This window comes from Sinohyriopsis cumingii, chromosome 7, assembly GCF_028554795.1.
Source record: "Sinohyriopsis cumingii isolate HCF-2022 chromosome 7, ASM2855479v2, whole genome shotgun sequence".
Lineage (NCBI taxonomy): Eukaryota > Metazoa > Mollusca > Bivalvia > Unionida > Unionidae > Sinohyriopsis > Sinohyriopsis cumingii.
In genome coordinates, this window is record NC_142967.1 from 55,199,081 (window position 1) to 55,343,259 (window position 144,179).

Sequence of the window (144,179 nt, forward strand, 5' to 3'; positions counted from 1 at the left end):
CTATCTGAAAAACAGATGTCTCAACAGGAACGGTTAAACAAAAATTGTATTCTTTGCCAAGAACATTTTCATATGTGGGACTTTTAATGAATTCTCGTGTCACTGTTCTCCAAGGGCATGAATTCGTACAAATTTTGTATGATTCATGCAATGGCACACCCTGACAGCATCTCTGCTTATTGTTGTTGTTGTTGTTGTAGGGTTTAACGCCATTTTTCAGCACAAGATAGGCTATACATGGTGGCCAGTATAATTGGTGGAGGAAGAACCCTGGAAAACCCCGGGAAGAACCACCTTCCCACGAGAAGCTACTGGCAGGCTTTCTCACATACCAATGCTAGCCGAGCCTGAGACTCGAACTCATGCAGACAGAGGTGATATGGCAGTGATCTGTAACGGTGAGCGCTTTAGACCACTTGGGGCCCTCATCTCTGCTTAAATACTTGACATATTTAACGACTCTCCCATGAAGTCTCTCTCTTGCTTTGCCTGTACTTCCTGTTTGTCATGCAGAGAATAAGCTACATTATTTCAGATTGGTGGTTATTGTTTAACCTGGAGCAGAACAAGCAATAACAACAAAGGAGAATTTAACGTAACATATTTCAAGATGTAACACGCCGGTAGCACAGTTTTGAAATCGACCAAAGATACATTTCAGAGTAGAAACATTGAATACAATTGGTTATTAAATGATGAGTAAAGTACTTCATTAAATATGTGGAACACATTTAGAATGTATAGTACATGCTGAGTATACTTCTGGGTTAAGATAATTAGCATGTGACTTTGTGTTAACTTGTAGACAGCGATTGGGTAGTATCAAATCTTTTTCATTTTTACTAATAAAGATGAATGCCTGTGACTGCAAATGCAGTTTCAGATGGATTATAATTTTACAGAATAACAATAATGATATGTATATCATTTCAGTAAAAGTACTGATGCATCGATATATCAGTGAATAGTTCCACCCCTAGCATTTGAAAGAAATGAAATATTACAGATGCAAATAGAAATTTGGTACAGGGACATCATAAACAATTGTCTCATTCCAGATTTACGTTCATGAGGCATTTATTTCAGGAGCACAAACCAGGAGATACTTCTGGAAATAGACAGATTTTGACACACTTGGATAAATGGTAGATGGCAAAGAACTTGGAGAGTTTATAAAAAAAATTTTAACTTTGAATAAATTTTAATTGAACACATTCAATGGCAACTTTGATAGTTCAATGTAATATATTTAATAAAAGCATTATAATTAATGCTATTGCCACTAACCATGGCAGGTTGAGGGTTCCTTAAGAATAGCATGTATTTTTGGCATAGTCTTTTTGTGTGAGTAATAATAAATACACAGTTGTTTTCAACTATTTATGTATAATTTGTATATTGGTAGATGCTAATAATATTACCAATAAAAGTGCTCCTTTGAAAGACTGTATTTTACCAAAAATTGAATTAAAATAGTAAAAGAATGAATACCATGATATATTTTAAACAAGGTCTTTATTTCATGATTTGTAAGTACTCAGATAAAACTGAATTACAACAAAATCAGTAACATTTTTCTATTTCAGAAAATGTTTTAAATACAAGTAACATATAGTAAACTTAATGGCATAACTACACAATATTTGCCCGTGTTTCATCCGATTTTAGACAGTGCACCAATATCTGCTGCCTCAGTATAGACTTTACAGTAGAGCGTACAATGTATGAATTATATCATAACTAAAATGAACAATGATGACCCACAAATTATACTTATTGACTTTTAACTTGGGTTGCTACAAGGAATGATTAACACAAATCATATTTACCTTGGCTTTGGAGAGCATAATTTTTCTGGGGTTGATAATCCCTTGTAGCAGCTAAAGTCAATTTCTTATTTCTATTTTCTGATATTTCTTTACAAATACAAAATGAGACGGCATTAAATACTTTTTTTTTTACAATTTAAAAAAAATAATTTTCAGTTCACTATACAAAATAGTGATATTACAGACATTCATAAAATAAAACATTAAACACTCAACAATACACGTTCCCCCATTAATTCCAGTCGAATGGCTCATTTAAGGTACAGAAAAGGAAGGATACAAGCAAAATAGGCAGATGGATGAATGCGTTTAAAAAATTATTTCTTAGCGATTAGTAGTGTATTTGCTCACTAGAGAAGATCTGTACACTATGATTAACTTACGGACAATGATGACAAAACATCAGCTGAGCCATTGCCTTCTTGTTGCTCATAAGAGTGCCATTCAACTAATTAGAATGTAGCAAACTTCAAAGTCATGCAGTGTGGCAAATTGATGCATTTTATTAACAGCTGTGTGCACATTATATATGGCTCCAAACAATATTTACTACATAGGCATTATGAATGAATGCTATCTCAACTGCTAATGGTAGCCATATATAAATTTTTAATGCATAATGTACTACCACCACCCAAAAAAAAGCCAAAGTAAAAGCATGAGAACTTGGGGGACAAATTGATAATTTCCAATAGGTTTATGAAATAACTATTTCTGTTAAGAGTTGCAGTTTTTGCAAGTTATATAAACAGTTTTTAAAAAGAAGGCACATGGTTATAAAAAAATTGGTCCTGAGAACATAAATCAAAGTGATGTTTTATTTCACAGTCAATTAAATAGGAATAGTTGGAAACAACAGGCACTTTCAAATATTAAGCTCTATTGGCCAGTTGGAACTTTAAAAGCGAGTAGCTATCTAAAGGGATTAGTCTTAGTGTGGTTACCTCCCTTTAGATCATTTTGACAGTTATGTAGAATAATTTCAATATGAAATGTTATAATCCGACTATACCTCCCCATTGTTCTACCCCCACCCCCAACCGATATAAAGACCGCTCTGGTGGTTTAGTGGTTAGAGAATCCGCCTCGGATGCGGAAGGTCGTGGGTTCAATCCCCGGCCAAGTCATACCAAAGACTTACAAAAAATGATACTAACAGCTGCCTCGCTTGATGCTTAGCATTAAGAGGTTAGTGTTAGAACTGGTCGGCCTGGTGTCAGATAATGTGACTGGGGAGGACATCATGCTACTTGTCTGCGGCATGATGCCCCAGTGCGAGACATCACTATAAACTGTCACACTGCAGACATTGTAGCAATATGACTGAAAAATTGTTAAAGCTACATTAAAAATCCAAATCACACACACCGATTTAAAGATGAAAAGCACAAATGAGATAATAGATTAACAGGACACAGCTCAACCCTAACACTGTTATTGTCTGTGTGTTTCATTACAAACGGAAGTTATCAGTGTCAAGGACGACCTGTTCGCCAGTCATTTCCAGTTCCTGGACAAGTCCATTTTCAGCAAAGGGATGTATGCACAACTACACGTGTATGTACATAGAAGGAAAATAATATGTTGTCTGCTTCTGATATTTACAATGTTGAATCAAGCAAAGGAAAAGAATGACAGTTACCAATTTGCCTTTCACATGGATTTAACAAGCGGCATAATTTCTATGTACATGTGTGCAAAGGATAGAACTCTAAACTCTCATCATTATGGTAATTTAAGGAATGATCCAGCAGTTACCAAATAGGATGAACTACATCATTTTTTCTGACGAAATCAACTTGCCCATAGTGTACGCAACATGGCGCAGTTTTAATATGGAAAGTATGTTAAGCATGAAAGATGCAGAGAATGCCAGTTTTAGGGCCATGCTGGTCACATTCAGGTTAGAAATCATAAATCAATGAATGAATTGACTAAGTTCTGTGCACTTTTTATTACATTAAAGATTTCCATTACTGAAATCAGCAGAGGGGTACAAACAAACAGGAGGTATAGTCAGATTATAAGGTAATTGTCTGAATATTACTTATTAATACTCTCGATGAATGTTTAGTAAATTCAATGCTAAGCGAGAAAGAGAACAAAGGACTTAAACATGTAACATTTGGTATTTGCTTGTTATAATAAAACGGAGCATGATTATCAATATTTCACAATGTTAATCCCTTTCATATTTCCTACACCCTTCAAACCATTGTATTTGCAAAAATATTGATTATAAATAGTATAATCTATATCAGACGTGACCTGTTTTTATCTGCTTAGTTACATCAGAGGGTGTGGCTTTAAAAATCATTTATCCAGTACATGCCTTGGAGAACATGCCTGATCCGTAACTTATTAAGTAAATGTGTGCAGGCATTCAAATAAAATTAAATTACAAGTCCTGCATGGAATACATATTTCATCACCATCATAGTCTAAGTTTCAGTTAAAGAGTCATTCATATTATATTATTTGAGATTTATCGCACAAAGGTGCACAAAAATCTTAGTATTTCTGCTGATATTTTATGAAAACTTACCTGTCTCTGGTCAGATAAATTTCAAATTGTTATGCTTACAATTCTATAAATTTTTTTTTTTAAACCTTAATACAAAATATGAGTTGAAAACATAAATTTAGTGGCTTTGCAGTTTGACCATGATAAATTTCAAAACACTTATCAACACTTATGTTCGGGGGGGGGGGGGGGGTTAAGGAAAAAGAAATGATGATTAACCAGTTATTGAATGTGTTCAGTTTGATGGTCAACATCAGTTACTTTAAATGTGTTTTATTTGCTCGATACCATTTCGTGTTTGTCAGACTTTATAAATTCAGATATGAAGTGTATAAGCACATTCACCGATTAATGTATGTAATATTCTGCAAAACCTCATGATTATTCAAGTTCCTAGTATTCAGTCAAACTGGGATAATGCAAGCACAATATTAAGTCAAACTGGGATAACACAGTCTGCAGTCAAATAACCCCAAACACATTTTGCAGGCAAAATATGGTTATTATAAATATCTTTCCATTGTTATTTATAATGTGTGATCTTTAGTCTTCCTCACTGCCTTTATCATTGTAGTTATTTTCCAGATGATTATGGTTTAAATAAAGTTTTACATATTCTTAGAATTTTTTTAATGCCAATTGATACCTAAATGGAAAAAACATTAATTTCTGTAACATTTTTAAAAAAAGACTACTGTGAGAAATATGTCTTTCATATATTCTGTGAACATTGTAATTATTAGCTTTAAACTTTTTCAATGTTGTCATCTTGTATCTTTCAGAAATAAATGGTTAGTTCTGCACTTTGCTGTAGATAATAAGTGTGAAAATGATGGGCATGAAGATGATAAATAATTTAACAGAGGAATGTTTTATGATTTTAACAAAACAATAGTTAAAATGTAATGCCACATCTTGTCTCTGTAATGCTGCTTATACATGTATGTAGTAGACAGAATACAGTTCAGTGAACAATAAGAAATATTACCCTGCCCTTTTGCCCATAGCAAGCCATAACAATTGTAATACTGTCAATTCATTGATTTTCATGCTTTGGCAGGGAAAGTACCCATCCCCAGTGGTAATTTGCTTATAATAGAAAAGCCACACAAAACAATGACTACCTGCAGTGTTTACATTTTTGGTTGGTAGTAACCATGAAAATTAAAACCTCATGGTAATGAATTCACAGTATTTAAATCTATTACATACATTTGAAACAATATTTCCTTCTAAGCTACTGTTTAAATTTCCCAACATAAAAAAATTTAGCATATGTAATCTACCACGCCTTGAAATATTTACAGAAATAACAATCAATTCCTCAGTGTTACTTACAATGACAAATGTTAAGATACAAAATTTCTGTCAACTTCATGCAAAAATACAGTTCCCATTTTATTTTTCATTGTCAAACCTGTATTGGAATTAGCTGGACACATATTGATGACCCTGACATGAAGGCCCATCTATCTATACCCTAAATTACCCCCAATGTTAAAGATTTTTAAATTTCTTTTATGCATGTCTTTTTAGCTAATAAAAGAATGAGTATCATTGTTTTATAAACAATTATCGTCTCAAGTATTTCAGAAGGCTTTATTATTTTGTTCCCTTAAAAATAATAATAAAACGTAAAAAAAAATATATCTCCATCCAGAAGTAGTGACAATATTTTAAGACAGTCAACATGGTGAACATATTGGAAGTAAGATTGGCATCAACCAACTGCACATAATGAGTATTTTTGATGAAAACCCTCTGTTGATATGACTTTCTGTTCAAGTAAGGGAGAAGCAATAACAAGATTTATAAGGATGGTGGCCATATCTGATGCCAGCTTGGCACCAGTTTCATTCAAGACCAACTAGGCATGTTTAAAATTGAGGGATTATACCAAAAGCCAGTATGTAAATATAGATTTAAAAGATGGAGTTTATCAAATCTGACCATTTCAACAATAACTGTCAGTGTTTACCATATAATAAAAGTTTGGGCATGTAGATTAAGTCATGCTTTACCTACACATTGTTTATAATATGTCTTTCAGATGCTGCTTATTTCTGCTGAACAAGTGAATTGTAACTGCAAGCCAAAACAAAACAAAACAACAAAAATAAACAACAAAGAACAAAGTGTTATGACAGAATACAAAAAGCAAAATGCATTGTGATCCCCCAAAAAATGAGCAGACAGTCACAATGTACATGCCAGATCCTCATTAAAATACATCCATGTTTGAAATGAAAATATTAACATGCATTTAATCATATGGTATTTCATTTGAGAATAAGTAATGAACCAGATAATAGGCTTTGACTGTTTCATAGTATGGCAATGATACATGAGAAAAATGGGACTGACACACAAGTTTTCCACAATAATAAATTAAATGGGTATTGTTCCTTTAATTCCAAGTACGCAAAATGACAAACAGCATGGTGGTGGCATGTTTGCAATAACTGATTTAAGCAATATGTAAAATAAATTCAGTGTTATGAATTGATTCCCACACAAACACTTGCACATCAGAGATCATTATATATCTTATTGGTTCCATCACTCTTAATAGATTTTAATATACTTCTTAAAAAAGGTCTGACGGAATGTATACATCAGTGTTGTAACAATGTCTATTACTGGAAATTCCCAGAATGCATAGGAATTTGAAAAATGTATATTACTGGAGTTGCCAGAATGCATACGAACATGAAGAATGTATATTACTTGAAATTCCCAGAATGCAAAGGATTAGGAAGAATGTATATGTGGAAATCCCCAGAATGCATAGGAAGAGGAAGAATATGTATTACTGGAAATCAAGGATAATCTTGCATGTATGACTGCAGTATATACATTTAATGATCTGAAGTTTTGAACTCCAGTTAATCCCAAATTAAAGTTTAGAATTATTTTGTTTTTTGTGAACAGGAAAACAGAAATAGAAAAAAAAGAAAAAAATATACAAATCCTATAAAATATTAAGTACAACCAATCCTTGGTTAACAACTAATACATTAAGTGCTCTGAACAGCCTAGGAAATTAACATAAAAATATCACAGAGGCAAAGTAAACAAGTGGACGAGAGAACCTGGAGAAAAACACTTGTCATGAATGGATGACCAATAAACCCTGCACATGCCATTTCTAGGAAAGGGAACACAGGTCTACTGAGATGCAAAGCACATACACCTCTCCTTCAATACCTCACACACAAAAGGGTCCAAAACATTGGCCACACAAGAAGGATACTAGTTACAGAGGGAACTCCCAAAAAATAAGTGGAAATTTAATTGGTATTTATATAAGTGCTACCTCCAGAAGGTGTCAGTGACATTTTCATTTCTCACAATTTTGATTATTATTGCTATTTATAGTATACTAAGAATGTTGATTGGAAAGAAAATGTAACAAAATATACGACTTATCATTAAAAGTTGAGAATTTCATAAATTAAATGTAGATTCAGATTTCCAGGTACTATCTACCATTTTGACCATAAAACGAGTGATATGTCAAGGTTGTAGTTACCAATTTTGATAGTGATTTTCTTCACTTTCAACAAACAAGGGCCAATTTTGGGGTATTTTTTTGGGGGAAAAAAAAGATGAGATCCATCCCTTTACATGCATAATATGAGAGTTTGCAATTTATCAGGGTATGAGATATCGAGGGAGTGGTATATTGCTTTAGTGCTTTCTATATACCTCCCTTATCCCAGCCTTACCATGAGCATATGGGCCTTTTGAAATATTAAATATATGCTGTTAAAACTATTTTATAAACTGTTTGTGCTAACTTCTTATAATATTGTTTTACTTTTTATACAGTTATGATTCCAGAAATCCATCTAGTTTTAGCACTTGTACTATTCAATACATAAGGCATCCTTAATTCTGGAAATAAAAAAGGATCAAGCACAAAATATTTGCATTTCTACATAAAAATTATTCATGACTATATTACAGAAAAGGATTGTGAGATTTAAAACATTCCCAAATCATGCAGACAGGTTACAATGATTTTCAGATCCACTACTGCTTGTGGAAATAGTGCGGTAACGACGAGGTAATCTCCTGGGTTCAAACTGCTTTAACAAGTTGCTGTCTAGAATCTGTCTGGCACTTGGACGCTGGTCTGGGTCCTTCTCTACCAGCAAGCTCACAAAGTTTTTCTGCAAAGCATGATTTAGATTGAAACACGACTCTTAAAATAGCACTTTTTCATAAATTTTCAAATGAATGAACAGAATAAAATGTATTTAATGCATTTATTAACAAGATGATTTTAATGAAAGAAACTGCTTAGAAAAAGCATTTTAACTACTACAGTTGGAACTTAGTATCACCCCATCACAAGAATCAAGCCAACGTATGTAACAATAAGGATCAAAAGAAAACAAGGTGAAAACATAGTCTTATATCTTCACTGCCTTTTCAAAACACCATTTTGTAACAAATTCTGATAGTGCCCACTATACCCCAGTTCCGTATATTACACTATTCTCAATATATTCTGGTTCTGTATATTACACTATTCTCAATATATTCTGGTTCTGTATATTATCGCAGTGCTTGGTATAACGCAGTTTGGTACATAATGAGGTCCACTGTGCTGCACCCTGACATTATAACAAGAGGGCTGCCACCATTACACTAACAAGGATAACAATTTTACTCTATGTGACGGGCATATGGTGACAAAAGCTGAGAGATATAGGTTACCATGAGCAATGCATGCAAATTTTGTTTCACATAAAAAACAGATTGCCAAGTGAGATGTCAAACGAGGCTTGGTGAACCTAGATACTTTGTTCATTTCAAGGTCACATGACATGTATTTAGACCTACCCTATTAACATGAGGATATGACTTAAAAGTACATATTCTAGTTCTATATTTTTATTTGCTAGCCTTTAAAGAGTATGGTGTGAAAAGTAATGCAAAATTGATGCTGAAATTTCCCAGGTGAGGTTAGCACTGGATAATACATATCTTAATGAACACTGGCCACTGCCCCAAAGTACAGAAATATTCTGGTCTTAAATATTTTAAAGTTCACTATAATATCCATAGTTTTTTGCTCAATAATGCAAGTTCACACTAATTTGCGTGGATCTAAATTCACACTACTTTGTGGGAGTACCAAATGCACTCTGATTTGTTGGGTACCAAATGCACTCTGATTTGTAGGGTACCATTTGTAGGGTACCAAATGCGCCCTGATTTGTGAGGATCAAATTCATTCTTATTTGCAGGGGATCAAATTCAAACTGCCTTGTGGGGGATCAAATTTAGTTTCATTTGTGAGGTACCAAATGCACCCTGATTTGTAGGGTACCAAATACACCCTGATTTGTAGGGTACAAAATGCACCCTGATTTGTAGGGTACCAAATGCACCCTGATTTGTAGGGTACCAAATGAAAGGCTCTCTCTCAATTAAATCACAACTATTTTATCAACACCACCTCAACTACATGGTAATAAGCGGATGCAATTTCATGAGAGTGGTGTGCTGAGCTGTTCTCCATGTGAAGCAACAGTAAGTAGTTCTATCAGAATGCATGAAGAGATGGTGGAGGAACCATTTCTTAAATTTTCTTTACCCCTCCAGTGATACTTAGAGAAATGAGAAAACTCACATGAGATGAACTACAGATGCATATCAGAATTCATTTTGTTTTGAAAAATTATTAATAAATATCATTTTCTGCCTAACAAATTCATGTATATAATTATAAGTGCAACAGGTGGTATTTATTTTAAATACATGCCAGGTACCCCTTTTACTCAAAGATTTCATATGAAAATTATATAAATTCTAGATGTTATCTTTGAGTGACTACCTCACACTGAAAGTAAATGCAACGAGTCCAATTATGTTTTAATGCAACAGCTCTTATGAGAAATTAAACCCACAACTGCAGTAAGTGTTGAAATATAGTTATCTAGCTTTTGTCAGCAACTTTTATTTTTATAAATAAAGATTCTACAGACTCCAGTGATGATATTATCACATCAATAGCAGCTCGTTTTATTGCATCAGCCTTGACAAAAACAATGCCATGACTCATAAGGGTTAAATACCTTGACAAAAACAATGCCATGACTTATAATGGTTAAATACCTTGACAAAAACAATGCCATGACTTATAATGGTTAAATACCTTGACAAAAACAATGCCATGACTTGTAAGGGTTAAATACCTTGACAAAAACAATGCCATGACTTATAATGGTTAAATACCTTGACAAAAACAATGCCATGACTTATAATGGTTAAATACCTTGACAAAAACAATGCCATGACTTATAATGGTTAAATACCTTGACAAAAACAATGCCATGACTTGTAAGGGTTAAATGCCTCAATAAAAACAATGCTATGACCTCTCTGTGTGTGTGTGTGTGTGTGTGTGTGTGTGTGTGTAAAGAATCTCATCCTGAATTATTTTGTGCAAAAGGGCTTTAACTACGGAAATGTTCATTATTAATCAATTTAAGCATTTTGTTCCATTGTTATCATTCATAGTTCTCTGTTTTACATTTACTTCTTCCAATTTCTTCCAGATATAGTCATCATTTCATTTCCATTTATTCTGTATTCTGTTGTCTTTTCACTCCTAAAACTAATAATTTCAGTCAATATACAGTTATCTGGGGTTTGTTTAGACCAACCACACACAATGATAATTTTTCTCACCATTTTCTTTTCAAGCAAGAAAAATAGAAAATATTAATTCTTCTCTCCTCAAACAACAGACTAATATAAGGGAGTCAATTTACAACATCTTAACCATCAGATGATTACGTACCTCTTTTGGCATCTCTTCAATGAATCTATCGGGGAAATTTTGACATCGGACTCTCAACAGGGTATTGATTCTTTCCATCTGAGTGCTAAATGGGTATAACAGCTCAAACAGTATCATGCCCAGGGCAAAAATGTCCACTTTCTGGCCATATGACGAGGCTGCACTCTGTAAAAAGAAGAAATTATCACACGATGAAGCCTTTTTTAGTGCCATCCTCTCAGGTCATAAAAAATGTGCACTTCGATATAATATTTTGAATCAACAATACTTCATACATAACTAGATCAATGAGTAGTGCAAAGTCAAACTGATATTCAGTATACATGATGGTTAAGAAATTTACTGCATAATACAATACAACAGTTAATACAATATACCAGATAATATGCCAATTCATACAGTATGCCATATAATATGCCATTTCATACAGCATGCCATATAATACAATATGCCACTTTTAGCAAGCTGCTTTAGGCATTCAGCATCATTCATAAACTTTACATAAAATCTCAAGGTACATCTGGTACCTTGGCCCAGGACTGGACTCCATGGTTATTGGATCAAATATCTTTAATGATTACAGTTGTAATTTTATTGATGAATAAAAAATGCATTGGAGTAAAATGTTAAGTGTGTTACTGGTCAGCAAAAGTGCATGAAACCACCCTTATCTTACATTACATTATCCATTTACATGATGCAAATGGAGCTTAGCATCAGATATCCAAAGCCACTGGACACCTCATAAACAGTAACAACAGTTTAATAATCAAAAGGTATATCTCTTATTCTTTGTACCAGCTATTTCTCCACCACCCCTAACAAAAAATTGTTCTGTCAGTTATGAATGGTAAAATTATCAGGGATTGTTGTTGTTGTTGTAGGGTTTAACGCTATTTTTCAGCACACGATAGGCTATACATGGCGGTCAGTATTAGTGGTGGAGGAAGAACCCGTGAAAAACCAGGTAAGAATCACCGACCCACAAGAAGCTACTGGCAAGCTTTCTCACATACCCACATTGGCTGAATCCGAGACTTGAACCCATGCAGACTGAGGTGAGATGGCAGTGATCCGTAACGGAGAGCGCTTTAGACCACTCGGTCACTCAGGGCCCCAAATTTATATGGGGCTGTGCAGAATTGCAGACATATTTCAAGTACACCACAAAGCTATGACTTTGTATATTGCCTGGTGAAGGGCGAAAAAATCTGACTATCTAAGTGATCTACTCATAAATACCAGCGGATTTGTTGAATTCAAGCTATGCTGAAGGATGAGATAATATAATTAAACATCCAAGCACACACACATTTAAGCAAGGAGAATATGGATGAAACCATGTTGGTTTTCTTACAAAAACATACATGCCTATACATGCAAGGAGAGTTAGGATAAAACTGAATAGCACATCATATGCATGTTCCATGTTTAATAGTCCTCTATGTAGATGTCTAAAATTGGGGTGGTAAAACCAATTTTCTTCATTCAGTCAGTGACCGTAACCTTTTACCTTTTCATCTGAACTCAATAGGCTTCTTCCTTTCCCTGTCTGCAAGCCATCCACAAAGTTTTGTTAAAGTGTGTGATATACAAATGATGTTATTGCTTGGAAACCATTTTTATTCTTTCAGTCAGTGACCTAGGCCTCTGAAATCCTGACTAACAGGATTCTTCCTTATTCCGAGCCCAAGACATCCATAAAGTTTGGAATCCACATATGATGGGGAACTCAAGTTACTGTGTGGAAATCATTCTTTTTCCTAAGACACAGTGACCTTCACCTTTTAAGCCCAAGGTTAATTATAATAGAGTTCTTCCTACCTGAAGTGAAAGCTATCGACAAAGTCTGGTAACTGTAGACAGCAGAGAAATTGAGTTGTTGTGTGGAAACCATTTTTATTCTTTCAGCCACAGTGACCATGACCTTTAAACTTTTGAACCTAAAATTGATAGGTCTCTTCCTTACAAACGTTCCACAAAATTTAGTAACTGTATATAGTGGATAAATCAAGTTTCTGTGCAAAAAACCAGTTTGGTAATAGATGGATGGATGAATGGATGTTGGGATGGACAGATATCATAACACACTCTGCTTTATGATGAGCATATAAAAATTGAAGGGTAGAAACTTTTCCTCCATCTAAAAATCGCAGATAAACTCTGTACTAAACATCAAATCTACCTGTTCTGGGCTCATGTACAGCTGTGTGCCAACTTGAGCAGTGTGTTTCTTGTAAGGGTTGTTGTTGTTCCTATATTCTTCCTCAGTCTGCTGATTCTCAACCAGAGCTGTCACCAAACCAAAGTCTCCCACCTTGACCACACCATCAAGTGCGAAGAAAATATTTGATGGCTGTGTAAAGAAAATCAAAATAAAATAATTCAAATTACTTAATTTATCATATTTCATCAATACTAAGCCCATTTGTTCATGTTATCGGACTAATACTATTTTCTTTGTTTACTTCAGTATTTATGACAACCCCTTAAAAAAGCCTTTGACACTGTCAGTTGTGACAACCTCTGAAAGATCATGACAAAATCAGACCTGCCAACTCTTACGATTTTGCTGCAAGTCTAGCGAAAATTACCCTTAAAAAACAGACTTATGGCATACTAGCAAAAACTACAGAAAAATGATAGTTGCTGCAAAATCCAAATAATTGGTTAAGCCATGTTTTATTTGGATCCGGGTTTCATCTTAGAATTAGTGAAATTAGTCAAGGAACCAGACTAACTTAAAACAGCACCCCAGACATTTAAAACTGCACCTATTTGTTCATAAGAAGTGTTTGCATGATCAAACTGTTGATTATAGAAGTTTTTAAAATGGCGTCATGAAAGCAATGCATGTTTAAGACAAAAGGGAAAATAAGCTTATAGAAAAGTGTTAATAATCAACACAAAAGAATAAAAAGGAGTATTCAGATTCATGTGAATAAAAGCTGGAAAGGACACAATTATGTTTATTGGACATCACCTGCCAATTTGAGTATGTCTCGTGCTGGGAGATATGATTGCCAACGTCATGTGAAATGGAAAAGAATTTCCAAGAATTATGTCAAGCTGAAAGATAGCAACAAGCCATTGAGCTGCATAGGGTTTGGAACATTTATGATGCAACTAATGCCAGAAGCAAGCACAGCAATTGAGAGACTGTGTGAATCGGGGGGGGGGGGGGGGGGGGGCACAGAGACACAAGTCTACAAACAAAACTAAAGGTCTACAAAGCCACTGTGTTGCTGACCTTGCTGTATACCTATGAAACCTGCAGTCTATAGAAGCCATTTTTACATGGGATACCTGCAGAATGATGATGAAATTACAGTTGACCCACATCAGCTGGATGTCAGAAGAGTGATTACCAAAGAAGCAAGCTGAAGGAGGGAAAGCAATCTCAAGGTGATGAGAAGAAATGTTTCAAAGATTTTCTTGTCATCTTTGAAACATTTCAAAACTGATTCTGAGTCTTGATAAGATCTGGCACAGTCTCATCCATGCTGGAGCTAAAGTCTCTGAACCGAGGAGAACTTCAGAAGCAGCACAGAAGTGTGAGCAATGTAAATCTCATAACTCCTCTACTGTCAAGCAACCCCAAGTGTTCTCTCCTGTCTAGCATGACATGGACAGTTCAGAGCTCAAAATGGCATGATCAGCCACTCATGTACTACAGAAACCAAACTAGTTAGTGAAGTCAGTGTCATCTTCGAACATGAAGAATGAACAACACATAATTTCAATAAATACTCGATTATATTCTTCCAATACACTGACTCTAAATAAAGTTTACATTTTCATATCTGTAAAATGGTAATATTTGTTTAGAATCTTCATCACAGTTATTAAACTCGATTCACAAATTATGTGTCTGGACCAAGCAACTACATGAAAAGAACAAAAAAAGCATTTCACAATAGTTACAATCCATTGAGATTTTTGCTGACTACTTGATTTGATTTTATAATCTAGTGACTGGAGTCATAATCATTATATTGCAAATAAATGCTTGTTTCAGAATTTTCAATCTCACGATAAAGTTAATAGTTGCAATAATAAACTTCTTGGAAATTTATTAATTATAGAAAACTCTTACTGCAACATTTTTAATATTTTGCATAAAGTTGCACAAATAATGATTTTGAAATAATCTGAATAGAAAATAATACAAATCGTCAGTCCAATTTTGTGAAACTGTGAATCGTTTTAGATTCTGTTCTTGATTAGAGACCAACATAAAACTGAAATGTACTCAATTCATTCATTTGTCTTTACAAGTAATTATGCTACAGAATACGAGGCAATTTATGTAAAGGTTTAGAAAATTATATCAAAAGATTAGCTGTCCACCTGCCAATGATGATCGTTTTGACACAGATAAAATACAGTAAAAATTACAGAGTTCGCACAGTGAACAAATGCTGACAGAAATATACTGATACCTTTATTTTATGACTATTGGAGAATCAATTTTATATACATGTATGACTAACTATGACTAATGGAGAATCAATTTTATATGTGACTAACTATGACTAATGGAGAATCAATTTTATATATGACTAACTCTATGAACCTTAATTTGAAATTGGGCTGATAAAAAAAAAACAATATTTGTCAGTGGCCAAATTGAAAGCTTTTGGATCAACACAATCGCCACTGATGGCAATTAATCACTTCTGACTGTGGTTGTGGTTTTGTGGGTTTAATGACATTTCCTGCACATGATAGGCTATACATGGCAGTCAGTGGAGAAAGAAGCAAGGAAAAACCTGTGAAGAACCACCGACCCACAGGAAGCTATTGGCAAGCTTTCTCACACATATGTACCCAGAATGGATGACAAATGAACCCACATGAACGGAAGTGGGATGTTGATGATCTGTCAAGGTGAACATCCTTGGTTACTCTGCCATCTGGGACCCAAACACTACTGGTAATTTTGGCAATTCCTAGTGAGAATCTTGCGAACATAGATTATTTATTATAGCAAAGTTATTATTTTAATTTGCAAACTGCTCATGATGCTGTTCATATCAAAAGCAGTGAAATATATATTTAATATCCTCACTACCACAAACTTGAGTATAAAATTCTAAAATTGTGAGTGAAAAATTGAATATGTTGAATACTGTACAACTATCAGGGAACAAAACTAGGTCAAACTCATTGTGTATGTAAAACTTCAATTATATTGATCTTTGAAATTCCTAAAATACAACAAATAAACAAAACAGGTCAAAGGTTAGGAAGACAATAAACCTCGAAACCAACAAAACTTAATGCAATAAACCAAGAAATATGAATGCAGATGCCAAAGGCATCAATGATAATTCATGTTGTGTACAGGCAATCAACAGTGAATATATCTCACTCTCTCTCTCTGGTCTTTGATTAATTACATAAAATGATAATCTTTTTAATTAGTTATGCAAAATAATAATCTAAGCATAAGCTGAATACTTATTCATTGCAACTGACTGAACAATTAAAGGCTAATCCTACTGAGTGATAATCTCTTGGTTTTCATCACTGAGTTAACAGTGCTATTACAAGTCGACATTTGGACTCCAGAACCTCTCTTGTGTTGCGAGATCATTTGCTGTCTTATATGTGTCCTCTAATTAATGAAAATGGATCAAACTCTACATGGAAAATATCTAATAACTTACTTCATTCAAATGAATTGGTACATAAATTGGTACATATTGGTATAAATTGGTGCATTCTGAGTAATCCACATCAATCTTACACTCCATTCACAAAGTACATAATGCCACAGGATGATAATTCTTATGCATGGATCCAAGATCCAAATCCCTGCTAATTACCGTATATACTCATGTATAAACCCATTCGCGTATAAGCCGACCCCCAAACTGAACAGGTATAAACACTAAAAAGTGGATGACCCACATATAAGCCAACTTACAACTCCAAGGCATCTCAAAATGCACGAGGTAAGTTCTAAATGGATTTATTTAGGCAAACTTGTATTCTTAACAAATTACATGTATACTTATCTTGAGGTTGGCATGCATGATTATTAAAAAGAAATGGTATAAAGTTCTTTGAAAAGTAATTTATTTAATTTTCTGTTTTCTTATAAAGTTTCAGAAATAATGCTTTGAAAATTATGATAATACCGTAAAAGCTGATTTGTAGTTAGCTTTGCTGTAAGCAAACTTACATCATACCTGTCAACTTTTACCATCGGAGGAAAAAAAACTCCACGCCTACCTTCCGATTTCATAATATCTTCCGATTTTTGCAGAGAACTCCTGATTATTACATTATGTCTTCGACTTTCATTTCTTCTAAACAAGAAAAGTCCTACATGTTCTGTTGTATCACCTGTGAATTATTGTTGTGACGATATAATTATTTTAGTATAAAGAATTAGCTTCTTCACTAAAAAGAATGTTAAGTTTAAACATTATTCACGTAAATTAATGATTTTCTTTACCTCTACAGTAGCACAAAAATAAAAAACAAACCAGAACACAAAAATAAACTACAACAATAAAATGGTCCACAATTAATTTCAATCCCAAGAATGATCACTACGAATGCTGTAAAGCCAACCCCACTTCTTCCAGGTCTTTATTTTTTTCCTAAATTATTTGGCTTATACACGAGTATATACGGTACCTACAATGTTATGATGTCTGCTCTACAAAATATTGTACTAACACCATAACAGAGTGGTCAGCCAAGTCATGACTGATAGTGTTTTTATTTGATCATCCAGAAAAACAGATTTTTTTTTTGAGGCTGTTAGAATCTGGGGCTTAGCTTAGCATGAAACTGTTCAAGCACATGATCATTTTTTTTTATGCTAGAGCACTCATTTTAATTACCATTTGTCTGTTTTTCTTTATTAATGGCAAGTGATAAATGTTCTTAAAGACACATACTGGGGCAATATAACATGATTAGAATTTCTGTTCTGATATAAAATAAATAATTAAATAACCAAAGAGTTTAACTGTTTAACTTTGATCTTATTACTTTGGATAGGTAGATCATTACAAGCATCTTGTTTGTTGTTTGCATGGATAATGAAAATGGCTCAGTTCAAGATAAATAATCCTCAGCTCCTTCGATTTTCAAAGATTATTGGTTTTGTTGCATGACTAACACTACCTATACATCATTTAATTATTTTAAAGTTGCAGTTGGAAAAATAAAATCACAACATATTAAATAGGTGTTAAATCTTTCCTCTGTTGAAAATAAAAAATTGCAAAATTAAAACAAATTAAATTAAATTATATCAGCATTTAAGATCTCAATTTTTTCATCAAGAAAGGTAAAATTGGCACTTTCAAACTATGAAACCCTTAAAACAAACACCATGAAAACTGAAAGACATTAAAAACTGTAAACCAAATAACTACGAAAATAAGTGCTGTATACTTCTAAAGTTCATGTTCAACTTACCTTTAAATCTCTGTGCATCAGATGACAGTCATGTATATATTCCACAGCACTAACTATTTGGTCAAATATATCCAGGACAAAATGTCGATCCCTGTTAAAGCTGTTGGCATTCAGCCAATCCTTAAGGGTCTCTCGTTTGCACAGTTGCATTTGAATGTACACATACACTTTGGGCTGAGAATTTTCAAGCCTTTGCACACCTTTTTGTTCTTGTTCATCCTCCTTCTTTTCACTGCCTGCCCTGTCAGATCTCTGATTAAGAGAGTCAGTATTTCTAGTTACTGGCCTGGAGGAGTGTGTTAAAACTGAGCCATCTGAATGGCTGGTATGAATGTCAATCACATGGCAGTCACCATTGCTACTTTTACTACTTTTCTCTGCACATCCAGAGTCTTCAAACACAATCAAGAATGAATCACTGTGATCTACCACGTCAATGCTATGTTTCTGTGATTTATTGGTGCAAAAGCAATCTGGAATGTGAATATTATTACTGGATGAGCTATTTCCACTTGATTCAACACTATCAGACTCTTCTGGTAATCTGAATTCAACAATATCTGTATCTTCTTCCTCTGCCATGAATTGATCTTTTGGTGAACCAACACTCAGACTGAATGAACCACTTTCTTCCTCATTTTCTTCTGTAAAATCACTCTGATGAAATTCTGTACTACCCCCTTTCCTTTCTTCTTGAGAGTAGCTAAACTCAATGTTTGGACTTCCAAATGGATTTAGCAAATTATCAAATGGACTTTTTTTCTTCTGATGAGTAAAGGTTTTAGTTCCTAACTCAGTCACAGAATTGCAAGGTGTTGGTCTACTCATGCATTCACTGTGAAGAGAAAGAAAAAGAAAACTGCAATCATTTTGTTCTGAAATAAAAGACTTAGAACTAATATCCAGAAATATATACAATCCAGAAAGAGTAGCTAAAAAGAGTTCTCCTGGCCAAAAGAATTTGCAGGTATGGAATTTACAAGATGTCTGTCTCTTCATTCCCTTCATTCTTTTAAACTGCCATCAGGATACTGGAACCATCCAAGATATCCTGAAGAAATCTCAATATGCCAAATATATTTGAGTAAACATGTTCACAAGATAAGAACAAAACAAAAATCTTTGTCATGGTCATACATTTTGAGCCTGATATCAGAGAGAAGATCACTGAACATGGCCATGTTTGTTTATACATTTGTTTCTATCATAAGTTTGGTGCTTTGCAAAATAAAGAACAATAATGACTAGGGATTATTTAGTTATATGAAGCACTAATTTTGAACAAAACCAGTTAAAACACGCAATTTGCATACAATACAAATTGTATCAATCTTTTTGTGTATACAGTTGCATACACAAAGTATGTTTTCATGTATAACAGTAAACTTCACTCAACAAGGTTACTAATTAATTAAAACCATATTTACAGATACCTATAAATAAACTATGGTGACTGATATAATGTCCACATTTTATATGTAAGCAAGTTCTATTTTTATCAATTTCATGAGGAATAAGCTCATCACAAATGCAAACAGGTGATACAAACATTATCCCACCACATGTTCATACTATAACAGCTACCTCCCTTGGTTGGGAGCTCTCCACCATAAAGGTGCACAGTCTTTCTCTCCCAATATGGTTGCACTGAATAAAGCATATATATGACTGAATTTTGAGACTAGTTCCACCTATTATGTCCTGCAGTAACAAAACGCCAGACATGCATCGTGTAAGTTCGGAGAAAATCATGATGCTCTACGCAGGACTTAGCATCTACTTTCCTCCCTGTCATGCTGGGATAAAGAAACGTGTTAAATGAAGGAAACTTTCTTACAAGTTTTGACTAAACAGAGGGCTGTGAACTTATTAAGGCGTGTGTGGGCATTACATCATATTCTAAAATTGTCCATTTCTCCCAAGTCATTCAGATGAACATCTTCTTGTGTCAAAGACACAAATATAGAATAATTCAGATACATTTACAAACATAACCACACATACAATATAAACTTTCCAGTATCTAATAAACACATTCCCCAAACATAAAGTGACCACTGTCTGCAATCACCAATCCCCTCTCCTCCTATCACTCATGGTTGGCAACTCAAGTCAAGCATTTAAAAAGAAAACAATGCCTTCATTATAATGCTTGGACAGACACCAGCACACATGTACAGACACACACACAAATACACAGACAACATATAAGAGAGTTTACCTATCCTCTATTTCCTTGTCTCTACCTTCCTGCCATCCTGTGGGTGGGGTTTCTATCCAGGCATTAAAAAACCGGACAATACCGATATGGTCAAGTTTAGCAAGGGCCTTAACTTCCCTCATAACCTTCTCCTTTGAAGTCTCACTGAAAAAACATTGGAACTGAATGTCATTTAGCCTGACTACCATTATTTTGCATATCTGAAAGAAGTGTGAAACATTTGTCTTAAATGTGATGTGACGTGATTTTGATTTTTAACGTAGCATTAACAATTTTTCAGTCATATCACTACGATGTCTGCAGTGTGCCAGTTTATACTGATGTCTAGCACTGGGGCATCATGCCGCAGACATGTAGCATGATGTCCCACCCAGTCACATTATCCTGACACAAGGCCGACCAGTCCTAACACTAAACCTCTTAATGCTGAACGCCAAGCGAGGCAGCTGTTAGTAACATTTTTGTAAAGTCTCTGGTATGACTCGGCCAGGGATCGAACCCATGACCTCCCGCATTTGAGGCGGACACTCTAACCACTAGGCCACCGGAGTGGTTACTGTCATAAAGGCATAGCTTTGAAATTTACATTTTTTCCTAAGTATACACCATTCCCTCAATAACTTGTGTAAAATGGAGTCAAAAAACATCAACCATACTATAAACGAGGGCATGGGTTACTAAGGGACCTAACAAACCTAATAAAGGATGGAAGTAGAGGAGTGTGGCAGGTTACATTGTTGAATACATTAAAACCTGTCTTGAAAGACCACTGCTATATGAGACCACTTGTTTTGGGAGACCATATTCTCAATGCACAAATTTATTGATTATATAGCGTTGTGACCTGTTATGAGAGACCACCTGTCTTCAGAGACCATAATTTTTTGGTCTTTCAAGAAAGGTTCTACTGTACTAAATTTATAATATTGTTATAATTAAATGTGAATAAATATCTCTTTATAATGGCATAGTTTTATTTTCCTTCATAAATTACCTTTAATATTTGGATAAATTAGATTGAAGAGATCATTAAAAACAATATTCCACATGTATTCCATACAATTAACATGTATACCACTAAGCACATTGTATACTGCATCACTTCTTTTTCTGCTGAATTGGACACATTCTAGTTTTATTTGTTCAAAATTAAAAAAGATTTCTTTTTACAAAAAGATCAGCATTCAATTCTAGAAACAACATTAAACATGTTTTCATTTTTTTTATTCCTCTGTCACTATACAGATTGACTGATAGATCTAGAATGAAAAAAATTCACAAAGGTTAATCATTACCAAACATGAATTTAACGGTCTAAATACTTTTAAAAAAAGCAAATGAGAACACGATAATATCTGCAGTTTGTGACTTTGCATGTCTTTTAACTATTTTACTGTATCTACCTTCATACTTGATCTGGCACAAGAAAACACATATTTAACATGATAAAACAACATAGATATATTTTTTATTGATTTTTAGAATGCTACAAACACTTCAGCAAGTTGTATATCAAAACAGACACAGCACTTAATGAGGTTCTCATGGAAATGCTTGTGGGAATCAATTACTCTTTTCACGTTTTAAAAGAGAACATGCCATGGTTATTCTGTTTACACTTACCCTGTGGGAATCAATCTGACAATCAATTATTCTTTTCACGTTTTAAAAGAGAACATGCCATGGTTATTCTGTTTACATTTACCTTGTGGGACTCGATGTGACAATCAATTACTCTTTTCACGCTTTAAAAGAGAACATGCCATGGTTATTCTGTTTACATTTACCTTGTGGGAATCAATCTGACAATCAATTACTCTTTTCACGTTTTAATAGAGAACATGCCATGGTTATTCTGTTTACATTTACCTTGTGGGAATCAATCTGACAATCAATTACTCTTTTCATGTTTTAAAACAGAACATGCCATGGTTATTCTGTTTACATTTACCTTGTGGGAATCAATCTGACAATCAATTACTCTTTTCATGTTTTAAAAGAGAACATGCCATGGTTATTCTGTTTACATTTACCTTGTGGGAATCAATCGGACAATCAATTACTCTTTTCATGTTTTAAAAGAGAACATGCCATGGTTATTCTGTTTACATTTACCTTGTGGGCATCAATCTGACAATCAATCTTTTCATGTTTTAAAAGAGAACATGCCATGGTTATTCTGTTTACATTTACCTTGTGGGAATTGATGTGACAATCAATTACTCTTTTCACGTTATAAAAAAGAACATGCCATGGTTATAGGAGAATGGACTCCTTCCTACAGAACCATTCATAGGGAGGAGGTAGTCATTGCAAGAATGTGAATTGGTCATACTTATATCACCCACACCCACATACTAAAAGGTAAAGACCCACCAAAGTGCATTTCTTGCAATGAACCATTCACTGTCAAGCACTTTATGATAGAGTGCTTTGACCTACAACCTACGCGCTATCGTTATTACATTGTGCATGACATGAAAGAACTTTTTGATACTATAAACATCACTCGTATTATAGAGTTCCCGAAAGCCGTAAATATTTACTCTAAACTCTGACTTTTATGTTATCACCTTGTGCAGTTTTATGCAATATATATACCGTCCCATTTTAATACCTTTTCATCTTTTTTCATTAACATAGAACATTTACATCTCCTGTTGATTGGGGAGCTTTATTTTGCACCGTTACCATCTTACCGTTTTTAATTTCAACCATTTGATCTTTTATATCGCTGGTCGATATAGGACCTTTTATAAGTTTTAAAAGATTATTCAAATAACACTTTGTTTGGCGCAAAATAGCCTAACAGTGCTGATGCGCTGTTAAAAATCAATCAATCAATCAAGCCATGGTTATACTTTACATTTACCTCGTGGAAATCGATGTGACAATCAATTACTCTTTTCGTGTTTTAAAAGAGAACATGCCATGGTTATACTGTTTACGTTGAAACTGAATTAAAAGATTAAAACAAGAATTTCACCTGTCAAGACATATTTAATTGGTATTTATTTCTTTTTAATGTTACAAGATTTTTTTCATTGACTGTTATTTTGCCATATATTATTATTTACAGTGTATTAGAAAATTTTCCAACATAATTTTAACAAAATATGTGGTTATCAGAACTTACAAACTTAACAATTTTGATTCTAACTTTTCGGGAACTAACTGTTGTTATGATAAAACAAGAGATATATCCAGGTTTTGATTCTAACTTTTTGGGAACTAACCATTGTTATGATAAAACAAGAGATATATCCAGGTTTTGATTCTAACTTTTTGGGAACTAACCGTTGTTATGATAAAACAAGAGATATATCCAGGTTTTGATTCTAACGTTTCGGGAACTAACCGTTGTTATGATAAAACAAGAGATATATCCAGGTTTTAATTCTAACGTTTCGGGAACTAACCGTTGTTATGATAAAACAAGAGATATATCCAGGTTTTGATTCTAACATTTCGGGAACTAACCGTTGTTATGATAAAACAAGAGATATATCCAGGTTTTGACTCTAACTTTTCGGGAACTAACCGTTGTTATGATAAAACAAGAGATATATCCAGGTTTCTTTTACCAATTTTGTTTGCAATTTTCTTCACATTCAACACATTGGGACCAATCTTTTTATATTTTCTCTTTTATAACATGGGATCCATGCCGAGCACTACTCTATATGTGGGTTTATGAGCTATCTGGGTGTAAATCGTTGATGGAGTGGCTCAAAAGAGTAAAATTATCAGAGACATATACCTTAAGAAAACAAAGGACAGACTGGCATAATATAAATGTACTTCACAAATCATGACATAGTCTTAAGACATGCACATTGACCAATCAGATGTGATTTGTCAAAGGGTACATACTGAAGCTAATAAATACAACTTTATCCAAGTCTTTTGCATATTTGTTAACGGATCTGATATAGAGTATTTATTCCTATTCCAAGGTTTTTAATAATAATATGATTCCCTTGATAGGACTGGTACTCTACTTCTTGAAATGAATTTCCAGGAATTCAAGTGATGAACATTTCTTTTTTTAAACCGCTGAGTGTTCAAATTATCTCTGATATTCTTGGGCAGTAAGACTTTCAAATTTGTCATCATGGTCGAAATGTTGGATGAAAGATCATATTACTTTCATTTAGACAAACTAAACACCATTTTAAGACTTTTGGCAAAAAACCATCATGATATAACAATCCATCAGTAAAATATGTTAATCAATATTCAACACATTCATTGTGGCAGCTATATTTGAGGTTAGACTGGGACCAGTTTCATTCAGGACCAACTAGATCAGGCATGTGCAACTGACAGGATACAGGCCAGATGTGGCCCGTGACCTGCATTTATGTAGTTACTTTAACATTATGGAATAGATGGATATCTTGGGTTCAATAATATTCCATAACATCTGGCAACATAATCAAGGCATAAACTCACCATTGGCAAAGTCAGGCAAAGGCACCTGAACAACAGGGCCTTTTGCATACAAAAATAAAGCATACAAAACTCTCCTGACAGTCTATGACTTGTGATTTGTGATTTATGTTAATTTTTGCTGATGACTGATTTATTCTCCTTCAAGTAGGGTCTAAAATAATTATCCCATATTTCTTCACCTGTGACAATCTTATTCAAACCTTTCTGGTCACTCTTTTTGTGCTGGGTGAGTAGCTGTTTGCAAATTTAAACCTCGAGTCTATTTCGAACAGCTGTCAACAAACGCAGGGCCCATCATGCACAAACCTTTCTGAACTTCAAATGAATCTTCAATATATTAAAAACAGCTAAAGAAATAATGCCTGTGCTAAATAGAAATATGTAAGCTGGATGCATGCCACACAGTGGAGAACCATAACATAAGCTGACCTGTCCTTATGGTGAGCCTTGCTAAAAATGTAACTGACTTTAACTGCAGTTACAACAACAACAACAAAAACAAAAAGCAGGAATCGCCACAAATTCCAAAAGTCCTGTGCCACCAAATGTAAAAGTTGTTTCATGTTGTTTCTAAGCAAAACTGACTTATCTGTGAGAAATTTCAAATCAAAACCGACTTACCTGTGAGAAATTTCAATTCTTTTTACTGCATATAGACAGTCATCAACTTTGTTCTTGGCTTCATAAACTATTCCAAATCCACCCTTCCCCAGGACCTGAACATGCTCAAAGTCAGAGAGATATCTGCAAACATAAATAGAAGATACTTATTTATTATATGAGCAAAGAAATTCACAACAATAGTACAAATGGAACATTATAACATGCTAAAAAAGGTTGAATATTTTTCTGTAGTATACTTACAGAAATGCATATGAACTGACATGTATAGAGATGGATAAAACAGTACTCCTAGGACTATCTTCAGCACTTTGGACTTGTTCCTGGCCTAAAATTTCACTAATTCTAAGATGAAACCCAGATCCAAATAAAACATGGATAAACCAATTATCCAAATTTTTTGGTAATGATCATTTTTCCATAGCTTTTGCTAGTATGCCATAAGTTCGTATTTTAAGGGTAATTTTCATAAGACTTAAGGCAAAATTGTAAGAGTTGGTAGGTCTGCCATATAAACCAGTGGTTCAAAACATTTTTGAAAATGTGTACCCCTTCTTAACTTCAAAAACTTTCAATGACCTCCACATGCTAACAGTTGTACATTTTTATGCACCACTGAGAAAATAATACCACCTGGAATAACCCATCGTCCCCCCTGGGGATCTATGTCCCACACAATGGGAACCACTGATATAGACAAAGAGAAGGAACTGTTACCCATTAACTCCCCTTGACCAATGCTGGGTGGCTCCATTTTAAAGCAAAATCAAAGTGTTACATCAAAAAGGTATGCTCAAATTCATGGGCATGTAGTGGAAGGTTTTACAGCAATGTGACCAGATACATATTCTCAGAGAAATATAATTTACAAAAAAATCTGCTTTCTCCTTTGAAACATTTACATTAGGAAAACACGTAATAGGAGGGAATGATTAGCATTCTAACTCTACCTGAGGCACTATTGGAGGGAAGAATGCCTGAATTTCCTGTATCAAAAATAACCTGCTTTTCAAACACAAGAGCAGCACAAGCAACAATTAAGTAACCCATGACGACTATACATGGCTAGAATTAAAATAATAAATTCTTCTTACTGATACATGTTCATGTTGAATCTGCATCAACTGAGCCTGGCCTCGCAGACACTGGACCCACCAGGCTAAATTCTTGTCTCAGCAGATTTGGCTTTTCTGGGATTTTTCTGGAAATGTCTATCACTAGATCAAACAAATCATTCAACCAGGATTTGTCCCACCAGAATCACCCTGTAGTTCTGAACCTTCAATTTCTGTATTATTTTCAGTACCACGACCTTATGCAAAGTACTGGCCCAAAACCACTCCAAACTGACATGCTATATCCAGGATCTGGGATTTTAGAGACAAAGATGGGCATTTAGTGATTCAATGTGTCACAATAAAGTCTATCATCAGGCACTCCAAAGCACACAAATTACAAAAGAAAGACCAGTTGATGAATGGATCACATGGTGTAAAGGGTCTTACCCCTTCTTAACATCACACCAGCCAGGACAATGAGCCTGCCAGGAGTGTGTCTAATTTGGATGGTTATCTTTAGCTGGGAGAACCAGTGCAGAGACTTCTACACCACTCTGTACAGCTCTAGTTATTTGCCACCCCTGATGTTTGAGGTCACCGCCTCCAAGATATCCATCATAATAAGGACTTCTTTGCCACAGAGTTATAACCTTCCAGAAAAGATGGAGTTTTCCAGAGCAGTTCCTGTTGTGAGCCAATGTTGTGCCACTAATGCAAGAATACAACTTTCGTCATGATCATAACTTGATGATCTAGTCTACCAGAAATAGGGAACAACAGAGCCAATTAGACCATCTGCAAGGAGAACATGAAAAGGCAGCCAAGGAGAATATGAAAAGGCAGCCAAGGAGAACTAAATCCACTGCCACATCATACAAACTGAAGAGTTGCAAAAACTACCAGGTGAATAGTGTCTCCACCAGTTCTATGAACTGTACTATGAATACATAAGAAGGATGAGGTTGAGACTGGTCAGAAACTCCATGCCCAGGTGAACAAATTCCTAGGATCTGACTTTATCCAGTCCAATAAAATGCCTAGATGACCTAAACAGAACAGACTATTCTTGCCCTTCACAAATACTGAACCTGCCATGTGTTTTAGAGATTTTCGTCCATCACCAATGCAATCTCTGTTGACAAAGTTGACAAGAACTGGCTGATGACACAGTGGATGATTTGTATGATTTGTATGAACACCCAGTGATTGATGTTAAGACCATGTGATAGGCAAACAGAATGAACTTGTGCGAAGCCATTGGATAGGGCATAGGACATAAAATATGTCAGTAAATTCATCCCTTTTATGGAATGCCTGACTGACCATGCCATTTCCATTTTGAACTTCACCACAGTGATTTATTTGTTGAGCTGGCTGAGGTCTATGACTGGTCTGAGTTTCCCACTGGCTTTGGGCATCAGAAAATGCCTGTATTCAAAAAAACTTCACCACTGATTGTTGAGTAATGACCAGATCTCCTGCAGAAATTCAGCCTTCTCCAAATCAGAAATGTTCTTGGGAGGCTTGGGGAAATATAAATCTTGTTTCTCATCCCTTGCCTGAGCTACCTCCTGAACTGAGGGGCCTGTTATTTCTTGATAATAGAGGTTGAAACTGTGGCTGCTTCTGGACACTAATCAGCCTCTTGTCTCTTTGCTGATGATCATCTCTCCACTGAGTCTGAGCTTGATTTGACCTGTATGAGGTCAATTCCTGTTCTGTCTGCCTCTGAACCTCTTCCATCCTAATGCCCAATAGCCAAGGTGTGACGCAGCTTGAATGATGAGTGAAAAAAAAACATCTCATCTCATTGAATCTAAGTCTGACAGCTGAAGTCATCAAAGATCAGAAAATAATAACCCAAAATCAGAAAATTACAACCCAAAAGTGTTCACTACTCACGAAAACTACACCCATGAATTAAACAAGCATATATATTTAGGCAGTTAGCATGAATCAACAACAGTCAACATGTATCAACAATAAACTGTTTGAGTACAAGGTCAGAACCAACTTTCTGGACTGATGGGTTGAAATCACAAATATATTCTAGGATTTTTGAGGTTTTGTGCTATGTAGTATGGTGCTGGTGCTGAGTGAAAGTTTAAAAACTGGAGCAAACTAGTGGTGGTCAAGGGGAGGTAAAAGGCAAAAGTTTCCTCCCTTCTATTATACATTGTCTAGATAAAAATAGATTCAATGTTCAATTTTATTGCAAGACTGGATTTGTCTATTCCTAAACATGAATGTGCTCAGGGAATGCATTCAAAACAGATATACACCTGCTCCCTTGCTTGTAGAAGTGACAGTAAGCTATATATCATTATTATTCATCATATATTAAAAATAAAAGGAAATAATAATTTTTTTCTCATCTTTGACAGCCATTATAACTTATAGCCCTGCAATTTCCATGGCCAAGAGATTGCTAGATACTGGCCACTGTTTCAATGTCTGATGACCATTCATTCATCCAGACAATAGATGCAGCCATATTAATGAGCTGTCATGTAAAAAAGATGATGTAGAGATGACCTTGTTGGTTCTAGCTTGCCTCAATTTAATATTTAGCATAGGCATCATGAAGACAATTATTTATCTTGAAACATGTCCATAAGGCATGGATACCTCCACCAGGATCAGTAAGCATGGGCTGAATCAAACAGGGGCCATAATTCAGTCAAATTTTGTAAAAAAAAAACAACTCTTGAAACTGAACTTGAGTAAGTCTTCCTAATACAAAACTTGATATCAAATCAAAATCCATGAACATAATGTTACAGCATAAGTTCAGGAATTAATAATGTAGCATTGTTAGAACATTTGATTAAAATCCATGAACTTAATGGTACAGCATGGGTTTGGGAATTAACAATGTTGCATTATTAGAACATTATATTAAAATCGATGAACTAAAAAGTTACAAAATGGGTTTGGGGATTAATGAAGTAGCATTTTTAGAACATCAGCAACCAGCATGACTACATAACATTAAACTTCATCCTTGTAGCAATATCACTACATCAGATTATGGAGATCAAAGAATCTATGTTACACTGTTACTTTGAAAATAGGTTACTGTTACTATATAGGTCTGCAGGATTAACAATGTAGTATTATTTCTAGCACATTCTCAAGTACAACATGTAATAACTTTATGTTTCTTATGCATCTTCCTTATATTAAACTCAAAGCTGTATCCACAAATGTTTAAAATTAATACAGAAGGACAACCAGGAAATTCCTTTTTTATTTAAGAAGCAACTGAAATCCTTCAAAAGTTATTGAACAGAAATATAATTTATGATGCAATATAACATGATGGGATGCAACAAAACGACCAGACAATGGAAACTCCATATATCCTGTCTACAATGAAGGAATGAGAGAGGTATCCATTTCAAAATTTAAATAACCAATGTCATTGTTAAAATTCTGTACATAATTGTCTCCCCACCTACATATGTATTAATGTATTCCTCCCCCTGCCCCTCTATCTGGCTTATTGTTACCTTTATCTTTAACTTTGTATACATTTTACAGAATCTTAATATCTTTACATTTTATATTTTATCTTCTTGAACTTCATGTTACATTTATTTGAAAGGGTTCATCTCCTTATATGTGTGTGCAATCTAGATTTACATTTTTTAAACTTTACCTTTAGTTGGCATCATATAGCCAATTTTGAATGAGGTGCCATCAAATACATAATTATCAATTGTTTACACTGACTCAACGTTTTGGTCAAAGCACTAAGGTAACAACAGCCTTGTTGTGACTGTTATGCTATGGAAAGTGCTAATGCTAGCAGTACAAAACCTTTTATAAATTATTTATTGTGCAAGATAAATATTGGTTTCTCTCAAATCTGTTGCATAAGGAGATGACAGATTAAAGTTAGACCAGATAATCTGCCTAATGTTATTCAAGAAAGAATAAATCCTGCATATAACAGAAAGACCTTACCTTGAGACATATTCTTTGTTCTCATCAGAATTCTGGCGACTTGGCGTCTTAGATTTGTCTTCCTCTTCCTCCTTGATTTCCTTCTCTGAATCTGTTCTCTGTATATCACTGCTTGCATTCTGAGAATAAGAATCAATTATTTGTGCTGAAATAAATTTAACCTTGACATTAGATGCCAATTACAAATCTGATCCAGTTAATACAATGCACACCATTCTGATTCCAAAAGGTTTTGATATACTGAAATCTGACAACTTTATGGAAAAGATGAACACAGAATCTTAATGTCAATGTTGCTATAGACATCGGTACTGAAAAAGTGATATACATGCAGGTGAGCAGCAAGGTCTCACGATAGCAAATTACTGTGAATTCATTTATTTTATGGGTACATTTTGGTCAATACATATCACTGTGGGGTTCTTTCATTTTCACAAAATGATTTTGTACACTGAACATTTAAATACATGGTTTGTCCATGCTGGACATTTAAAAACGTGGTTCAAACATTGCTGGACATTTAAATACATGATTACAAGCAGTGTATTTAAATATAATTCCAATTTACTTCCTTTCTGTCAGCATATCAGCATATTTCATCAACAAAACATTCACTTTTAGGTAGATCAAAGTTTTCTTTCATTAGCCTCTTAACTGTGTTAGAATACATAGCCCCCTCTTCTCTAGCCATGGGTCGTTGATTTTTTATATAGTAATACAGGGTAGAGTGTCAGAGAGGGTCACGCCAGTGATCTATATTGTTATGATCATTATTTTAATGTATACAAGACTGGTTAATTCTCTTTAAACCAGGCTATTCTTTTCTTTCTAACATTGCACTTGCATATGGAACATCTTATAGCATTCACTGTTGCTGCTTTCTGTGCATTTCAATCTTTCAAAACCAAAATCCAGTTTTAGTAAGATCCTTTGCTTTACATATGTACCTGACCTTTAATAACAGCTGGTGAAACATTGCTGAAGCAAACTGAAATAATTTCTCAAGACTGGCTTGTAAAGCATGCCATATGCTTTCTTTTGCAAAAGGATGGAATGCAGGAATGACTGATCACTTACAGTTTTAACTTCTTATGGGCGATTTTATTCTGTGGATTGCTCATTTTGGTCATAAATCACAAAGGTGGGTGTGTATGGCTTCTTTGTTATATTTTATAAAACAGTGATTAAAATAAAGCTTCATATAAAATTACCTGGAAAATGAGAACCAAAAGCAGTCTGCAGAATTTACTATTGTGTAAAAAATTGTTATCAGTACCAAGTGACCATTAATATCTAATCAGATTGCACAAAATTTGGTCAATTCATAACAACTGGATCTATTGACCCCTATCTCCCTCTTCTTACTGAAAAATTATTCTAAACAGAACTCTTTTCTCTCAAGTTTTTCAAGAGTTCATACTTAGCAGACACTGGTGGAAATCACACTAAGCCTAACAGACTCACTTAACAAGACTTTGTAAATAAGCCATGACTTTTGAAAGATTCCTATATAAATAATTATAACCTTAACAGATGCCTATCTTTTAATTCCCTTTTCAAGCATTTCGGACTTTTCCATTCATCTAAAATAGTAATCCTACAATACTGTACTTTAAAATGAGAAACCTGAATAATTATCCTCTTATACAGTGATCAGCATACTGAACAGCCTGAAACAGCTACAAAATATGGGGAGAGCACTTTTATACACACTCTAATAAGACTAGAATGTCCCTGTCATTCTGGGGTCAATGAGGCCTGAACGTTTGCTTACACAAACATACTCCGAAGGGTTCATTTTCTAATAAAAATATAATATGACTTAAAACCAAAAATGCACCATCAAGAAAATGACCGAACAAAAATCATACAGGGGATGGATGACCATTGTCATGTGTGACATGACTATACATGTCTTCCCTCCATATCAAAATGGGCCATTTACAGTATGAGACAGCCCTCCTTTAAATATAACATGAAGAATGCATAGTTTATAAAGCAGGTGCAGAATGTCTGCCGGCATTTTAAACTCACCTCATTAAGGTTCTGACCCTGTGGTTGACTATGGGCTAGCTTCATAAGGGCAAAATGGACAACAACGGATGTAATAATGCTGATGGCCAAAACCTCCTTCCTGCAATACAAACATAAAAGATGTCACCATGCTGATGATAAATTAGTGCATTATCCTGGTAAACAAACTGAATTTATTCAACTCAGTTTTGCTTGATTCAAAACACATCCCTATGATACTGAGTTGCATAACCACACAAAACTTTGACTTTCACACTTAAAATTAATTAAAAATCTTTCCTTGAATTTTAGAAATGCTGAAATATGATGCATAAATAATTGGATCATTCAGATTTTAAATAAAGACAATGATCCCTCAAAAATATGGCTTGAGCCTATGTATAATATTATATTTAGCAGAGCCCCACATGCATACAGAAAATTTTAATAAATTAAATTACATATTAAACCAAAGGAATTTTAAGCACTTAGTTGGAAGGTGTCAGCATATTTGATCCTGTCTTAAGCACAGTCCATATTTTGTGGTGTATTTGATCAACATAAAACACGCTAATGGAAATGTTACAAGGGTTTCATATGTATCTGAAATAATAGCATTTGGCTCTTGTAAAAACAGACAGTAAAATAAAGCCATATAATCAATAGCACCCTGAATTAGTCTTGGTCGATTTGCCATTTTTACACATTTTAATAGCTACTACTCAATTCTTGATGCCTAAGACTCTGACTAGCAATCATAAATTTGTGGTCTGTCATATTCACAAAATAGGCCAACAAATTTTCAAAAAATACAATTACTAAAGTTCCAAACCAGGAAGTAAAATACCCAATTAATCAGATTTCATACATATAGTTTCATCTGTTATTTTAAAATGCACTCCAAGAACAAACATTATTCATAGTATTACCTTTTTGTCTGTCTGACTTGCCAACAATTCAACAACAATGAAAAACAAAAGGCCCAAATAGGACTGAGATGATTCATTTTATCTGATGTCTGCATTAAAACCAAATGCACAAGCAATTGGCCAAGAAACCTGATTCATTAAGAACACTTCTGCAGAAACTTCTTCCAATGCTGTTGACTGCACATTATGAAAATAAAATTGTTTCAATGCTTCCCTGCTTTTTATACTTTCATTCCGTATTTGATGGCACAACAAGCCAAACTTGTCAAAAACTGAAAGGCCTCTACACCAGGACGTTTTCTATCAAAGTAAGTCAAACTCGCTTCAATTGTTAGAAAAAAATGTGTGGATATGTTTATTTCTTAATTTTTAGTAATGGCAGATTGGCATCATTTGTAAAAAAATATGAATGGCCTGCAAGCAAGGATGTTTTCTGTCAAAATGTTTAAATTCTTTTAAATGTTTAGAAGTTATTGCCTATTTTTAGTTTTAGTACCAGCAGCCATATTTGATGGAAGACAGGCATCATTTGTACAACCTTAAGAACCTTTCATTCCAAGAGGCTTAATGTCCAATGTGGTCAACTTATGTCAATTTATAATTTTTTAAAAATCATTTAAATGATTTTATATTCTATTAGTAATGGTGGCCATATTAGAAGGCAAATTAGCATTGTTTATAGAAAACTGAAAACCATCTATGCCAAGATGATTTCTTTCAAATTTGATCAAAATCTGTTGAATTGTTTTCAAAAACAAGCCATAAAAGGTTTCTTATTCTGAGTAACAATGACAATAATGGATGGCAAATCAGCACAAATCTGAAAGCTCTTAATGCCAAAATGTTTTCTGTAAAATTTGGTCAAATTCTGCTAACAGTCTGAGATGTTGTTTAAATTTATTTCCTTTTATTTTCAGTAACAACGGCCATATCAGACTGCAGGTCTGCATCACTGGTACAGAAATTGTAAGCCTCAATGCCAGAAAGATGTCAAACTTGGTCTCTTTCAATAATTTAAAATTGTAATGTTTGGAAACAGTGGCAATATCAGATTGCAGGTCTGCATCACTGGTATAAAAAATGTAAGCCTCAGTGCCAGAAAGATGTCAAACTTGGTCAAATTCTGTTCCAATAATTTAAAGATTTTAATGTTTGGAAACAGTGGCCATATCTGATTGCAGGTCTGCATCACTGGTACATAAAATGTAAGCCTCAATGGCAGAATGATGTTAAACTTGGTCTGTTCCAATAATTAAAAATTTTAATGTTTGGAAACAGTGGCAATATTTGATGGCAGATTAGCATTTTTCCAAAACTGAATCTATGCTTTCTCACATTTTTGGTCAAATTCTCTTAAGCATTGTATTTTAGAATTTATTTAAGGTCTCTCTATTTATAGTAATAGTGGCCATATTTGATTGTGGATGGGCATATATGAGCATATTTTAAAAACTTTATGCAAGGATGCTTTCTGACAAATTTGGCCAAATTATGTAAAGCGGTTTTTGATAAAATTTAAAGATTATTTTTTTATTTTAGTAATGACAGCCATACTGGATGACAGATTGGTATCTATTAAATTTTTTTTTAAAGACCTTGGTGCCAGAATGGTCCCCAAAAAGTTTCATATAAGACCAACTAGACATCAAAAGAAACCTTTGGGAGCAATCCGCATGTTCATATGACTTTCTATTCTGACTAGGTAGCCATAACAAGATTCTCAAAGTGACTATGGTGATAGACATACTGGATGTCAGATCAGCAACATTTTCATTTAGGACCAAACTAGATATCATATAAAATACGTGAAAACCCTATGCTTACATGACTATCCATTCTGACCGAATTGCAAGAAGAAGATTGGCACCATTTTCATTTCGGACCAATTAGACATAAGAAGTCTTCTGATCAAACCCATATGTTGATGTGACTGTTCTTTCAGAAGTAGCAATAAAGCAGTTTTCATAATGGTTTCCATGGTGGCCATATTGGACATCAGATCAGCACAATTTTCATTAGATAAAATAGGCATCACATAGGCCATCAGACCAGCACAATTTTCATTAGACAAAGTAGATATCACATAGGCCATCAGATTAGCACTGTTTTCATTAGGACAAAGTAGATATCACATAGGCCATCAGATTAGCACTGTTTTTATTAGGACAAAGTAGACATCACATAGGCCATCAGATTAGCACTGTTTTCATTAGACAAAGTAGACATCACATAGGCCATCAGATTAGCACTGTTTTCATTAGACAAAGTAGACATCACATAGGCCATCAGATTAGCACTGTTTTCATTAGGACAAAGTAGACATCACATAGGCCATCAGATTAGCACTGTTTTCATTAGGACAAAGTAGACATCACATAGGCCATCAGATTAGCACTGTTTTTATTAGGACAAAGTAGACATCACATAGGCCATCAGATTAGCACTGTTTTCATTAGGACAAAGTAGACATCACATAGGCCATCAGATTAGCACTGTTTTTATTAGGACAAAGTAGACATCACATAGGCCATCAGATTAGCACTGTTTTCATTAAGACAAAGTAGGCATCACATAGGCCATCAGATCAGCACAATTTTCATTAGACAAAGTAGACATCACATAGGCCATCAGATCAGCACTGTTTTCATTAGGACAAAGTAGACATCACATAGGCCATCAGTTTAGCACTGTTTTCATTAGGACAAAGTAGATATCACATAGGCCATCAGATCAGCACTGTTTTCATTAGACAAAGTAGACATCACATAGGCCATCAGATTAGCACTGTTTTTATTAGGACAATGTAGGCATCACATAGGTCATAAGATTAGCAGTTTTCTTTCTTTTAGAACCATCTTCGTATCATAAGAAGTCTTTTAGTCAAAACCACAAGCTGATATAACCAACCATTCTGGAAGAGTAGCAATAACAAAACTTTCAAGATTGCTGCTATAGTGGCCATAATGAATGTCTGAGAAGCACCATTTTGACTGAGGACCAACTAGACCTTGGGATGAATGAATGAGTAAAGTTTCATGGCCATCCTACAGTTAATTTAGAGAAGCAGTGATAACAAACATGTGCAAACAAACTTCGGATGACGGACAACAGATGACAGACAACTGGGCAGCCCATAATCTCTTCTGACCTTCGACCAGTAAAGCTAAAATAAAAATGTATTCAGTATGTTGTGTGGACTTGGCCATTATAGACCCAAGTAGACCAGATCATGTCAACAGATAATAAGCCACTTTTTAACAGAGTTGATGCTTGCTTCATGCAGTATTTTGCTCAAGGGCAACATAAAGATAAATCACTTCTAAAAATGCAAATGCAACCATTCAATAATCTCACAAATTCTATTGTGTTCTAAAATGAATATGTACTCTTGAATTCAAGCATATCTTACTTACCACCAGTTCCATAGAGAGACCGGTATGACATCAAACATGGATTCTAAAGTGTCTGCTTCCTTGTTGTCATAAGATTTTATACCTTCCTGCAGATTAAGTGTCAGAACTCTGTCTTGATAAAGGTAGTACCCAGTGTCTGAAATCAAAATGCCATATTTTTTTTTAAGACCATGCAAAATGCAATAATTTGATGACCAATCAGAGTTTATGTCAGAATTTAACTGTCAGGGTTTGTACTGACCATAGGTTGGAAAAAGGATTTAAAATTCTGTAAATTAGATTTCTCTGAGAATATTTACCTAATTATCATATTTTACAAGATTTTAACTCCCTCTACCCCTAAAAATCTAGCCTTCAATAAAAAAAGTCAAACTGTTTGTCTTTCCAATTACTCTGTAGAGGTGAACTAGAACTAAACAGATGCAGAAGTAGAAAACAATTGACATCTCTAGTAATGTAAAATAAAAATCTGGATAGATCGCTGAGATGAAATGTCTATGACTTTCCATGCACATTATAGAATTATTTTTTGGGCTGTACATAAAAAAATGAGTAAAGTTTGAAAAGAATTTTCAGCTGAATCTAAAGTACAAATATCTGCAAAGTTTTGGTATGAATACAAAGTTTTCTACAGAAAGAAACTGAAGGACAACAAATACACCTTGAACAGTACATTCTGTCCCCCTCATGTTTAATGGTACTCTATGTGACGGTTGCACCTGGAGATTATTGACAAATGGGCCCAACTGAAAGGTCAAATATGAAGTACGCAAGTAAAGTTACTACGCAAAAACCATTATTTTCTTATCTAACTTACAAAGACCTTGACCCTTGATCCTTAGACCCCAAATATCTAGGTTTCTTTTTTACTATAAATGCAAGTCATCCACATAGTTTTTAAAATAACTTATTATAGTTACTATGTAAAACCCATTTACCATACAACCTTTTGACCTTAAAGTCAATAGGCTTCTCTTTCTTACCCAAAATGTAAATTATTCACAATCTCTGGTGATGGTATAAGGTTGTGAATTGAAAACTTTGAACAGAAACCATTTTCATTTTCCAGTCATAGTGACAACTTGATCTTCAACCTCACAACTAACGGGCTTTCACATTACTCCAAGTGCAAGCCTTCTACAAATTAAGTTCTAGCCTGTGATGCAGAACTAGAGTTATTGTGCGGAAACCCTTTTCTTTCACTTAGTCAGTGACCTTTAGCATAGACCTTTGACCCAAAAATTGATAGGCTATACCTTTGCTCAATGTCTGGTCCAGGTCTATGATGCATAACTAAAGTTACTGTGCAGAACCAATTTTCTTCAGTCAATCACAGTGAACTTGACCTCTAACCTCTTATCCCAACATAGATAGGGTTATTCCTTACCCTGAGTGTAAGCCATTCACAAAGTTGAGTCCAGGTCTGTGATGTGTAACTTATGTTATTAAGTGGAAACCATTTCTCTTTTTTTCAGTCACAGTGACCCCGCTCTTTGACCTTTTGATGCCAAATTTGACAGGTTTCTTCCTTACCCCAAGTGCAAGCCATCTACAAAGTTTGGTCCAGGTCTGTATTGTATAACTAAGGTTTCATCTATAATTTTTTTAAATTTGGGCACAGTCTGCCCTTAAAATTGAAAAAAGGGAGAAAATTGCGGCATTCTGATGAGGCATCAAAACAATAACTAAAACTAAAAGCAGAACAAGATTAAGTCTCCTTTTTTCACTTGTGTTAAAATGCTACAATGAAATCAATATTCTCTTTTCTTTAGCTCCTATTTAAAAGAATTTGTATACTCTTGCCAAAATTGGATATCCAGGCTGCATTTCCATCAAACAATCACTCATTTGTCCATCTTTAAGTTCTGAAGTGAACTTTGCAGACAAATTAAAGTACAACTAAAATGAAGAAAATGCAGAAACACCTCTGGTACTAACTTTTTCTTGAAATCATAACAAGGAATTGCAGAAACACTTCTTGTACTAGCTTTTTCTTGAAATTATAACAAGGAATTGCAGAAACACCTCTTGTACTAACTTTTTCTTATAACAAGGAATTGCAAATCATGTTTGATGCACCAGATAACAAGGAATCACAAATCAACATACGGTAGAACATTACTTCAATGCACCAGCATTGGTATCATTTGCGTATGTCAATCATTCACATTAATCAACAGTATAGAATAGTACAGATCAAGATATGATGGCATTTTATACGATGCAAGATGTCAACCCTGATAGGTATGATGATCAAGTACCATAACAATCTGTGTGTGTAGCTCTGTTCTGACAGTGAGGCCAAATTGTCAAGAATGTCTCATGCAGCTGGCAGTCCATACTGGCACTGTTACACAGCTTGGTCTCATTGCTTTATCTGTACCACACTTTCAGATGACATTTTCCTTATTAAAGTAAATTCAGGCACAATAATGTGGCCGCATTTTTCAAAATCTGCTGACTGCCATCTCAGCTGTTTGAAGAGCATCTATGGCCAAAGAATGATGAAGTTGCTTAAACCAAGTTTGCATTTTCTTTCACGAAAAGAATATGTCTAATCACATTTAGCCAAATGTGATTAAACATATACATCTGGTTCACGAAACTTAAGCATTATTTCAACTAAATTTGGCATTCCTCGGCTATCATCACTTCTCAACCATATGAAACGGCAATCCACAACAGCATATCTATACATGAGAAAAATGGGTACATCTATATTTTTGGGAGATAAAGCATGAAAATATGTACTCAAGTCTTATTTTTTGCATGATTATGGCTGCACAGATTAAAAACTTATTATAGAAATTTAAAATTTTAGCAGGATTTTCACAACTTCATGTCCTAGATGCAACATTTTTCAACTGATGTTTTTGCCCAGAAACAAATTTTTTCTTTCAGTTACTGTGACCTTGACATTTAACCAGTGGTCTCCAAAACTAATAGGTTTTTCTCCAAATCCATAATACAAGCTATTTGCAAAGACTGGTAACAGTGGATGGCAGATAGACTTGAGTTATGTGTTGAAACTGGAAATGGACAGATGGACTAGGAGACATCGCAACATGAGAGACATCGCAACATGATATGCTTCACTTATGGTGGGTTTATAAATAATAATTCTGATATTTATAGCTTGACGGTATACTAAAATTTAGAAGGTACAAAAGTTACAGATATACTCATACGTATAGACTGGTAAAAGGCAGAAATTATCATGTTAAGATATGAAAAACAGTTCATCTTCAGAATGATAAAAGTGAAGACAAATGGGAATTGTATTTCCACTTACCAAATGGATAGTTATCAGACCAAACTATCATTGCATTTTCATTACTTTCCTCCTCACATGTTTCCTTATCATCGTGCTCTTTGTAGGTGATTTGAGGTCTATCTGCCATCATGTGGGGTGTGCGGAAGGATGCTGTAGAAGTAAAAAACAATTACATTACTTTGGGTACAACATCTGAGCACAATAAGAATGCGACCACAATACTAGTAGAAAGTTACAACACACATAACAGCATTTTTCTTAGGATTTCAGAATTGGAAGTGCCATCAAGCATTCCAATGTTATCTATATTAAATTTTTCAAAAAGTGTGGTGTCCCAAGACAATTTTCAAAAATAATTATGAATCAGGAACCATACCTGTGGGTTCAGAGAGAAATTCTACATAATCTCACTCAGAAACACATATCCAAGCTTTATTATACAATCAACATTAAATGCATATAATGTAGTTCCACCATGGACCCATAACTAAACTTCAACCACTGTAAATGAATTGATCTATCAAATGTGTCCCAAAATGGGTTGAAATAAAAAAAACAAAGCTTAGCACCATTTTAGTTTTATTTCATTTCTAAAACATTATTCCACCTCCCCCCACTGTCGAGACCCATACAAAGTCATATTTTCAATCTTTCCTGCAATACTGTAGATAGATACAGATCGCAGTTCTTGTTATACTGTGGTTCAGTTGATACCAGGGTTCTCATTAATGTGGTCAGCAGGAATGGATCCCAATTATATGCATTATAATGAGTATATACACCGTAAATCACACAAAAAAAAACCATTTAAAATAACTAAATTGCTGGAAAATTTAGCAAGCAAAACTTTATTTTCTATAATTTTATCCATATTAAAATTCTGTCATGAAAATATTATAATATATGTAACAAATGCCCATGAATACCCTGACACATGCTACAGGAAGTCTGTAAGCAGGGTTAGATACTGGTGGGCACTGCTATGACAAACTATGAAACAATAAGTGGAAAGATAAATGGACCCATTCTCTGGATTTGTGAAAATGAAACCTTGCAACTATTGTTTAACTTTAACAACCTGCTGTGGGTTTTGAGATGCATAATTAGCCTGATGCACTCTCTTTCATGTTGCATAGGCAACTAATGGAGGATGGAATTATGATGACAAGGGGTTAGCATTCTGGACTCCTGACTGAAAAGGTGTAGGTTTGAATCCTATTATCAGATCAGCTTTGGTCAGTTACTGTGCTGCAAACTTGGGCAAAGTACTTTAAATTAGTTCTAATACTCCAGCTCTTAATAACCTACTTGTGTTGATGTGCCATAAAATACCAAACCAAACCAAAGTCTACTACAGGGTCAATTCTACAACAGAAAATTTACAGGGAGGGGGAATTCCCATCACCATCTGAAGAAACATGGTAATTTTCTGAAGATAGGAGAGATTTAAGAAGTAATGGAACGGTTCGAAAATATAATGTGTGATTTTCATGCATTTGGTTTAATTTTTCACGTCTTTTTATAAAGTGGTATATAAAGCATTCTAAAACAGATCCTGATACAATTTTACATGAACTGTAGGAAGGGATTTGTGCTGTTTGCAGTTCAATAATCCCCTTGCGTAAGAATGAAGTGACCGGTAAATTCTCCAGGATTTTCAGTTTTTATATGAAAACATAATCCATGAATAAACACCTTACTGTATTTTTCAGCAAATATGTGTCTGATATATAATTTTTAATGAATAAAAATAATACTTAGTAATTTATATTCATTATTGACACAGCAGCTGCAATCAAGTATTATGACCATCATATGTACTAGAGCTGTATGTACCAGTAAAGGCATTATCACTTAATACTGAATGCCCACCATTCTAAACCATCACAAACTATACTTAGTAACTAGATAATCAAAAAAAGCATCTCACTATTCAACTTTAAAAACTCACTAAGTGCTTGATCAAGGCAGCTGATCTAGAAGTCAAGCACTTACATGATTAGGCTTAGATTTGTTAGTATTAATGAATGTTACATGTTTCATCACATTCATGGCAAATCAACAATGAATGATTTTCATGTTCTGTTATCCATTCTTAAGGAAGGGTTGACACAATCTAGGTGAGATTCACGTAGACATGCATCCAGAAGAAACACTGCATGACCACCCTTATTGTATCTTTGTCAACATATTCATAGGATTTGCCAATCATTAACTGACAAATAAATTTCCTTGCCCTCAAGATTCACAGTCCAACTGTCAAAACAGTTTTTATACATGCTTTGTCAGTTCCAATAAAGTTTCTGTGTTCACTATTTACTGTGAATCTCTTTATTTTCTTGTCTTAACTTTCGTGGTTTAGGTATATAAAAAAATTGTCTGTACCAAATTTGTGGATTTGGGAAGAAATATTGTTCAACAGGAGAGTCCATGCCTGTTTGAGTCTTTAAATTTCTGGTTTGCAGAAATAACAAATTTCAGGAAAATTGGTACACCATGAAAAATAGTTAATTTAATGTAATATGCTTAATTCACTAACAGCAAAATAAAGTATTGGTGAACTAGAAATATCTCCTGGAATTACAATGCAATATAAAATGAACTGCTGCTCAAAACATTTGCATGAAACAAATATTTACTGAAATTTAATACCATATTTCTCTAACAAGTCCAGGTGGCATGCCTGATTTTCTTTAATAAACAATCGGAGGTGGCTTATGAACAGGCAAAGCTATTAGTAACTACCGTTCAAAGTTTTGTACAAAGGTGGGATAGATTTATCACTGGATAAATGCAGTAAGAAAACAAAAATCAGGAGAACATTATTCAAGTCAAAAAGCCTTTTCATCATCTGTCAAGGAAAATAAAGTAAATTGTGAACATTTTATATTAAAAATATTCTGAAAATATTATAACAGTTAATAATGCTAAAATAATAATTTATAGTATATACCAGTGTTGAGGTAAGGTTTCCATGCGACACTAGGCACATTTTGGACATTAGAACTGGATGCCCCAGTGGGGTATTGACTGGCCATTGATACTCTCTCCTGCATCTGGGGTGAGGGCTGCACATACAGCTGGCTGTGATGCATTCCTGGCAGAAGAGGAAATATGAAAATCTGATGTTAATAAATCAGTAGCCAAAACTGACTGTGTCTGCCATTACAACAATTCAGTTAAAACTGACCGGAAGGTCATCATTATCTGACAACAGCATTTGCAAGGTCTCGTCAGTAATATAGCTAATATTAACCAAATAGTAAGCAGACATCTATTATCATGACCATTTCCGAAAGAGAGCTACTAAATATAGCCTGATTGCCAATTATCTGTAAATATTTTAAGAAGGCATATATAATATTTTGCTTTATTCAGAGAACCACATGTACACTGTTTATATATACATGTCTAATGTATAGCATGAATTTAGTATCAACACTGTGTACTCAATCGTGAATCTCATCACATACAATGAATCTTCAATACAACAATACAATTAATTCATTAAAAATATGCACAGAGATTTAAAATAATTATACAATAATTTTGTCACATGTCATAGCAGTCTGAATTCAGTGGAAATAAAATAGCACAATCACGTAACAAATGATGATGCACATTTAATTTTCAGTATGTCCCAAGTTGGTATAAATTAGTTGGCATTTTAAACTGCTGTTAGTAGCGTTTGTAAGCATAAACTTTATTCCAGCATAAAGGAAACTTTCACGACACAGTAAACGTGTTCTAGTCATGCTGGAAAATGAAACAATCTATCAGATTTCATTGCTTTTATTTAAGTTTGGTACTGACGTCCTCTGAAGAAAGATTCATTGTTTCTATTGAAGACTGTAGTCGGCTATCTTTGATGAAGGGTGCATGCATTATTGAAGTCACTGCTAAAGGACAGCTTTGGAGAACCAAACAAATGTCTGTTACTTATTGTGGCGGCAACATCAAATAATTGTATTGCATGAATGAGGCTGATTTTTTTCCCATTTGCTTAGGATGTTTTCATAACAATCAGTGCTTCAAACGTAATGTTTTATTTGAAATTTCAGCGAATTATTTTAGAATGGAATTGGCTGTCGTTTGTAGTTCCTGTTCCTGCCTGTTCCATAGCCCAACAAGCAAGATGTTGGGGTTTATTTTGTTCTTGCATTTGGGCTTTTCTTTTTTACGTTTGTGGTAGCGGAGTGATGCTGCATTCCACGCATGCATCAGAAATTTTAAAAAGGGTCAATGGACGATAGAGACACAGGTGTTCTGGTCTGATGATAGAGATTACTACAGAAAATGTGAGCGTTCTGAAGGATTTAATTCTGAGTGAAGAGGAATTTTACTTACCATCCACATAAAAATGTCAGCCTATGTAAATAGATTAATTACTGACGAGCAGCTGAATAGCCAACGAAAGATAGATTATGGGAAAATGCCTTGTCCAGTTGATCTCTGCTACCAGATTTTTTAGCAACAAAAAAAAGCAATATCTCACAACATACAGTACTCTTGCTAGATGTCAACATAAGCTGATTATGATATAACAATGCACTGTTTAGATGGTTTGTCAATATGTACAAAGAATTTGTTTATGTAACAATAGATAAATTTCAGGGCATTTTGTATCAAGTCGGTGGCTTTCTTTCATGGGGCCTCTAAATTTCTCCACTCCAAAACAATGGTTGTATATACAAGTTTAAACAGCTAACAACGTCGCCAATAAAAATAAAAAAATCGACAGATGGTATATCTTGCAGCCATTAAGGAAAAATATTGCAATTTGCGACATTAGTGAACCCCTGCATGATCCCTGACTAAACTTTTTACATGTTAATTTTCATACTTTCAAGACAAAAAAAAACTATTTTTTTAGTGAACGAGAAATATAAATATAACATTTCAGGAGCCACATCATGATCATCTTGTATTATTCATAAGCAATCTCTTCCACAAAATGATATTAAAATTTTTGAAGTTTTTTCTGAAAGATTTTTTTCTTTTCTTGTGTAAGGTCTGTTTAAATATTATTATTTGGTTAAATTTTATGAGGAAATATCTCAACATGATAAGGTCACTCCAGTGAGGTTATAATATCCCTATTGAATGTAGGTACATCTAAAAGAGTTAGCAACCATTGTTCATACTAGAAACTCTTGATCTTCATTGCATTTTCTCTCTCCAGCACAAGTAGAATCCATTTCAGAGACTGATTCAACACAGACAAATGAGAAACCATGACAATAATGATATTCTACACAGGACGTGGGTTTAAGCAGCTATTTTTCTCCAAAGAGGCATGCCAAAATCAAGATGCTTATTCTTAGGAAGGAATATTTCTAGTAGATATGTTTTATTCAAAGGCAAGGTAACAGTGATAATTTGGTGCAGAAAATATGTTCAATTTGTTGAGAATGCACTTTATGCACACCTACATATCTACCTACCCACATAAAGCAGTGGTGGGGTGAACTCTTTTTGATCCTTAGGCTGAAAGTCTGATAGAGCTGGAATGTGACGATTGTCAAACATGTCCACTGCTTGTAGTTCCCCCTGGTGGAGTATCCATGCATTAGCCACTGGAGTTGAGAACTGTCAGAGAATAAAATACAAATTAGCTGGATTTGTATTTATAATTACATGCCAAATATTACGAAAGGATTCTTATGACCATATGCCCACAATCAAGTACATGATTATTATTGACAAGTATTGTGGAGGTAATAAGCATGCACAAGAAGATTTTAATGACACATCAGCACAGTAATGACCTTTAGTGCTGCACTATTGTATAATAATATCTCCTGGAATTTACTACCATTAAATTTTGTAATAGGCTGTGTTTTTCTTCATTGAAAAACTGAACAATTATGCAGTAGTTGTTGTTGTTGTTGTTGTAGGGTTTAATGCCATTTTTCAGCACACAATAGGCTATACATGGTGGCCAGTATTAATGGTGGAGGAAGAACCCAGGAAATCCCCAGAAAGAACCACCAACCCTCGAGAAGCTACAGGCAAGCTTTCTCACATACCCCCATGGGCCGAATCCGAGAGTCAAACCCACGCAGACAGAGGTGAGATGGCAGTGATCCGTAACGGAGAGCGCTTTAGACCACTCGGGGCCCCCCAATTATGCAGTAATTAAAATTAAGGATGGTTACTGGATGTCAGATGGCAACCTCCTTACTCACCCCCTCATAATATAAATTTTGTAAAGAATTTTCCCCATTATATAAAGGTGAAGGTTAAGTGCTATAAACATCTCAGCTGAAATAAATTTCTGGATGGTGCCCCATTTGCCAGGCACCCAGGGGCAATTGCACCCCTCCCAAAACCCTTTTACCCTCCTCATACCACTGCTGTTAAGAATCTTATATAGCACTGATTCTATGATCACTGGGGCAAAATAACGGATGTACTCCTAATGTATCATGATCAAGTAATATATTTAAAAAAGTGCCAAATTTGTAATTTATTTAAATAACCACTGCAGCAATTTTCAGTTGAAAGGTATCAGATGTCCATCATGGTGCAAGAAGAATAATCAGCAATATAATTCATTTTTGTAATATAAAATAAAGTCACAAGTTACTGGTGGTCGATACAATACAATACAGACCAAGTCATCACCTCCATAGAACCACATATACTTGTAAATACACTGATAAATGAAAAGTTAATCACAGTCATTTTGTAAATAATACAATTCATTTGTTTATCAGTTCTAATAATTTACTAATACTCTTGTTCAGAAAGAATAAAAAGAAAAAAATTACAAACTAAAGAAAGAATCTAACAAAATAAAATAAATACTACAAGCTTAATAAAGAAATCTTAATTTCAATTTTTGTAATTCCCTTTGAAAATATAAAAAATGCTTAGAAAGATTGTAAAATCAAATCCATAGGTAGATTTTGACTCTCACCTGCTGCTGCCATCGTATACTATTATCGTCTAAACCCAAACCCACAATGACACCATCAGGGACAAGAATCTTAAGTTTTCCATCAAAGCTGTCAGAGTCAACCCCCTCATCCTCTGTGAATGACAAATCATTAAAAAACAGTAATAATAGGAAAATTCACATCTGTCCTACTAGACACCATATAAAGATAATTATATAAAGGAGAGCTACTTTAAAAGGGAAATGTTTATGAGTCCCTTTTTGTTAATTTTCATATAAACTGGACCCATAAGATATGTTTTACTGCAGAATGGATCCACAGAATGTAATGTCTCAACTGCAGAACTTTTAGAAAATCAATGCTAACAGTATAACTCAAAACGATATCATTGTACAAATATGATGTCACTCATTACCTAAGTGTATTGTGACAAATCACATAGTTGCAACTTCTGTCACTTATTTAAAAATGAAAACTATAAACTTGAACAATTTTAATAACTGCAGCAACAGTCCTGTGGAAAAAAAATTGACAAGTCAACAAAAAGTACGAAACATTGGAAAATGCTGAATGATTTATTAACTGCTTTAAATTGGCAATAGAGCTTTCTATTAACTGTGTCATATGAAAATATATGCTCAACAGCTTAACACTTACATATCATGACCATGAATCCATGGTCCAATTTTTAAATAATTATTCAGTGCTATAACGGCCAAGAAACACCTGGCAACACGACCTTGAGGCAGACATCACTAAGATGGATAACACCTGGATTCAGCTTAAGGGTATGGCCCAGGACAGAAGCCGCTGGTGATCTTTTGTGGGCGGCCTATACCCCGACAGGGGTGACGGGCAAAATTGATATATTGATTATTTAATGAACATTTAGTGACTGGCACTTTTATGCATTTAATTTTTATATGTAATGATTTGGGGATAGAGATTCAGCTAAGAATAGTACAAGGAAATGAATACTAACAAAATTGTTTAAGTAGCTTTGGGTTGCCTAAACCGACATGTATGCAAAAATTTAAATTTTTCAGAAAGTTTAATACTTCAACATTTTACAAGATGTCATACTTAAGACAGAATCTTAATATTCATTACTATAATAAATATCATTGGCAACATAAAGGGATACATATGTCTCGCCATCTGCTGATGCAGGTCAGACAAAATTTAAATACGTGGTAATGCATCCCACAGGTTTAAAACCTGGCAATTATTCACTGAAAGGATGGCAGGTACTAAATGTGTGCAATTATTCACTGAAAGGATGGCAGGTACTAAATGTGTGCAATTATTCACTGAAAGGATGGCAAGTACTAAATGTGTGCAATTATTCACTGAAAGGATGGCAGGTACTAAATGTGTGCATTTATTCACTGAAAGGATGGCAGGTACTAAATGTGTGCAATTATTCACTGAAAGGATGGCAGGTACTAAATGTGTGCAATTATTCACTGAAAGGATGGCAGGTACTAAATGTGTGCATTTATTCACTGAAAGGATGGCAGGTACTAAATGTGTGCATTTATTCACTGAAAGGATGGCAGGTACTAAATGTGTGCAATTATTCACTGAAAGGATGGCAGGTACTAAATGTGTGCAATTATTCACTGAAAGGATGGCAGGTACTAAATGTGTGCATTTAACAACCTTAATATGCAGGGACAGAAAAATCCATTGCCCAGCTGCCAGAGACAACCAAAGTTTAGCAACCTAGTGTCTCGGAATCACGGCTTGGTTGAGCAAAGTAGCTTTTGGTGGGTGTTTTATCATGCATCTGTTACCAGGATGCAAAATCAGTTAAACTGACTGCCCACAGGTCTGTTTGAATTTAATTCCTGCAAAGTCGTAATGTAGAAATAAAACTGGATACCTTCTCTGTCAAGTTAGCCATACCTAATAATCCCATTTAAGTTGACATCTAGCAGTTCCGGATTGGCTAATACCAGATGTTCGGCTGACTATATGGGACAATTAAGATACTGTCAAACAACAACTGCTCAAGGAAAACATACCAGGAACATATTATTACTCAAAATAATCGCATTTCTCTGTGGCCATCATTGTTAGATCAAGACATTGTGCTGTCTTTGGGTGACCTATTCTGAGATTTTACACAAAAATCAACTATGAATACATATGTTTACCATTTGTTTCTAAGTGTGCATACCTTAATAACTTGTCAATGAGCTGATCTCAGAACAAAAAAGCATGACAGTTGTTACACCATCTTTTTGTTGACTATTCCTGCCTCAGATGATGTGGATTCTCAACCTCAAGAATTAGGTCACTGACAGTTTTTGAAACATGATTCTTGGTATTAGCATCAAAACCAGAACCACCAGAGCATCGTATGTGGCTCAAGAACCTTGTTCTTCTGACTTGCCAAGTGACACCCATTGTTAGATTTTGTAGGATTGTAGTGGTTTTCCAATCCCCCCACATCATACAGTACACCTTCAAATGGCAATTACTTATTCATATTTCTATGCAAATACACAAGAATCATTGAGATTCAATCTCTTTTATTAATCTGTCTATGTTTTTAGTGAAAACATGGGAGATAATGTAAGAAATAAATAACCTCAGAATCAATCTGGTACATTGCATGATACATGCATATGCAGTACAATATGGTATATTTTGATCATTATAACCAGTAAACATTATATCCAAATTCAACTTTTAGTTTTCAGAATATTTATGTTCTCAATGAAGTCGATAATGTTAGATATATATGTAGAAAACAAGTTATACTAGTAAGATTACTGTCAGATACGCAATGGTAAGACAATTTTCAAACATCATTTGTATAAAGATGTATCATGATAACAATGAAAAACCAGTCATTTTTACCATCCAATGACTGTCAACTTATGAAAAGTTCTCTGTTCAATAAAAACTAGCAAATTAGTCCTTTGTTTCTTTGAATGAAAATAACTTAATCAATGGTCATCTTTTTTTTAAAATTAATCTGAGATTTCTATGTTGATATGTTTTTCAATGACATGCAGGTACTCAAAGAATATCAGGTGTCTCCTCACTAAACCATGCATTAATAAAACTGTTTGCAACACAGTCTGTGGGAACATCATGCTGTGCACGATAAATCATATTAATTTTGGATAACATATTAATTTCATATTCAATTTTCATGATCACTCAGCTTCAATTCCTCATATTGTTTGTAGCTTTGTGTCTAAAGAGACATTTGTTTGTCTGAAATAAATTTTCCGCCATTTTCACAGCAGCCAGAATTAAAAATCAACACAAGTAAAATATACTTCAACCTGTATTCAATTAGTCAACATAAAGGTATAGAAAGACAGCTAAACAATATTTCTAAATTACTTAGTAAAACAACTAAACAAAAAAATCATTTCTTTTTCATGTTTTGCACTGAACCAGCAACTGGTGATTCTAAATTATGGATTATGAATGATATGTGATTATCAAGCCTTTGTTACCTGGCAAATATGTTAAACCTTTATTATTTACAGATTATGACAGACATGTGATTATTGTGCTTTCATTTTTAACCCTTTCTTCTTTAAGTGTCAGCCACTATTTATCTGAGCTAATTTTTCTCCATCAAGCCACACAAATCAAACTCAACAACAGATCAGACATTGCAACAAATACACATCAATTAGGAATTGGATAGGGAAATTGAACTCAACCATTCTAACAAAGAAACTATTGTATATAAGAACCTAATCAACAATCCTTACTCTGTGTGTGTGTGTGTGTTTACTTACTAACCTATTCTAATATTTGTATTTCATGTCCTTATTAATGCAAAATTTGATTTTGAATTGGACAGCCCTGCCCAATTATTGTCAAACACACCATTAATTGCATGCAGCAGTCTGTTCACACTGTGCTTGCACCACTGAAAAAAATTCTACTGTGAAAGAATTATAAGGTAAACAAAAACCTTTCCTGTGTAACTTCAAATGATGAAAGAGAAATACGAGTTCTGACATTAGAGATGGGTATATCCCAATACCAACTGATCCTTACTACTTAGCTTTCAACATATAACTTACAGCAAATTACCTGAAGATGGGCAGGTTACAATGGAAATGTCCTCATCTTCTGCCATCTTTGTTGTAATAACTTGTCTTTGACCTTTGATAAATGATGCTTGATGCTGACCTACACTGAAGTTCCATCTATGATAGAAACAAAAACACTAATGAAATAATTTTAACTTAACTTCACATACCTATTGTTATATGGAACTAGCTGATGACCTACAGATAAAAACTTTATAAGTGCATAATATAAAAATCCATCTAATAATCACATAGTCTCTTTCGAAGAACTTCTGGTTTTGTTATTTAATACACTCAACAACAATTTTATGTTTAGTGGCACTGCTAGGCCAACAAGTTGTTATATGCCATAATGGCAATGGTAGACCAACAAGTTATTATGCCAAAATGGCAATACTAGACCAAGTTGGCTGCATATCCCATAATGGCAAGGTTTGACCAACAGGTTATATAGACCATAATGGCAATGCTACACAAACAAATTATATATACCATAATGACAATGCTACACCAGCAAGTTATATATACCATAATAGCAATGCTTCACCAAAAAGTTATATTATATATACCATAATGGCAATGTTTCCCAACAAGGTGGCACTCTACAGTTTCGTATTTTCCATAGGGTTAGGATTTTAAAGAAAAAGAATTTCCCCGGCTTTCCTCACTGGTTATACTGGCTATTTAAAAAAGACCTTGTATATCTTAGGTATAATTAAAAGAACCTTTAATTCCCTTTATTTTGGTGTATGATTGATGGGTGTACTATGGGTTATAGAGTATACAGCTTGGCCTTACTTCAAATGTGCACCTTTCAAAAAAGTGCTAGCTCTACTTGGTCATCCTGAACTTAAAGAGGTATACTGTATAAAATAGAGCTGATAACTTTTTTTACATTTTATATATTTGGTAATTCATTCCGTGCACTTTCAGAAGCTGGCATTGTCTAGTCTGGCAAAATTTATTTTCCCTATTTTAATAGCTGCTATGTATAGTGTACTTTAGACTAATTCAGGCTGATTTTTTAACACAAGGAAGCAGTCATTTTAGTTAGCAGTGTGCTTAAATCATGTAAAATTTCCAAAGTACAATATCCAAAGAAATATCATCCACATTACATTACTGTAGCATATAGGTATCCCAACATTCTCTCCAATGTGCATGTTTTAAATGTGAACTACTTCACCTTACATACGTCACTCTCTCTAAAGTACATATTAATTGGTAAGCGCCCCCAAGTTATATATACCATAAAGGCAATGATACACCAACAAGTTATATATACCATAATGGCAATGTTTCACCAAGTTATAATTACCATAATGGCAATGCTTCAGCAACAAGTTATATATATACCATAATAGCAATGCTTCACCAACAAGTTCTATATACCATAATGGCAATGCTTCCCAACAGGTTATATATACCATAATGGCAATGATACAACAACAAGTTATATATACCATAATGGCAATGCTACACCAATAAGTAATATATACCATAATGGCAATGCTTCACCAACAAGTTATAATTACCATAATGGCAATGCTACACCAACAAGTTATACATATACCATAATGTCAATGATACACCAACAAATTATATATATCATAATGGCAATGCTAAACCAACAAGTAATATATACCATAATGGCAATGCTACCCCAACAAGTAATATATACCATAATGGCAATGCTACACCAACAAGTAATATATACCATAATGGCAATGCTACACCAACAAGTTATATACACCATAAAGACAATGCTACACCAATAATATATACCATAATGGCAATACTTCACCAATAATATATACCATAATGGCAATGCTTCACCAACAAGTAATATATACCATAATGGCAATGCTACACCAACAAGTAATATATACCACAATGACAATGTTACACCAATAAGTAAAATATTGCCATACACCAATAAGTAATATATACCATAATTGCAATGCTTCACCAACAATATATACCATAATGGCAATGCTTCACCAACAAGTAATATATACCACAATGACAATGCTACACCAATAAGTAAAATATACCATAATGGCAATGCTACACCAACAAGTAATATATACCATAATTGCAATGCTTCACCAACAAGTTACATATACCATAATGGCAATGCTTCACCAACAATATATACCATAATGGCAATGCTACACCAAGCTGCTATATGCTACATTTAATGGCAGATGGTCAACATGCATGCATCAGCAGTTTACATCAAAGTTTTTACAATTACTGAGGTTTCTTACAAACAGTATTTGAAAATACTTTGAATATAATGGATTAATGCAGAGGGGCAATTTGACTTGCCATCTGTATACAAAGGTCACTTTACTTACCTAAATTGTTTAGTTGCAAACTGGACAAAATCCAGAACTTCTATGAGACCGACCATCCACCCTAAAATTTGCCACTGCACAGTTATTCTACACCATGCCCAGTAATGTCAGAAAATAATAAAAAGTGACAGGAGAATAAACAAGGTGGCAGAACAACTTGTTACTCAAGTGATGTTCCATCTGAGACAGCCTTGGACTTTTTAGAGTATAGTGGTTTGGATCAAAGATACGACTTTGTATTCTGAGGATTTGACATGTTTTTGCTTTTATCTTCCCTTTGTATGCCTTTATGGGGCTACCTAAGCATATCTCCCACAACAGAGCCAGGATTCTGTCAATATTAAACAATGATGATCACGAAAATAAAGACACATAATAAAAAATGAGACTATACACACAGCATGGGGTATCCACTTCACTGGTAACAGTGGAGAAAAATGAATTGGATTTAATTAAACAATTAAAATGTTGTAATTAATCAATTAACGTGCTCTGTGAATATCTACAGACTGTGACAGTTAAAATGAGACCACTCTAACTCAGAGATGGGAGTGTTCATTCAAAGTTAGGTAATTTGTTTAACTTCCTATTATAAATGTTATACTCTGAAGCTATTACCTTCAACAGAGTCTGTAATTAATATAAATTTAAATGAACAATTAATCATTTGTGTCAATAATAGGATCATTTATCTAATTCAGGAATTTACATGTAAGTACAGATGAAAATTCCTTTTCCCCTCATCATGAATATTGACCCCACAGATCATCCATTTGTGATTAAGCACGGTTAATGCAACAATTTTCATGTAAATGGTTTGGATAGGATAAACAAGATCAGTCTGTAATTGAGACTCACTTTTCACCACCTGATCTAGAGTCCACAGCTCTGACTGTCTGTGTGTTGCGTGTAATGATCAGTATATCATCGCTGTCTGTGATATCCTCCCCAAACACAGAACAGCCATCTGAGGTACAGGTGTAACGAACCTGTGAAAAATCAATCAATTAATCAGTGGCTGAATGAATGAATGAATGGATGAATGAATAAATTTATTTTTGAGTTTGTTCAAGTGATTTTGACTGAGAAGACCTGTAGGCTAACTGGCTGATGAGCATTCTGAATCTTCTATTTAAAAGCTTCATATTAAATAATATAAATTTGCTAAACAAAATGAAACACAGACATAAAAGGATAAAGTACCAAGTAGTTATTTCCGGATGTACAACGTATACCTTGATGTCAAAAGAGCTCACTATAGTAAAAACACATGCTTCCATGACCTCCAGTATCTGGTCCTAGATTATCCATTTTCAAAACCTGATCTGCATTTTATTATATACAGTACTGGACTCAGTGTCTGGAAAAAGTACATTTCTAGTAAGTTATGTTTCTCTGAGAATACTTACTCAATCACATTAACATTACAAAATAAACTCTGCTATCTCTTAAAATCCAGTAATTTTGTCTTTCCCATCTGTAGAACATATAGTCAAAGAGAAGAAACTCTTATCCATTACCTCCCCTGATCATTGTAAAGTGGTACCCATCAGCTAGATGTTTACAGGTTTAAGCTGAATGATAAATTGAGGATGCTGACAATAATGGGGAGAGTGAAGAGTTTAATAGTAATGTAATCAGAAAAGTATTCTTACAGAAACATAATTTACTTAAAAATTTACCTCCTCCATCAAATACATTCCCCAATTACATTAACATTAGGATAAGTAATTGGAGATGGAAACGTATAGCATCCCAACTTTATGAGTACCCTTAGAGGAGCAAATTGCTGGACTTTTGATTGACACAATGCTGGAGGTCCAATCAGCACAAACATAAACTACTCTGCTACCATGAGGACATTAAAATAAACAGCTACATAATCAGTGACAACAATAGATGGATAAGAAAGAATAGCTTTTCCTAACCGAGAAAAAAAAAACACAAGTGAATCCAGCAAAAGCACTAATCCTATGCCCATATAAGAAAGTGGTGCTGATGTCAATTTTGCCAAATGCTGATTCAATTATATTCTTTAGATGATGTAGAACAAAGTTTAAGAATGGTAACCATGCATGCCACCAAAAGCGTTTGTTATAGCTCAGATGGAAACATTACAAGGGAGTATCTAATTTTTTGTGATTTCAGAGCATACTAGGGTACATTGCACACTTTAGCAATGATGCTGGCTCTAAAGGGGTTATATTCCCTTTCCCAGCCTTACCAGAGGAAAGAGATGTTGGATCCCATGACTGTTCTCCACGTGCTTTAAGAAGAGAGAATGCACCAAATTTTGCATTAATGTATTCATCAAGGACAGGAAATGGATGATCATGCTTGGATTGCCCAATGGCTGCAACCTATTCTAAGCTACAAAACCTGGCTACATCATTAGGACCATGGAATCATCTGGAGATATCCTGGGCCAGTTCAAAGGGCATGCAACTCACCCTACATTCTGAAGCTAAAGCTCTCCAAAAACACATGATAGCAATGAGGTTATGGTTCAAGGCTCAAACTCATTTGAGTTCAGCCATGTCAAAACTCACAACAGATTTCCTTTAAGAAACTAGATAAGAGATTTGGGCATTTTAAATTAAAACTGGCTAGCAGGTCTAACAGACCCTTATGATGTCCAATATTGCCTCAATCATGACACCTGACAGCATGGAAGATCATGGAACAGTACTCTTTGATAGTAATTGGAGCTAACTTCTTTTCCTGAAAAATTTAGACATAATTTAATTGCAAGACTGAGGCACTGAAATGTCATTGTTGTTGACCTAGTATACAAGTCACTGAAAACCAACAACTTTCTCTTGTAAGCCTTTAAGCCAGAAGACCTTCTAGCAGTCTAGCTCATGATTCTATCCAGACTGAAGTTTAAATTCCCTTTTACAAAAGGCACCCCTAATAAGAACAGGTCTCCAAAGAAGCCTGTCCAGACACAGGGATGAAACACCTGCAATGGTTGATTGAGAAGGTTCTGATCAATTTTATCCCAATCACATAAGTTTCTGATTGTGGTTGACCTTGCATGGAAAGTACATATATTAACTGAAACCAAGATACAAACTGTAAAAGATAGCCCAAAATGAATTTCTTTTAGTTTTCTAAATTTTGTAATTTAGTTTGGTGTCAGAATGTTACATCTCAGATTCTTATCAAATACTGGTAGAAACTGGAAAAACAGCTGACAGTGTGTATTTAAAGTCAATTTAAAATAGCCTGACATCATAAAATGCTCATGATTTTATGCTGATTGGCAGATTAAGGGAAAGTATGCATACTTTCTCATTCGCAGTTGTGTCTATGTAAACCACAATTTTTTTAAGGCATGTCTGTTCTATAATGATGGAAAATTATATAAGTAGTTAAAAATTGATGAACAAGTTCAATTTACGTAATACCTACCTTAAATTAATACAGAAGCGATTTAGTGTCACAAATGATTTTTAAGAACTATACTTTTTCTAGCCTCTGTTCCTGTTGAATAACCAGTTTTCTTCATGTCCATTGCTGTGTACTCATTAGATTTCCAGTAATATTTTTTATTATGAATTTGAAGATGATTTCATGACAGTAAATCTTTCAGGAAAAAAAAGGATAGGAGTTGTAAAGTCTGGTCAATATGAGTACATGTATAAACATTCTATGAAAGGCATATCGGATAATTGCAACGTAATTTGTACCACGCTGTCCCCAGACCAAGGAGTTATAATGTAAGTTGGTTTGACATCACATTTTGACTATTAAAATGTTATTGAAAAACAAAAAAACATATGAAGGATACCTATCTGTAAGAATTACAGAAAATGGAATAAAAAGTTATCCATTGTACATTAACTGTATTAGAAGATTTAATAGGAATAAAAGAAAATGTTATACAAAAATTTCAATCTGAAATTAATTAAAGGCTCTATTTGACCCCACTGATGATTTTGAAAACATCAAATGGGAAAGAAATGTCTTTGGGTGGATGTAACAAAGGACACACAAAATGTTAATTACCATCTGTACATGCTTATACATAGAGTCCAACTGCAAAGCGCAGAGACCCTGATCTGCCATCGCATTATACCGTGGCAGGTCTAAGTCTGTGCAGTTTTTTTTTTGAGTAATCAGTAGAACAAACAAAACAGACTCTAATCTGAATGCTATGGCAGATCAGGATATTTGTTGTCTGCAGTCTGGCTCGGCATATAAGCAAGTAAATATGGTACCCAAGTTAAGGGCATTAACCCAGGAAGATGGAAACCAAGGATTTCTTAAAATTCTGTCAACTTAATTCTTTCAAGCTGACCATCATTCATTCAGAGTCCTGTAATGTGATTCATAATCTTTGGTGAAAAGCAAGATGGTGTAATGTTACATCATTAACTAATTAATGATTACTATTTTCTGATACCGATTTTAATGTTCAATATAATAAGTAAGATTGGTTATTTTGTGTCTTCTGTTAGCACACAAATTGCAACATCAGTTGATAGTTTCTATGATATTGAGAATACTGCTGGGCAAAGATTCTATTTGTGTCTTATATTACATCTTTTTTCCGAATGAAAAAGCTATTTTTTTCACAGAACCTATGAGGATCTATTACCTCCATTCATATAGAAACAAATTACCCACAAACCAATATTCAAATTTAAGTAACATTTGTTATTTACAATAAGTATGAAATGCTTTAAAAACTACAAGATGTAACGTGATCTAGTATTGTGATATATATACACACATATATATCTGTCTCACAATGCTATTCTGGACATAATGTGCCACCGCTATGGGAAAAACAACATGTTGTTTAGTATTATATGTTTATTTCTTTTCAAAACATTATTTGACAAATCCACTATAACATAATTCATTATAATACACGATTCTCACTATACCACAGTGGTAAATAATGTTGTTCTCAGTATAACACAGCTCCATATATAATGCAGTTGGCAGTTATAGGCCCCAACAACTGCATTTTAATATAATCTTTGACCTTGATATCAATGTCCGAGTATTCAGTATTAACTTGTTCACCGAAATATGATTTAATACAAAGTCTGGTTGTTGCTGTTGTAGGGTTTAATGCCGTTTTCAGCACAAGATAGGCTATACATGGCGGCCAGTATATGTGGTGGAGGAATAACCCTGGAAATCCACGGGAAGAACCACCTACCCACGAGAAGCTACTGGCAGGTTTTCTCAAGTATCCACGTTAGCCGAGCCTGAGACTTGAACCCACGCAGACAGAGGTGAGATGGCAGTGATCTGGAATGGTGAGCACATTAGACCACTCGGCCACTCTGGGCCCCCAAAGTCTGGTAAAAAAATGTCTGTACACTGAATGCAAAAGTCACTGCAGAAGACATAACATTAAATAGATTTTAAAAATGTTTTGTCAGGCAGCCATTTGTAGGTTAGATCAGCATAATTTAAGTAGGAAAAACAATATATTGTAAGAAAAAGAAAATAGTGGGTTTTTAAAATAAAAACACGGTACAAGCATCCATTCAACAAAAGCAGCAGTAGCTACGTAATTCACAATCTCAGCTATGGTGGTCATTTTGATAGGTCATACTGGCATCAACTACGTGTAGTGATTAGTATTTCAGTTAAATCCCTTTGTTGATAAAAACATCCCTTCAAGAAAATGATGACAAGACTTTGATGATTGACACAATGCTGGAGGTCCAGTCAGCACAATTTGCATTTAGGACCAACTACATATCATAAGCAGTCTTTTAGGGGAAGATGATTTGATAATATGATATTGGGAAGTAGCTATAACAAGATAGCCAAGATGGACACCATCATGACCATGTTGAGCAGATCAGCACCATTTCCATTAATACTATCTATATATCACAGAAAGTCTTGCAGCAAACAATCTATGTCATTATAATCATCATTCAGGAAAAGCTGTGATGTAAAAATGTAAAACCTCACCATTCCACTTTTAGGGTCAATTCCATAGGACTTTAAATCCTTGCTCCCAATCATGACAGTGTTGTCCATCACTCTGAATGAAGAGCTAAGAAGGGTATCTGCCGTCATGGGGACTGCCTCAATACTCTCTCCATCATATCTGTACAGACCACCATCAAGGGAAGGAATATACCGGTTGGGAATACCATCGTGCATTATCTGTAATGGACGAATAAAAATAAAAATGATGTAACAACACAACTGGCTATTTTCTTAATTTTTATTTCAACTGGCATGGATTAAAGGATATCTTTCTTATTTTTTAATTTCCATAATATAATTGTACAGGTGTTTTGTTTTAGGGTGGGGGGTGGGGTGTAATTTAGGGTTCTCTGAGGTGGATTATGGCACATGATCTAATAATAATTCAAAATTACAAATAATTCAAAACTTTAAAAGCACCCTACATGTGACCCTTGAAGTATATTTCCATGGATTTTATTATTTTCCCAAATATGATGGGTCCATTACAATAATTCAAAATTTTAGCAGCAGCACCCTACAAGCAACCCATGAAATTTGTTTCCATGGATTTTATTATTTTCCCAAATATGATGGGTCCATTTTTCCTAACCACTTTTTGGGAGCTGTGGTGGCCGGTCTGCCAGACTGATGACCAGAAGTGTGCTGGTTTTACTCTTGGCAGGAACCACACTGGATTGACTGCAATGGTATGTTTGTGGACAGATAATAATCACTGCCATTGCCTCTATACAATATAATCTTTCATGTGTTGATTTACATTAAAACACCAATCAATCAATATCAACCAATCTTGTTTCTTTTTAAATACAAATTAACCTTAATTTATTAACATATATCCATAGGTATATCAGAGCTCTCTGATGCTGAGGGTTAATAACATCCATCCCTTTTACAATGGAAGTTCCAGACCATCAGTCCTCCAAAATAAGGGGAAAAAACTTAGTATGGCCACATAACATAAAGGTGATACATTTTAAAATCTTGATAAATTTGCTCTATTTTTATAGTGTGACAACAGTAAACCATTCTGACCCATGAATGAAAAAGTGAAAGTATTGAAAATATATCTTTCAGATTTTTTCAGGGCAAAAAAGGTAGTTTTAAGGTTCACTTGTTGATATAGTTCAGTCTATTGCATCAAATACATCAAATTCCGTTTTGTTGTCATCACTTTTGAAAAGTCACTATGTTCACATCTAGCATCATTTCTGGCAATGCTTTATTATTGATTTCATCTTCATCTTCATCCATGCTCTCGTGGTGGTGTTCATGCTTAGCATTGTCCTCTCACAAGACATTTCTGACAAGGCCCATGCTGATAATTTTACTATCATTGTTAAGGTTCAAGATCGAACACATGATGCAATGCAAGTTAAGGTCCACTATTTACAATTATTTGGAATATCATGACATCTTCTAAAATATATCTCTAACTGTTACATCTGCTGTATAAACATCTCTAAATAAATAATTTCACATTGAATGTATACTATTTTTAAAAAGACTTTCAATGACTAAAACAATCACAATGAAGACGAAAACTAGATGACTGTATATAACATGACACATAGTAAAAATGTCAATTTCCATCCTTTCATAAAGTAATACAGAACGATATGGCTTTTGTTATGTTCATTTGTATGTCGGTCTCCACAAAAACATTTTTTTCCTAAAGTGAAACTCAAATTGTTCAAGATATTGAACCAAACTTGTGTTGTGTAGGGGTGTGTATTGCCAGCTACAATGTGATATACTGCAATATAAACTATTGCACTGTAATATGTGTACAGGTCAATACATACTGATCACCTGCTACTGACCTGAATAACTTAGAAACCCACACAATACCAACTGTCAGCATTTGATTTTCTGAGCCAGTAAGTATTTTGTTATTAAAAATAACACATTGTATCAAATTTGTTTCTCCTGAACTTGGGAATGAATGAGAAGGAGTACATGTATGGCAGGGTGTTTGCAGCTTGTGGACAATAACCAACTTTCCCCGAGGGATAATTCTCACACACGTGTGGTGAGACTACCGCTAGTCCCTCATACTACTCAAGCATCTAATCCATACCGCCAACGATTTATTAAGTTTCTTTTTGTCATTGCATTTGAAGCCAAACTGAGTATAAACAATTCTTTTCCTGCTAATTGAGTATAAGATCCTGTTTAGCTTTATTCAACAGTGACTAAACATCAGCCACTACAACAGAATGCATTCAAATGGTTGCAACTTTCTTTCATAACACCAAGTAATATTTTCAGTATGCAAAATTAGTTCCACAACCATTCTAAGTGATAGTTATAGGTTACTGCATTTGTATGGAAAAATATGAATGAGTTTTTCGAATGGATATACTGTATGGCCTTGGGAGTGCAGTATATCCATCTGACAAAACGAGTTCATATTTTCCCATACAAATGCAGTAACCTTTTTATTATATGCTAATTTTTTTATTCTACCTAATGCCTAATTATATTAAGAAAATACACTACACGAAACAAAGTAACAATGTATGCCGCATTCCAAACTAAATACACAAGCGCATATTCATAATTACATAACAACAACATTATTACTGCGCACATAACTCCATCCAGATAATTTGAACTTAGTCGCGCGCTCGACATAACTTTGGAAAGAAAATGGCGTGTCTAATTAAAATTGAAGTTTGGAGTCATATTGTGAATGAATGTGCATTGCAACAACTTTTCCATTTGATCTGGAATGAATAAATTTGGGTACTTTTTTCGATTCTACAAAATTTCATGATTAGGGACTGTGTTTATATGTGGCAATTCCACATGAAATACATGGGACTGAAGAAGAGAGGGAGAAGCATGTTGACATCTTAGAAATGTATTTCTGTTTCTGTCACTGAATGTTTGAAATCATAATGTGGGGAAAAATATGAAGTCTTTCAATTGAAATTATCAAAAAGACTATGGAATTTAATGCTTATTTCATTTTGAGTGCAGTAAGGAGGATGTAATTGCACTTATCGAATTTACAGTACAATTTCGAAATGTGTAATCAAGATTGAGAACCTATGACATGGCTCATGTAATTCGGTTTCACAGTACTAAGAAAGTATATTTTGAGGAAATTCAGGATATAAAACTGTAAGTATATTTTTTTGCCATTCTTATCACCAGCTAAAGAAGACAGTATATAACTTGTCACTTGTACGTTATTTGTAAGGACCCTTTCTTGCATCTGTTGTATACTGTAGCTAGCCTAAATCCAAAACATTGTATCAGTGTGGAATGTACCAAAGCAGCTGGTATGCGGCAGTCCAAGAAACATCTGTTTTAGTTCATTTAGAAACAAATATAAACATTTACAATGTAAAGCGCCTCTTATGCAAGTGTACATGATTTGTTTACAAATCAAAAGTGCTGATATCTGCGTCCATTGTTTGTTTACAACAGAAAGTAGTTCCTTTATGCACGTGAATGCAATATGTGTATTTGCACGCGAGTTCAGTATCAGGTAATATTGGATGATTCTGACTACGTAAAGTTAACAGAGGAAAAAATGACCATATAATAATTAGGGATGAAATATTGAAATGAAAGAATTGTAGTACACTGATATGTAGTAATATATTGATATATCATTACAGAAATAGTCCTGGGGTACCTTTTATATTGTGCACATTCAATATTTGTCACGGGGTACCAATTAATCAATACACTGTTACACCACTAGTGTTGGGGTATCTTTTCATACTGTACATTCAATGATTTATCATTACACCACTAGTGTTGGGGTATCTTTTCATACTGTGCATTCAATGATATATCATTACACTACTAGTGTTGGGGTACCTTTCATACTGTGCATTCAATATTTGTCATGGGGTACCAGTATACTGATATATTGTTATACCTAAGCATTCACTATTTTTTATGGGGAAACAATTTTCTTGGATTTCATGGTTGCAACAAAGCATGAATTTAACTTGAAGACTCAATAAATAATTACTGCTCTGTGAAAACAATAGGACCTCTTCCCAATCCATAAATTTAAGGACAGACAAGAATGTAATTTTCCCCAAAACAAGGAAGATTGATGTTCATGAAAATAATTCACTGCACTGTATTTCTACATTAAATATTTTCCTTGTTACCATGGAACAAAATATAGAACAAATAGTATAAAAACAAAGAGAACTAGACCATATAGTGCTTTTGCTCAGAGTCTTTGCAAAAGGGGAACTAACCAGAGGATGTCATCCCTAGACAAGTCTTGGCTTTTAGCACAAGATCTAAAAGGTTAACAAAAATTGTGGAATAAGGTTCAATGTGCCCAATGAGAGTGAAATATGGATTTTGAATTCAAAACTGAACATTTTAGCTTTATTGTACTGGCAAACTGAACATAAAATAATACTGAACTTCTGATTGAGCCTTTGGTACATGTAAGTACTCAAAATATTGAATGGTCAATTTGTGTGGCCCTTTCTGAAAAGGCCATTCCTTGATCAAAAGTCATTTTGCCTGCCACCTAAAAAGTACCTTTTAAACATTAGTCTGCCCAAATGAGAGGCAATTTTCATATGCCACCTTATCATTGCATAAGGGACAGCATAATACAAGGAAACTATTATACAAAAGAAGTGGGATCATATAAAAAGACTACTGTACAGATGCTGGGTGGCATGATATGAGGAGATTAATGAACTAATGTACAGGGGACTACTGTACAACCATACAAAAGACATTAAACTATACTCGGGGACCAGTGTTCAGAAGGGTTGGTCCCATTTTAGGGGACAACTGCTAAGAATCTGTGTGATTTACCTCCAGCTTGCTAATGCTTGAGGACAGCAGAGGTCTGGAGTCAGCATCTATGCTCCAAAGCAGTCGCCCATTGTCATTCACATCCAGAGCAGACATCTTGCCATCAAGTGTACTCACCAGGATCAAGTGTCTGAAATGAACAGGGTTCAAAATCAAGACTTCTATAAACAATAATATATCATAACAATACATACAAATTATTGATGTTCAGTCAGGGATTTCAGTCATCGAGCTGAACATTTGTGTCATATGTGGGCATGGATTCTTTTCATTACAACTGTAAAAAAAAAAAAACCAGAATCACAGCAAAATAATAATAATAATAATAGGAACAAGCATTTATCAAAACTGCATCTGCATGGCTAAAGTTATTACTCATTAAGCATAGAAAATGATAGACATTGCAATGCTTAGACTAATCAGAAATATATATATATATATATATATATATATATATATATATATATATATATATATATATATATATATATATATATATATATAATTGGATATGTATATAATATAGAAGATATGCTCTATTGTGTGTGTATGTAAGCACCCTCAGCTTATTGGCAAATAAACAATACCATATTTTATTGTAATGCTGTTTCACTGAAACTGGAGATGAGCGAGTATAAATCATGAAATCCAAGCTTTTCGGACAACAGTCAAATCATCAATATACAAAATCAATCATACAAAATAAGTCAGCAAAAATCTGTTCATATTTGGGGATATGGACTTGTGATGAAAATGACACCAATGCCAAAAAATGAAAGTGAAACAAAAGGCAAAAGTTTCATTTCACATGATATTTAAGTATCAGTACCTGAAGCTTGTGAGAATGCATCTTGACAACAGCTTACATCTGCAGCCTTGGGTTACATGTAGCTAGGTATGAATGGTGAAGAGTGTAGGGAAATATGAATAATGAAAAATCTAACTTTAAACAAAGATTTGAAAGTATGTCTCATTATAATTCCAGACCCCATGATGTGGGGAGCCCATTATGCTAATTGTCATAGGTGAAGTTCACAAAGTGGAACAACCCAATTCATCTGAAGTAAATGAAAGAAATGCTAGCAAGTACGAACGTTATTACACATCTATACCTTGAATGAGAAATTTTAAGCCATCTGTAATTTAATGATTATCAAAATGTTTGTGAACAGCAGCAACATTTCATTAAAGTAGAATTTTACTCCATACATTGTCAAAACACAGTTCCTGTGATTTTGAAGCAAAAAGTTATCTGCAAAGCAAGCAAATCTAAAACTCAGAACTCCTGGCTGATGGAGTTTTACTTTGTGAAACACAGTAAGAGGGAGCCGCAACACATGTATGCAACGTGTTCTACATGCTTTACTGAACATTCAGAGTAGTTCTCCTTGTTTTTATTCACTATCTTTATCTTGCTGAAATACCGAGTGTTAATTTGACCCATGCTATTCGGGATGATTTTAGCCATGAAATAGCTTGACCGGAAGACATGAATAAGCACAGGCAATGTTTTCAATGATTTCTGTTGATAAAGCATTAACACAGTACAGTATTACTGCTGCATTAACTATAGAGTCTCCATTAAACTTAAAAAAATATAATGACCCTGCCCCTTATCCCCAGTGAATAAGTCAATCACAAATGTGATATATATTCATTTCTGCCAAGACAAATATATCTTGCAATCAAACTGCTTTTCTGACCAGGATTTTTTCAGCAATTCCAGCTGGGAAGTTTGAACAATGCCTTTAATACCTTCCAGTCTCTAGTGAGTGCAAAAATGAACACTAATAGCACTTTTCCCACTGATGTATTTCAACACCTCATTATGTCACAGAAAATTAAATTGTTCACCCCTAATATAATTGTGCTATACTGTTGTACATACAGCAATATATTCAGAGTTACCATGGTACCTATTTAGTCATGTTACCCAACTCAGCAATTACCATGATAGTTTTCTCTACCAGGGGTAATTTTTGCTGGTGAAATATTTATGGCACGACATAAAAACTTTTTACTCATTATTTATTTATTAAGCTCTTTCTTTCCAAAACACAAAGCAATCAATTGACTGACTGATCAATCAGCTTTTAATTGATCAACAGAACAAATGCTTGATCATTAGATTAATTAATACTTAAAAATATAAAGCTGACTGCTGAGGTTGCAATCTTGCATCAAACTGCTTACATTTTTTAAAATAAAAAATTCCCTTTTACAAATTCCAAATCAATCTTGTTTTATGATGCTCATACAATGTAATTTTCCATTCATCCATCCAACCATCAATCAAGATTCCATTTATTTATTTTTCTATCAATGATCTTGTGCTCTTTTAGGATGCCAAAGAAATGTCAGATGAGGAAAAAGAATAGGCAGAAGTTTTGCCAGTGTCCTTCAATGTAGTCAAGATAGAGTCTTGCCAGTGTCCTTCACTGTAGTCAAGATGGAGTCAGCATTATACATTCTGAGATCAGGTTTACCTTGTTGTTATCACTTGTGCTCTCATTTTTGTTACATTTTTGCCTTTTCTTAGCATTAGTGTCATTTGCACCAAAAGTCCATTTCCCCAAAAAACAAACACAGATTTTGCTGACTCATTTTTATGAGAAGTACTTTTCTGCACTCTTAAAAGTGTCTAATGATACTGTAGTGACACACATCTAAATCACACATAATGAAGTTGTGAGAAGTACTTTTCTGCACTCTTAAAAGTGTCTAATGATACTGTAGTGACACACATCTAAATCACACATAATGAAGTTGCAGTTATTATTACAGTATTGTCATTACTGGGTTGACCATATGTTCTAACCATATTTTCTAACTCAAACTCTGAAAAAGCTCTGATTACATTTATTATTTGCATATGTGCTAGCATAAATTTAAACACTGGATTTGCTGAATGATGGTTGCAAGTATATATATATATATATATATATATATATATATATATATATATATATATATATATATATATATATATATATATATCCATTTAACAGAACATGTGTCATTTAAGACATCATATTACAGCATGTGACATTCAATCTGGTTTGTAATGGATCACACAAAAAGGTACACTCCATAGAAAATGTCCCTGTCCTTTAGCATTGATGTTGCTTTAAGTATTATAATGACCTTCCAAAAGAAGCCTACTTAGCAAGTCTGATGAACCCTTCTTCCACCTTTCAACCTGTGCCAATATATTACCAGGTCTTACAGATTCCTTTTATTGGAGGAGGATATTTAGTTGATGGTTGCAACATTACCAAAACAAGTAGTCTTCCCATACCGATGCTGCATACTCTACTTCTGGAAGAAGACCCAATCAAGGAAGATATTTTCTTGTGTCCTCGTGATACCCCCCACAAAGAAAAACCACAAAAACTTTACTATTGCCCATATAGGCATAAACAGTATACAATATATGTTTAAAGAAATTTGTAAGTTCTAGCTGATACAGTTGTTGATTTCCATGGTATTTTGGAAAGCAAACTTTATTCTTTTTTTCAGCGACAGTATTTATCATGCAATGTTTAAAGACGGGATCACACTGCCAGCGGTGGTGGGTGTCATGTTGTGTGAGAAACTTTGTTAACAATTCCTGCTCATGCTTATAAATACCTTCTGAAGGAATTTGTAATTCAAAGTACTTTGGGTAATATCAATACGTGTTACATAATAATACGACTTTAGACCGATTCTGAAACAAAGAAAATACCTGTCAGTGAATTACCCATTGCGTTAACTTCAAATTTGCAGTTACTTCCCTTGAAGATCCTGCCACGAGGCAAGAAACTCAGCTGTTTGCAATTAACAGAGATGTACCCCGGTCAGCTTAGGCTTGGAGGCTGGAAACCCAACACTGTAGCATCTCAGTGATACCACTGCAGACCATTTTCAAAAAGACCACCGGTATCCAATCAGAACTAAAGTAATTGAATTTTGGGTGGGTTTCTCACACAGCTAGGCATTATTCTGTTTAATTCATTGTGAAAGAGTCAGTGCATGTCTGGACTTTGAAGGGAGCAGATCATAGGGAAATTACAGAGACTAGACTGCACTCCAAGTTTTGCATTCATTAAAAAGGGCAGGAAGTTAGTTCTAGGTAAAATATCTTCGCCTGAATCTGTCTCACTTTCCTAACTGGGTGTCGTATGATTTATACATTATTATGTGCATTTAATTTAGTACTAATTTAATCTTCCATGCATGCATAGCTGAATTATCAACATGTCATAATGTAGCAAATTATTAATATTCAAGATGAATGTATATAGTTGTTAGGATAAAATCAAAGTGGATGGTGTAATCTCCTACATTTTTGCATTGTGGTGCAGAACTGATTTCATTTTATATTTGTATCTCTTTTATAATTTGTAAGGTAGAAAATGCATAGGAATATGGTTGATGTTGATAGTTTACTATACAGAGAATTATGGATATGTATGTATCAGAAGTTGCTATATTATTGTTGTTGTTATAGTCTTTCTTATAGAACAAGCTTGTATGGAATATTTAGATGCGAGTGTATGAGTTGACCTAATGATTTAATTGCCACTATGCAGATGAAAGATCTGTGAGAATGTGTTAATCCTCCTCTGTTTGAACAAGGAGGCACCACTGTACGTCCCTTCTAATCCACAGGAAGCTTTCTAGGTGGGAACGGACACCACCCCGAAGATTAGAGAGGAGAAGACATGGAGAGCATGTAGAGATAGGCAGCTGTGCGAGGAAGGAGGGCCAGAGACGGAAACAAGGGTACCGGAAGTACCGACAAGGAGAGCCAGGAAAGGAATACAAGGCGAAGTTACAGATGAGTAACACAGAAAAGAAATGGGAAGGAAACCCTCTCACCTTTAATTTTGCTGGATGAAATAATTGGCAATTTGAATAGGTCGTGGATTGATTGGAAGCAATTGCACTGAAAATCATCCTGTAATTGTGAAATACTGTGATATAGTTTATTCAATTGTTATACCTTTTACCTTATTAATTTTATATTTAACACCTAGACCATTGGCTTTGCTGATTGGGGGCTCGAAACTACTCAACTTTTAAACTGTCTGTCCTTCTCCAGGGGTTACTAATAATTCCATAGGGGGCATGTGACAGTGGGATCACGTCATTTATTCATTTGGATATCCTTGTGCACAGGAAGAAGGAACAAGAAAGTGAGTACCTGGCACAGATTACTTATAAACTTCATCTAAACAATAGACACTGGGTAATCCATGTATAGCGTGTATAGGTCAAATCAACGAATGAAAGCTCTTTCAGAAAATTTTGCAAAAAACCTTAACAAAAGTCTGGTAAATTTGGAAACCATATTATCATTTGTGACCTAAATATTGACATGCATGACCTATCCAGACATTGATGCCTGTATGTGTGATATTATTGATCTTGCACACCTGCAGGTTATAAGAATGAATGTACTCCATCTTGTGTTGATCTCATACTTACAAATAATAAAAGCCAATGTATATATACCTTAAATACAACTAATGGAATTAGTGATTGTCATGTATTATTTGCTTTTAACCAGTGAAGAGATACAGCGCATGGTACATTCTGCAACCAGAATTAAAAAAAACAATGTATACAAGTTTCAAAGATTTTGATTTCAATCATTTTGTAAACTATTTACAAAATGCTCCATTTACAGTGCCCTGTACACCAGTACTGACTAGGAATCTGTCAACTCTATGTTAACTTTGAAAAGGTTCTGTTAAATGTTATAGATATACATATCCAATAAAACATATCTATCAATACAGGAAACAATTACCTTACATGAATAGAGAACTAAAGGAGAGCTATATATGCTAAGACAAAAGTATATTTGATTAGAAAATACACTTGGTACAGATCAAGCAAATCCAGAGTCAACTAGAAAGCAGAGAAATTAAGTAAACAAATTAAAGAATAAGTCTCTGAGAACATACTTTATAGAAAGATGTGCGAGGGGCATTAAATCTAGGAACTTCAGTCAACAATTAAGTCGCATATGTATTTCTAACAAACGTTTTGATAGTCTAATTATATAATTCTTGTTGAAGGTAAACAATATCAGAGAAATATGTGAACTCTTCAATCATTTTGATGAAGATGAGGCATTAGACATCGGAAAATATGTGAACTCTTCAATCATTTTGATGAAGATGAGGCATTAGACATTGGAAAATATGTGAACTCTTCAATCATTTTGATGAAGATGAGGCATTAGACATTGGAAGATATGTGAAATCTTCAATCATTTTGATGATTATGAGGCATTAGACATTGGAAAATATGTTCTATTGACTCTTTATCCCATCAGAGTATCAAGGCTATTGAGGACAATAGTACTAATAGGTATACTTTTTAAATTTAAGCAAGTGCATAAAATGATAAGTTTAAAGTTTTTGCATTAAAAGACTAATTGTGGGGATCATATTGCTATTAAACTGTTAAAAGCTGAGGCACCAATTCTTCTTGGTCATGTTACAGATCTAATAATAAAACAAAACTCTGCAACCAGTATTTTTCCTCATCATCTCAAAGACGTTCAAGAAGCTCCAATTTTTCAAAAAGAACAATCATACTGAAAAAAGTAAGTAGAGACCTGTCAGCATTCTAGCCATAATATTTAAACTGTCTGAGAAATCCAATGAAACCTAGTTAGCATCATTGTCTGAACATTTTTAACAAACATTTGGGTGCTTTTCATAAAGATCAATGATGCTAATTCACCGTTATGTTTACTTGAATGCTCTTGACAAAAACAAATATGTATGCAGTTCTAATGGATTTATCCAAGGCTTTTGATTCTCTCCCTCATCACATTCACACCTGTGAGCTCTGGGTTTATAGTATGTCAGATGGCTCAGGGGACCTGAGTGGCCGAGTGGTCTAAAGCGCTCGCCGCGTTCTTCCTCCACCATTAATACTGGCCGCCATTTATAGCCTACCATGTGCTCAAAAATGGCGTTAAACACAACAACAACAGATGGCTCAGTAGGACTCCTACTGAACTATCAACAGAAAGCAGCAAGTAGGATGCAGCGTGTCTAAGTATCTGGACTGAAATTAAAAAGGGGTTCTGCAAAGAGTCAATCCTGAGACTGTTACTCTTTAATGTTTTTATAAACTATATTGTTCATTTTATTAGATATGACTCTTTATACACTTTGTCCCTTTCTTCACCAGATTTGGACTCTTTGATTAATACACTTAGAACAAAGTGCAAAATTCTGATTGCCTGGTTCACTTCGAACAAATACAAGCCAACCATGAAAAATTTCAAACACTGGCTGGGGGGAAAATGATATTCAATATGAAGAATGTATTTAACATAAGCAGTGCTATCATAAAATGTGAAGAAGCTGTCAAATAGGTAGAAATTGACATTGACTATCAACTGCAATTCAATTCACAGGTAAAAATCTTTGTAGAAAACCATCAAGGTTACTGTCCATCTCAAAACGTATTTGTAAGAAGTTAACTAGATTCAACAAACTGACAATCTTGTATACATTTATAATCTCCAATTTCATTCTCTGTCCTGAAGCCTGGTATTTCTGCTATGGCATGAACACTACTAAACTTGCAAAAATACAAGAATTCTTTCAGATTTGTGTATGATGATTACACACGCAGTGATTATAAGCTTGTAATCAAGGCAAAAATGCCAACCCTCTCTCTTCTTCTGGTTGTAAATCCCTCTCTGAAGTGAGGTCAGCCACATGTGTTCTCCTTCTCCAATCATCTCTCTGTCACCAATATATTTTGCAGTGAGTATCCTGCTATACCACATCCATCTATCTTTTCTTCTTTCATCCTCGGCTTCATTTTCCATACACTTCTTCCCTCACGATTCTTCTGATGCATTCGACATGCCCATACCACTGTAGCCTGACATCATGAACCTTCTCTGTGATACAAGCTACTCCAGCTATTCAGTGGATGTCTTCATTTTCTTTCGTCTTTTTAAGAAAGATGCTACATATTCAATGTAGAATCCTCATTTCTGTTCTCTCTAGAAGCTCTTCTTTCCTCCTTAATGACCCTATTTCTGCTCCACATATCAACATTGGTTTTATTGTTTTGTTAACTTTTCCTTTAACTTGGACTGGGATCTTCCAATCACAGACCTCACCTGATAAGTCTTTCCACTTTTGTAAGGCTGCCCTTAATTCTCTATTTGACATCCTCCCTGCATACACCCTTAGAGAGTCAAAAATGCCAACCGTATAGGTGGACATATTTTGGTCTATGGCTGTTGAGACTTTCAAAATTCTTAATAAGCATCTGCATGCTTCCTGATGTTTGGTATGTTTTAAATACAATAAATACAATTAGGTATTCAAATATTCAAAGTTTTCCCAAGAATTGAAACTTTAAAATATGGCAAACAATGAATCTGTGAGATATGAGCTACATAAATCACTTAAAGAACAATCGGATTTTAATTCATTTGGACCATTCAATTTAACCTGGAATAGTAAATACTGTAAATGTGATATCTGCAAATGACCCACAATCCCTCTCCTGCAATGATGCCAGCAATGCCCATTTTACTGTTTTGTTTTATCTGCCCTTGTCTTATGTACATGTACTATCAAGTACCCTAGAGTAGATCATTTCCTTTTTAAGCAAGGCATAAACTGCATCTCAGCATCCTACACTGGTGCTTTTGCATTTATTTTAAATCAGTAGTTCCCCTAGGATACAAGACTGAGAGAAATCCTCCTGGTGTTGAATTTGGGGTCAAATTAACAAATTTGGTAGTGTCCAATGCATAAATGAAGGTAATGGGAATTAATGTAACATTTTGTTCAATTTTTATGTATGATTTTTGATAATGTAGCTTTTTTCATTCTGTATATTACTCTTACTTGTGGTTTTTAATTTACATGAATACTAAATTCACTTTTACTTACTGCCTTTTAAAATGTTTTGCTTGCTTTTTTATCCTATGTGCTGTGTGTTTTGATGCATTTGTATGTCTTGCAAATCAAGTTTAACTTAATGCCTTTATTGTTTTTATGTCATGTCGATAAAAAGTTCGTTACAGCTTATGGTGAATTGTTATTTTAAATTATGCCAACTTTAGATAGATCTTATCTTAAAGAAATATGGATGTATGATGAACCAAAAAAAAGTGAATAATTGCCATTGTAAGGTTGGTGTAATCAAACTTTTAAATAAATGACACCCATTACTGAAAGAGAGAGTACTGAAGGCCTACATGATCTGTATGGCTTTTACTATATATTTCGCATTAACAGGAATGTAATAAAAATAGTAACTAGAAGGTACATAGATGGCATTTTGTTAATATATATTTGGGACTACCCTTATGCTAACTGGACTTACTTTTATGCTTTTCAGAATATCCACACTTTGATCAAAAACACTTGTAGCTGAATTTATAGAAGTGTTTTGTATGGAATTATCCCAATCTATCTGACTGGACATAATTTCATTTTTTAAAGCTATTTCTTGTCTGTGACCAATATATCTGCCCTAATGTCAATACTGGTGTGATACACATTTGACCTTCATCCTGTTAGCGAACAACTGGATAAACATTTAGTGTAATATACATGTAGATTTGTCCATGTCCCAAATTTGTCACAATATGACCCACTAACCATGTACACACACCACACACTGAAAATAAGATTTCTTGGAATGTCCAACCAAATGTTTTTGCAAACAACTTTATTATGGGTTTATTTCCTGCAAGTATTAGCTCCTTCGCAATGTTTTCAACTTTTTTAATTTCAGTTTGCATTCAACAGATTTCCTTTTTGCGTGCTTGCTAATTCAAAGTTTTCTAATGTGTCTCGCTTTTTTTTTCTTTTTTTTTTTTTGACAACTGTGACAGGTGTGTCCCTAATGACCAATCAACTTCTTCCCTAGATACAAGTGCTCCAAATAAACCAATCACATGCGCTCTATTATTCTCGTCGGTAAAACAATCAAGGACAAGGTTATATTCTTGACGATTTGTTACACATGATTTTATATTCCTATCATTTCCTATGCATACCTGAAATTATACTTTGGGAATAAAAAATAGCCCATACAATGTAAACACAAACCTGTTTGCAATATCCTGAACAGCGTTCCCTGTTGCCTTTGCCGAACATGACAATGGCACGTCGACCGATTTCGAACTCCGGACATTTTCCTCATCCACAGCTCCAATGCACGAGATAGACAAACACAGCGCCCCAACAGAGCTCAGAAACCACATCAAGCACGAATTCCTCTTTTTACCTCTCCTTCTACCCATGAACAACTAGGGTAGAAGTTAGTCATACAACATAAAAAGGGATTATTCTGACGTAATCAAGTTTCTAAAGCTTATCCAGTATTCACTGTTTACGTTCAGGCGCTTATGGCAAGGTGCTCATTGATTGGTTGATTTGTTGGGCTGATCTATTTACTACGTGGTCTTACACATAGAACTTCCGGTGGAATCCTAAATGTCTATTTTTAGTACCAATACATCAACTCTGACCTAGCGTTTATGTCAATAGTTGTATCTGGAATATTCTAAACCTGTTCATCAGTACAAGTGATAAAAATGACTCACACTTCGATCACTATACTCACGGCGCGTGTTCAACATTTATATGAAACGAGATAACAGGAGCATACACAGACGCATCAGTGACTTATTGGAACAGTATATAAAAAGGGAATTTAAAACTCCAGAAAGCTGTCAGATATTATGTTGACCAATACTAGTACGAGTTCCTGTGACCCTTGCCACGTCCCAACATAAAAGTCCGAATATAAAAAGAATGGGGTGGCAAGGGTTAGAGGAAGTCGGATTAAATGACCAAGAAGTTTGTCTCCTTTTTTTATTTTTATTTTGTTTACTGACATGACTATAAGAGACAGAAATGAGGGCGGAAAATAAACTGTACGTCTAGAACTCGTCCCATTTTGACGTGCAAACGAGGGTCGCTGTGACCGGTTGCGCACAGAGCAGTGCATATTAATGTTATGCTCAAGACAATTTATATGTTCTACCACTGATATTTTAATGTGAGACTTGATAATTTGCTAATATCAGTAACCAAGGAAACAAAATGTTCATCTCCATTCTGATACATGAACACCAGCCTGGTGCAAACGTGTAATGCTCTGCTATTAATTTTAAAGATGTAGACCAAAAACCTGTTTACAGATGAAATCCTGGGGGGGGGGGGGGGGCAGCAAGTGCCCCTTGCCCCTGTTGCGGGTACCCATAACATCAGATGTTCCTTATGCCAGAATGTTATAACCTACATAGGGCTGTATAGCGAGTTATATATAGCTTCTGATATCATTTACCCACTAAGCATTGCGCCGTCGGTCATATTGATTTCGAACAAATATATGATACCACGTTCAGTAAACTTTATTGTAAGTGATAACTTTGATGTGTTGTCCAAGACGGACTTTTGAAAAAATGATTGTGAAACACTGCTGCTATGGATATTGGACTAAATATTCCTGCCTCTATGCATTGTGTTACCCTGTAATAATAATAATGATAATAATAATAATAATAATAATAATAATAATTGTGGTTGTTGTTGTTGTTATAATTTGATATTTGTACGATTCAGTTGTAAATCTTTGGAAGTGATTACAAGTACGGTATTTTATAACTTAAATAATTGCACTGGTCCGCCATATTATTATTTGAGTGTCTGAAGCGGGCTACATTCTATTTTTAGATATGAGGCATAACTGCTAAACAAAGCTGAAATTGAATAACTTAAAGTGCAGATTGCGAACAACTAGCTTACATATATACGCAATAGTAGTGAATAGGGTCACCTTAGGGACAATGGGACTTACCATTAAAAACAGGGTTGGGTCACTATAGGGACTATGTAAATTTAACATGGGAGATATTGTTGGGTCACAATAGGGACAATGGAAATTTAACATAGAGTTTGGTTTTGTCTAGGGACAAGGGATATTGAACAGGGTAGGTCTGTTGAGCCTCAAGGAGGAAATGGAACAGGGTCGGGACCCTATTTTAATACGGTCCCGACCTGATGGGTCTATGGAAATGGAACAGGCGAAAATTGAAACAGGGAGGGGTCTCTATTTTTTATTTTTTAAACAAAAAAAAAAAAATAAAAAATAAAATAACTGAGGCTAGGCAATTGAAAGTCAAGGTCTTTTCGAGAGATAGGAGTGGCTTTTTTGGTTTTCTTCTTTTTTCTAATTTCTTCTATTTCTCCACCAGCTTCTTATTTTCTGTCCTACACGTTTTCTATTCTTTTCTTTCTTTTCTTCCTCCTTTTTCTTCTTTTTCTCCTCTTTCTGCTTCTCCTCCTCTTCTTTCTTCCTCTTCTCATTTTCTTCTTTTTCAATTTTTTCGTTCCATGCTCTCATCCTTATCCTTTCCTCTTCATCCTCCTTCTCCTCCTTTATTTCTTTCATCAGATAACTGATGATTTCCTTTAGTTTTCTTAAATTGTTGATTTCCATCTTCACTCGATGGGGACTATAAGAATAGTGATCCTCGTTTAGGTTAACCAACATTTGCTCCATCATGCCCAAATTGTCCAGGACGTCTTGCAATTTTTTCATTTTATCAAGGTGGTTCGAAGCCATCTTCTTTTTTATTCTTTCTAGAATGGTCTGAACGACGAACACTGTGGGTTCTTATACGAAAAGTGCGGACGTGAAGGAAAACATCCCCTAAGACCCGAAACTTATATTACCTAGATCATCACTTAAAACGCGCGGACGTGAAGGAAAATATCCCCTACTTTTCTCTTCTCATATTATCTACTATCCACATACGCGAAGCAGCAATAAACAAACCCCAAATCTACCTTACACACACACTCAAAGCATTAAAATGAAACCCAAATCTACTATCCACACAAACCAACTTAAGCGCTTACAAAACCCAATAATCTACTATCCACACAAACGTACGTGAGCGCTTACAAACAAAAACACATACACTCACACTAGGAAAAAAAAGAGTCAGTGTTTATATTCACACTACTCTACATACACACATTGGCAAATTGATTACTATTTCTTTTCTAAAGGTTTGGGTAGCCCTGAAAAGGGCTGTTTGTTTTGAACTCCAGGGCACCTGGTTAATGGTTGCACCTCCCCGGCCTGGTACCACACACACATCTCCTACTCCAATCTCCTTTCACTCTTTTTTGGGGGAGAGCAGAGGCGTAATGAGTGGCTTCAGAATCCCAATCTTCTGTCTCTGGGATTCTGAAATTTCCTTCTTGTGTCTGTGGTACAGCCTCTCTCCTTTTCCTCCTCTTCTTTTTTTCTTCTCTCCTCCTCTTTCATCCTTCCCTCTTCGACGATGGCCTCCGCGGCCAGTTCATTTAGTATGAGCCTGGCGTATTCCAGGTGCACATGAAGTTCTAACAGTTTCGCTAGCCTTCTGCTCATTCTCCAGTGTTGATCAGTCAACAAGGGTAGCTAGACTGTTGTTGTTGTTGTTGAGTTGAATTATAGAGGTGTTCGTCTGCAATAGACATGTACCTCTGGTTTCTTTGATTACTCCTGAGGGGAGGAATGGTGCCACATCACTCAGGCATTTATGTACTCACAGAGTACTAATTGATTGGGCCGTTAGTTCGTAGACAGTAGTGGCGTGCCCAAACGATACTAGATGTAGGGCCTAAGTTTTGAGTAGGAATAGTGCAAACCCACACTCATGTATTCAGTTTGCTTTTAGTTGCCCCAGGTGTCAACCCAAGCAGTATGTAATGTCAGCAGCCATTGGCTAGCTATTACGTCACATTTAGGACACCTGGGCTAGCAGCAGAGAGACTGAGCCCACCAACTATTCGTTCCAACAGAATCCTCTATCGAGAACACTCTTGACAGAGGGTCTTATTTCACAAAATAAACCCTCTATTCAGAAAACTATGATAAATAAGCCTTCTCTGCTGACTAGAAGAGTTATTTCATGAAAAATAACTAACTATAAAAATACTTCTTGACTCCAGGGGAGGGTTAGACGAAACACTTGGGGGCTCAGTCTCTCTGCTGCTAAAAATGTAAATATTTTTAATCCTTCAGGATTTCTAACTAAAAATTGTATCCAACCCAACTCGATACCGTGTCCGAGGATCATGTAAATTTATCGTTACAAATCCGTGTGGTTTTGCCTGAGCACGACTAAAGAAATTTCTGAATCTATTTATGTCCATGTCACCGCTGCACCAAGTCCGATGAATATTTTGTAACGTGTGTGCGTCAACGCCGTTAAATACCGCGAGAACGTTACAGTTATCTCTGATCACTTTTGGTATTTGTGTATACCGTTGAGTTACATAAATCACATCAACGTTTTTGTGCCTACCGCGTGAGAATATCCTGGCAGGGTTTGATTGTTTGTCCAACATGATATCATCGTACACAACTAAATTATTAACACTCCCATCAATATCATCGATACTCGGTGCTTCATTGATATCAGTTATAAAATCAATAACATCTTCTTCACTTATCGATTTTGCACTTTCGTTAAAATCTTTTAATACCTGATAACATCGCTGATCGTCCACTGATGGGGCTATCAAATATAATTTATCCCACTTCATTATTAAATTAAGTAACAACTGCGTCTTACCCGACCCAGATGGACCTATAATAATCATTCGAATTGAATTTGGTAGCACTGAGTTATGTTTGATTGGCTCTCGTCGCTTTGACGCAGAAAAGTCAGTGATCTCCATTAGATATATCATAAAATAAATATGAATTTATATTGTGTGAAATGCCGAGCACATACCCCAACTGCGGATATGACAACAATTACAACAAAAAATAATCGACAAGCGCTTACAGGCAAGTGTGAACGATGCGGTATAGCGAAGTTTAAATTTATTTTAAAGAAAGGGAGGTGATATCGCAGCCAAGTTAGCCAAGCTACCAGGGGCTCCGTGGGCTAAATACCCAGGAGAAAAACATCTTCCAGGATATAATTACTGTGGTCCAGGAACCCGACTTGATATCAGACTTGATGCTCAGGATCAGCCCAATCCAGGTGAGTATCCGATAAACGCTATTGATAAGGCGTGTCATGCGCATGATGTAGCTTACCGAAGCAAGGATTTTCAGCAGCGCCATCTCGCGGATGTGAAATTAATTCACGCGTTAAATGCTATCCCTGATAAATCTTTCAAGGAGAGGTTAGCATCCTGGTTGATAAAAACTGCAATGAAATCTAAGCTTGTATTAGGCTCTGGTAATTAATTATAATGGAGTCGATTTATTATTCCCCAAGAGGATACTGGACAGGTAGCGCAGCAATTAGTAAACTCGCTGAAGCAGCAAAAGTTACAAAAGTTGCTGCTAAAAATTGGTTATCCCGACAGGCAATATGGCAAATTTATCTACCGCGTCCTAAACAAATTCACTTTGCGCATTTTGATGTTAGTGTACCAAATGAAGTTCATCAGGCTGATATATTATTTCTGCCACATGATACTATCCGAAGACGCACATACAAGTACGCGTTAACTGTAGTTGATGTTGCAAGTAGATACAAAGATGCTGAACCGTTAACGACTAAAACAGCATCTGAGGTTGCTTCTACGTTTAAACGAATTTATCAACGTGGTCTGCGATTTATTACAAGTTGATCCTGGCAAAGAATTTCAAGGTGCAGTATCATCGTTGATGAAACAACATAACGTCACCATCAGACGAGGATATACTGAAATTCACCGTGATCAGGCAATTGTTGAGCGATTCAATCGAACACTTGCTGAGCGGTTATTTGGATATCAATACGCGAAGGAATTCATTCAGGATACAAGATCTCGCGAATGGGTTGCAAGATTACCAAGCGTGATAGCTGCGCTAAATAACGAGATCACGCGAACAACCAACATGAAACCTGCCATCGCGATCACAAAAAAAACGTATACCCGTACGACGTGATTCTTCAGCACAGCCGATACTGGGTAATGTTACAGTTAGATATTTATATGAACCAGGTGAACTTGAAGGTGGTAAACGAAGAGCAACTGATCCTATTTGGAGCGTTACCACACACAAGACATCCACCGTGACAAGATCGTCAGGCAGACCAGCAATCTACAGGTTGGATTCAACTGCTCCTCAACGTGGATTCACACGCGAGCAACTACAGGTAATTCCCGAGGATACGCAATTACCGCCAAAATCACTGAAGTGATTTCGATCACTTAACTAGCGCTGGCGCCTCTACGTCGATTACACTCAAGACAGGTCAACATGATATTATCACGTGTATGACCGCGATTGTTACCTTTTCTATATACGGTAAATTGTCTTGAATTTTTATTCGAATACTGCCATAGCATTATGCAATTACAGCTCGCACAGTGATTATTCTGCTGCTGTTTCAGCGCTCTGATAAATTCAACATCAAGATCAAAGTCGCGATTACTTTTTTTGTCACTCTGTTTGTAACCGGCGAGTTTTTTTCTTATTACATCACCATCGGTGATGCTGTTGTTTTCATTATTAATTTTATCAGCGTTTGATTCATCCAATACAATCCTTCGCAGTTGAGATATTCTTCAGACTCTGGACACCGCTAGGTAGACTAAGTTCGACCATTCGATTCGATCATCAACAATCCAGACAGTTGTATCAGAGATAGTCAGTCCTTGAGATGAATGAATTGTCATTGCGTATCCTAGCGTCCACGGGGATTTATTCATTTTTAGTGCATCTTTGACAGCATTAATATCAACTAACACAATATCATTCAGTACTAAATTCTGTTTCTCTGTTTTTCCAGGAATATCAACATCTATAATTTGTAACCGCGTATCAGCTGGTCTATAACATAACGGCGTTGGCAGCATCGGAAACTTTTCTTGTTGTAATTGAAATAACTGCTGTTGAAGTGTGTCTCTGACTATCTTTCTACTTGCCACTATCAAATCGTCTGGTTTCCACACGCGTAAAAAGTCGCTCATTGAAGTTTCAGGAATCATCTCGCGCATAATTTCACATTGAATTTTATTCGGTTGTAATCTGATTAATGTTTTAAATTCTTTCAACTTTGCATCAAGTGCTCTATGATCATCAGACACTTCTTCGTAATAATCAACAAAATCCCTCAGCCAATCATGTGGAGATGCGCCGACAAACGGAGGTGGTTGACCGTGATCGCCGCACATAACGACTGCAGTATGTTTCGTTAGCAGCCAATCAAGAAATGTTTTTAATGTTTCCAGCGGTACCGTACATATCTCATCCCAAATTATTTTCTCGGGAATATATTTTGTTCCCATTCGATCTGGCGTCCACACACCGCCGCTGTATTTGAAAAAGCTGTGATAAGTACAAGAATTGACTCCTCGCTGTTTCATCTCCCTGGCAAGCCTGTGTGTAGGTGTTAGCACAATCATATCCGATTTTCCAAATAATTCAATCGCTCGAGTTGTTTTACCAGACCCGCCCGGCCCGTTTAAATAAACGGTTTTGGGTATAGTGATTGGATCATACACAGATGGCAACATTGACTTTGTCAATGTCGAAGATATTTCTGACATTTCTGATTTACAATAATCATCCTTAATTGCAACATCGGCGGATTCACAATATTCGTGTAACATCTCCGCTTTTATTCTCCACGAACTCCATGATTCATCAGTGCTTGTAAAACAAGCCAGTGATTCTGAATATCTTTTATTCATGTAAAATGAATCCGTTGCAACTCTAACTGCGGTGTCAGGAAATCGATTTATCATTGATAGTAAATTTATAGAAACATAAGCCGGCATTGAAGATCTTAGATGTGTGTATTGAGGTGATTCTCCGTCGATATAACTTACAATTGTGCCCAACTTTCTTCCGTCGGACAAGAACACATCCTCCCGATTACAAAATATATTTCTCGCAACAGCGTCAGCAATTATAAAATCCAATTCAGCATCGTCGATAATCAACAGCGAGTGATGCATTTTATGATCAAATGCTGCACCCTGAGTAAATTTACCGATTATTCTTCGTCCAAGATCTTTTGCTGCTTTTTCACTATTGCTATGTTTGATCTTGAGAATTTTAGGAGCCTCACTGACAATGACATCCATCGGGGTATTTGGACTCTCTCGTGCATACTCGCCGATAACTTCATCTACACTGACACGCTCCGGTGTTGGCAACCAAACTGAGGTCTGCGGTTGATATGATATGATTGCTTCACTGACAGTCAACGATACCAGTATTCGGCTGTCAAGCATATATCGCAATAACACTATTGGTACCCAGCGCTTCTCTGAAAAGTGTCTGCCAAACCAAACATAACAGCACGGATGAAGTCCCGCGGCGAATTCAAACGAAGTCACACGAGCAAATCCCGTCAGGTCAAAGTCGGGTAAAACGCCGTTTATAGCAACTCGTGTCATCGAGTTCGTGGGATGTCCAAATCGCTTAAAGTATTCGCTGCACTCGCCGTTCCCGAGAAAGCTTCCTGGGTAGCAAGCCGTCATATCCACGGAAATCATATCCCGGTAGTCATACCGGGTATTCCACAGCCCGCCATGCCCATACTCGACACAACTTAATTGTATATCCGAAAGAAACTGACTTCGGGTTGGTCTCCACGAATTTCTTTCTCTGTTGGCGTGAGCGGCAACACTTGGAACTGTAAAACAATTAACCAATAACTGCTCAATGTTTTCTTTCGCACATTTCTCTGCGAGTTTTTTCATTTGTTGTTGCAACGACTCCGTCCGGTATAATTCCCCGTTGGGTTTTACAAATTGATCATACTCGGAATCTTCGGAACTCCTAAATAACCACACCGACACAGGGTCGGTTTTACTCAACGTGTAAATAGCATCAAATATATTTCCGGAATAAAGTTTGACAACACGATCTCGTGGAAATATTGTAACCGCATCAGTCCAGGCATGAGAGTTATGATCAATAATTTCAATCGGTGATCCTGACTTTTTATAATGCTTCGAATTATATAATATTTCCCCGGTTAGTGTTTTTACTGTTATTGAAAATTTTAATTTACTTGATAGCACAGCAACATCACTTATTGTTGCCCCAGTATCCTTAACCGATTCAGCCCATGCTGTTATTTTTTCACGTCGCAGATCGGTTAAACCGTTTCCTCGTTTTGCGTTTTTAAAATATTCCATTACTCGCTCGGCTACACAATTCAGCGTAGTCATTGATGACGTCCGCATCGGGGTGAGTTTATCAATTTTTGTTTTTTTTACCGGATATATTCCATAAATGACTGCGGTTACAGGATACGCTCGAGCGTAATATGGTTTATCAATCCCGGTCAGCATTCCTGGTTTGGAATCTTTACTTAGCAGAATGGTCTTTCCGTTAGCAAGAACAGGGTCGAGTTTGTCACGGATAATCCATTCATCGGAATCTGTTTGCACAATAAATTTTATTCTGAAAAAATATTTCTTGTTGTGTTCATCGCTTTGATGAATATCAAATAGATAATCAATAATTGTTTTTGCTCGGGCATCAGTCATTGTAGCATCGATGACTTCGTCGGTGTTGCGGATAATTTTAAATGACGACCATACATGAGAAGCGCCGTCGTCGTGGAATTCTTTTTTGCCCTCGTTGATAACATTAAACAGATCAGTTAGATTCGGCCGTCGCGAGTCTCTGTTTAGCCTGTCAAGAAAGAATCTCCCAGTGCCAAATAAACCCTTCATATTATATTTAAGACAAATATTTAAATAAGAAATATTATATATACAATGAATAACTGCAAGTGTTTAAAAGGTGGATTCGTAACAGTCTGTGGTAAGCCCTGCAGGAAGGAATTCTGTGGTGAACACATACAAAGCATCAAACGAGGAAGCACAGGACCTATTCCCTGCCTGCTATGTGGCATTGGTGTCAAGGGTAAAACACAATTATATGCGGGATGCCGGGGGAAACGATACCGTGAACTCAAGCGATATTACAATAAAAAAAATAACGGAGACGCGCTGAAATCCGAGAGTGATTATATAACTAAGTTTTCAGACAAATTATAAAATAGACAAATACATTATTATATAAATGAATCAAGAATTTGTCCGACATCCAACCATTAAAAATTATGAAGCATCACGTGAGGGAATAGTTAGAAATAACAGGTTGAAAAAACCAGTTGGTGTTGTTAATAATGCTGGTTATCTCCGATTTAGGGCTGGGGGTAAAAACTATTATAATCACAGGATCGTGTTTGAGTGTTTCCATGGAGAGATCAAAAACGGTCTTGTAATTGATCACATTGATGGAGATAAACTTAATAATAATTTATCTAATTTAAAAGCTGTGACACAGAGTGAAAATTGCAGAGCTGGTAATACTGGTCATGGTAATAAGATCGCCAGGAGAGTTATATCTATAAATTTAGATACAAATGAAGAAATAATATTTCAATCGATATATGCAGCTGGCAAGTATTTTGATATTTGTACACCCTCAGTACGAAAAGTCGCAGAAAATATAACCAAATCAGCTCTGGCAAAAACATATAATAATCAGAAGATTGTTTTTCATTATTTTTAGGTAATTTGCTATAATCCGAGGACTTTCCAAACGGAGATAACTCTGCAGTGACTGTGTGAAAATCGAAGGATTTTTGAAGTCAATGATACAATTATTTCCCCCTTGTCACCGACAGGTAACAGCAGACGATTTTCTGCACAAGGAAGTAAATAACTTTCCTTTATCTCCCCTTGATTTTATCAAGGTGACAGCGTCAAGAACGATTTTATCCTTGACGCTGTCAGGGACAAACGCGTATTTATCTTTTTTTTTGCAGACAATATCACTATTTTATTACACTTGTTCGGGTTTATGGTACATCTGTATTTTTCACAAGATCATATTTAAGAAAATACGTTTTAAACAAGTTACGTTGAGCTATTTCTGAACTTCTGGGTATCAGTCGTTTTATATACAATATCGTCCTAATACTATACGGGGTTTCGAAACCCAACGAAGTTGCACAACTTTCTCAGTTATCGCCCCGTTCAGGGGTTGTCTTTTACCACCCAACGGGATTGATTTCGGGGTAGGGGTGCAACTTCGTTGGACGTAGAATATAACCCCGCATAGTTAGAATTAAGTTATATGTTTGTACCGTATTCTTCTATTGCTGTAAATATGCTTCTACTGTAAATATTGTAAATACTATATGTTTGTACCGTCCCTAGGATAAGTTAGAATTAAGTTATATTAAGTTAAGTTAGAATTAAGTTATATGCTATGTGTGTTGTCCCCATATGAACCTTGCTAGGATATCAAATGGTAAGCTAGGGGGTTCACAAATGGGCAATGTCTCGTCGTTCGCAAAGCGCTCCTGAGTTTGGCAGCCTATCTCAAAGGAGATGTGATGTTGTTTTATTTTAAATATATAAAAATATATATAAATATGAATCACGAAAATATCAATAATGTGATTGATGCTATTAAAACATTAGAAAAACAAGGATTTAATATATTACTAAATCCTGAAACAATACTGTCTGATTTTGAATCATTATATGAAGCTAAATGTGCAGGGCGTTATATTCTTCCTGCTCAATATCGATTCATAAAGATGATCCAAAATAATTTCTATAAATCGCTGGCCAGCGTAGCGGAGGCACAAATAAATGAATTTGTTCCACTGTCTCGTGCAATCGAAAAGATCAGGCTGGCACTGGCAGCCGAGTATGAAACTAAAAAGATAATAAATAATCGAGTCCGAAAATTGAAACATTTTATGTCCGCTGACTTCGTCACTGACGAGGAAGTAAATACCTCACCTTGATTTCGTCAAATACCTTGATAAAATCAAGGAAGTGAAATCGAAAGTAAAAAAAATATTACTTTTTTTTTACTGCGTAAATTATGCAATTGTCCGATTTCGTTGGTTTTTACTAGCTGATACCCCATCAGGATTAGCAACGTGGACAATTTCGTTGGTTTTTACTAGCAAATACCCTATCAAAATGAGCACTTTGGACTGTTTTGTTAATTTTGACTAGCAATTACCCTATCAAATCCGTGACTTCGGACTGTTTTGTTGATTTTTACTAGCAATTACCCTATTACGTTGAGTACTTTGGACTGTTGCAGAAAAATACTATAATAAAAAATAAAATCCAGCAGTGAAATAATTATTATATGAAATTTATACAAACTGCACGATTTCATTGATTTTCATAGCAAAATACCCCTATGAAATCAGCAACTTGGACATTTTCGTTGGTTTTTACTAGCAATTGCCCTATCAAATCTGCGACTTTGGACTGTTTTGTTGATTTTTACTAGCAAATACCCTATCAAATCTGCGACTTTGGACTGTTTTTATCATTTTTACTAGCAAATACCCTATCAAATCCGTGACTTTGGACTGTTGCAGAAAAATACTGTAAGAAAAAATAAAATCCAGCAGTGAAATAATTATTATATGAAATTTATACAAACTGCACTATTTTTATCATTTTTACTAGCAAAACCCCTATGAAACCAGCAACTTGGACAATTTCGTTGGTTTTTACTAGCAAATACCCTATCAAAATCAGCAACTTGGACATTTTCATTGGTTTTTACTAGCAAATACCCTATCAAAATCAGTAAAATTGTCAGTGAAAAATCTTCGATTTTCAAAGAAATATATCCAAAGTAAAAGTTCTTTAGAATTTTCAAATATTTTTACTGCACAAAAAATAAAATTATCGTGAAATCGTCCGATTTCTGTGATTTTTTCCCCGTTGACTTTCACTGCAATATCTTATCAAGATGATCCCGTGAAATGCACGAGTGAGCATAATTCATGATTTGGTCTGGAAAACATGTGATCGCTATGATATGATTCTCTTGTAGTTGTTTCAACTGCGATTCTGTCAGTAAAAAATTATCATTGCCGTATTTATCAATAACTATTTTAACTTTACTCGATTTCATCATTGATGAAATCGACGACGATCCGCTGAATAATTTTTTGATATATTCTTCAAGGGTTTGTTTGTCATGTATGAAACATTTCACGTGCTGATACATGCTATATTTTTTTTTATCATTTAATATAATTTATTGTGACAGTGCTGTCATTGATGGTGATGTTACCAACAGTGCCATCATTGTCGTCACTGTCACTAACAATAAAATCACTGTCAGAGACATCTTCATCACTAACAATAAAATCACTGTCAGAGAGATTTTCATCATCATCATCGTACTTCCGGAAATTCGAAGATTTTTGGGACATTATTATGATATGATATTATTAATTGAAAATCGTTTCAGGGCTTGAAAATTGTTTCACGATGAAAGTCCTTAGGACTTTACCAGCAAATTAATACTAATAGTTTCATTTCTCAGGTCCAAAAGTCTACCCTGTTAGTCAGTGACTTTAAAATTTATTCTTGACAGCGTTGGATTCAAACACTGCAGAAATACTGGATTGATTGGCTCTTGTACAATCAAAAACCCAGGTGGTTCTTTAGGAGTAAATGAGTATAGTATAAACCCTTGCTGGGCTTGATTTGATATTGTTGTGTCTATGTTGTAACTGCCATCAATTGCGTCAAACACAAGATTGACCGCGACGAGATCAGTGATATTTACGATTCCCGGAGAAATATGCCGGCCATCGCCCGCTGTGGAATTATCGTGTCTGAGGATAACGGGTACCGGTAGTGTTTGCTTGTGGTGTTCAAGTATGTCATCGAAGTATTCACTGATGACATCAGTAACGTATTTTCTCAAGATGACCGGGGAAACATATCCTGGTAATTTATAATTCGGTAGTTCAGCTTCTTTCAGCGAGTACTTATCCAACAATTGTTGTTTATCGCGGGATCTACTGTTAATTACTGCCTGAATTACTTGCTGGTTAATATATTCCATATCTTCGGCAAGTTGATTTAATATCTCAATTTGCTTAATAATTTCGCTGCGTGAACCTGTCACATCGGAAACATGTTCTTGGAAGCGTTGCCGTAGATACCATCGTTGCGCTCCATGCGCCACATTAATAAATTTCAAGTATTCAATAATGTCGTTTAGGTAAACATAAAGTCCAATACGCAACCACTCTGATCCCACTTCATGAGTAAAATTCAACATAATATCGACGCCACCTTCAGCAGGGAAAATCTTGCCATCCAACTTGTCCCTTTTTATCTCATCAAGACGTTGTTTGTATGGCGGTGTAATTCCGTGATATGACTGCGCGTCAGTGATATAATCAGACTTTTTTGGTTCTGGTGGTATCGGTGGTGTCGGTGGTTTTGATTCAGGCCATCCTAATACTGTTCTGATTGAACTGTTATAAATGTATACGTGGTAACCCGGTGAAGCGACTTCGATGATCGTTGACAACGTTGGCTCGTGTGCGATTATTGATATTTTTGCTTCTTTTCCGGTGATACGCTTCATTTGACGCTGTATTTCTTTGTTGATTTCTTCTATCTGATAAGACCCTGTTGGTAAATGAATGACGTTCCAATCTGGTGTGCCGTCAGGGTTATTCTGATACGAAAATACAAATGAATTATCTGGCAACTGTCCGTGAAATGATGTCGACCTGATGTTGGGCCAACTGTGATATACTCGTAATTGTGCCAACGCGATTTCGCTTACCGGAATCGCAGTTGGAAAATTAATATTAAACTCTGGTTGCGTTGAAGATATTGTTATCATTGATGTTTTTGCCGGAGCTGTATTTGCTGCTATCTGCTGAAGTAATTCCGTCATTATTTATCTTCATCGTTTTCAAATTAAAATTCTTTGTGTTTTCGTAATCGTTGTATGCGCTGGACATCAATGTGAATTCGGAATCGGATATAACTGTATCGTCAAGACTGGATGATATCAACGAGGACAATTTCGAGTAGGTGCTTGTGGCCGCGTTGTTTAACTTTTCATACTCGTGTAATTTTGTTAGCGCGCACGAGGATATTTTTTTTGGAATTATATTAGCAACTCCTGCAATCGTCGTTGATGCTGAAATTGTGATTGTAATCGCGATTGCAGTTGTCACTGGTGTCAGCGCTGATAATAACACACACGTGGATGCAACTACCGCGGATACCGAATACACTATTGTGTCTAATACAGTTACACGCCGTTTGTATTTTTTTATCTTTGTTGCACAATTGTCAATAGTGGTTTTTAACTCTGACTGCCATTCGCGTACCTGATCATATCTATATTGCTGAGCATCTAATGTTGTCGTTGATGCTGATTTCATTTTATTATTTTACGCGGTAACCAATTGAAGCGTTTCAGCTACAAATTCCAAACACCACCAGTAAGATGTTGCGGTTAATTTCTTGTCTGCGGCTTCCAGTATAAATGTTTCTTCGGTTTCCTTGTTTAGTCTGATAGTCACAACCCCGGAATATTTATCGGTGGAATGTCTCCAGGGATATGTTGTAAAGATCTCAAATTTAGCGGCACTGAATACAGACAGTCTATACACGCCAGTGGCTGTTGCTGTATATTCGATATTATTATTTTGTCGGGACCATGTTGCGAATCCCGATGATACCGTGTATACTATGTTGGTGATATGACCGGGGGTAACCCCAGTGGGGACTTTTAATCAAACTGGTTTTGGCAACGATCTCAGGAATTCCCGCTACGATCTTTTGCTGTGTTTGTTTGATCGTGTTAATGCTATTTTCTATTATCTGAATTTGATCTGAAAAACTTTTCTCTGTTCTGACTACACCTAACCGGGTATTAATCTTATTGATATCGTTGGCGTTATTAGTAAGATTTGGTATGATTTCAGAAAGTTTCATGTAGATGACTGGAGGAACCCCAAAGAACTTATCAATGGACTCATCAGCTTTTGCGAAGTTTCTTCGAAGTCTTATAAACGCGCCCACGTGAACATCATACTCTGCCCGCAACGTGGCTAGTTTACCGTCAATGGCGCTAGTGCTTGCGTCTGCATATTGTTTGTTTGCGGCATCTTCCGACGATGTTGGATCTCTTAAAACGGTTATTTTGTTACCGTTCATGCTGAGTTCACCTGTCATTGTATCACCGGTCTTCGCTACACGTTCCCCTGCGGATTTTCGTGCATCATCTCGAAGCGCCGCGATTGATATCAGCGAATCTCTAATTCTGCCGCTGTCAGTGAATACAACGATGTTGTCCGTGGTAGCTCCAATAACCCTGCGAATTATGTCATTCCACTTAATGTTACTGGTTTTTAGCTTGCCATGTCGATCTTGAAAAATGACAACCTCATCTGGGTCTATTCCGGTTAACGTTAAAAGATTATCAATTTCATCTTTGGTCGCATACTTTGATAAATCGATATCTTTTTTTTCTTCCTTTGTTCTGCTTGATCTTCCGTAAATATCAACCATTATTAGTTACAGGATTATTTAAATTTGCAGTATATTCATGCACGACTTCGTGAGGAGAACTCGCTGATTTTGAGATTGCATCAAGAACATTTAATACTTCACGACCGCATATCGGAGGATCAGTTAATGTTTGTGTTGGCAGCGTTGAGTACCAAATCTTACCTGTCAGGGGGATGTTTTTTGTATATCGAAGAAACTCAATTGGCGGTGCTAGCCCGTACGAATCGAAATAGATAATTCCACGTGGATCGATCGCGTAAGCAACCCAGTGAGTTCCTGGACCATCGCTGTTATCAAGATTAATAATTCCGGTTTCTGGATTATTCGGTCGTGCTGGTAATTGATCTCGCATAAAGACGCCTCTAAAGTTCTTTATACGCAATTGTTTAACAGCATCAAGCAAATCAAAATTGGACATCGGTGTAAAAACACTTTGTGTTTTTAGAACCTTTTTGGGTACCATGACGCCGGAGTTCCTGGGAGTCTTAGCCCTGATCCGCGGGCGGATCTCCCCTTTTTTTTGTATCCTCGCCCTGTGGCTTTCTTTAATGCCATTCCAACAGCTGTTCCAACAGCTCCTAACGCTGCAGCGTTTGCGACTGCGGGAGCAGCAGCAGCTATCAGTGCTTGTATCGCGGCGAGAAGAGGAAATATACCACCGGTTTTAACCATATCTTTGACCGCGACTGGAGAGAAATCAAGTTGAGTTCCAGTCGTTGCTTGCTTTGCTTTATTAAAATGTTTTAGTTGGGTTTTAGTCAACGATAACTTGTTTGGACCGCCCATTAGCTGATCGTGTTTTAGTGTTATTGTTGTCCCATATGTGCTCGCGTTTTTCGATTGTAATTTCTTCACCTGACCAGGAGTCAGAGTGACATTAACATGACTGTATGACATTTTATTTAATACGAGATTGATCTAATTGTTTACACGTTGCTGCTAGCAATGTTACATATTTTCCACCGGGGCATCGATGACTCTCATTCGTCCACCAACACCTTCAAGTAGCATTGTTTATCGGAGAGTATGACAGCGATCCCTCTAAAACCACCAGGAATTGCAGGTGGACCAGCAACTGCAGCGGGGAAATCACCCACGGTAGCCTTGAAGTGTATATCAACGACCGATTGTTTGGTTAAATCAAGATGTTCCAGCGAAAAGTAATAAATCGGATACAGTGTTGTAAAATCCAACTGTGATATCTGCAAGCCGGTATCAATATTTTGATCACGTCCCATAAATGTCATCAGACGATGATATGCACGTGCGACTTGATTGTTTTCAAAATCTATCAATATGTCTTCGGATGGTTCTTGATGTCCGTTTATTCGCAGCGAAACTTCAGAGACATTAAGTTTGTCAAATATCATATGACTCCGCGTTTGTGAATTTACTCTCGCATTAGCCTGGAGTGCAATGAAAATATGTCGAGGTGCTGACACCCCTTGCTGTGATGCTATGTGCCACGTGAATTGCCCGGCACCGGAGCCCTGAATGGTATCTGTGGATGTTGGTAACCATGATATCAGTGATTTACCACCTGTGTCCATGAAAGAGAGTAGCCGTTACTCTTCAACTAACGATGGGGACATTACTGGCATCCACAACGCAATCTTGAATAATATTACTTTACCGTTAGCAACACCAGCATCACCGTCTCGCCAGATAGCGTCGTTATCATCACCTTTTCTAACAAGTACAACTGTATGCTTGGCTCCAAAAATAACCTTTCTGACACCTCTACAAAATCCAAAGATGTGAGACAGCGGAATTGCACATGAAAATCTTCTACGATCACCTTTTAACATTGATTTACGTGTAGCAAAACCAAGATTGTAATCAGGGAAGGAAAATGATAAATCTTCTATGGCAGCAGGAGCAGGAGGAGCAGCACGGTCGTTTGGTCGTCTTATTTCATAAGGTCTGTGTTCAGGATGATCATTATTATCCTTAGTGAACATCATAGTCGGACCAGCTGATCTAGTGTAATCATCTGAGTATCGTGCTAACCCGATAATTGTTGTAGCAACGTCAACATTATCCTGAATTGTCTCAATTTCCTTTCCATCGATATTATATGAAGCACTTTTGAATAGCGCCATGATGCCATTGTTAACAAAACCAACTCGGACGTTAGCTCCGTATGGTGTATTAGCGACAACATCTGTTACAAGTTCCCCCCGTGACTTCAAGGAATGCTTCAGAGGGTAAGAAATATCTACTTGTATCATGAACTCGTAATTCAATTCGTCCGCGTTGTTTGGGGTCTGTTGCTTCATAAGAATAATACTGATAATCGCGCACAGACTCATCTTTGAGTATTGGTGCATCCATATCGAACGTTGGATCAGATACACGTTTGAACATTTTATATAAATTATCGACGTCTAAAACGAAGACCACTTTCTGATATAAACGAGGTATTTATTTGTTCAGGTTCTTGGTTTACAAGAGATGCGAGTTTTTGATTTGCGACCTGATTTATTACTTTACTGACATCCGCGGCCATAATTTCGGTGCTCGGTAATTTTACTGGTGGTGTTTTAACCGCTTTCGGTCTGCGTATTAACCGTACCAATCTATCCTTGACTGCCGTAAATGCTCTTCCGGCAAGATTACCAACAGCTCCAAGGGCTTTATCCTTAACAACATCAATAGCCTTCATCGACAATTGTTTTGCAATCGGTAACGCCTTAGGGGCTATTCTTCTAAACAAACCTGTAGCAATATCACCAAGACCATCTCCGTAGGTTACTTGATAGACCGGTAATCGTGAATTCACTACTCTGAATGGAATGGATTGAGCATTGTGTATGATCATTTTATTTAATTGTTGTTTTCTCTAACTAATATTACTGTGACCTTCAGTCGCTGTAGTAACCGTCTGCGAGTTCATTAATAAGTTCACGGTAGATGCTGATATCCATGATACCACGTTGAAATAGTCGCTGACAGATATCTGCGGCTTCATTAATTATTTCTGGTGAGTTATTTCCGGCACGCCTTCCTCCTAAGAGAACTTCTAGCCGTGATACATCATTGATGATATTATCAGGACAGGCAATAAAACCAGACCCTAAACCTTTTCCTGATGTTGATTTGGGTTCATCGAAAAATTCCTCTGGAATGATTTCCTCCTGGGGGGTGATTGTGGTCGTTGTTGTTTCTCTTTTAACTCTGCCAGTTCCTCACTAAATTTTATATAACCAGGATTGCTTGGATCAACGGGTAAATCTTTTTTACCAAAATATACCGCACTTGCCCATTCCTCGAAGTTGTCCATTTTTTGTTTACGTCTTTTTCTTAAAAATTTTTCTCTGTTATCAAAATTATTTAAAGCAAAAGCGGGAAGAAACATAGCCCTATCCAATTTATCAAGACCTACTTGCGTAAACATATCTCAAGGAGTTAATTGTTGTTGGGTCTGCTGCAACGGAGGAGGAAGTCGATATAATTCTTCTGATTTTTTTCTGTTGGATCTATAACGACTTGCGGCTTAGCTATTTGTTTTGGAGCTTGCTTTTTATGTCGTTTTGTCTGTCGCATTTGGACATCAAATCGATCTGATCCTGACATATACTCTCGATAAAATACATCACTGGTATCTAACCGTTCGATACCCTGTTTTATTTTATAAATTCCATCGAGAAATTGTTGTTTAGATACCTTTTGATTAGGATCTTTTATAAACTTTTCTCGAGAGTGATAAGCCCTAGCAGCGTCAACGCCAAAAGCAATTATTTCATCTCTGTTTCTGACTGGACGATTTTTGATTTGATCCACAAAATCTTCAATAAAGTCTGTTTTATAATTAAATCCTTTAATCGGTTTAGGTTGAGCCCGCTTAAGTTCTTCTATCGCTTGAAGCAAACTTTTCTGTGTTTGTTCAGGATCAGTAGGATCGGGTTTTCCTATGATAGCGGTTTTAACTGTTTCAGTAGCTGTTGTAACGGGCTTAAATAATTCTTCTGCACCTGTTGCAAATTCAACTTGTGCTTGCTGCCGCGCTTGTAATTTTTGTCTTACAGGATCTCTCACAGGAAGAAATTCTTTTATTGCTTCTAGTCGCTCTCGAGCCAGTCTAGCAGAATGTGCTTCTCCAATGTTGGCCATTATTGTTAACTTAAATTTTTAATTCACAGTAGAAATCCTAGAAGTTTTAGAATACTTTATATTAAAAATATTTACATTTTTAGCAGCAGAGAGACTGAGCCCCCAAGTGTTTCGTCTAACCCTCCCCTGGAGTCAAGAAGTATTTTTATAGTTAGTTATTTTTCATGAAATAACTCTTCTAGTCAGCAGAGAAGGCTTATTTATCATAGTTTTCTGAATAGAGGGTTTATTTTGTGAAATAAGACCCTCTATCAAGAGTGTTCTCGATAGAGGATTCTGTTGGAACGAATAGTTGATGGGCTCAGTCTCTCTGCTGCTGGGCTTGTGGCAAGTGGACATCGTTCTACATCTTGCCACTTTTGTACGAAATCCAAGCATGGTAAAGGAGGACGAGGTGCTCAGCAAGCCAGCCATGGATGTTGTGCACTTCCCGAAACGCCAGCCCGTACTTATTTCAAATCAAGTCCAGTTGTACTAATGGACATACCTAATACCAATAATGTGTAAGCCACCTGTGCAATTCAGTCAAATTCATATAAGTTGTAGAATTTAGAATAAATATGAACGAACAAGTTGGAATTTCGTGTACAGAGTGTACATAAAAAATAAAAATTAATACCAATCGGTGAAGTCTGTGCGACTTATATCAGTTTGATCACGCTAGGTTTGTAAATAGTGTGTGAGTTTGACGGTGGTACCAATTCAGATCATATTAGGTTGCGAAAAAAGTTAGCCAAAGAGGGAACCAAGCTAATCTGGTTCCCTATTACATATTAAGGCAATTTTATAGCCCTAAGAAGGGCTATTGTTTATGCAAACGTCCCCCTCTGGTCCTCATATTTTCTGCATACTTCCACTGTTCTCTGCTCCTGTTTGGTTGTCTCAGGGGAGTAGAAGTCGTGTGTGGTTGCGATGTGTCGAGCAGCTTTCGTTACGAGATCGAGGTTGTAGTAGTCGTAGGCATCTTGATAGTACTGACTCAGAATACGTACGCCGTAGTGCCACTGGATCGGTCGTGGTCTCTGGATTGCTATGGAGCGCCAATTTAGATATTGAACAGCACTGATGAGATTGCCGGCTTTCTTTATGTCTGTTACTGCTGCGCTGAACCCCAATTCCTAGATTAAATTTTTCATGCTAGTTGGTAGATCTTCTTGTTCGCTTTCATCGCTGCTTGTAGACAGCTCCAGATCCTCTTCCAGTGTAGACTTTTTAGCAGGTGGAGGCTTCGTTTGGGGAGTTTTTGCTGGTGTTACCTGTTTTTTGCTGAGTTTTGCCTTTTCCTCAGCTGGTTTTTGTTGTTGTGATAGTTGTTTCTTTGACTGCACGGGTGTAGTCAGTAAAGCAGTTTTCCCCTCTATCCTGGCCTCTGGAATGGTAGTAGTGGTTGTAGTGGTAGAGGGTGTAGACTGCTGTTGAGTGTTGATCTGTGTAGCCGCTGGGCAGGGATCATGTGGTTGAGAGGGCAACTCTCGCACCACGTTTTTACTCTGTCTCCAGTTCCGACTTGAGGCCGTCTTGTAAATTTCTTTTTCTCTGTCGTTTTCCCAGATTAGGAGTAGAGTTGTTCGCTTAGACTGCGCTCTTATGCTCCATCCTGTGGCGACTTTAAGCCCTAACCCTTGAAGTGCACTCAGGACCTGTGCTGGGATTACATCCGTCGCTAGCTCCATTGTTCTTGATACGAGTTGCTGCTTCTACGTTCGCTGCAGACTGGTAGCTAGACTGCTGAGCGATTTTCAATTTATAGTTAAAGCGCGGACGTGAAGGAAAACATCGCCAAAACATAACTTATACTACCTAGATCATGACCAAACAACGCGCGGACCTAAAAGAAACACTCACTCACTTTTTTATACTACCCATCACTATTCTAAAAAAATTTCATTTTAAAAAATAATATACTATCCCCACACTTCAAACAACAAAAAATCATTATCATAATCTACTATCCACACAAAGGTACCTGAGCACTTACAATCACACACACACACACACACACACATACACACACACACATTTTTTAACTAACAAAAACAATTCATGTGCTTATACACGCACTTCTATTTTTTAACCTATTATAGGCAATCGATTGTTATTTCTTTTCTAGAGATTGGGGTAGCCCTGAAAAGGGCTGTTTTTTTTTGTGTGCGAAGTTGAAGCTAGGGCGATCTTTTATATTCTAAGAATGCGACGTCATCTGACGATAGGCTTTCTGACGATAGGTCTGCTTCTTCGGAAAGAGAAGAACTCTTTGGTATCGATACGAGAGTCGACAAAGCCTCTGTCAGGTTCAGGTTGCTGCTGCTGTTGCTGCTCTCTCTGCTGTTTCTGAAGTCTGTACTTCTATGTCCATTCTTCTTTCTCCCTGTTCATTTCTTCTCTGAAGAGCTCTTCTGTCAGGTCTTCAGTGACTTTTAACATTCTCACATTCTCTATCTCTTCTGGCTTCGGTATCAGACTGTGTCTGACCCTATGCAAATTCACGTAGGCTTCGTTTAGCTTAGCTAGTCTGGAGCACATCTTCGTAGGAGGATGAGTCGACAATGGATGGTTAGACTGGAGGCTACCCCAGATTTAAAGTCAAAGCGCGGACGTGAAGGAAAACATCCCTATACGGTTTTCGAGCCGGAACGTTCAATGAGTGTCATGAGAGGGATAGTAAGAAGTCAAAGAGTATGAATCAAGATTCCTATAGCAAAACAAAAGACAAAGGCATTTTTTCTTCAAAACAACATTTTTTTTAATTCAAAATCACTAACAAACAACTATAACATTTTTAACAATAACCCAACAATATAGCATCAAACATTTTTTTCAAATCACAAACATTTTTTCAAATTATTTTGGACAAGGCTGACAACGTTGTGAATGAAATTGTGATTTCCACTGTTGGAAGTCATTAGGCCATTGATGGACACTACGTTTCCTAGCTTGAGACAAAAGATAAGCATAAAGGTCACAAAACCATTTATCTACTTTCACATCGTTTCTAGAAGAAGAACGAGGATCAAAATGAGTCACTAAATGTTCTAAAGAATAGTCCAGACTGTGATGATGCAGAAAATACACACAATATTGTCCACACACCAAGGAATCTTTGCCTTGTAATTTCACATTATTGAATCGTGTGGTCTGAGCATTTCTTCTCATAAAGTCAATGATATCGTCTTCCAAAGGGGGTAGTCCATACGAATCGAAATATTCCACACATCCTTCTTGAGGAAAGTAGACGGCTACCCAGTGGGTTCCTGGGAGATGACTGTCGTCCGTGTTGATCACATAAGCTTGATGGTCTTGAGGTTTGCGATGAGTGAGTTCGTCTTTTGCACAGACGACAGGATTCCAAGAAACCGTGTACGAGCTGTGGTTCTAAAGGTAATAAAGTTCCCAGGTATCCATTTATTTGTGTGTTTTTTTCTTCTTCACATGTAATAATAAGTGATCAATTCGATCCTGACTTTTTGCTTGAAAATGTCTGACAAATAACCGTTTCTTCGCTTCGTCTCCCCACTCTGATTCAGGAGAGCTTCGATACGATGGATCTCTTGAGTGGTTAATGGTGGACAAGAATGTTCACGCAAGTCTTTATACCACTGATGCAACACGACTTCGTCCGAGATGAGACTCCAAGCTTCGTCCAGATACTCGTCCAATTTTTCTTCTTGACTCAGCATCAGGCATTTATCGTGTTGAATTTGACTGGGATGATCGTTTTGACATCCATAGCAATCTTTCTTGATCAATTCCGTCAATTTTTCGACCAAGTGTTTGGCAAAACAGGAGACTAAATGGGCTTCTTGTTCCGGCCATCTTGACTTCATCATGATAACTTCTTCTTCCACAGTCTCCTAACATTCCATGTCCAAAGTTTCTCCACTAGGTAAAGAGGGATAACAGTCTTCCATGGTTTCTAATAATCTATAATGACTTCTCTCAAACTGTTGATTTCTATGGTATTATCAAATTCTGCATACAGGATGACGTTCACCGTTTCATCAGGATCTCGTTTTGCAAACTGAATTTCCACACGAATTTGGCCGGATTTTATAGGGTGGAAACGTCCCCCGTCGCTGCCTATTCTGGAGTGAAATCAAAAGCCCACAAAGCATAGCCTCCTGCGTAATCATCGTACGTAATGCCGTGACTGATGTTGGTTCCTAACTGGCCGGTAACTTCGTACAAGGACAAGTACGATCTCAAGTAATTCTTCTTGTCAAAGTCAGGTTCGAAAGGTCGGGTACACAAGGTCTTGCCATTGCGACTAACTTCGATCTTGGACACGCCAAAGTGTTGAAAGTAGAAAGGATTTTTATCGATAGCTCCGTTGAAGGCTGTATTCTCGACGATACCAACGATTAAACGTTTGGGTAACTGTCCTTGGAACAGATGATCTTCGATCATGGATCGCTGACCCTTGGGAATGATGAAGGTTTCACTTCCACGCGTCGTATCGGATACTTGGCGGTCGTTCTGCTCAACGTGTGACTGATGTCGTTTCCCACTTTAGGTAACACTTCCACACGGCGTACGTAGAGTCTAGCTTCTTGGATTTTGGTTTTGTAATCGTCAATATCAGCCATTAAATGGAAAGCGGTACTGCTACGATTCAGTCTCAGGCGAACATCCACCCCGTTCAGCAAATATTTCTCTTGCAACCACATGTCCAAATGCAAACGATCCATCAGTTCTAAACTTTTGTTGGCTCCCATGATTCTCTTTCTTCGTTCTACAAATCTCTCATTGTGTTCTTTCTTATCACCAGTTTCCAATATTTCAAACTGGTTTGCATCGTCAGCTTCCCATACCACACAGGCATCGAGATGAGTGTTCTTGGCGTCTGTTCCGTACGTCAAGAGATTTTCCAGGTAGACACGATAAGGGTAAGTATCCATGCTGCTACTGACTAGTTTGTTATTCAAGTACAAGTCCACTCCACTGAACAAGGAATGCATGAAATTGTTGACGGGAGCTACTGCTTCAGTGTCTATATCACCTCCATTCTTATCTAGAACTTTGACTTTCAAGTACAAGTAACTGCTATTCAGATCGATGTAATCTTCGGGCTGTCCTTTGATTTCAAACTCGATGGGAGCGGAATCTGTCAAAGAAGAGACGGGGTGAAATTCCACCCATTGGGATTCTTGCATGGTCATCATGGTGGGGGGCATGGCAAACAGATCCAGTTCCGACTTGGAACAGGCGCAAGACTCTCGGTGCATCATTTTTTCTGTTTCTCAATAATCGAAAACGTCTAAGTCTCGGACGGTTCTTCTTTTCTTTGTCTTGCTAGCTTTAGACGTGTGAAGTCTGGTGAAAGGGTGTTTTCTTCGTCGTCTCTTTCTGCCTTGTCCTTGATGAATGCCTGACTCGGTAGCGTGCAGGGCATTTATAGGTGTTTCTCGTCGGCTCAAAAGGTCTTTACCCGTTTGCAGAAAGACATTTTTCCTGCCCTCATGAAGGCTTCTTTGGGATTTTGTTTGTAGATGATGACATTTTGGAGAAATTCTTTGCCTTGCGTCAGTGCCGCATCTTTCAAGGCGTGCAATCCGCGTGTCACCATCGGTTTCAAGACTGGGGCCACCGAACGAAAGGTCGATTTTAGCATATCTCCTAAACCGTGTCCTCGCTGTCGAGCAACCCCTCGGTACACTGGATACATGACTTACGAATCGTGAAAGAACCGTTTTCTAAAATGGAGTTTCACCGTGACTTTTCCTTTGGTGAATGGAATATTTTCTCCCAGATCTCCTTTTATAGCAATGTTGACAGTGTCCAAATACGACTTACTCACGGACAAATAGTGAGGATGTACAAATACGCGGTGTACGTGTTAGGTGTTTCCACCTTCCTGGTCATTGGTTGTGGCACTATCCACTTTGAAAGGAATGACACGCAGTAATGGTACGGAGGTGTGTCCCACCACGTTGTACTCCACCACATCGGAGTACACAAAGATCAAATACAGTCCTTGGTTCAGTTCTACAGGGAATCGAAAAACCTTGTAAAATTCCGTATTGCTGTTGATCTTCGGTTGAAAATTTGGAGCCATTGTCTCCACCTAAAATATCAAACAAGTCACGATTAAAACTGATGGGCAACGTTTGGTTATCCTGAAATTTCATCAGTAAGCGACGAGCCACTTTATGGTACTCCAGGGTGACACTTTTTTATTCTGTTCAGGGCTGTACCAAAGGCTGACTCGAACCTGTAAACAATGGTATCCACCAAATGTTGGCCACTAAAATAAAACCCTGACGGAATTTTCAAGGTGTAGATACTGAATAATGAATTGTTGGATGTTCTTCTGTCCTCTGAAAACCCGATTTCATTCATGGCTTGTTGCAATTGTTCGTTCATGATTTCGACCTCAAAAGTGTTTTGCTTTTCAGTGATGTTTTGGATTTGTGTAGGGTGAATCATTTCCACTAAAGCCACTTCCCAATGGGCTTCGTGATCTAATTGGATGGCCTGAGGTAATTTGGCCGTGTAACAGCACAACGTGTTGTTGGGAAACACCTCCATGGAACTGTCACTGGGTAAGGTTAAGTAAAATTGATTTTGGTGACTCATAATTCCAGAGTTCTGTGGCTGTCCAAGGGGTTACTGGACGTCAGAAGCGTGTCTCCGCCCAAAATGGGGTTATTGTTGTTATTGTTGTTAGGCTGGTGACTGACACTGGCACTGGACACAAGGTTCCCGTTGTTCCCGTTGGAAGAGAATTTCAGGGAGAAATTGGGAAGCAGGTAACCGATGCAACTGCTCAATAAAATGGTCCACAATTGTTTGTCTCCTTGTTGCAAACTCAAATTGGCGATGGCTGCACCGATGACACAATACACCACACAGATTTGGCAGAAAAAGACGATTTGCGTTTTAGGCACACGTTCTCCACACCACACCCACAAGGGTTGTTTTAGTAAATCTTGCAGAGAAGAACTGGGTAAAGGAGTGGTCGCAGTAGTAGCTGCGTCTGTGTGAAAGGGCATGATGGTCACTTCTTTTTATAGTCGATGACTTGCGAAGCGTCGATCCAAGAATCAAAACTGGGTGGATATCCTTTCCAACGTACTTTGACTTCTTTGACACGTCGTTTGCCCACTTTACGGGTTCTACGTTCGAAAATGCTTTCGATGTCGTACACGTCGTCTTCTTTTTTGGTGACACGTTGTAACTCGGGCAAATAAAACGTTCCTTTGAGCACTTCTCCGTTCATGTCTTCCAATTTATAGGCCGCAGGATGACGGCCATGCACTCGTCCAGTGACACGAAACAATTCGGTCGTTCAGTTAGGTAAGTAACCTTTGTCGAAAGTGCGTTTGGTTTTGCCAATGCGTACCCAATCACCTACGGCGAACACTCCACTTTTCTTGGGGACAGCCCTCGTCGGGGACGTACCAAACAGGCGCTCAAACACCAGCACTTCGTTCTCGGGAGTCACCTCTTGCGGGGCACGTCCAGTGCTTCGATGGTAAGATTGGTTGTACGCTTGCACCAGGTGCGGTAAGATGTCGATGTACTTCAGAGTGTGGTGATGCGTAAAATATTTCCACATGCGTTCTTTCAAAGTGCGTTGAAAACGCTAAAAGATGCTGGCTTTGGTTTCAGGATTCTCGGTGGTAAAAAAATGAATGTCACGTTTCTTTAATTCTTTTTGGAACGGATGGTTCAGAAATTCGGTGCCTTTGTCCGTTTGCCATCGAAGAGGGTGACGACCGCTTTGTTTCAACACTCGTTGCAGGGCTCGCACTAACTCACTGCTCGATTTGGAAGTCAAGGGTACGACCCAGGCAAATTTTGACAAGACGTCGATGACACAAAACAAATATTTGTAACCACGATTGTAGCTGGCCAAATGAGAGACATCGGCTAAATCGGCTTGCCATTGATGATCGATGCCTTCCACTCGGGTGCGACTTCTGGAAAGCTTGCGTCGAATGGGTATGTGTAAAGTGTAGGTAGCTTGTTCTTGTAACCATCGTTGCACTTGAGGTAAACGGAGACTTTTCAGTCGAGTTTTGGCAGCACGATACAATTTTTGAACTCCTGAGTAACCTGCAGAATGGGAGGGATCGTAGTAAATGCTGGCTAACACTTTTTCCATTTTTTGTTTGTTTGTTAATAAGACACCCACTCTTGGATGATGCTACTCTTTTTCTCTTGGGGTATTTTCTTGGATTGCAATGCTTTGCGTGTGCGACCGGCAATAGGTGTCGAAGAGGAGGATGTCTGAACAGGGGATATCGGTTCTTGTTTCACTTCTGTCTTCACCTTCTTTCTCTCTTGTGATGAAGAAGGGGTGGTCATCATATTTTTAATCCATTCAGTTCTGGAGGTATGTGGTGTTGTTAACTTGCGTACTTTTTCTGGAGGAGTTTGAAACCCTTCTTCTTCTTCTTCTCCTTTTTCTGTCTTGGACACTGGTATTGGTGGTGGTGGTAGTGGTGGTGGTGGTAGTGATGGTGCTGGACTTTTCATCAAGGTCTTAAAATCTTTCAGAGTAGGAAGAGTTGTTTCGTCTGAGGCTTTCTGGTGAAAGAGTTGCAGTCGTTGCAAGAGTTGACCGTACTTTTGCGATTTTTCTGTTTCGGACAAATCTTGGCGATCCATCAAGGACTGCAGTTCGTGTTGTAACTGGGACATCTCGCTCAAGTTGGGATTGGGAGGTAAATGCGGGGTTCGTTGTTCTTGCCAACGATGGTATTCCATCCATCGTTTGTAAGGCACTAAAGCTAGTTTTCGTCCTTCCATGGTATGTCAGGGGTCGATTCTGAGATCTTGGGACTTCCGAGGGCCTTTTTATCTTGCTCCCACCAGTCCTCCCAACATGGTTCCCAAGTCTTCTTTCAGCAATGAACCTAGCAAGAGAGGTAAAATTCCTCCACGTTGGACCAACATCCTCTTTTGACGAATGGGAATTTTCTTTTGAACCATTTGGCGAAGAACGTGACGATGCTTGCCTAAGCATTGTTTCTAGTGTTTGGACAAAGGGATTGTGCCTTTCAACACGTTCAAACAACATTCGCACATAGTATCGATGACCTCTTTGGAGGCTGATTGAATGAGTTTTTTTCGCAGGGGTGGAGAAGCTTTGGACAGGACAGATAACATGTCCCCATGTTTGACTAAACGTGGTGGCAGTCCTTTCCTTTTCTTTCCTAGGGGTTTAGAAGAGGAATGTTTTCTGGAGGGTGACATCTTTGCTTGTGGGTTCCGGGACATTCACCAAACAGACACTAACGTCGATGACTTAACACACGCCCTTTCATCTTTTTTGGGGACTATCGCTTTGTCATAAAGGTGACAATGTTTTTTGCAAAATCGCCAAGGAATCCTCCCCTTTGTTGACGCCTCTTTTTCTTGGAACGACTGTATTTTTTCTTAGGGTAACGTCGATGCTTGGCTAAGCGCTTTGTCGGATGACGAGTCTGCCTTTGTCTCTTTCTTTTTTGACTTCTTGGAGGTGACATCTTTTGGAAGTTCACTGATACCCCTACTTGGTCACAGACCTTTTTTATACTGGAACGCGTCGCCACTGATTGTCTTTACGTCGTATCAACTTGAGGACAGGCATGACACGTCGTGCAGGGGTACGCACCGGACTAAATCGAGGCAGTTCTTGCTTGGACAAATCCAGTAAACCTTGTAACATGCCCAATCTTTCTTGGACTTTGATTTTGAGAGAAGGTACTTTGTGAGCAGCGGCCACTGCCGCTAAATTGGAGGGCCCTGCCACTGGAGAAGTTCTTGGGGTTATCAACGGAGACGTTCTTGGTGTAATCAACGTCTCCAAGTACTTTTCAGTTCTTGGTGTCATCAACGAAGAAGTGAATGAACCTGAGGCTACCGGAGACGCAGTCACCGCCGTTGCAGGTCGTGGTTTGCGAGTGTAAGGTTGCGTCCTGGCCGAAGTGCCTCTCTTGAGACTAGTTTTCTTCTGTGGACTTTTCTTTTTCTGGGGACTTTTTCTCTGCTTCTTTTTCAGGGGACTTTCTTTTTCCGGGGTGATGACCGGTAAGAGGAGGGTCCTGCCACTGGAGAAGTTCTTGGAGACACGGGTCTCCTTGGGGACCTGGTCTTGACACCGTGGCTCTTTTTCTACTTCTTGGAGCTTCGTTTGACTTTTTTCTTGGGGAGAAGTTTGGGAGGATTAGGATCCCATCTTAAGAGAGAGCGAATGATGACCCCTCCTAGAGTACCGCTCCCTCCAGGTTTCAAAATGATTTGTTTTTTGGCTTGAGTGTCGATGCGGGGATCGGCCAGTTGGGTCAAAGCGACTTTGTTTCGATCAAAAAAGCGTTTGGTTTGATGAGGAATCTGAATGATCCCTTGTAGTAATTGACGTGCTGTCACCGTGAACCATCCTAAGACTTCTTTGAGACTAGCTTCTAAGACACGAGCTCGTGTTTGTGGATTTTTTTCTCGACTGATGCTATACAAGGCACGAATCAATTTGACGGGAAGATGCGACTGAAGGGACGTCATGTTCAAACTGTGTGAGACAGACGAAAAGTGTCTGAGGTTTTTATAGATTGTTTTGGAGTGAAATTAGGTCGGGGACGGAAACGTGTACAGGACAGGCCCTCCGTCTTGGCACCAGTGGTGAAACAATTGGGTACGAAATCGCAAATCATCGGGGGTCGTAGGTTTCAAATCGACGAGTAAATAAGCGTGTGGAGTTTGAGTGGCATCGTCGTACGCCTGAGTCAGTCAAGGCGTTCCTAACTGTTTGGCTAAGACTTGCACTTGCGATTTATCTCGAGGGCTTTTAAACAAGACCACGTAATGCGCATTGAGACTGATGATGCGATGGGCTTTACTTTGTTGAAACAAATTTTGAGTGATGTAAACGACACTGGCATTACGATGATGCCCTTTGCGCGTGAACCACAGTTTAATTTCTTCTTCGTCTTCTCCTAACATGTCGCCGAAAATGACCAAATGGGTTTGACGGGAGTCAGAGACGATGCCGTCGTCTTCTTTAGGAATGCCTTCCATAAACACGATGGAATCGCCTTGACTTTCTCGCAAGAGGCTGTACGCCGATTGCCACTCTTTGTAACACCACACGATGCGTTGAGGTGGTCGATCGATCAAATGATGTTTATGTTCGATCAAACGTTTGACGAATTCGGTTTTGCCTGAACCGCTAGGTCCAGCAATGAGCATGTTAAAGGGATGGCGAAGATACAAAGCCTCCCAACTGGCAAGATCTAAGTGTTCGTCGATGACTTTGACAGTAGAGTAAGAGGGAGTAGAGACAGCAGAGGTAGCCATAGTGTTAGGAATGTCACTTGTGACACGAAAACAGACAAGACAAGAGTTTATATACTTTTTTCAGGACACGTTTATTGAATGTTTCAAATATGAACACGAAAGACAAAAGTACATAAAAGCCAAATAGTTATGTACAGCAATAAAAAACACATGAAAACGATCAACGTGGAATATAAACAAGTCCCTGTACAACATGTTTTGGGTAACCAAGATGTCCTAGGGACAGTGTGTAATGTTCTTGCAGTCTCTACATGAGGTATTGTGACACAAGTGTCCTCCCGGAATGGCCTTTCAGGAATGTCCATGACAGTCCTGTCCTGAAGCGAGTGGTTGTTCTCGGTGACGGTTTCTTCTGGTACTGTCACTAACACGGGCTTAAGAGTGACTTTTTTCCTTGGACGCTTGAATGGAGGATCACTACTCTTTAGCATAATGGGCCACTACTTGGGTCTTTCAGGTATGTCCACGACAGTCCTGTCCTGGGTGAAGGGTTCTTCTGGCACTGTCACTAACACAGGTTGAAAAGTAACTTTTTTCCTTGAACAACTCTCGGGCATACTGGGCCACTTCTTGGGTCCAAGCCTCAAAACCCAAATTTTTCCAGTCACGTACATCTGTCCAATGGGGGTGTAAGTCACAAGCTACACACACGCAAGGCTTTGAGCAAAAGGAGTCTTTCGTGACCATTTAAGGCCGTTCGGGTGGTAAGTACTGTTCGGAAAGAGTCCACAAGGAATCGGCTGGTAAACGAAATCCCAGAAAACAAGTCACTAAGACACACACTATGCGTCGACCCAAATTGAATGGATACATTTCTTGTAATAATTGATGGTAATGATCCACGGTTTGAATATGGTCATTGAGTTCCTTCCACGGAATCTGTTCAATCACTTGTGACATAAGCCGTGGCATGGATTCCTGTTTTTATACTCTCTTTGTTTCGGAAGGAATACACGTACATTCTACCCAGACATCTTCGTTCTCCAGTAGGAAATCTAGAATACTGTAACCTACAGTTCAAACTTCGATTAGAAGTTTCCTCTTCCGCTAAGCAGATTCCACGTAATAGACCTTGGTAATCCTTTAATTCGTCTTCCTCAATGCGTTGCTCTAGGTGAATCTCGAAGTAACCAAAATGATGAACTTTTCGTTCATTCACTAATTCACTAACAAGGTCTGACCACTGAAACAATTTCTGACGAATCAGTTCTCTTATACCGTTCAGGTACCAGTGGTTCAAACACCGGTGACGTAACGGATGTAACTGTTCTTTACGTTTGACTTGTATTTTGACCAGCTCTCGGTAAATGTGATCTCTCAACTCCACAGGCAAAGCACGAATGTTCTCTTGTAAAGTATCCATGAATAGGTCATACTAAATTCTCTTTCTGACACAAGAAATGTACCGTTTGCACAGACATGGTTTTACTTCAGTGTCGAATTTAAATCGTTTAATCACTAATTTACACATTACAATTCGTTCAGAAGTTTCCTCTTTCACTAAGTTGACATTGTGTAAAAGATGTTGGTAATTCGTTAACTCTTCCTCTGGAATTCGATGCAGTAAGTTTACAATGTAGTAGATAGAATCATCAATAGCAAACCAGTCCTTTTTAAAACCAAGGGTTCGTTGATCAATGTCTGTCCAATGGAACACTTTCAACTGAATCAGTCCTTGTATAGCATTCAGGTACCAGTGGTTCAAACACCGGTGACGTAACGGATGCAACTGTTCTTTACGTTTGACTTGTATTTTGACCAGCTCTCGGTAAATGCGTTCTCTCAACTCCACAGGCAAGTCCAAAATGTTCTCTTGTAAAGTATCCATAAGTATATACACTGTTTTTGGAATCACTGGGTGGTGGCCAGTAGCCTTGTTTACCTTTGTGACTGATGTAATATCCACTCATAATCAGTCTTCTTATACTTTGGAAAACAGCATAACTTAAAAACGGTTGAATGACTTTGCGTTTGCGTTTCACTTGAATTTTGACCAGTTCTTGGTAAATCCTTTCTCTCAACTCCACTGGCAAGCCACGAATGTTCTTTAGCAAAGCATCCATGAATAGGTCAGTCCGTACAATTCACGATCTTCTCCTAGAGTAAAAGTAATCCACACAGTGAGTAATTTCTGACCACTGCCACTCAGGGTAACGTCCAAGAATCTCATTGAACTCTTTTGATGTAAACGGTCTAGAGTGATATAATAGGTTGAATGCACACTTGACCCAGAGAAATCTAACGCACTGGTTGACTTTTTTCACTTTCCTCTTGTCAATTTCTCGGCACATAAGTTCTACAGTTACCCATTGAGATTTCACTCTGGCAAGTCCCTGCCAAACGTCCTTGTAAATCTTCTCTTGCAGTTCTTTAGGTAATGATTCAATATCGTTTTTGAAATGGAGTTTAAATACTGGTCTCGGCGATGTCCAACATTTGACTCCTAACCAATCTGGTTTCTTCTTCAACGACATGGTAAGTTACTTCAATGTCTCGGTCCCACTAAGGGTAAGTAATGACAATTCGGTGACCATCGAGCATGTTCTAGGAAGGCCGAATCTTGTGGTTCCCAGTGGTGAAGTGACACATCGCAACTGAAGCACTTGACCTTTTTTCCCCTTCGCCCAAGTAGAAAAATCCCGCTCTGGCTAATTCTTCGGGGGTCGGTCCTCCCAGATACTTAGGCCATTTTCCTTTGAACGATTGAAGACGATTTTCAAAGTCGCAGTATTCCGACAAACGCACAGGAAACGAACATTCGTCTTTCACAGGTTCGTTTCGATGAGGTTGGGTGACATGGACAGGAGTTTGCTCAGGGCTGGATGACATCCGTAGGGAGGTAGACGTGAAGGTGGACATCCACTTTTAAAACGAAACCCAGTAAAATGTCCAAGAGGACGAGCGGCATCGCTTTCGCATCTCTCACGTTTGACACGCACAGCATAACGTTCCGTGATAGGGGTAGTGAGAACAAAGTTCCCATGATACTTTACGGCATCGCTAAGGTCACAGCGTACAGCATCGTTCCCATCGCAAGGCTCACAATCGCATTCCACTTCAGAAGCCCCAAACTTGAATTGTGCCTTTCTAAACAACTTGTTTTGTGTTTCTCTGAAAGTATTCATCTTGTTCGCTCGGTCTTGGTAGTCACAATGAACTATCGATCTTGCCTAGGGTTCCCTTTTATATACGGACCAATACCGACGTGTCCATACGGTTAGGTGAAATGATTGGGAAGTCGCACTCGCTTCTTGTACACGATTTGATAGACTTTTTCCAGGGATCGACTGACGATGTGGTGAGTGGGTAAACGTACAATCTTGTTCGGTTGGTGAGTGGTCACTTTAAAGAGTTCATCTTCTCTAGACTGCAAAGCTTCTTTCAATACGCCAAAGTTCACCGCTCGACTGGTACGATAATTCAGAGTCAATCCTTTCACTTTACACTTCGTGTGCACTTCTTGTTTGTCTGGTATTCGTAGCCGTAATGTTTTGGACCGCCACTGGCGAAACTTAGAATCTTGTCGTCGGGATGCTCGTCTGTCCAGGCTCCTAAACGGTCTCCTTCGATGTTAGGGTACTGTTGACTCGGGTGATCGATGTAGATGCAACTGTCCGTGTCAAAGTACAGGACGCGTTCCCCTAACAGTTCTAAAGCTTCGTACAGTTTTAAGCGAGCATGAGCTGTCACGTAAGCCGCAATAATGACATTTCCAAAAGGATCGGCTTCTACAAAGTCCAGATCTTCTTCGTAATTGACCAAGATCAAATCCTCGCGAACGACGTCCACGTGTTTGATGAATTTGGTTTTGTCGTGAATCATCTGGAAGTAGCGGGAAGGTTCTGTCAAATATTCCGTCTTGGGTAAACACGGTCTTTATGCCATTTTTCCCCACAAGCAATTTAACATCACTTTGGCAAACGATCGCCTGCCTTCGTTTTTCTCGATGTGATCTAAAGTAATGCCTTCTTGTGCACAGTATTTCTCTTTGAATGTCTTTCGGTCTTCGGGGGTGTGACACCAGGAAGGATAGCCGCCGGCTTCTTGCTTCAGTTTCAAAAAGGCATCCACGTAGTCTGCGAAAATGCCTTTCTGCGTGGGGTCACCTTTGTGGTATTGTTCTGTCTTGGGAAAGGGGCAAATTTCGTACACTTCTAACAGTTGGTATTCTATGTCCATAGCTTTGAACAATTCTACGCTGACCCACGTCCCCGTCAAGGCCCGTTCTTCCTGGGTGTGCTGGCAAGGTTGATCTTGGTTGCACGTTTCGGCACAAGTACGACACAAAGGAAACATCAGTTTGCCTTGGCAATGGTGAGGTAAGACGGGATGGTATAGGTTCGTGGGAGGCAAAACTTTGCACTTGATCAAGCCTTCGTATTGTCGAATGTTTTTCAGGTCGATGTGTTCGGTGAACAATTGTGGGTCCCTGCAGGAAAGCGACAATATTTGCACACGTAAGGATACAGCGAACACACGTCCAAGTATTTGATTTTTTCTCCTTTCTCTTCGTCGGCTTGGTACAGCAAACATGTGGCATTGGTTCTTCCTCCGTACAAACTATCCCTCGGGTTCAGGGGGTCCATGAACTGGCTGTTGTTGTTGTTGTGGGGTTTAACGCCATTTTTAAGCACACGAACGGCTATACATGGCGGCCAGTATTAATGGTGGAGGAAGAACCCGGGAAAACACCGGAAAGAACCACCGACCCACGAGAAGCTACTGACAATCTTTCTCACATACCCACATAGGCTGAATCCTAGACTTGAACCGCCGCAGACAGAGGTGAGATGGCAGTGATCCGTAACGAAGAGCGCTTTAGACCACTCGGCCACTCGGGGCCCGCCATGAACTGGTAACTTTCCACGAGGCGTTTAAACTCGGGATCGGTTTTCAAACGGTGATCGTATTCGTGTTCCCACATTTCCACCACTTGGTATCCTTCCTGTTCTAACTTTAGGCGTCGCTGACAAGTGGCCTGGTACAAGTCTTCCATGGTTCGTTGTAAAAACTGATTGTTAGTACCACGGTCAGGGTAACAGACGGGACATCCGTGAAATAAGCAACCGTTAAACTCGTACACGATCTTGGGGTTTTCTAAGTCCCAGCCATCGACCGAATGCGTTCCGATGGTCTTTTCACCCCCTCCGTTGCGGGCATGCTGAATCCATTTGTCTTCCTTGTCACACAAGTAATGTAACCAGCGTAGGGCTTTGACCGAGTATTGACGTTTGACATAGTTGGTCGTTTGAGGACTGATGACAGCAACGGTGTTTAAGGCATGAATCCTTGCCGGTACACTAAGGAACACGCTCTGGCAACGGTGCAAGCTTCTTTCAAAGGATCGACCCCTCCGTGTTCCATGAACAGTTCTCGAAATTTTCCACAGCATCGCCGTAAAATGTCCACGTCGGAACGACAATACTTTAGCATTTCTTCCTGAAAGTCGAAAGGGTCCGAGGCGTGAGCCTGGTACCAAGCGTAGAAAGCTTCTCGTTGTTCGGTACGCATGTTGTCGGGGTCGTAATAGTGAGCCTCAGACAAATGGGGTAAAATGGCGTGTTGATTGGCTTCCGTATTGAAAAAGTGTGGAAAGTACCCTTTAGCCATTTCTGTCATTTCAAACGTTTTAGGCATTCGACTCAAAGGCATGGCCAAGTAACTCATCGAATCTTTAAACTGCACTTGTCCCACATGCATGAAAATGATTTTGGCTCCGTTCAAAGTGACTTTAGGACGTTCGGTGCCATGTTCCGTTTAGTACCTCAAAAGAAACTGTCCATCGTATCCGGAGAAATTGTGAGCCATCACCGTGGCATGACGATGACAATATCCGTAACGTTCGATGTCCTCTTGGCTCCATGTCTTGTCGATGGGGTCTAAGACCCATCGGGCGAAATCGGCTAGCGTGTTCGGTCCCCGAAAGATTTTTTCACGTCCTCCAGGAATCTTGCTGCAATGAGGGCAATAACTCAAGATAGGTTCTTGAATGCACTTCTCGCACGTCGATGAGCCACGCAGAAATTAGGAATGTGAATGCCGGTCTCTTGCATGCATTCGAAATCAAAAAAGATGAAATTGCCTTTCTTCTTGTGACCGTCCTCTTTCTCTGGTGGGGGTTGGTATTTTTGCACGTAGCATTTGTGTTCCAAGTCCACGATGTGGTGACAAATGTGACATTTTTTCTTTCCTCGACATACGTGTGCCTTGTCAGTATTGGTACATAGGCCTTGTCCACACGTAGGGCTGTAACGTAGTCGAGCTGACCCTTTGAGACCGGGCAGGGTTTTAAAGAAACAATAAACATGTTCGTGGATGACAAATGACAATATATTAAACACTGGTACTAACGAAATGAAAATAACACAGAAAATCATATAAAATGAATATAAAACACATATGAAATATACTTGGACTACTATGTCACATTCATGTAGTCAAAAAGTTCTAGCAACTCCATATAAACTTCATGTATACAAATATCTCTAGCAAACTTTCATATAAACAAATGCTTGTTGCAAACCTATATAATCAACTATCAATCTACTGGTTGCAAACATTTATGTAGTCAGACACTACTGTCACAATTCACATGTAGTCAAACCACTACTTGTTATTATGCTTTTACTTGTAGTCAGTACACTACTTGTTATTGTGCTTTACTTGTAGTCAATACACTACTTGTTATTGTGCTTTACTTGTAGTCAGTACACTACTTGTTATTGTGCTTTACTTGTAGTCAATACACTACTTGTTATTGTGCTTTACTTGTAGTCAATACACTACTTGATTGGAAAATACAGGTTGACACGGCCTTCTCTCTGGCACGGTCACTTTCCCCTCCGCACTTGTACCCGTACGTTGGCACTGAATTGGTGGGTTATACTAGTAATGGTACACCAGACGTCATGGTATCCACAAGCCCATCCGGCTGCTCATAACCGGCGCGCTGAATATGGAAAATAAACACACCTTTCAAATAGTCTAATTTAATTGGAATGGGTTTTGTTGCAACTACTTTAAGAATATACGATAGGTACGAAGCATGACATAGGAATGCTATGCAATAAAAATAAATATACGTAATGCTATGACATTAATACATACATATGTTTTCGAAATTAGTCGTGATAGCGACTAGATGAAATTAACTCGCGACCACATTGCCTAGGTTATATCTTAATAAACTGAATTGCAAATGCGATAAACGATGTGACCACATAATACAACAACGAACGTGCTTTTACGAAACTGAATAATTATTGTAAATAATAAAAAGAGTTGACTAAAAAACATTCGACTCGCCCAAATGTTTGGCTCTAACTAAATTACAATGGCACCTGCCCGACAGCTGAATATGTTTAGAGCTTCCCTCTATATTGGCTGTGTCCTTCAATATCTCTACCCGATATATATAGTAGTGCGCAATAATATATTATTTCGCACGTGCCGCGTGAGCAATAAAAGCGTCACGCGATACGACGAAAAATTACATTTACAGAAATATTACGGTGCGTGAAACAAGACAACCTGATTATATGAAAAGTATGGAAGACTAAATGAGCCATATCGGGCATTTCGTAACAAGGGCACAATCTCAGCAGTTGACAAGCGCATTTCTTCTGTGAACCTTGTGTTTTCAAATGTTGTTGGTAACAGGTAGGACTGACAAACGTGCGCTGACAAGCTGGACAATGCACTGGTTCTTGTCCTTCGTTTCGACAGGGTGGAGAGGCCAAACATCCTGAGCATTTCGATCCACAATGTTTGTGTTGTTCTCGATTTTTATAGCCATAGTCACATTTCTCACAATAATAAACATATCCCAGGAATGCAGTGATACTGGTAATGGGATCGAAATGTTCATCGTGATGATAAAGGTGAATGTATTTTCCATCCTTAAAATCTTGGCCTCGAAACAACAGAGGCCCACGCACTTCTTGAGGGTGCACTTTCAAGGTGTAGCGTGGAGCTAGGACATCTTGCAATTTTTGCATTTCAGGAATGCCACAGGGTGTGTCTTTGGACAGACCGGCTTGTTGTAACAGGAGTTCTGCTTCACTTCGTTGTTTGGGTCGGTTCGATTTTCGAATGTTCTCCCAGATCCTTTTCCATTCTACCGTGTCGTTTTTGTCGACATAGGTTCGTCCCACCACAATGGCACGGGCTAAACATATCTGGTCTTGAGGGTTGTTAATTCGGACGAGACTCTTTTTGGTGGTGCGAAGGTAGTTCACCAATAAGACCTTTTTGCGGCCAGTCCCTTGAGGAAGAGAGACGTGGGTCATGTCCAGTGTGGCTTTTCCATCGGTGATGTCAAACTGGTCGTTGGATTGTTGCACGTGTTGAATCTTGTCCATGACTTTGGAAGCGGTCAATTCTGCAGGGCTGCTAAACTCGATCCAAACAGGGGATTTCAAACCATCGTGTTGTATGGAAAGTCTCAAGCGATCGTCTTCTTTGGGTTGACATTGTCGCTTGAGTGTGGTGAGCAAAGAATCCCACATCTCGGTGATGAACCCTTCTGCTTTCTCTAACGGTACTTCGGACTTGAAATCTTTAAACTTCACCGTGTATTTGTAAGCCGTGGTTCTAAATTTTCTAGAGGGACGCTTTTCCGTCTCTCGAATGTCATAGTACTTTTCAGGGTTGACTAAGGGTGGTGAACTTTGTTTAGAGGGTTTGGATTCTGGTTCACTCATGTCCTCTTCAAAAATCACTGGCATGAATTTGTGCCAAGACTTCAGCCCTGGTACGAGGTGATAGATCACGTTTCTGCCTCTCACTTTCTTCTTCTTTCTTCTCAAATGAATCGGATCGTTTCATCTTGATAGCAAAAAGTCAAATGACTAAAATTTAAACACCATGGACTAATTTATAGTCCTAGCAGACCAGCGTACATAAAAGGGGTTGTGTCTTGTCCTTCCACTATTCATTTCACTCTCAAACTGAGCACAACGATGGAAGAGACAACCCAAATCGAACGTTTCATCAGAGCTTTGCGAGGGGTCATCCGAAAATTCCCTTCAGACCAGCCGACGGACTACTCTCCTTCCTTTCGAGATAAAAGTCAAGATACTTGTTATATCCGTCAGAAGAAAGGGCATTGGTCTTCAGAGTGTCCAGACCGTCAAAAAAGAAAGGGGATAGAAAAGACAAAAGTCAAGATACCTGTTATTATTGTCAAGAAAAAGGACATTGGTCTCCAGATTGCCCAAAAAGAAACAAGAGAAGTCAGAAGAAGAGAGGGATTCTTCAGAGGAAGAGGAAGAAGAGGAAGAAGAAGAGGAAGAAAGCAGACAGGTGAAGAAAAAGAAACAGGAGAAGAAAAGAAGAAGGGAAGAAAGTGAGGAGGAAGAGGAGGAAAAAACTGTGACGGTGAAGAAATTCAAAAAACAGAGAGTAAACAATGAAGAAGTGAATGAACTTTTTAAAGTGATCTGTTGTGAATTGTGAATTGAATTGTAAATATTTATAAGAGAATAAATTAGGTATAAAAAGGTAAGTGTCTTTGGGTTTTGATTTTAAAATAAGAACGTACACTCACGCACACTCATACACAGACACGTACTATAGGGGCAAAATGGTTCTTTTAGTTATTGGCAATTGAAAGTCTATGTCTTTTCGATAGACGTGGGTGGCCCTGAAAAGGGCCTTTTTTGGTGTAGGGGTAAGTTTAAGCAATCAACTTTAACTGTCTTAAGCCTTTGCCACGGCCGAGGCCTACTTCTGATGATGATTTGGTTGAAATCACTAAGGGTGGTACGGTAGGCTTAGCCACAGGGTTGGAGTGTTTAGCTCCAGAAGGTCGTATTCTCTTCGGTCGTAATAAAGAAGTCTGATACATTTGTCTCAGACTTCTTAACTCCGCTAAAATGTCTTACAGTACCGTTTGATTTTCACACCCTTGATTCTTTGCTGCTGCTACTTCTTGCTGTTGTTTTTTTTTCTTATCTCTTCTTCTTGCTGCTGTTGCTGTAGGAGAAAAGCTTGTCCCGCTTCCTTTTGCTGTTGTATAAATTTCTCCAATTCTTCTTTCTGTCTCTGTCTAAAATTCTTCACGTGCGGTAATGAAGGAGAAGGTGACGAAGGTTCCGGAACAAATTCTTGCGAGGTAAGAAAATCCACAAAATCCCAATTCACCTCTTCTGAAAGTAAGTCCGGGTTCCCTTGGGTGGTCTCCACGGCTGGTGCACCCCAATTTATCGTTTTCTGAGTTTCCGTCATGTTGAAAAAACTGTCACATGAATTGGCTGCGCACAGGCGCTAGCGAATCTATATAGACCACGTGACGTCACAGACTGCTCTCTTCGGATTGGATGTGGGCTGACTGAATCTTGTAACGCGTGTTTGGATTGGTCAACGAACTCAATCCGTTTCAATCCTTCCTCTCCCTATAAATAAGTGCCGTTTGCTGCATTCCTTCACCTGTTCTCGGCGCCTCAACATGTGGGCCGATGTGCAATCTTCCACGCTTGTATCATGCATGATGTTCCGGACGGACATACCAATGTATGTCCGATCCAAGTGGACAGTTGTCCATAGGACCGACACCAGCCTATGGATACGAAGAGTCTATGTGGAGAGGCAAGGATGCCTCAAGAGAGTTTTAATCTATGACCCTACAGTTAGGCGAAGCTTAAGAAGAAGAAGATGTCACAGACGCCCTTTATGTTAAGGATATATTAACATAAACACAAAGGCCCTTTTCAGTGCCACTCCTATCTCTCGAAAAGACCTTGACTTTCAATTGCCTAGACCCATTTCTTTATTTTTATTTTTTTGTTTAAAAAATAAAAAATAGAGACCCCTCCCTGTTTCAATTTTCGCCTGTTCCATTTCCATAGACCCATCAGGTCGGGACCGTATTAAAATAGGGTCCCGACCCTGTTCCATTTCCTCCTTTATTGAATATGGGATTTTTTTTTTTTTTTTTTTTTAAAAGTTTTTTTTAAATTTAAATTTAAATTTAGAAAAGGGGTAGGCAATGGAAAGGCTATCTCTTTTCGAGAAATATGGCTGGCCCTGAAAAGGGCCTTTGGGTTTATGTTAATATTAATATTAACATAGATGGCATCTGTCACATCTTCTTCTTCTTCTTCTTAAACTCCTTCTAACTACCGGTCCATACACAAGTACCCTCTTGAGACATCCTTGTCTTTCTATGTAAACTCTCCTCATCCATTGACTAGTATCTGTCCTATCAACAACAGTCCACTTGGACCTGACATACATGAGCATGTCCGTCCTAAACATCATGGAAGACACAAGGGTGGATGACTCAACTGTGGTCCACATCTTGAAGCGACGAGAATAGGTGAATCAATGCAGTGAACTGTGCTTATTTATAGGTACAGGAAGGATTGAAACGGATTGAATTCATTCACCAATCCGAACACGCGTTACAAAATTCAGTCAGCTCGCATCCAATCCGAAGAGAGCAGTCTGTGACGTCACGTGGTCTATATAGATTCGTTAGCGCTTGTGTGCAGTCAATCTATGCGACAGTGATTCAACATAAAGGAAACTCAGAAAACGATCCATTGGGGTGCACCAGCAGGGGAGACTGCCCAAGGGAACCCGGACTTACTTTCAGAAGAGGTACACTGGGATTTTGTGGATTTTCTTACCTCGCAAGAATTTGTTCCAGAACCTTCGTTACCTTCTTCATTACCGCAAGTGGAGAATTTTAGACAGAGACAGAAAGAAGAATTGGAGAAATTTATGCAACGACAAAAGGAAGCGGAACAAGCTTTTCTCCTACAGCAACAGCAACAGCAACAAGAAGAGGTAAGAAAAAAACAACAGCAACAACAGCAAGAAGAAGTAGCAGCAAAGAAACAAGAGGGTGAAAATCAAACGGCTACGGTACTGTTGGACATTTTAGCGGAGTTAAGAAGTCTGAAACAAATGTATCAGACTTCTTTATCACGACCGAAGAGAATACGACCTTCCCGAGCTAAACACGCCAACCCTGTGACTAAGCCTGTCGTACCACCCTTAGTGATTTCAACCCAATCATCAGAAGTAGGCCTTGGCCGTGGCAAAGGCTTAAGGCAGTTAAAGTTGATTGGTTAAACTCACCCCTACACCAAAATAAAAAGGCCCTTTTCAGGGCCACCCACATTTCTCGAAAAGAAATACAATTTCAATTTGCCAATAACTCAAAAATAAACCCCACCCATTTTACCCTTATAGTACGTGTCTGTGTATGAGTGCGTGAGTGTAGCTTCTTATTTTAAAATCAAAACTCAAAGACACTTACCTTATATCACTCATGTATTCTTTTATCCATTTTTTTACAATCCAATTCACAATTCACCACAGAACACTTTAATTAAAAGTTCATTGACTTCTTCTTTCTCCTTGTTTAGTCTCTCTGTTTTTTGAATTTCTTCACCGTTTTTACCTCATTTTCTTCCCTTCTTCTTTTCTTCTCCTGTTTCTTTTTCTTCACCTGTCTTCTTTCTTCCTCTTCTTCCTCTGAAGAATCCCTCTCTTCTTCCGAAGAATCCCTCTCTTCTTCTGAAGAATCCTTCTTTTCTTCTGACTCCTCTTGTTTCTTTTTTGGGCAATCTGGAGACCAATGTCCTTTTTCTTTACAATAATAACAGGTATCTTGACTTTTGTCTCTTTTAGTCCCTGTTTTTGTTCTTTTTTGACGGTCTGGACACTCTGAAGACCAATGCCCTTTCTTCTGACAGATATAGCAAGTATCTTGACTTTTATCTCGAAAGGAAGGAGAGTAGTCCGTCGGCTGGTCTGAAGAGAATTTTCTAATGACCCCTCGCAAAGCTCTGACGAAACGTTCCATCTGGGTAGTCTCTTCCATCGTTGTGCTCGGCTTGAGAGTGAAATGAATAGTGAAAGGACAAGACACACACCCTTTTTATATACGCTGGTTTGCCAAGACTATAAATTAGTCTGTGGTGTTTAAACTTGAGTCATTTGACGTTTTGCACTCAAGATGAAACGATCCCATTCATTCGAGAAGAAAGAAGAAGAAGAAAGTAAGAGGCAGAAACGTGATCTATCGCCTCGTACCAGGGCTGAAATCTTGGCACAAATTCATGCCAGTGATTTTGAAGAGGACATGAGTGAACCAGAATCCGAACCCTCTAAACCGAGTTCACCACCCTTAGTCAACCCTGAAAAGTACTATTCCATTCGAGAGACGGAAAAGCGCTCCTCTAGAAAATTTAGAACCACGGCTTACAAATACACGGTGAAGTTTAAAGATTTCAAGGCCGACGTACCCTTGGAGAAAGCAGAAGGGTTTATCACCGAGATGTGGGATTCTTTGCTCACCTCACTCAAGCGACAATGTCAACCCAAAGAAGACGATCGCTTGACACTATCCATAGATCACGACGGTTTGAAATCCCCTGTTTGGATCGAGTTTAGCAGACCCGCAGAACTAACCCCTTCCAAAGTCATGGACAAGATTCAACAAGTACAACAATCTAATGACCAGTTTGACATCACCGATGGTAAAGCCACACTGAAAATGGCTCACGTCTCTCTTCCTCAAGGGACAGGACGCAAAAAGATGTTATTGGTGGACGACCTTCGCAACACCAAAACAAGTCTCGTCCGAATTAACAACCCTCAAGACCAGATGTGCTTAGCCCGTGCCATCGTGGTGGGACGAACCTATGCCAACAAGAACGACACGGTAGAATGGAAAAGAACCTGGGAGAACATTCGAAAATCGAACCGAACCAAACAACGAAACGAAGCAGAACTCCTGTTGCAACAAGCTGGCCTGTCCAAAGACACACCCTGTGGCATTCCTGAGATGCAAAAATTGCAAGATGCCCTAGCTCCACGCTACACTTTGAAAGTGCACCCTCAAGAAATGCGCGGGTCTCTGTTGTTTCGAGGCCAAGACTTTAAGGACGGAAAATACATTCATGTCTATCATCACGATGACCATTTCGATACCATTACCAGTATCACTGGATTCTTGGGATACGGTTATTATTGTGAGAAATGTGATTATGGTTATAACAATCGAGAGCAACACAAGCATTGTGGATTGAAATGCCCAGGATGTTTGGCCTCTCTACCCTGTCTGAGCGAAGAACCAGTGCCTTGTTCAACTTGTCTGCGTATGTTTGTCAGCCCTGCCTGTTACCAGGAACATCTGAAGACGCAAGGTTCACAGCAGAAATGTGCTTGTCAACTCTTGAGATTGTGCCCAACCTGTGGACAAGGCATACTTACCAACAATGCCAAGGCACACGTATGTCGAGGAAAGAAAAAATGTCACATTTGTCACCACATCGTGGACTTGGAACACGAATGATACGTGCAAAAATACCAACCCCCACCAGAGAAAGAGGACGGTCACAAGAAGAAAGGCAATTTCATCTTTTTCGATTTCGAATGCATGCAAGAGACTGGCATTCACATCCCTAATTTCTGCGTGGCTCATCGAGCGTGCGAGAAGTGCATTCAAGAACCTATCTTCAGTCATTGCCCTCACTGCAGCAAGATTCCCGGAGGACGTGAAAAAATCTTTCGGGGACCAAACACGTTAGCCGATTTTGCCCAATGGGTCTTAGACCCCATCGACAAGACGTGGAGCCAAGAGGACATCGAAACGTTACGGAGATTGTCATCGTCATGCCACGGTGATGGCTCACAATTTCTCCGGATACGATGGACAGTTTCTTTTGAGGTACTATACGGAACATGGCACCGAACGTCCTAAAGTGATTTTGAACGGAGCCAAAATCATTTTCATGCAAGTGGGACAAGTACAGTTTAAAGATTCGATGAGTTACTTGGCCATGCCTTTGAGCCGAATGCCTAAAACGTTTGGAATGACAGAAATGGCTAAAGGGTACTTTCCACACTTTTTCAATACGGAAGCCAATCAACATGCTGTTCTACCCCATTTGCCTGAGGCTCACTATTACGACCCCGACAACATGCGTACCGAGCAACGAGAAGCTTTCTACGCTTGGTACCAAGCTCACGCCTCGGACCCTTTCGACTTTCAGGAAGAAATGTTAAAGTATTGTCGTGACGACGTGGACATTTTACGGCGTTGCTGTGGAAAATTTCGAGAACTGTTCATGGAACACGGAGGGGTCGATCCTTTGAAAGAAGCTTGCACCATTGCCAAAGCGTGTTCCTTAGTGTACCGCCAACGATTCATGCCTGAAAACACCGTGGCTGTCATCAGTCCTCAAACGACCCACTATGTCAAGCGTCAATACTCGGTCAAAGCCCTACGTTGGTTACATTACTTGTGAGACAAGGAAGACAAATGGATTCAGCATGCCCGCAACGGAGGAGGCGAAAAGACAATCGGAACGTATTCGGTCGATGGCTGGGACTTAGAAAACCCCAAGATCGTGTACGAGTTTAACGGTTGCTTATTTCACGGATGTCCCGTCTGTTACCCTGACCGTGGCACTAAAAATCAGTTTTTGCAACGAACCATGGAAGACTTGTACCAGGACACTTGTCAGCGACGCCTAAAGTTAGAACAGCAAGGATACCAAGTGGTGGAAATGTGGGAACACGAGTACGATCACCGTTTGAAAACCGATCCCGAGTTTAAACGCCTCGTGGAAAGTTACCAGTTCATGGACCCGCTGAACCCGAGGGATAGTTTGTACGGAGGAAGGACCAATGCCACCTGTTTGCTGTACCAAGCCGACGAAGAGAAAGGAGAAGAAATCAAATACTTGGACGTGTGTTCGCTGTATCCCTACGTGTGCAAATATTGTCGCTTTCCTGTAGGGCACCCGCAATTGTTCACGGAACACATCGACCTGAAAAACATTCGACAATACGAAGGCTTGATCAAGTGTAAAGTTTTGCCTCCCACGAACCTATACCATCCCGTCTTACCTCACCATTGTCAAGGCAAACTGATGTTTCCATTGTGCCGTACTTGTGCCGAAACGTGCAACCAGGACCAACCTTGCCATCACAGCCAGGAAGAACATGCCTTGACGGGAACCTGGATCAGCGTGGAATTGTTCAAAGCTCTGGACATGGGATACCAACTGTTAGAAGTGTACGAAATTTGCCACTTTCCCAAGACACAACAGTACCACAAGGGTGACCCTACTCAGAAAGGCATTTTCGCCGACTACGTGGATGCCTTTTTGAAACTGAAACAAGAAGCCAGCGGCTATCCTTCCTGGTGTCACACTCCCGAAGACCAAATACAATTCAAAGAGAAATACTACGCACAAGAAGGCATCTCTTTAGACCACATCGAAAAAAACGAAGGCAGGCGATCGTTTGCCAAAGTGATGTTAAATTGCTTGTGGGGTAAAATGGCACAACGACCGTGTTTACCCAAGACGGAATATTTGACAGAACCTTCCCGCTACTTCCAGATGATTCACGACAAAACCAAATACATGAAACACGTGGACGTCGTTCGAGAGGATTTGATCTTGGTCAATTACGAAGAAGATCTGGACTTTGTACAAGACGACCCTTTTGGAAATGTCATCATTGCGGCTTACGTGACAGCTCATGCTCGCTTAAAATTGTACGAAGCTTTAGAACTGTTAGAAGAACGCGTCCTGTACTTTGACACGGACAGTTGCATTTACATCCATCACCCGATTCAACAGCATCCTGACATCGAAGGAGACCGTTTAGGAGCCTGGACAGACGAGCATCCCGACGACAAGATTCTAAGTTTCGTCAGTGGTGGTCCCAAAAATTACGGCTACGAATACCGGGACAAACAAGGAGAAGTGCACACGACGTGCAAAGTGAAAGGACTGACTCTGAATCATCGTACCAGTCGAGTGGTCAACTTTGGGGTATTGAAAGAAGCCTTGCAATCGAGAGAGGATGGAAACTTTAAAGTGACCACCTATCAACCGAACAAGATTGTACGTTTACCCACTCACCACATCGTCAGTCGACCCTTGGAAAAAGTCTATCAAATTGTATACCAGAAGCGAGTGCGACTTCCCAATCACTTCACCTTACCGTACGGTCACGTCGGTATTGGTCTGTATATGAAAAGGAACCCTAGGCAAGATCGATAGTTCATTGTTCATTGAAGTAACTTACCATGTCGTTGACGAAGAAGAAACCAGATTGGTTAGGAGTCAAATGTTGGACATCACCAAGACCAGGGTTTTGAGGCTTGGACACAAGAGGTGGCCCAGTATGCACGAGAGTTATTCAAGGAAAAAAGTTACTTTTCAACCTGTGTTAGTGACGGTGCCAGAAGAACCCGTCACCCAGGACAGGACTGTCGTGGACAGGCCTGAAAGACCCTTTCGGGAGGACACTTGTGTGACCTTACCCCTACTATAGAACTGGTTAGAACTTTACCCAAAACATGTTGTACAGACACTTGTGTTTATTCCACGTTCATGGTTATCATGTGCCTTTTATTCTTGTACTTAAGCCTTTGGCTTTTATGCATTTTTGTCTTTCGTATTCATGTTTGAAACATTCAATAAACGTGTTCTGAAAAAGTATATAAACTCTTGTCTTGTTTGTTTTTTCGTGTCACAAATGACATTTCTCACACCATGGCTACCTCTGCTGTCTCGGCTCCCTCTTCCTCTACTGTCAAAGTCATCGACGAACACTTAGATCGTGCCAGTTGGGAGGCTTTGTATCTTCGCCATCCCTTTAACATGCTCATTGCTGGACCTAGCGGTTCAGGCAAAACCGAATTCGTCAAACGTTTGATCGAACATAAACATCATTTGATCGATCGACCCCCTCAACGAATCGTGTGGTGTTACAAAGAGTGGCAATCGGCGTACAGCCTCTTGCGAGAAAGTCAAGGCGATTCCATCGTGTTTGTGGAAGGCATTCCTAAAGAAGACGATGGCATCGTCTCTGACTCCCGTCTAACCCATTTGGTCATTTTCGACGACATGTTAGGAGAAGACGAAGAAGAAATTAAACTGTGGTTCACGCGCAAAGGGCATCACCGTAATGCCAGTGTCGTTTACATCACCCAAAATTTGTTTCAACAAAGTAAAGCCCATCGCACCATTAGTCTCAATGCGCATTACGTGGTCTTGTTTAAAAGCCCTCGAGATAAATCGCAAGTGCAAGTCTTAGCCAAACAGTTAGGAACGCCTTGGCTGACTCAGGCGTACGACGATGCCACTCAAACTCCACACGCCTATTTACTCGTCGATTTGAAACCTACGACTCCCGAGGATTAGCGATTTCGTACCCACTTGTTTCACCACTGGTGCCAAGACGGAGGGCCTGTCCTGTACACGTCTCCGTCCTCGACTTCATTTCACTCCACATAAAAAAATCTATAAAAACCTCAGACCCTTTTTTCGTCTGTCTCACTCTCAGTGAGAACATGACGTCCCTTCAGTCGCATCTTCCCGTCAAATTGATTCGTGCCTTGTATGGCATTAGTCGAGAAAAAGATCCACAAACACGAGCTCGTGTCTTAGAAGCTAGTCTCAAAGAAGTCTTAGGATGGTTCACGGTGACAGCACGTCAATTACTCCAAGGAATCATTCAGATTCCTCATCAAACCAAACGCTTTTTCGATCGAAACAAAGTCGCTTTGGTCCAACTGGCCGATCCCCGCATCGACACTCAAACCAAAAAACAAATCATTTTGAAACCTGGAGGGAGCGGTACTCTAGGAGGGGTCATCATTCGCTCACTCTTAAGATGGGATCCTAATGCCCCCAAAGTTATCCCCAAGACAAAAGTCCAACGAAGCCCAAGAAGAAAAAGACCAGGTCCCCAAGGAGAACTTCTCCAGTGGCAGGACCCTCCTCTGACCAGACACCACCCCGGAAAAAGAAAAGAAGCCCCCAGAAAAAGAAAAGTCCACAGAAAACTAGTCGCAAGAGAGGCACTTCGGCCAGGACGCAACCTTACACTCGCAAACCACGACCTGCCACGGCGGTGACTGCGTCTCCGGCAGCTTCACGTTTGTCCACTTCTCCGTTAATGACACCCAGAACTGAAGAGTACTTGGAGACGTTGCTCACACCAAGAACTTCTCCGTTGATGACCCCCAAAAGAACTTCCCCAGTGGCAGGACCTTCCAATTTAGTGGCAGTGGCTGCTGCTCACAAAGTATCTTCTCCCAAAATCAAAGTTCAAGAAAGATCGGGCATGTTACAAAGTTTGCTGGATTTGTCCAAGCAAGAACTGACTCGATTTAGACCGTTACGTACCCCTGCACGACGTGTCATGCCTGTCCTCAAACTAATACGACGTAAAGACAATCAGTGGCGACGCGTTCCAGTATAAAAAAGGCCTGTGACCAAGTCGGGTATCAGTGTTTTTTTTGGTGCTCCTGAAGACTCAAAGATGTCACCCTCCAGAAAACCCCAAGGAAAGAAAAGGAAAGGACTGCCACCACGTTTAGCCAAACATGGGGACATGTTATCTGTCCTGTCCAAAGCTTCTCCACCCCTACGAAAAAAACTCATTCAAACAGCCTCCAAAGAGGTCATCGATACCGTGTGCGAATGTTGTTTGAACGTTTTGAAAGGCACGATCCCTTTGTCCAAACACCAGAAACAATGCTTAGGCAAACATCGTCACGTTCTTCGCCAAATGGTTCAAAAGAAAATTCCCATTCGTCAAAAAAAGAAGATGTTAGTGCAACGTGGAGGTATTTTGCCTCTCTTGTTAGGCCCCATACTGAAAGGAGTCTTGGGAACCATGTTGGGAGGACTGGTGGGAGCAAGATAAAAAGGCCCTCGGAAGTTCCAAGATCTCAGAATCGACCCCTGACAACCCCATGGAAGGACGAAAACTAGCTTTAGTACCTTACAAACGATGGATGGAATACCATCGGTGGCAAGAACAACACACCCCGCATTTACCTCCCAATCCCCATTTGAGCGAAATGTCCCAGTTACAACACGAATTGCAGTCCTTGATGGATCGCCAAGATTTGTCCGAAACAGAAAAATCGCAAAAGTACGGTCAGCTCTTGCAACGACTGCAACTCTTTCACCAGAAAGCTTTAGACGAAACAGCTCTACCCACTCTGAAAGATTTTAAGACCTTGATGAAAAGTCCAGCACCATCACCAGTACCAGTACCAGTACCACCAGTACCCGTGACCAAGACAGAAAAAGGAGAAGAAGAGGAAGGGTTTCAAACTCCACCAGAAAAAGTACGCAAGTTAACAACACCACCTACCTCCAGAATTGGATGGATTAAAAAGATGATGGCCACCCCTTCTTCCTCACAAGAGAAAAAGAAAGTGAAGACAGAAGTGAAGACAGAAGTGAAACAAGAACCGATATCCCCCGCTCAGACATCCTTCTCCTCTTCGACACCTATTGCTGGCCGCACACGCAAAGCATTGCAATCCAAGAAAATACCCCAAGAGAAAAAGAGTAGCCTCCTCCAAGAGTGGGTGTCTTATTAACACACCAACCAACACACCAAAAATGGAAAAAGTCTTAGCCAGCATTTACTACGATCCCTCGCATCCTGCAGGTTACGCAGGAGTTCAAAAATTGTATCGTGCTGCCAAAACGCGACTGAAAAGTCTCCGTTTACCTCAAGTGCAACGATGGTTACAAGAACAAGCTACCTACACTTTACACAAACCCATTCGACGCAAGTTTGCCAGAAGTCGCACCCGAGTGGAAGGCATCGATCATCAATGGCAAGCCGATTTAGCCGATGTCTCTCATTTGGCCAGCTACAATCGTGGCTACAAATATTTGTTTTGTGTCATCGACGTCTTTTCCAAATTTGCCTGGGTCGTGCCCTTGACTTCCAAATCGAGCAGCGAGTTGGTGCGAGCCCTGCAACGGGTGTTGAAACAAAGCGGTCGTCACCCTCTTCGATGGCAAACGGACAAAGGCACCGAATTTCTGAACCAAGCTTTCCAAAAAGAATTAAAGAAACGTGACATTCATTTTTTTTACCACCGAGAATCCCGAAACCAAAGCCAGCATCGTGGAACGTTTTCAACGCACTTTGAAAGAACGCATGTGGAAATATTTTACGCATCACCACACTCTGAAGTACATCGACATCTTACCGCACCTGGTGCAAGCGTACAACCAATCTTACCATCGAAGCATCGGACGTGCCCCGCAAGACGTGACTCCCGACAACGAAGTGTTGGTGTTTGAGCGCCTGTTTGGTACGTCCCCGACGAGGGTTGTCCCCGAGAAAAGTGGAATGTTGGCCGTAGGAGATTGGGTGCGCATTGGCAAAACCAAACGCACTTTCGACAAAGGTTACTTACCTAACTGGACGACCGAATTGTTTCGCGTCACTGGACGAGTGCATGGCCGTCATCCTGCCGTCTATAAATTGGAAGACATGAACGGAGAAGTGCTCAAAGGAACGTTTTATTTGCCCGAGTTACAACGTGTCACCAAAAAAGAAGACGACGTGTACGACATCGAAAGCATTCTCGAACGCAGAACCCGTAAAGTGGGCAAACGACGTGTCAAAGAAGTCAAAGTACGTTGGAAAGGATATCCACCCAGTTTCGATTCTTGGATCGACGCTTCGCAAGTCATCGACTATAAAAAGAAGTGACCATCATGCCCTTTCACACAGCAGACGCAGCTACGTCGACCACTCCTCCTTCACCTAGTTCTTCTGTGCAAGATTTACAAAAACAACCCTTGTGGGTGTGGTGTGGAGAACGTGTGCCTAAAACGCAAATCGTCTTTTTCTGCCAAATCTTCGTGGTGTATTGTGTCATCGGGGCAGCCATCGCCAATTTGAGTTTGCAACAAGGAGACAAACAATTGTGGACCATTTTATTGAGCAGTTGCATCGGTTACCTGCTTCCCAATCCCTCCCTGAAATTCACCTCGAACGGGAACCCCGGGAACCTTGTGTCCAGTGCCAGTGCCAGTCACCACTTCAATCACAACCAGAACCCCATTTTAGACGGAGACACGCCTCTGACGTCCAGTAACCCCTCGGACAGCCACAGAACTCTGGAATTATGAGTCACCAAAACCAATTTTACTTAACTTTACCCAGTGACAGTTCCATGGAGGTGTTTCCCAAGAACACGTTGTGCTGTTACACGGCCAAATTACCTCAGGCCATCCAGTTAGATCACGAAGCCCATTGGGAAGTGGCTTTAGTAGAAACGATTCACCCGACCCAAGTCCTCAATGTCCTTCCCAATCAAAATTTTTTTGATGTGGAAGTTCATGACGAGCAAATGCAACTGTGGATGGATAGCAATGTCAAATATGACAAGAAAACCCGTACACAAAATCAAAAGTACACCACCTATCACTTGTTCATTCCCCCAGGCTATGATTTTAGTGGTCAACATTTGGTCAGCACCATAACCTCCAGGTTTAATGTCGTGTTTCTGAAAGCTTTGGAGCATGTCAACAAAAATGTCACCATGGAGTACCACAAAGCAGTTCGTCGCTTCTTGATGAAATTTGAACGAAGTAAAATCATGTCCATTTTATTTTGTCCTGAATTGTTTGACATGTTGGGCGGAGACATGGACATGAGAAAGACCATGATGAAGAAAAACGAATTACCCATCGTTTACGACAACGAGTCTTTTAGCAAGTTATTTCGTGCCCCGGTAGAACTGAACCAAGGACTGAATTTGATGTTTGTGTACTCCGATGTGGTGGAGTATAACGTGGTGGGACACACCTCCGTACCGTTACTGCGTGTCATTCCTTTCAAAGTAGATTCTGCCACGGGCGCTGACGAGGAAGGTGGAAACACTTACCACGTCCACCGCGAATTTGTCCATCCTCACTATTTGCCTGTCAGTAAGTCGTATTTGGACACGGTCAACATTGCTATAAAAGGAGATCTGGGACAAAATATTCCATTCACCAAAGGAAAAGTCACGGTGAAACTCCATTTTCGAAAACGGTTCTCTCACGACTCGTAAGTAAGTCATGTATCCAGTGTACCGAGGGGTTGCTCGACAGCGAGGACACGGCTTAGGAGATATGTCAAAATCGGCCTTTCGTTCGGTGGCCCCGGTGTTGAAACCGATGGTGACACGCGGATTGCACGCCTTGAAAGATGCGGCACTGACGCAAGGCAAAGAATTTCTCCAAAATGTCATCATCGACAAACAAAACCCTAAAGAAGCCTTCATGAGGGCAGGCAAAAATGTCTTGCTGTAAACGGGCAAAGACATTTTAGGCCAACGAGAAACACCTATAAATGCCCTGCACGCTACCGAGTCAGGCATTCAGCAAGGACAAGGCAGAAAGAGACGACGAAGAAAACACCCTTTCACCAGACTTCAAGCGAGAAAGGCCAAGAAAAGAAGAACCGTTCGAGACTTAGACGTTTTCAATTATTGAGAAAAGAGACAAAAAAATGATGCACCGAGAATCTTGCGCTTGTTCCAAGACGGAACTGGACCTGTTTGCCATGCCCCCCACGATGATGACGATGCAAGAATCCCAGTGGGTGGAATTTCACCCCGTCTCCTCACTGACCGATTCCGCTCCCATCGAGTTTGAAATCAAAGGACAGCCCGAAGATTACATCGATCTGAATAGCAGTTACTTGTACCTGAAAGTCAAAATTCTAGATAAGACTGGAGGTGCTATAGACGATGAAGCAGTAGCTCCCGTCAACAATTTCATGCATTCCTTGTTCAGTGGAGTGGACTTGTACTTGAATAACAAACTGGTCAGTAGCAGCATGGATACTTACCCTTATCGTGCCTACCTGGAAAATCTCTTGACGTACGGAATAGATGCCAAGAACACTCATCTCAATGCCTGTGTGGTATGGGAAGCTGACGAACCTACCAAGTTTGAAATATTGGAAACTGATGAAAAGAAAGACAACAATGATGGATTTGTAGAACGAAGAAAGAGAATCACGGGAGCCGACACAAGTTTAGAACTGATGGATCGTTTGCATTTGGACATGTGGTTGCAAGAAAAGTATTTGCTGAACGGGGTGGATGTCCGTCTGAGACTGAATCGTAGCAGTGCCGCTTTCCATTTGATGGCTGATAGTGACGGTTACAAAACCAAAATCCTAGAAGCCAGACTCTACGTACGCCGTGTGGGAAACGACATCAGTCAGACGTTGAGCAGAACGACTGCCAAGTATCCCATACGACGCGTGGAAGTGAAAACCTTCACCATTCCCAAGGGACAGCGATCCATGATCGAAGATCATCTGTTCCAAGGACAGTTACCCAAACGTTTGATCGTTGGTATCGTCGAGAATACAGCCTTCAACGGAGCTGCCGAAAAAAATCCTTTCTACTTTCAACACTTTGGCGTGTCCAAAATCGAAGTCAGTCGCGATGGCAAGACCTTGTGTACCCGACCTTTCGAACCTGACTTTACCAAGAAGAATTACTTGAGATCGTACTTGTCCCTGTACGAAGCCACCGGACAGTTAGGAACCAATACCAGTCACGGTATTACGTACGAGGATTATGCAGGAGGCTACGCTTTGTGGGCTTTCGATTTCACTCAAGACCAAGGCAGCGACGAGGGACATTTCCACCCTATAAAATCCGGCCAGATTCGTGTGGAAATTCAGTTTAAAGACCGAGACCCTGATGAAACGGTGAACGTCATCCTGTATGCAGAATTCGATAATACCATAGAAATCAACAGTTTGAGAGAAGTCATCCTAGATTACTAGAAACCATGGAAGACTGTTATCCCTCTTTACCTAGTGGAGAAACTTTTAGTGTTGCATTGTTGTTAAAAAATGTTAGAGTTGTTGTTGTTTAGTGTTAAGTGATTTTTGAATAAAAAATGTTGTGTTTTGAAAAAATTGTTTGATGCTATATTGTTGGTTTATTGTTAAAAATGTTAGAGTTGTTGTTTAGTGTTAAGTGATTTTTGAATAAAAAATGTTGTGCTTTGAAAAAAATGCCTTTGTCTTTTGTTTAGCTATAAGAATGTTGGATTGATGCTCTTTCATTTCTTACTGTCCCTCTCATGACACTCACTAAACGTTGCGACTCAAAAACCGTGTGGGGGATGTTTTCCTTCACGTCCGCGCTTTGACTTTAAGAACCGGGTTGTTTCCAGTCTAACCATCCATTGTCGACTCATCCTCCTAAGAAGATGTGCTCCAAACTAGCTAAACTCAACGAAGCCTACGTGAATTTGCATAGGGTCAGACACAGTCTGATACCGAAGCCAGAAGAAATAGAGAATGTGAGAATGTTAAAAATCACTGAAGACCTGATAGAAGAGCTCTTCAGAGAAGAAATGAACAGGGAAAAAGAAGAATGGACAGAGAAGTACAGACTTCAGAGACAGCAGCAACAGCAGCAACAACAACAACAACAACAGCAGCAGCAACCTGAAGCTGACAGAGGCTTTGTCGATTGTCGTATCGACACCAAAGAGTTCTTCTTCTCTTTCCGAAGAAGCAGACCTATCGCCAGAAAGTCTATCCTCAGAGGACATCGCATTCTTAGAAACTAAAAAGAATGCCATAGCAAACAAAAAAAACAGCCCTTTTCAGGGCTACCCAATACTCTAGAAAAGAAATAACAATCGATTTGCCAATGTGTGTAGGTAGAGTAGTGTGAAAATAAACACTAACTCTTTTTTAAAAAATGTGAGGGTATGTGTTTGTGTGTTTGTGTTTGTAAGTGCTTAAGTAAGTTGGTATGAATAGTAGATTAAAATCATGTTTTTTTGGTGTTTGAGGTGTATATTTGGAGTTAGATTGGATTGCTTTGCGTATGTGGATAGTCCAATGAAGTGATTTATAAAAAATTTTAAAATAGCGATGGGTAGCATAAAAAAGTGAGTGAGTGTTTCTTTTAGGTCCGCGCGTTGTTGTTTTTGGTCATGATGTAGGTAACATCAATTTTATGTTTTTAGGGGATGTTTTCGTTCACGTCCGCGCATTCACTATAAATTGAAACTCGTTCGGCAGTCTAGCTACCCTTGTTGATTGATCAACACCAAAAATGAACACGAGACTGTCTAAACTGTTGGAACTTCATGTGCATCTGGAATATGCCAGGCGCCTGTTGAATGAACTGGCCGCGGAAGCCATTGTGGAGGAGGGAAGGATAAGAGAGGAGGAGGAAAGAAGAAAAAAAGAAGAGGAGGAGAGAAGATATAAAGAAGAAGAAGAAGAGGAAAGAAGATACAAAGAGGAGGAGAGAAGAAACAAAGAAGAGGAGGAGGAGAAGGAAAAGACGAGAAGAAGAATAAATTTCAGAATCCCAGAAAGCGAAAATTGGGATTCTGAAGCGACATATCCTGCCTCTGCTCTCTCCCCCAAAAAAGTAAAAAGTAACTGGGGGATAAGATGTGTATGTGGCGCCAGGCCTGGAAGGTGCCACCATTAACCAGGTGTCCATGAAGTTCCAAAAAAACAGCCCTTTTCAGGGCTACCCAATACTCTAGAAAAGAAATAACCATCAATTTGCCAATGTGTAGGTAGAGTAGTGTGAATATAAACACTAACTCTTTTCTAAGATAGTGTGAAGGTATGTGTTTGTGTGTTGGTGCTTGTAAGAGCTAAGGTATGTTTGTGTGAATAGTAGATTATGGGTTTCTTTATTGTTTCTTAGCGTATGTGGAGAGTATAGTTTGGGTTTTGTAACCGCTCACGTACGATTGTGTGGATAGTAGATTATGGATTTTGTTTATTGTTTCTTAGCGTATGTGGAGAGTATAGTTTGGGTTTTGTAACCGCTCACGTACGATTGTGTGGATAGTAGATTATGGATTTGTTTATTGTTTCTTAGCGTATGTGTTTGTGTGTTTGTGTTTGTGTGTTTGTGTTTGTACCCGCTCACGTACGATTGTGTGGATAGTAGATTATGGATTTGTTTATCGTTTCTTAGCGTATGTGTTTGTGTGTTTGTGTTTGTGTGTTTGTGTTTGTACCCGCTCACGTAAGATTGTGTGGATAGTAGATTATGGATTTGTTTATTGTTTCTTAGCGTATGTGTTTGTGTATTTGTGTTTGTGTGTTTGTGTTTGTGTGTTTGTGTTTGTACCCGCTCACGTACGATTGTGTGGATAGTAGATTATGGATTTGTTTATCGTTTCTTAGCGTATGTGTTTGTGTGTTTGTGTTTGTGTGTTTGTGTTTGTACCCGCTCACGTAAGATTGTGTGGATAGTAGATTATGGATTTGTTTATTGTTTCTTAGCGTATGTGTTTGTGTATTTGTGTTTGTGTGTTTGTGTTTGTGTGTTTGTGTTTGTGTGTTTGTGTTTGTACCCGCTCACGTACGATTGTGTGGATAGTAGATTATGGATTTGTTTATTGTTTCTTAGCGTATGTGTTTGTGTATTTGTGTTTGTGTGTTTGTGTTTGTGTGTTTGTGTTTGTACCCGCTCATTGAGTCATCCACCCTTGTGTCTTCCATGATGTTTAGGACGGACATGCTCATGTATGTCAGGTCCAAGTGGACTGTTGTTGATAGGACAGATACTAGTCAATGGATGAGGAGAGTTTACATAGAAAGACAAGGATGTCTCAAGAGGGTACTTGTGTATGGACCGGTAGTTAGAAGGAGTTTAAGAAGAAGAAGAAGAAGATGTGACAGATGCCATCTATGTTAATATTAATATTAACATAAACCCAAAGGCCCTTTTCAGGGCCAGCCATATTTCTCGAAAAGAGATAGCCTTTCCATTGCCTACCCCTTTTCTAAATTTAAATTTAAATTTAAAAAAAACTTTTTAAAAAAAAAAATTAAAAAAAAAATCCCATATTCAATTCCCTTTGTCCCTAGACAAACCCAAACTCTATTCCCATGTTAATTTCCCTTGTCCCTAGACAGACCCAAACTCTATGTTAAATTCCCATTGTCCCTAGAGTGACCCACGATTTTTCTCCATGTTAAATTTCCATTGTCCCTAGAGTGTCCCAGGGGTCTTTTTAATGCTAAGTCCCATTGTCCCTAGGGTATCCCACTTAACTACTCGCGAGTGTGTCCTCTACTAAATGTAGTAATATGCCTTATATGGCTATTCACAATCACCTTTGCATATTGATAAGTCGATTGTTTTCGTTTTAGTTTACACTTTTCTTCACATTGATTAAATCAATATAATACATACTTATGATTTAAACATGAAAGATTGTTTTAATGATGAAAGTAGAGCACTAAAAACACTTGGTTAGCAACGCCATTCACATGAACGATTGGCCATGCATGTTCCGGCGCATGGAAATTAATGCGGAATAGAAACTAAGCGAAATGATGACCCAAAAAGAGGCAATAAAAATATTTTAATATATTTACAGTTGATCTAAGTCATTATTCTGCTTTAGTAACAGTACCACTGACCATAAACTCTCTCTCTCTCTCTCTCTCTCTCTCTCTCTCTCTCACACACACACACACACACACACACACATCCCTTGGTCGGTTTAACTTAACTTTTACCATCATTCATAAGTTCAGATACATCGTGGGATGAAACAAACGAAAATCCTCTACATTCGTCATTTTACTGATTAGCCCATATCTTGCTAAGATGGTCGAGAGAGAGAGAGAGAGACTTTTCATATTTAATTAATAATAATCGATTTTTAGAACATTATACTATGTTTAAAAAAGAGCAACAATAAAACATTAAATACATTACAATATATGTACCACGTAACTAAGAAATTAACCGTATAATGTCGACATGGTTTGCAACTTTGTATCATTGATAAGCACTGCAGATAAATCCCAAGGAAACTGCACACATATCGTTGCGACGAACAATATTATTTGAGGCTGCTCGGTGTAATTTCTGTTTCAATGTTTTAATCCAGCCCAAATTCATTTTCTCTCTCACTCCACATGTATGGGTACTTTGTCCGTTATGCATGAGAAGAGGGGGGAACAGAAAGCAGAAAGGATTGAGATGAAAATGTTTATCATATGAAATTCATTTAGAAAACTTGGATTATTAATACTTTTATCTTTATTTTCATACTTCACTAGTGATAATTATGTGGCAATTCATCATTGATCTAGAATCAACCGCAGACGGTCGCGAGAATGTTTATACGTGTATATGCGTATTATTGCGCCATGGGGGTATCACTATTTGATATACCAATAGTATTAGTATATCAAATTGCTTTATACCAACACTTTAAAAGCCATGTTAAGAAGGCAGAATGTATTCTTTTCGTTATATGCATATAAACAAAATTAGAAAAACAAAAAGACCCTGTATTAGCCGTTCTTATCAATGAAACGAAGTGATATGAACCCGGAAACACTTTTTGAGTCTCAAGGATACCTCTAGTTTTGGAGGATTTGTTGTTGTTGTTGTTGTTTTTGGTTTATATATTTGTTTGTTTGTTGTGGGTTCTTTTGTGTTTTTGTTTGTTTTTTTTTGCGGGGGTGGGGGGTGGGGGTGGGGGGTAAGCGTGTCGGGCAAGAAACTTCTTAACCTCGTCTGGAGAAGTAAACTAGGCGGTTCCGTATGTCGGAGTTTATCCTCCAAACGCGATGAAGATACTTAATCTTTTTTATATTAAAAGAAGAATAATCCCAGAATAGTGTATGTGTATCCTTCCCCTTTGTCAGTGGGCGGCTGCATATGGCCTAGGTAATGTCTTGCTCAGACGTAAAAATTGGCAATTAAATTTTCATATGAGATATATACCTGTACAAGTCTCAGTTTTATTAATTCTTTCCTTAAGGATGCCACTGTATGCAATTTCAGGAGAAAAACAAATAGCTTTCAAAACACCTTCTCAGGCCTGGGCCACGCAGCCCATGAAGTTTAAGAAATATAAAGGAATCCCCATCTCGTAGTATATCATTGATACAATGTATCTTTAGATAGATAGACAGACAGACAGACAGACAGATAGATAGATAGATAGATAGATAGATAGATAGATAGATAGATAGATAGATAGATAGGTATGTAGGTAGATTTGTATAAAGGAGTAAAGTGTTCATGTGGATAAAAAATATAGGTGCAGAGAAGATCGAACAATTCTGGAGGAGGATTTGCCTCCACAAAAAGACTATTGCTCCACATTGGTGGATCTCTCACAAGAACCAACCAAATGTGGAACACACATATGTTGCGGCAGAGGAGCTTAAACATTGGATGTATATGCATCGTCGAAGATAGCTTAATGGAACTTAATTGTCGTTTTCGTGTGCGATTCCTCTCAGAGGCGAGGCAAATAGTAAAAAGTGGCCGAATATTCCCATCTCTCGCTGCGTTTCCTGGGCTATTGGCGGCTGTGGCTCCCGCATAGCTGCTGAAAGGAAAGGAAATGCTATTTTACTTCTCAGACGTACTCCGAGCGAAAGAGGTCTTTGGCTGCCCAGGAACGCTTGAAGAGGAGGAGATTTTGGGTTGTTGCATCGTCTCTGATAACCACGGAAGAGTGCCCTTTGATCAGTTTTAATTTACTCGCAATGATAAAGTAAATCAAGCGCTTTTGAGACGTATTTATGCTGTATGAACTTAAGTCGATGATTCCCTGCGCGTGGGAAGCCAGTGCCATCATCTTGGATTCATCAACAGGAGACGGAACTCATTGGGTTGCATGCATGGTGACACTCAAACATTTTTTATATTTCGACTCGCACTTGCTTGCACCGCCATGTGAAGTCGTTCATTATCCGCGCAGACGTTCCCAGGGTGTCCCAGCACCACGGCTATACAAACTGCCGGCTTACATTTACTGAAGCGCCAGCGTAGGAGCCCGACTTGATATGGACATGGCGAGGTTCGCCACCAAACCTGAGTTGGTCGAATCAACCAACAGGTTTGTCGATGGCATCAACCCAAGCGACCAAATGATTTTTCAGGACCAAACTGAAAAACTGCAAACTTCCAACGTGGACATGAATGATGTTGTGCCGAGGCCGCGAGGCACTATCGCGAAAATAAAACCTGCCTGAAATGACAGAGAATCAGAAAATCAGCGACAGCTGTGTCGGTTGTCTTTATCAAAGACTACGTTGACGATCCCAATTTTGCAACGAAACAGTAAGTGAACGCGAAAATCAGCGATATCGATGTCGTTTTGGGAATACACATTTATTACAAAACCTATAATGCTCACCGTGAAATGCATTTGGGTCTGTATTTATTTCGTAACTTGGTATGGTAGTGGCTATATGTTGCCAACTTAAAGTTCAAAAATTTAAAAATGAAGAATTGCACAAAACCCCAGGATGATGAACCACTCAAAAAATAAGTTTAAACATCAAGTACTAGAACATAGATTATAAAGGTTAAAGAGGCTGACAGTTTGTACAAATTCAATTAAAAAAACCCACATAAAGGTAGAATTAAAATCTTTTAAACATCAGGTAATATTTTTTCCCTCAAATAGTCCAAGATTGTTTCAGGCGATACGTCATAAAATAATCTCATAATCGAGAACGCATGAAAATTCTGTCTCACTGGGTGGAAGTCGATACACTCGAAAAGGGATTTGCAAAGAACCGAGTTGGGGTATTTATAGTGATTCTTTGTATTGTTTAGTTGTTAAAGGAAATATATAAGTGTGCAGGCTTCAAAACTCCATAAACGGAATCTAATTCAGTAGATGTTTGTATTGATAACTTTTTATAAAATCCCAGTAGTTCAGAACTGTGATTAGCTATATACACTGCGTTATTACTTTTAGGAGTTATACAAAAAGTCAAAGTTCTACTTCGGACTTTCAGTATATCAATATATATATTTTCTTTTATTGCCGTTATAAACAATCATTCACCCTTTTGACCTTTTTTATCTATGTTTCAAGAATTTAGAAACTGTTTGATATTGAAAAGGTCTGGTCTCATTCTGAATGTATTATGGTTTTTATAATTAAATAGTTTGTAACAACTAACTGCAAAATCTATTTTCTTCGTGGAAATGCATAATTTACATATATTCTAGCCAAAGATAACACACACACGTGAGAGAGAGAGAGAGAGAGAGAGAGAGAGAGATCAGTCTGTCCTCTCACAGTTCAACAGTAGAGTGACTAGGTTTTCTTGTCGTGTAAGTAGTCTTCGCTGTTACATAAGTAGGAGGTGCCTCAGGTGGTACAACCAAAAGCACTCGCCTTTACCGATAACTGCAATTGGCAGGACCGGATTAAGGGTGGTTTCCAGAGTTTCCGGACCCGCTTCCTCCCCCACCCCTGCCTAAAAATAAGGCACACATATGCACAAACATAGTCACCTGTTACTTGAAATTTGACCGTCGTTCGATTCTTGTACACGTTTATTGGGCATTAGGCCCACTTTGAGGAAAGTGACACATAGACTTTTGCTTTTATGCCCTTTTGAGGAAAGTCAGGGCCAGTTTGATATTTTGGATCACACACCCCTCCCCCACTTTACCTGATTCGACTGATGATCTCACCTCTTCGCGGGCTCTGCTAGTGTGGGTATGTGAGAAAGTTTACGTGTAGCTTCCCCTGGGTCTGCGGTTCTTCCCGGGGTTTGTCTGGCTTCTTCTTCAGTTAGTTATGCTGGTCGCCATATATAACCCACCATGTGCTCAAAAATGTCCATAAACACAACAACGACGACGACGACAATATGAACAAACAACAACAACAACAACGTCAGCAGACTTCAGCAGCAGGGAAGGCGGGCAGACCAAGAGAAAACGACGGTCCAAAAACAACAACAAAAAAAAAACTTCACCCGGAGAGAGATTTTATTTACCGAATAGATGCTTCCTGTGATAGTTACGTTGTTATTGATCCGCAATCTAGTGAACAACATCTGCCCGGAAGATCCGCTGCGTACTGATCATGTTCATAAATTTTTTTGTTTTTTTGGGTTATTATCGTCGACAAACTATACTGGTCCGCCCTCCCTGCTGCTGTCGTCTTTAAATGAATTTTATAGGATTATTCTGTCAAAAGATTCTATCTAGTCCGACTCGATATCTCGTTCTTGGATCACATAAATTCACAGTGACGAATCCATACGGTGTAGACTGAGCTTTTCCAAAGAAATTCTTGAATTTATTTATATCCATGTCGCCGCTACACCAAGTCTGATGAATATTTCTCAGTGTATGTGTATCCACGCCGTTGAAAATCGCTAGCATGTTGCAATTATCTCTGATCACTTTAGGAATCTGAGTATATCTCTGAGTCACATAAACAACATCGGTGTTTTTATGTCGTCCACGAGAGAAGATTCTAGCGGGATTAGTTTGTTTATCCAGCATGACATCATCGTAAACGACAAGATTATTTATCGAACCATCCAGAACATCTGTTGATGGTGCTTCCTCAATATCAGTGATAAAATCAATTATATTCTCACCGTTATTCAACAACGCCTCATTTTCATTAAATTCCTTCAGTACCTGATAACATCGTTGATCATCCACAGATGGTGCAACTAAATATAATTTGTCCCATTTCAACCATCTCATAATCAGATTCAACAATAGCTGCGTTTTCCCCGACCCTGATGGTCCTATTATAATCATTCTGATCAAATTAGGTAACGCGGCATGGTGTTTCACAGGTGTAGATTTTTTTGTAGCTGAAAAATCAATTACATTCATGATATAGTTATACTATGGATTTATATTGTGTGCGATGTAGAACACGAACTCCAACCGTGGAGATAATTACCGTCGTCACAAAGAATAATAGATCGGCAGTTACCGGTAAATGCGAAATATGTAACACAAAGAAATTTAGATTCATCTCATCTGGCGAAAAACCAATCAAAGTAAAAATAGCTAAAAAAAAGAAGAAGAATCGGGGGTGACATTACATCAGGATTATCATCGTTACCCGGATTCTTTTGGTCCAAGTATCCAGGAGAAAAATATCTACCCGGATACAGCTACTGTGGGCCAGGAACACGACTCGATATCAGATTGAATGATCAAAATCAACCGAATCCCGGTGAGGATCCTGTAAATGCAATTGATCAGGCACGTTACATTCACGATCTCGCATATCGAAGTAAGGATCTACAACAAAGGCATCTGGCCGATGTAAACTTAATTCATGCGATAGACTCAATAAAAGATAAAACCATCAAAGAAAGATTAGCCAGCTGGGCGATAAAAGCTGCAATGAAAGGTAAATTAGTTTTCGGTGCTGGTTAGTATTATATGGAAGAGATTTATTATTCTCCTGTTGGATTTTGGCGAGGTAAATCGGCGATTAAGAAACTGGCAAAGGCTGCAAGAGTAAAACCGTCAGTAGCTACTGCGTGGTTATCTAAACAGGCTATATGGCAAATATATTTACCGCCGCCCAAACGAATCGAGTATGCCCACTTTGATGTCAGTATTCCAAACGAGGTTCATCAGGCCGATATCATGTTTCTACCGCACGATACCGTCAACGATAAAACGTACAAATACGTATTGACCGTTGTAGATATCGCTAGCAGATACAAAGAAGCCGAACCATTATCAACGAAAACAGCAAGTGAGGTAGCTAGTGCATTCGAAAAAATATACCAGCGAGGTCCATTAATTTGGCCGAGATTACTTCAGGTTGATCCCGGACGAGAATTTCTTGGTGCGGTTACTCAGTTAATGAACAAGAAAAATGTAGCGATACGACGTGGAAAAGTAAATATCCACAACGATCAGGCTATTGCTGAACGATTCAACAAAACACTAGCTGAAAAGCTATTTGGATATCAATACGCGAGAGAATTCATTCAGGATAAACGATCTAGCGACTGGGTCATTAGGCTACCGAGTGTTATCTCAGCGAAAAATAACGAAATAACAAGAACGATAAAGATGAAACCAGCAGTAGCTATACAAAAAAATTTTATATCGATAATCAGGAAAGATTTTTCGATTCGACCGGTACTAGGTGATGTTTTGGTCAGGTATTTATATAAACACGGCGAGGCTGAGGGTGGCAGAAAAAGAGCAACCGATCCTACTTGGAGTGTAACAACACACAAAATAACATCTGTAACGAGATCATCAGGTAGACCAGCGATTTACAAACTTGACGTTTACGCCCCTCAACGAGGCTTCACACGAGAAGAATTACAGGTAATTCCTGATGATACTCAATTACCGCCTCAGTCACTTAAATAATCTACGCCGCGTCTATTGCATTCTAAACAAACTAGAGTGACATTTTTTCTGTTATGTCCTAGATTGTTGTTTATCCTGTCCGCGGTGAATTGTCTCGAATCATTTCTTTGATACGTCCAGGCCATAATACAATTACAACCGCTACAATGATTATTTTGTTTTTCTTTCAACGATAAAATAAAATCACGTATTCGCTCGTTTCTTCATTAATAATCGATTTATCTAATACGATTCTACCCAACTGAGATATTTTTCTCACTCTAGATACAGCTAAATATGTCAAATTTGACCATCCGATATTATCATCTACAATCCAAACACGAGTATCATCTATAGTTAATCCCTGTGATGAATGTATCGTCATGGTGTATCCCAGATTCCACGGTGATTTTACTGAATTCATCATATCATTAACGAAATTAATATCAACAACGACAATATCATTCAACACCAAATTCTTTTTGTCCTGTCCTGGTACATCAACATCAATATTCTGTAATCTTGTATCGATTGGTCTATAGCACAGCGGAACAGGCATCAAAGGGAATTTTTCTTGATGTATCTTAAATAGTTTTTGCTGAAGAACATCTCTGATTATCTTTCTACTGGCAACTATCAAATCACTCGGCGTCCACGTCGATAGGAAATCTTTCATGGATGTTTCTTGAATTACTTCTCTCATTACATCACACTGGATTTTATTTGATTTTAATCTGATTAGTTTCTTAAATTCACTTAATCTGTCATCGAGAGATCTATAATCAGTATCAACCTCTTCGTAATAGTCAACAAAATCCTTCAGCCATTCATGAGGTGATTCCCCATCATTAGGATTAGGTTGACCATGATCTCCGCACATAATCACTGCGGTATTTTTCGTCGATAACCGCTCTAAGAACATTTTTAGTGTACCGGCGAATACTGTACAAATTTCATCCCATATGATTTTTTTATTTTTGTATTTTTCTCCCATTCTCGATGGACTCCACGTACCACCGTTGTACTTGAAATAGCTGTGATATGTACACGAATTAACTCCTCGTTGTTTCATCTCCCGCACTAATCGATGCGTCGGCGTCAACACGATCATATCTGAATTCTTGAATAATTCTATCATTCTTGTTGTTTTTCCTGATCCGCCAGGTCCATTTATATATATCATTTTGTGTCTTGCAGCAGGATCATACACAGATGGTGCAATAGAATTTTCTGATAAACTATCTGAGTGATATTTTTCCTTATCAATTACATCGGCGTCTTCACAATACCACAAAATATGCTCGTCCTTTACTCGCCATGTGCCCCATGATCCATCTCCGGTTAGTTTTTCTAGCTCTGGTAGGTATTTTTTATCAATATAGAATGAATCCGTAGCTACTCTAACCGCGGCATCGGGAAATTTGTTTATCATCGACAAAAGATTTATACTCGCATACGCCAACATCGATGATCTTAAATGGACGTACTGCGGTGATTCTCCATCGAGATAATTAACCACGGTACCTAATTTAGTTCCATCAGCAATATAAACATCCTCTCGCGTGCAAAATATTCCCTTATCAGCTGTATCGGCGATTATGAAATCCAACTCGGCCTCGTCCATGATTAATCTGCAATTACGTCGCTGATGATCATATGCTCCACCCTGAGTAAATTTCCCAATAATCTTCCTGCCTAAATCCTTCGCGTCATCGTGTTCGGTGGGTAGCCAGACATCAAACTGCTTTCGATACGAAATAATCGCCTCACTGACTGTCAACGACGTTAACATAGCAGAATCCAGCATATACCTTAATAATACTATCGGAATCCATCTCCGTTCTGATAAATGTCGCCCAAACCAAACATAGCATATTTTGTGTAATCCTGCTGCGAATCCGAACGATGTGACTTTGGCGAATCCTGTTAGGGGAAAATCAGGTAACGGACCATTAATCGATACTCGAGTCATCTCATCACAGGGATGGCCAAATTGAGTGAAATACTCGTTACATCGCCCCATTCCGAGAAAACTACCGGGATAACACGCCACCATGTCAAATGAGATCATGTCGAAGAAACTATAATCGGTGTTCCATAACCCACCATGACCATACTCAACGCAGCTATCTCGAATATCTCTAAGGAATTCTTTTCTAGTTGGCTTCCATGAATTTTTCTCTCGCGCTGCATGAGCAACAACAGACGCAATTGTAAAGCAGTTAATAAGTAATTCTTCATTCACCGAGTATTTTTTTGCTATTTCAGTCATGGAATCATGTAATTTTTCACTTCGATACATATCGCCGTTGGGTCTGACAAACTGATCGTATCGATCGTCGCTGGAAAATAACCAAACAGATACAGAGTCTGATTTGCTTATTTCATGAATAGCGTCGAATACGTTTTCAGAATAAAATTTAAAGGAGACCAGAAACCAATGGAAATATGGAATAATAATAAAAGTACTATAGCAGAAAACCTTATTCTGAAGTATCATCTGCGACCGTAATGCCAATATTAAAATATTGGCCTATCTTCTAGGAGCTGAATTTCCGTGACCTCGTATGCAAAATTTCCGCGCCTATTCGGTTACTTTCGGGATGTGACGTCATAGTAGCGACTCCAGCAGCCCAAGTGGGAGTTGGCAGAGTAAAAGACAATACCGTTTTACGTTGCTTACGGGTGTAATAGAACATTAAAAAAAGCCTGTGGACAACATTTTTTTTTCTTTTCCGAAAGATAAAGGCATAATGAAAGAATGGATACATTATTACAAACGAGTTGATTTGAAAGCAACACCATACAGCACTATCTGCTCGTTA

At 37.8% G+C, this 144,179-nt stretch overlaps 1 protein-coding gene across 1 annotated transcript; it reads right to left on the reverse strand.

Annotated features, from left to right (window-relative positions):
- Positions 1-1,496: 1,496 nt before the first annotated feature.
- LOC149795292 (eukaryotic translation initiation factor 2-alpha kinase 3-like) lies at positions 1,497-75,076 on the reverse strand. The gene is made up of 18 exons (XM_089965013.1): positions 74,775-75,076; positions 64,678-64,807; positions 59,845-60,042; positions 54,757-54,887; positions 51,540-51,655; positions 47,489-47,601; positions 46,011-46,155; positions 43,520-43,663; positions 40,585-40,716; positions 37,293-37,428; positions 32,972-33,071; positions 30,938-31,056; positions 25,911-26,033; positions 20,835-20,978; positions 18,614-19,448; positions 13,356-13,526; positions 11,171-11,335; positions 1,497-8,528 (listed from the first exon to the last, which is right to left on the reverse strand). Exons 1-18 carry the CDS (start codon positions 74,966-74,968, stop codon positions 8,355-8,357), a joined length of 3,270 nt encoding a protein of 1,089 aa, XP_089821139.1. The 5' UTR covers positions 74,969-75,076; the 3' UTR covers positions 1,497-8,354.
- Positions 75,077-144,179: the final 69,103 nt, after the last annotated feature.

Excerpts from the sequence above, each read along its gene's own strand:
- LOC149795292 (XM_089965013.1), bottom strand. The coding sequence starts at position 74,968 with ATGGGTAGAAGGAGAGGTAAAAAGAGGAATTCGTGCTTGATGTGGTTT. Across the intron at positions 46,156-47,488 it reads GTATACGATGGCAGCAGCAG|TTCTCAACTCCAGTGGCTAA; the intron begins GTGAGAGTCAAA and ends ATTCTCTGACAG. Across the intron at positions 40,717-43,519 it reads GAAACCTTACCTCAACACTG|CATCCTTCCGCACACCCCAC; the intron begins GTATATACTATA and ends TTACTTCTACAG.